We start from the raw sequence: 144179 nt of genomic DNA, 5'->3' as shown, positions 1-144179 counted from the left end.
GATACCAAAACCAGACAAAGATATCACAAACAAACACACACATACACACACACATACACACAAACTATAGGCCAGTATCACTGATGAACATAGATGCAAAAATCCTCAACAAAGTACTAGCAAACTGAATCCAGCAATACATTAAAAGGACCATACACCATGATCAAGTGGGATTTATCCCAGGGATGCAAGGATTTTTCAATATGGGCAAATCAATCAACGTGATAAACCACATTAGCAAATTGAAGAATAAAAAACCAGATGATCATCTCAAAAGATGCAGAAAAAGCTTTTGATAAAATTCAACTTCTGCTTATGATAAAAACTCTCCAGAAAGCAGACATAGAGGAAACATATCTCAACATAATAAAGGCCATATATGACAAACCCACAGCTAATATACTCAACAGTGAAAAGTTGAAAGCATTTCCTCTAAGATCAGGAACAAGACAAGGCTGTCCACTGTCACCACTTTTATTCAACATAGGTTTGGAAGTCCTAGTCACAGTAACCAGAGAAGAAAAAGAAATAAAAGAAATCCAAATTGGAAAGGAAGAAGTAAAACTGTCACTGTTTGCAGATGACATGATACTGTGCATAAAAAATCCTAAGGATGGCGCAAGAAAACTACTAGAGCTCATCAATGAATTCAGTAAAGTTGCAGGATACAAAATTAATATACTTAAATCTGTTGCATTTCTATACACCAACAACAAACTATCAGAAAGAGAAAGTAAAGAAACAATCCCATTTACCATTGCATCAGAACAAATAAAATGCCTAGGAATAAACCTACCTGAGGAGGCAATAGGTCTATACTCAGAAAACTATAAGATGCTGATGAAAGAAATTGAAGACAACACAAACAGATGGAAAGATATACTGTGTTCTTGGCTTGGAAGAATCAAAACTGTTGAAATGACCATACTACCCAAGGCAATGTACAGATTCAGTGCAATCCCTATCAAAATACCAATGTCATTTTTCACTGAACTAGAGCAAATAATTTTAAAATTTGTATGGAGACACAAAAGACCCCGAATAGCCAAAATAATCTTGTGAAAGAAGAACTGGCTTCAGACTATACTACAAAGCTACAGTAATCAAAACTGTATGGAACTGGCACAAAAACAGACACATAGATCAATGGAACAGCATAGACAGCCTAGAAATAAACCCACGCACTTATGGTCAATTAATCTATGACAAAGGAGGCAAGATATACAATAGAGAAAAGAGAGTCTCTTCAATAAGTGGTGCTGGAAAAACTGGACAGCTACATGTAAAACAATGAGATTAGAGCATTTCCTCACACCATATAAAAAAATAAACTCAAAATGGATTAAAAACCTAAATGTAAGACCGAATACTCTAAAACTCCTAGAGGAAAACATAGGCAGAACACTCTTTGACATAAGTCACAGCAAAATCTTCAGATCTGTCTCCTAAAGTAAAGGAAATAAAAGCAAAAATAAACAAACGGGACCTAATTATATTTCAAAGCTTTTACATAGCAAAGGAAATCATCAACAAAATGAAAAGGCAACCCATTGCCTGGAAGAAAATATTTGCAAATAATATGACCGATAAGGGATTAATATCCAAAATATATAAACAGCTTGTACAACTCAACATCAAAAAAACAAATAGCCCAGAATAGGCAAAAGAACTGAATAGACATTTTTCCAAAGAGGAAATGCAGATGGCCAATAGACACGTGAAAAGATACACAACATTGCTAATCATCAGGGAAATGCAAATCAAAACCACAATGAAATACCACCTCACACCTGTCAGAATGTCTATTATCAGAAAGAACACAAATAACAATTGTTGGTGAGGATGTGGAGAAAAGGGAACCCTCCTACACTGTTGATGGGAATGTAAATTGGTACAGCGACTGTGGAAAACAGTATGGAAGTTTCTCAAAAAACTAAAAATAGAACTACCATATGACCCAGCAGTTCCACTCCTGGGTATATATCCAAAAAAGACCCAAAAACACTAATTCAGAAAGATACATGCACCCCAATGTTCATAGCAGCATTATTTACAATTGCCAAGATATGGAAACAACCTAATCGTCCATCAGTGAATGAATGGATAAAGAAGATGTGGTATATATACAATGGAATACTACTCAGCCATAGAAAAGATTGAAATTTTGTCATTTGCAGCAACATGGGTGGACTTGGAGGGCATCATGCTAAGTGAAATAGGTCAGACAGAGAAAGACAAATACTGTATGATATCACTTATATGTGGAATCTAAATAATACAACAAACTAGTGGATAAAACAAAAAAGAAGCAGACTCACAGATACAGAGAATAAACTAGTGGTTACCTGTGTGGGGTTGTGCTGGGGGAGTAATATAGGGGAGGGGGAGTGGAAGATATGAATTATTGGGTATAGGATAGGTCAAGGATGTATTCTACAACATGGGGGAATATAGCCAATATTTTTCAATAACTGTAAATGGAAAGTTACCTTTAAAAATTGTTTAAAAAATTTTTTAATTAAATGATAATTTTAAAAAAGAAACACAAAAGAGGCTCACTGAGAGGTAAAGGCAGGCTTCAAATGCCGGGCTCCAAATCCTATCTGGTGCTTGTCACCACACTGATTTGACTCCCTGTGGTATTACTGCAAACTGGGTATCCTTAGCCTCTTTCTAGCACTTTTATGAGCTTTTTCTCACCTAAAAAGTTTAGAGATTGGAATAAATCACCTCAAAGTTACTTCCCAGCTCTGTCACTTATTAAAAGGAAGGGCCTTCCTGTAATGGCGAGGCCTGAGGATAACAGGATTCTTTCAACGTTTGGAAACACCCAGCCCCCTCACTCAGGGTGGGAGACAAAGCTGGGATCCGTGGGGAAGCTGGTCGTGGGCTGAGAAACCAGGCAAGTGTGAATTCTAATCCCGGTGCTGACATTGACTTCCTCCTAATCCTCGCAGTCACTTTGTTTCTGGGTTTCCATCTCTGCAACAAGGTTAATAGGACTCATCAATCGCCCAGGAGGTGTTCACGTCTGCCCTGCGCTTGCAAGGAGCTAAAACCTCATTTCTGAATGCTTGTGGCTGTCTTACATGGAGGAACCCTCAGAAACAAAAATCAGGAATGCTGGAGGGCAAGTTGTTGAAAACCGCATTTAAAAAAATAGCATGTGTGAACCTGCTCAATGATCTCAAATCTAAAACTCATTTTAAGAAGCAGGAGTTCCATTATTTGTTCAGCTATTAGGGAAAAAATTTTGCAGCTAGAGTCCAGCCTAGGAGAAGACACATAGGAAAAAAGTTCTAGAATAATACCAGACATTTTGGAGTTCACACTCACAAAAGCAATGTACTCTAATCTCTTTCTTTTCTTCCTTTTTTTTTTTTTTTTTATTTTTTTTTTACCAACAGAATGACAGACTGAGTTGGAACACAGGATAGTCGTTTACATCCTCATTTAAATAGTTGACTTTTTACCCTGAAGAAACATTCTGGAAGAAGTAGAATCATCCAGAACTTGCTCAAAGTTTCAAATGGGTAGAAATAGCTGAACACAGCAGGAAATCCCCAGATTGTACGCTTGTCTGTGAGGTGAAACAATTTGCCGGGTGAGCTTCATCTTGTCATGCCTTTTGTAGATGAATATACACCAAACACACACACACATTCAGAGCATACAGCTTTTATCAAAAAGTTTTTCCTACCCTGCTGTGATGGGGCGCCTGCCGTGGAGAGTCGGGGGAAGAGAGTGGGTCAGCCAGCTGTGCACCTGCATCTGTAATTCCTCCGACCTGCACATTCAAGGGAAGAGAAATTTCCTAATGTCTCTCTCCGTACCTTCTCATTATCCTCAAAGGCTGATCGTGTCTGCGCTCCCTCTTAAGAGCAGTGAGACTCACTTTTCTTTTATGCAGGTCTTCCTTATGATTCTTTTTCCATCCTGAACTGAATTTCTGACTGCTTTTCTCAGGCTGTGATAAATCAGGGACTTCTGTTTCCCACTCCGGACTCCATTCTGCAATCACAGTAGATATACAACCCACAGAGTTAGGCAAACAAAAGAATTTTTCATTTTCTCTTTCATTCAATAAGGCTCCAATTTCTGTCACCCTCCAACCTTTTGACCTGTGTCCTAATGGCACCGGTCACTCAAGGGCAGAAGTTCAGCCGTAGGTTAAGTCTGTGTGTGTTGATGTGGAGGAGAGGGTGTGTGCTCACTTCCTGTTGTCTACGCCTGCACAGTGAGATTGCTCTTGCAGGGCCCTGAAATCCCACCTGCTGAGTGAGCTCCTTCCCCTGAAAGGTTAAAAAAAAGAAAAGAAAAAGGTTGTTTTCCCTTTTCTTTCCCTCTGGTCACCAAACCCTTTTGTCTTTGCTGCAGCTGAGCTGACATTAGCCAGTCTTACCTTGAAAGGTTTGAGGGAATAAGTGCTGTAATACTGACTATTCCATTTGGTTGTAACAATTTCCCAGTTTGCATTTCCTAGCATCTATTCATCTATGAATCCTGAAAATTGCATTCAAATGTGCCTTGGGTTGCTGTTTTAAGATGTTTGAAACTAATGGGAAACTATGTATTCAATAACTGAAGCACCATGGAAACACAGACTATATGGGGAAAGTTCTAATTAAGTCACATAATTTCCCTCATAGGATCTTTCTCTCCTATATGCCTACTCTTGCCAGGTCACCTGCTACTGCCCTACTCTGCCATCCTACCACGCTGCTTCCAGGAGATAAACTCTCTACCTGCCACTAGCATTTGTGTTAAATAGCTGAACTGTTATGGAAAGTGTTGCTTTGAATCCGCCTGCCGATGCAGGGGACACGGGTTCGAGCCCTGGTCTGGGAAGATCCCACGTGCCACGGAGCAACTAAGCCCGTGCGCCGCAACTACTGAGCCTGTGCTCTAGAGCCTGCAAGTCACAACTGCTGAGCCCGCGTGCCACAACTACTGGGGACCGCCCGCCTAGAGCCCGTGCTCCGCAGCGAGGGAGGCCAGCACAGTGGGAAGCCCACGCACCTCGGCGAGGAGTGGCCCCCGCACGCCACAGCTGGAGAGAGCCCACGCACAGCAGTGAAGACTCAATGCAACCAAGGATAAATAAGTAAATTAATTAAAATGTATTTTAAAAAAAAAAGACAGGAGCTCTCATTTTTTGGTAAACAAACAAACAAAATTCATTCATTTATTCATTTGTGCATTTATCCAATCCGCTCAGTTATCCATTCAGCTGTTCATCTCTCCCTCTTCTAGGCAGACCCGGGCTCTAGACAGTGGACAGCTGTGAACTAGCCTGAGTAGTTCAGTATGGCTCCAGTATAGGGTGGGATGAAGGCCAGGTGAAACCGTCCTGGAAAAGGACGTAGTATTCATTAACCACTCATAATAATATACACCATGCCTTATATCTCCTGTCTTCCCAAGACCTTCTCTGCACAGCCCACACCACGTGAGCAGGCATTGTGTACATAGCATGGCGGTGCCCTCCGGGGACCCCGTTCTCTCACATTCAGCTGGCCCCTGAAAGATACCACAGAAAGGATATTTAATTTGGTACCTCTCCAGAAACACTGATTTACTCTCCCTGCTGGTTCTCTCTTTCCCCTCCAAGTCTGTATGACAGACTCTAAGACCTACAATGGGCATGTAATTAACTACTTGACCTCTGCTCAGCTATGTGGACAGATGATATGTAATGCTTCCTTCCTTCTTTTCCGTTTTTGCCAGGATTCCAAGTTATGTGTGTCTTTCAGTTGCTCAGTCTCTTGTTTCGCCTTCCCCCATATGGTGTGACAGATCACTACAACAGACCATTATGGATGGGCTCCCATGTGGGAAGACTGCCTTACTGAGGCAGATTAATGATCCCCCTGGAGGAGTGCCACAGTCTGCTTTCCAGGGACCAAATCCGGCTGCTACTGAGGAAGATATAAAAAATCTATAGGCACTTAATTGTGCAATGTTATACTTCTCAGTACCAGCTGGTGATCAAATTATGAGATGAAACAGGAGGATTTGTAATCCTTGAAATTTCAGCTGAGCCTGTGTTGTCACAGAGGCAGTCTGACCATATGGTCCATCCCTCTTGCAAAGTTCCAAGAAACCCCCCAGGGTACTGAGCCCCAAGGGTTAATTTCATCGTCTGTTTACTTCCTATTAGAGCAAGAGATAAGATGCAGTGGGGTACTCCTATTCCATTTATTATTTTTCTTTGAATCTATGTTCTCATCAAATATGAGTGGTTCTCTCCCTAAAATATGTGACTCTTTTCCCCAAAATGGTTTAGCATTTCTTACTGTAAATCCTTCATCATACAGCTGTTCCCTGTGCTTTATCTGAACTGTCATACTTTCCTTCCTAGGATTTCTATCATTGTCTTCATTCTGGTTTACTATAAGCATTTCCAGAATTTTCATGGTGACTGTTTTTCTCGTCTCTAACTCAAGGATCTGTGCCAATATATAAATATATGGGACATAGTTCTCTATATATGGTTTTGTTCCAATATCAGCAGGAAAATAAAGTCCTTATGTTTCTCTCCCCCAACGTTCTTCTATATCTGTGTATGGAACTTAGGAGACAAAAATGTCTCATTCAAGATATAAATGGCAAACCTAAGGTATTTAGGAGATGTATAAAAATCAACGAGCTGCATTTTAGACACAAAAAACCATCATGGATCTCTGAACGGAGATATTGAAAAGGAAGACAGTGGCCAGCCTGGGAAAGAGTAAGATACCTTCAACTGGATTTCATGAGTAAGTGTTGCCCAAAGATGGATCTATGTAGAGTTGCAGGTACTTATAGTAAAAAAAAAAAAGAAAGAAAGAAAAAGTTTTGAAGGAGCAGGAAAAAGATGGGAGACTCAAGGTCAAAGTCATGGACAGTAATCTAACCAATTCACAAAATTGAAAATGTAAGAGGAAAGTGGAAAAAACTATCATTAATGCAATTTAAATAAGTACTTGTTGATTTAATCTGTTATTTGAAAACTAAGTTTATCATAAAAGGGACTATATTCCGGCCAGAAAGGACATAAAGAGAGAAAAAAATGTTTGTATCTTCAGAAATCCAAAAAGGCAGTCCAGTTAGGATAGACAGGTAGAAATACAATTAGCTAGTTATACCCCCCATTGACTATACCTCAGTGGTCAGATTTTAGATGCAAGCTAAATGGATATACATCACCATTAAAAGCTCAGACTTAAGCCAGACTAATTGAAATAAAAGCCTGGCTCTGCCATTTACTAGCTGGGCAACTTGGACAAGTTGCTTGACCTCTCCGTGCCTCAGTTTCCTCCTCTGTAAAATGGTGATAAGAATAGTATTAACTCCGCAAATTGATCAATTGATTATGAGAACTAAAGAAATATGTTAAAAAATGATTTATATTTTATATGTATAATATATATATGTTATATATCTATAATCATGTATATATATATAATTTTTAACAGTTCCTGACACACAGTAAGCACCACATAAGGATTAGTTGTTGTTGTGTTACTATTGGACAGAACTAAGAAACAAGAAGGTACTATCACTATTTTGACCTTTGTCAAGCCAGCTGGCTTAGGACATAGCAATAAAACTCTGGACAGCTACATTTGCAGGATGGAAAAGGGGGAAAAAGAGCCAAAGGGAGAAGGAAAGAATAGGGATGCCTTAAAAATAATTTCTGCACAGTTCGCATTTTTTCCAGAGCTAGGTCCAACCAGACCCTGTATCCCCGCATTTTCAACACCTCAACTCCCCATAACGGGGACTAAAAATGTAACTCACTGCACATATCTTCTGCCATCCTTCTGGAAATCACCTAGGATATTTGCTGTTTGTAATCAATTCTCTTTTAACCAGATTAGGTCCCAGTCCTCTAGCCTCTACGTGGATTCACCCCTAATCTCACTAAGAGGCAGATGAGATTCTGTAAAGGAGAGGTTGGTAGAAAATGCTATCAGTGTGAAGGGAACAGCTAGAGTGAAGGCAGAAAAAAATAGGAATCATGAGGGTAAATTCAGAGACCGTTTGGACTAGAACACAAGTACCTGAAGTAATGTAAAGGAGAAAAGGGAGCTGAGACCGGGCAGACTTGATGAATGCCAAGGTGAGGACATCATGCTTAACCTGGAAGACAACACAGGGGGGCCCTGGGGGCCTGGGAGGAGAATACTTGTTAGTATTCATAGTGTACAAGCAAAACGTTTAGGAGTCCAACCTGTTCACTACCTAGATAACCTTGCTCACATTCCTTCTCTAACCCTCAGCGTCCTTATTGTTTCGATTTTTAAAATATGTCTGGAACTTCTACTTTGTGCCAAACACTATGTGAGGCCCTCTAAGTAATTAATACCAGCATTTGTACAATTAAAGTCAGACCAAGAGACCTGTTCTGCATGTTCCAACTCTAACATCTTATGATGCTATAATCAGGATTCAGCCAACCAGATTCCCAATCCCATTAACAAAGAACAGCCAAAATATTTACCAAATGTTGTTGCATATATTCTACAGACTATTAAACAATGAAAAATTTTGTTCAGATCTACTGCCACTGGCCTGGCAATCATTTTACTTTTTCCAGGTGAATAAACAGGTGAAGAAAACTCGATAAAGAGTGATTGATTCTCTATACTGCCTAAGAAATTAATTACATATGAGAATGAAAAAAAAAAGGAAGTGTAATATTGAATGATAATCAGGAAGTACATTATCTTGCCTAATTTTAATCAACTTTGGAATTATATAAATAGAGGTCTAACTAGTTGGTTAATTCTTTTTCAGTTTGTGTGTTTTCAAGTGATTTGTGATTTTTTTTTTTTAAATGTCTTTCTCCTTTCCTTTTAAGAATCCCTGGCAAGTTGACATACATATGGTGAACATATGGCCTTCTCCTAATTGATTTAATTCAGAAGAGGACCCAGGGGAAAGCTCTGAGCACTATCTGTTTGAGAGGTTTGGGGAATGTTTATTTCAGAGTGAAGGGTCTAAGTGTGATAGCATCAGAGCAGTGCAATTGAAACAGGCCAGGCAGTACCCACACATGGTCGGAAGTATCAGTGGTATAAATCATTAGGATAATTTTAACTCAAAGTCTCTGAATTGGCAGAACATTATAAAAAATACATTTTTAAATAAAAGAAGGAGTTACTGATTGTGATGTTTATTTCAAGAGGGTTTTTTTTTAATAGCTTGTACTAAATTTCCCCCACTTGTAAAACTGTCTCTCCCCAGGTGAAGCTGCATTGCCTAATTAACCAGTGGATCAATTTGCTTACATTCCAGAAGGAGACTATGTTTGCCTAATGCATCGTCCACCTGATAGAGATAATTCTGTAGCTAAACTACTGCGGAAGAGCTGGGGCAATCCAGTGCATTCCTTCCCTACAGACGGCTATAAATAAAGCCATGTGTCTATCGTCTGTTTGCTAAATGGCTCCTAGATGATAGTAATCCAGCTGCAACAAAACCGAAACCAAACTGAGTGTACTCTCTTTATTGTCCTTCCTGGTTTGGCTCTAACAATAAAGTCAAAATACATGTCACTAGCTGATGATGACCTTATTGACTTGGAGTTTAAATCTTTAATATTGTGTCACAGGACTGAATTTTGAAAATGTGACATCTGGCCATGGTTCTATCAATCTAATGCCCTATACCCAAAGCCTATTTTGCTTTGTGATGCAAATAAGGGACATACCAGATAAAATCAGCCCTTCTGAGTCAGGCATAGGAAATATATATTTAATATATATATTTATGTATTTTTATATATCTAATACATGTGTATATATGTAAATATTTAATGTATGTGTATATAAGTATATATGTGTATATATACATATACATATATAACATATAAATGTGTATGTATATGTATATTATATATGCGTGTGTCTTTTGTTTCTTGTCTCTTTAGCCCTCAGCCTGACACATACGTTTTTAATAAATGTTTGTTGAATGAATAAACGGTTGGGTTTTTTCCCATGGTTTACATAAATAACCATCTAGTGGATAATTTTATAGTGGCAGTAGCACTAGTACTAGTAATAATACTGCTACTACTAATACAGCTCCTATTAACTGAACTTTTACAAAGTCCAGGCGCTAATGAAAATGTGCTTAGAACTAAATACTCTGTCTCACTGAATCCTGATAATTGTCCTACAAGAGAGATCTTGTTATTCTCCAGATTATAGATCAGGGGGTTGGGGTGTGAGGAGTTTAAACAATGTGCCTAAGAACAAATAGGTGATAATATAGAATCCAAATAATCTAAATAGTCTGCTTGTAATCACAGCAAACCCAACTCAGGGGAGTACATTGTCATTTCAATGAGAATTCATTGGAAGTTTCAACACTATTTTTGTTTGAGCAGTATAATTTCACTTAAAGATTCCTCCTCTGCTAGGCGTTAATCATATTAAATTGTTCTGGCAAATTGTTAATGACCCTGTTTTCATAGACTATAAAGTAGAAGGGGTAGGAGTGGGGCCTTTGATTCTGGACACAGATTGTAGTTAAGAACAGAGTAAGACAGGAGCCAGAAAATATTATATTTCTGAAGTGCCCTTGTCCATTTCCACGGGCCTGAGCAATCCTCCGAAAAATTATTATTGTACCTAATTAGCAACCGTTGGATCATCTTCAAATCCTTTGCAAAGGAGTGGAATATCATTGCTTCAGCTCCATGGAACGTTTAGGAATTTTCTTTTAGGAATTCATCCTAAGGAAGAAGACTTTAAGATCTGCTCTGTGCAGCACATGCCAGAGTATGCTAGCACATTTTGATGTTTTGTAAAGTGATGCAACATAAGTGCCATAGAAAACAGCACCCCAGTCAATGACCCTAAATTAAAAATTCCCTTCCTGAATTCATATGACTGTAGTACCAAGAGAAAAAGGAGACCTGATATATTTCTCTGTGCATCGTGACAGTACACTTTGTCTACCCAGTGGAACCCAAAGAGGGAAAATCAAACCAAATATTATTTCAGAACTAACTGTTAGCTCATGTGATTTATTTCACACAATAGAGTTACTAACACCTCTGGTGTCATTTCTTAATCAACTGGAACTTGACCCTCCATAGTTATTATAATTAATTGCATAATTTGAGCATAAATTGTACACTTAACATTTCTGCATTATCACAGCTATTGACTTAATAAGAGGAATAATGTAGACTCATACTAGAGGTCTCTTCTGGATACCTTGAATGTCATCTCTATTTGTGAACAGAAGCAGAATTGGAGTCTATCCCTTTGAAAGTCTTTTCACTGAATTTCCTCCAAAGCCTTTCCAGTTTCATCTCATGAACCTCTCTTTAATTTATAGGCAAGGCGATTATCCAGTGCAGAGTTTTCCAGACAACATAGTTATAAATATTCTTTTTCATAGGCCACATCTGCACACTCAGGGTGGTCAGATTGTGTGTCCCGATTTGAGGTTTGGAAGCCTGGCCACAGGACGCACGTAACGACTAAGCAGCATAAGGTGAAGACAGTGCCGTGTCTATCCCAGAACTGGACAGTATTGTGAAGGGAGCGGGACAAGACTCATCAGACTACAAGGGAATTCACACCATGGGAGCTAGTGATCCTGCTAAAATAGTCCCCTTGCTAAAGAAGGATCATTGGAGTAAATATTTGTATGGTGAACAATCCACATTCTTCCTTTCCCGTAAATGTCTACCTATCATCAAAGATCCACTTGTCACCTGCACAAATTGCAGGTGTTGAAGCCAGGTCTGTGACCCTGAAGACCATCTTTGCCGTTTCTGAATGACCTATGCATCCAAAAATGTGCCCAACGTCTACAAGCAGTTGAGCTCCTGAAATGTTCTCGAAGGAATACAAAGCATATGCCATGCAGCTGGCTCACATATCACCCATGGTGTCAGACAACTGCTCTCTGAAGTGCTCTGGTTTTCTGATCAGGAGACACCTGTCATGCTGGTCATGCAGTGGGGAGAGCCTGGGGCTGGGATGCCAATGACTGGATTGTGGGCCTGACTTGGCCACCAGGAATGTTTGGGCACAGGAGAGTTCCCTTTTTCCTAAGCCTCCACTTCCTTGCTTGACAGGTGGCTCTATGAGCTTTAAGGTCCTTAACCCAGTTCAAAACACCTGTGCTCATATGATTCTATAATCAAACAGGATAGTGGGAACTTACTTCAATCTACTCTGAGAGCTTCTTTGGAATTCTACTGGTTATTAGATACTTTGGAGAATATTATTTTCAGAAAATTACTTTTTGGTAATTTTTCACTTGGAAAGAAAGTCCACACCCACCCTCCAACAAATCTACAATACATTATGAACATCATAAACTACCATGTATACCTTCTCACAAGCACAAGCCCTCACTGCATTATCACAGCTATTGACTTAATAAGAGGAATAATGTAGACTCATACATTATGAGTCTCTACTACATTATATAAGTACACAAGGCCTTATAATCAAGCATACTTATCCATTTTGCAAATCTGGTTCAGCAGATTCATAATAGATGGAAGCTAGCACAAAGACATCCGAACTTATTTTATGGTGACAAAGAACTGGAGGAAAATAGAAAATAACTATTTTGTCTGCTTGAAGCATTTTGTCTGAGTGACTGGGATTCATTACCCAACCAGGACAAGTGGCAAGAAGTAGGTGCCTCAAAGAACTCCTGTTTTCTGAATGGCTGTTTCCTCCAGCCATTCAGAAACATCCTGAGCCATGGTGATTTACCACATCAGCCATCTATGATCCCTCCAGTGTCAAGTTGACCCCTGTCTGAGAAGCAGCTCTTGTTTAAAAGCTCCCACCCAAACAGAAGAGTGCCTCCTCCTGAAGCACTGGGTACATAAACCATGACATCCCTAAATAATAGAAAAATAACAACATAAGAATTAATGTTTTCATGACAATTTACACTTAACAAAGCAATTTCACCTTCCCAATTCAAACTCCCCCCAATGATCTTTAGAAGACATTTCCCACAGAACAGGTGCTTTGTTTTGCTTTATTATTATAATTTTCTCTGCGTAGGAAATAGTATAGACACACAACAGACTGCAAAATCCAATTTTATCCAAAATCACAGACCTTGACATGCTGGAAGCTTTGAAAATGTTTTCCAATTTCAGTAACGATGAGAAGCTATGCAACCTGCACCTGTAAATGTAAAACATGAAATGGAAACAGGCAGCCATTCATCTGCTTTCCATTTGGAGCTGTAAAACTGTCCTGGGATGTGCTGAGGAGGCATCTAGGGGTGTTTCAGAGTAGAAAGTACTTGCTAATGGGAGACAAATTTAGGTGGCCAAGAGTTGAGGGAGAGCCAGATTTAACCCCTCAAAAGCAGATACTAGTTTGTCGGGAGAAGCTTTTAAATAAACCATAGCTCTAGTGATACTTGCTTTCATTAGGACTCATAGTCCCTCATGTAGGCTTTTTAACCCAGTTCAATAGACCCCTCCCGGTTTACCAGATGTCTCTACTCGGGATGGCCTCTGTAGACAAACCCTCTCTACTCTAGTATCTTTCCCCTTATCTCTTTCCGAGTTTCTTCCTTGTCAATCACCCACCCAGAGAGCCTCCACAGTCTGCCCTTCCCTCTCTCCCAGGTGGACACCTTCAGTTGACTTAAGGACATCTTGGTGTAGCCTGCTGTCTTGTCATCATTCTTAATACTGCTCCCTTTCTCTCTCAAAAGTACCTCTTTTTGGAAGATAAATTATATGGTTGCCTTCTCTTATCTTGCCTTCTTCCCTTGCTCCTTTTATAATATCTTTAATATCTATTTCTGTAGCATCAAAATACCGTGTCAATATGAATGTCTATCAGGTCACTCCTCCAGCCCTGCCTCTCCCTTTCAAGCTGCAGACAAACAGTTCCATTTCAGTGTTCTATGTCTATTTGAGTGTCCTTCTAGAACCATAGATCCAACAAATAATAAATCAAGTCATCTTCCCCTCTTTCTCAGACACATACAGTTACTCTCTGGCATTATTATTTCTGTTAAAGGAAGCCAGTAAAGCTCAATATTGGAAAGTCATCTTATCAAAGGAATCATATGTCATTTCCCATAACTCCTTCTGGGTCAAGATGCTCCAAACCCATGTTTTATGCTCCCTTCCACTGGAAGCACCTCCAGCCCTAATTTCCTCACTCCCAGACTATTACAAATGCTTGCTCACAGCTGTTCAAAAATTAGCCGTGATTCCACAGGACTGCTAAATGAACTTAAACCCCTTGGCCTGGCTTTCAAGGGCTTGCATATTATGCTTTCAAATCAACTTGTTGATCTATTTCAGCTCTAACTTACCAGAACTTTAGGATTCTAAATATCCTTCCTTATTTCTCAGTAGTAATCAACCTTGTATTCTATGCCTCAGGTGAATCTGTCTACCTACAAACAGGTTGTATTCATTTCTGAGAATAATCTGTAATTCCTTGCCTTTGTGGCCTCATCTGTGTCACTTTGTAAAAAAAATTTTTTAACAAACTTTATTTTTCATTATAGAAAAATTCCAAAGATAGTACAAAAAGTTTCAATACACTGTGCCATTTCTTCAGCCTGGAATGTTCTCATCTTTGTTTCTACCATTGAAGTCCACCCATTCTTCAAAGACCTATTCAAACACGGCGGCCTCAGAAAACCTTTCTTTCTCCACTCTCCTGCAAATAAGTAATGTTTTCTCGTCTTCATGTTCACCACTATTACCATCATTCTTTATTTTCAGAACTTTACATTATAGTGGCCTCTGAAGGTTTCACTTCCTTTCAATAATAGCCAGATCCAAATTCATTTTCCATATTGCTGTCAGGCTGATCTTTCTAAACATGAAACTCATCATAGCATTTCCTAGCTTAAAGGCTTTTAATGATTCTCTTTCCCACCGGACAAAATTCAAACTCCTCAACATAATATGCAACAATCTGGACACTATTTATCACTCCAAACTCAAGTCTGCATTTTCCCAATTTTCATCCTTTGGGCTTCAGCAACACTGAACCTCATAACTTTTCCCAAAGAGACGGGTGTTTTGCTATTGCCTCTCCCCAAAAGTCCTTTTCCTCCTTGTATACCTGGATAGCTCCCCTAAACTCAACTCTGATGATAATTGCCCTATGACACTGTCTTTGATCATCTACTATTTTTGCCTTCTCCACTCCAGACAAGAGTAATTATTTTCTTCTCTTGGTATTACCAGATAGTACTTGTATTATTTCAGTTATCACGATATATTTAATTTGATTAGATTTTTCTACTAGATTGCAAATGCTGTAGGAGGAGGACTTATGTCATGGATAAGAGTATGGACTCTGGAGAGAGAATGTGAGCTCAAATCTTATCTCTGCTACTCACTAGCTGAGTGTTCTTGTACATCAATTAGTTGTGACTACAAGAATGCAGCATAACAAGCAACGACAAATCCTCAGTGGCGTTAACAACTCTTTTTATGCTCATGAGTCTATGGGTTGACTGGTAGTTTGGCTAATTTAAGTCAAGCTTGGCTGATATTGGCTGGGCTTGTTTATGCATTTGTGGTCAGTGGTGGGTCAGCTGGGCCTGCACGGTCTGGGATGGCCTCAGCTGGGATAACTAATTTCTACCTTTCTCTCATCCTCCAGCAGACTTGCCTGGACTTGTCATCGTAGTGGAAGCAGAATTTCAAGAGAATTTCATGGATATACATGGCCTCTTGAGACCTAGACTGGGAACTACAGCAATGTCATATTTCTCCCAAATTACTGGCCAAACAACATACAGCCCAAATTCAAAGTGTTGGGAAGTAGACTCCAAATCTACCAGAAAAGATGCAGAGACACATTGCAAAGGGCATAGATATAGGGAGGCCATTACTGGAGCCACTTGTGCAATCAATCAACCACATATAAGGCAACTACAACATTAATAATTAACAAACTTTTTCAAAGCATTCACTACGTGCCATGTCCTATTCCAGATGACAAGGAAAAACAGTAATCAATAAAAACAAAAATCCAGTTCTCAAAATGCGTGAATTCTAGAGGGAAGACAGGGTATAAATTAAAAAGGAAAGTTAAGCATATGATTTGTTAGTAGTGATGAAGGTTAAAAGTGAGTGAGTATAAAGAAGAGAAGGTAGAAATGAAAGTTGTGTATAGGGTATGTTTTAGATTGAGCGGCGAGAGAAGAGGATTAAAAGGGGTGAGAGCATGAATTATGAGGATTTGAGACCAGGGGCTATGGGGATGTGAGAGCGTGAACTATTGGGATGTGAGAGCATGAAGTGTGGAGATGTGAGAGCATGAACTGTGTGGATGTGAGAGCATGAACTGTGAGGATGTCAGAGAATATAAACTGTGGGTTGTGAGAGCAGGAACTATGGGGATGTGAGAGCACGAAACATGGGGATGTGAGAACAACAACTATGGGGAAGTGAGAGGACCAACTACAGGGATGTGAGAGCATGAATTTCAAGGATGTGAGAGCATGAACAGTGGGACGTGAGAGCATGAAATATGAGGCTGTGACAGCACGAATTATGAGGCCATGAGAGCAGAAATTATGAGGACGTGAGAGCACGAATGACGGAGCTGTGCGAGCTCGAACTATGGGGAAATGAGAACATGAACTGAGAGCATGTGAGAGCATAAACTATGGGAGTGTGAGGGCATGAACTTGGGAATGTGAGACCATGAACTGTGGGGATGTGGGAGCATGAACTGTGGGGATGTGGGAGCATGAACTGTAGGGATGTGAGAGCATAAACTGTGGGGATGTGAAAGCATGAACTGTGGGGATGTGGGAGCATGAACTCTAGCGACGTGGGAGCAGGAACTGTGGGGATGTGAGAGCATGAACTGTGGGAATGTGGGAGCATGAACTGTAAGGATGTGGGAGCATGAAGTATGGGGATGTGAGAGCATGAACCGTGGGGATGTGAGAGCATGAACTATGGGGATGTGAGAGCATGAACTGTGGGGATGTGAGAGCATGCACTCTAGGGATGTTAGAGCATGAACTGTGGGGATGTGAGAGCATGAACTGTAGGGATGTGAAAGCAGGCATTGTAGGGATGCGAGCAGATCAACTGTGGGGATTTGAAAGCATGAACTGTAGGGAGGAGGGAGCATGAACTGTAGGGATGTGAGAGCATGCACTGTAGGGATGTGAGCGGATCAACTGTAGGGATGTGGGAGCATGAACTGTATGGAGGTGGGAGCATCAACTGTAGGGGTGTGAGAGCATGAACTGTAGGGATGTGGGAGCATCAACTGTAGGGGTGTGAGAGCATGAACTGTGGGGATGTGGGAGCATGAACTGTGGGGCTGTGAGAGAATGAACTGTGGGGATGTGGGAGCATGAACTATGGGGATGTGGGAGCATGAACTGTGGGGATGTGAGAGTATGAACTATGGGGATGTGGGAGCATGAACTGTGGGGATGTGGGAGCAGGAACTCTGAGGATGTGGGAGCATGAACTGTAGGGATGTGGGAGCATGAACTGTAGGGATGTGGGAGCATGAACTGTACAGATGTGAGAGCATGAACTGTGGGGATGGTAGAGCGTGAACTGAGGGGATGTGGGAGCATGAACTGAGGGGATGTGGGAGCATGAACTGTGGGGATGTGGGAGCATGAAAGGTGGGGATGTGGGTGCATGAACTGTAGGGATGTGAGAGCATGTACTGTGGGGATGTGAGAACATGAACTATGGTTATGAGAGAGCATGAACTGTGGGGATGTGGGAACATGAACTGTAGGGATGTGGGAGCATGAACTGTGGGGATGTGAGAGCATGAACTGTGGGGATGAGAGAGCATGAACTGTAGGGATGTGAGAGGATGAACTGTAGGGATGTGGGATCATGAACTATGGGGATGTTGGAGCATGAACTGAGGGGATGTGAGAGCATAAACTGTGGCGCAGTGAGAGCATGAACTGTAGGGATGTGGGAGCATGAACAATGGGGATGTGGGAGCATGAACAGTGGGGATGGGAGAGTATGAACTATGGGGATGTGGGAGCATGAACTGTTGGGATGTGGGAGCGTGAACTGTGGGAATGTGGGAGCATGAACTGTAGGGATGTGGGAGCATGAACTGTGAGGATGTGGGAGCAAGAACTCTGGGGATGTGGGAGCATGAACTGTAGGGATGTGGGAGCATGAACTGTGGGGATGTGGGAGCATGAACTGTGGGGATGTGAGAGCATGAACTGTAGGGATGTGAGAGCATGAATTGTGGGGATGTGGGAGCATGACCTGTGGGGATGTGGAAGCATGAACTGTAGGGAGGTGGAAGCATGAACTGTAGGGATGTGAGAGCATGACCTGTGGGGATGTGGGAGCATGACTTGTGGGGATGTGGGAGCATGAAAGGTGGGGGATATGGGTGCATGAACTGTAGGGATGTGGGAGCATGAACTGTGCGGATGTGAAAGCATGAACTATGGTTATGAGGGAGCATGAACTGTGGGGATGTGGGAACATGAACTGTAGGGATGTGGGAACATGAACTGTGGGGATGTGGGAGCATGAACTCTGGGGATGTGGGAGGAAGAACTGTGGGGATGTGGGAACATGAACTGTAGGGATGTGGGAGAATGAAATGTAGGGATGTGGGAACATGAACTGTAGGGATGTGGGAACATGAAGTGTAGGGATGTGCTAGCATGAACTATGGGGATGTGGGAGCATGTACTGTGGGCAGGTGAGAGCATGAACTGTGGGGATGTGAGAGCATGAACTGTGGGGATGTGAGAGCATGAATCTTGAGGATGTGGAAGCATGAAGTATAGGGATGTAAGAGCATGAACTGTGGGGATGTGAGAGCAAGAACTGTAGGGATGTAAGAGCATGAACTGAGGGGGTGTGAGAGCATGAACTCTAGAGATGTGAGAGCATGACTGTGGAGATGTGAGAGCATGAACTTTGGGGATGTGAGAGCATGAAGTGTATGGATGTGAGAGCATGAACTGTGGGGATGTGAGAGCATGAACTGTGGGGATGTGAGAGCGTGAACTGTAGGGATGTGAGAGCATGAACTGTGGGGATGTGAGAGCGTGAACTGTAGGGATGTGAGAGCATGAACTGTGGGGATGTGAGAGCGTGAACTGTAGGGATGTGAGAGCATGAACTGTGGGGATGTGAGAGCATGAACTGTTGGGATGTGAGAGCATGCACTGTGGGGATGTGAGAGCATGAACTGTGGGGATGTTAGAGCGTGAACTGAGGGGATGTGGGAGCATGAACTGTGGGGATGTGCAAGCATGAACTGTGGGGATGTGAGAGCGTGAACTGTAGGGATGTGGGAGTATGAACTGTAGGGATGTGGGAGCATGAACTGTGGGGATGTGAGAGCGTGAACTGTAGAGATGTGAGAGCGTGAACTGTGGGGATGTGGGAGCATGAACTGTGGGGATGTGAGAGCGTGAACTGTAGAGATGTGAGAGCATGAACTGTGGGAATGTCAGAGCGTGAACTGTGGGGATGTGAGAGCATGAACTGTAGGGATCTGGGAGCATGAACTGTGGGGATATGGGAGCATGAATTGTAGGGATGTGAGAGCATGCACTGTGGGGATGATGGAGCATGAACTCTGCAGATGTGGGAGCATGAATTTTGGGGTTGTGAGAGCATGACCTTTGGGGATGTGAGACCATGAACTGTGCAGATGTGAGAGCATGCACTGTACGGATGTGAGAGCATGAACTGTTGGGATGTAAGAGCATGAACTCTGGAGATGTGGGAGCATGAACTGTAGGGATGTGAGCGGATGAACTGTGGGGATGTGAGAACATGAACTTTGGGAATGTGAGAGGATGAACTGTGGGGATGTGAGAGCATGAACTCTATGGATATAAGAGGATGAACTGTAGGGATGTGGGATCATGAACTCTGTGGATGTTGGAGCATGAACTGAGGCGATGTGAGAGCATGAAGTGTGGCTCAGTGAGAGCATGAACTGTGGGGATGTGAGAGCATGAACGGTAGGGATGTGGGAGCATGAACTGTGGGTATGTGGGAGCATGAACTGTGGGGATGTGGGAGCATGAACTGTGGGGATGTGGGAGCATGAACTCTGGGGATTTGAGAGCAGGACCTGTAGGGCTGTAAGAGCATGAACTGTGAGGATGTGAGATCATGAACTCTGGGGATGTGGGAGCGTGAACTATGGGGATGTGGGAGCATGAACTGTGGGGACGTGGGAGCATGAACTGTGGGGATGTGGGAGCATGAACTGTGGCGCTGTGAGAGCATGAACTGTAGGAACGTGTGAGCATGAACTATTGGAATGTGTGAGCATGAACTGTGGGGACGTGGGAGCATGAACTATAGGGATGTGCGAGCATGAACTCTGGGGATGTGAGAGTATGATCTGTAGGGATGTTGGAGCATGAACTATGGGAATGTTAGAGCATGAACTGTGGGGTTGTGAGAGCATGAACTATGGGGATGTGGGAGCATGAACTGTGGGGATGTGGGAGCATGAACTGTAGGGATGTGGGAGCATGAACTTTAGGGATGTGGGAGCATGAACTGTGAGGATGTGAGAGCGTGAACTTTGGGGATGTGGGAGCATGAACTGTGGGGATGTGGGAACATGAACTGTAGGGAGGTGAGAGCATGAACTGTGGGGATGTGGGAGCATGAACTGTGAGGATGTGAGAGCATGAACTGTGGGGATGTGAGAGCATGAACTGTGAGGATGTTAGAGCGTGAACTGTAGGGATGTGAGAGCGTGAACTGTGGGGATGTTGGAGCATGAACTGTAGGGATGTTGGAGCATGAACTTTAGGGATGTGGGAGCATGAACTTTAGGGATGTGGGAGCATGAACTGTGAGGATGTGAGAGCATGAACTGTGGGGATGTGAGAGCATGAACTGTGGGGATGTGGGAGCATGAACTGTAAGGATGTAGGAGCATGAACTGTGGGGATGTGACAGCATGAACTGTGAGGATGTGAGAGCGTGAACTTTGGGGATGTGGGAGCATGAACTGTGTGGATGTGGGAGCATGAACTGTGGGGATGTGAGAGAATGAAGTGTAGGGATGTGGGAGCATGAACTCTAGGGATGTGAGAGCATGAACTGTGAGGATGTGGGAGCATGAATTGTGGGGATGTGAGAGCATCAACTGTGAGGAAGTGGTCCCTGGAGCGGGAAGTTTCCTAGGCAGAGGGAAGAGTTCGTGCACAAGCAGTGAGGTGGAAGTGTTCCTGGCACTTTCCGCAAATAGTGAGGCCACTCTAGCTAGAGAATCAGCGTGAGGAGTGGGAGGAAACATGCAGGGATAGGAGAATGGCATGGCCAGGAGGATTCTGTCTGTTACTCTAAGTTAGATGGGGAAGCCATTGCAGGGTTCTGCAGGAGAAATGACATAATGACTTAACAGAACAAGGAAGGCCGCTGCCAGAAATAGCCTGAAAGAGCACTGTGCAGAAGGAAGACTGGTTTGGAGCCTGTTACCACAATGCTTTGATATCCCACACAGACCTCACATTCTTCAGAGCCAAATGTGCCTTCAAATCCAGAGCAACTCAGTCTTTTTTGGTTTCTCTCACTGCCCACTCTTTCCTCCTCTCCTTCCTGTGCTTTTTATAGAAGTGACATGACACAATTTTTCGTCCTGTTTCTACCACCTGCCCTCAACTGCCACCCCAGGGTGAAGGTCTTAATTGTCACATCGTTTCTCACAGGAACCAGCATCTTTGGAACTTTTTGAAAATGTACTTCTGAAATATAAAATATCAGAATAAAGTCAAACTTCTTTGTATTATTTAAAGCAATTTGAAACATTTTACAGACGATGGGATGTAGTAGAAAATTTAAAGTTCAATGTGTCATCTGAGTTAAAGGACATACCTACTAATTGTGTCCCCTTAGGAAAACAGCCAAACTGGTCTCTGCATCCCATACCATCTCCTTGAAAATGGGGATAAAAATACTGGTTATGACTGACGATGGCAAGGAGTAAATGAGAGAGTGCAAGAAGTCCTAGAGTAGTGTCTAGTGTGCATGCTAATTCCCTCCTTTTCAAAATGGGTGATTTGGGGATGGGGGAGATCTTATGTGTGAGTAAAGTTATAAAAAGATAGAATTTAAGTCAATTAATGCTAAGGTGGGGTGAGTTCATTTTATATCCCTGAATCTGAGTGAAGCTGGACTGATGGTAAGCATCAGATTGGAGCTCACTACAGTACTTTTGGCTGGTTTGGAAATTTTTTAACTCTGAAAAAAATTGACTGCCCCCAAATAACCCACAATTTGCCTTTGCCTTGGGCTGACTGCAGCCCAGCATTTGCCAGAGTTGGGGCATCGCCTTTAGGTCTCAGTGTGTTAAGGCCTTTGAGATTTGCCCCTACTTTGCCCTTGGAGCCCCTACTTTGCCCTTGGAGCCCCTACTTTATCGCCAGGGTCCTTAACGTGTCAGGCACTTTTCCTCCGTTCCTCACAGCTACCTCCACTTACCTTGTAGAAAACAGTACTACAAGCTCCCACTTCCTCCAATTTAAAAGTCTAAACAACAAAGAATAGGCAAGAGTAACTAAACAAATATATAGAGATTGCTAAAGTTCCAGAAATCACATAATGTGCAGCTCAAAAAAAAAACTGTTATGAAAGTTCTTGGCTGATTTTAGAAATTGTCTTTAGAAATCTGGCCCCAAACTATCTTGATTGGACTCTACATGGTCTTATTTTGGTGCCATTGTTTCCTCTAACCCCAAATCCCCCAATTAACTGGTAGGGAAATGGTTGATATTAATAGTAATAGTTAACAGGTATTGAGTACATGAAGTGTATAAGTGTGGACACACCCATTTAATCTTTACAATGCCCTATGACTTAAGTACTATTAAACCTACCCCTATTTAACAGACTAGGAGTCTTAGTGAGACACAGAAAATTCAAGTCACTTAATCAAGGTCTGTCTTGCTGGTAGGTGGCAGGATAGGGAGTTGGTCCCAAGATGTCTGTTTCCAGAGCCTGGGCATATTCCTGCCTATCATACGTGAATGTGACCCAATATGACTGTGAGGGAAAAACCAAAATCAAATGGAAGTATCTGGATGGTGCTTGGGAAGATGTTTCTATCTCTACAACATTGTCAAGAATGTAAATTTCTAGCAGTGGTTGGTACATTCTTCTGTTCCTCTGGAGTATAAAAGGTGAAAGAAAAAAAGAAAACAGGGGAATGAAGGTAGAATTAGAAAATTCACTGTATTCAAAAATATTATCTGACAAAAAAAGAGATAATTGGCAATCATTTTTAAATAAATGTACATGCTTTTTATCTAATTAACCGTTTTAGAGTAACAATGTGAATAAATCAGAGTATTTTATGATGAGTGATAGACATATGGAAATAAATCTAAATTATTGAAAAGAACAAAAGTATTAGTACACGTAATATCATCATCATTAGTGTATTGTCTGATGATGACAGAAAAATAACTCAGTACTCTTTGAGTGGCAGTCAACCAACTTCATTTGCAACACTTTGCATTAGTGTCTTTCTTCATTTAGCTTTCTCTCTTTCTTCCCCTAATATGGAGTGAACTCTTTTTTCAGTTTTGAAAAGGGTCATTTTCCTGATGGATAAAAAATGTTGATTTTGAACTGTTGCTTACCTATCCTCTAAAAATGCTCTTATAAGCTTGAACACAGACACTCAAGATGTGGAGAAATATTTGCCCCAAACATTGCATGAGGCAGTCTAATTGGTATCTGTACTTTGAGCTCCTCTGATGAATATAGAAACAACACATTTAAAAGTAGATTCAGGGGTATGGTCCTGTGTAGCCTACAATTCAATGAACAGTAAATAAATTTTATTAAAATAGGCATTTAAAATTACTATAATCAACAATAACGTATGTGGAATATCCTACTTAATTTTATGAGCTATCTTTACACAATTGAAATGACTGTTTCATTCTTAAGTATTCTATACAAAACCATCACAGTTTGATTCCTAAACCAAAGACTCTCAGAGTAGTCTTACATATTTATATGACAGTTTTACAGGTTGACTTGTTTCTGAAAAATAATGTGGTAGCATGAAAAATGGATAAGGATTCATGCACACACAATTTTTATTGTCCATATGATTTCCACCAGAGTTAATGTGTATATCAAGTTTAAGGCCTCTGGTGAGCATTCTTATGTGCATAAACTAGAACATACGTTATTGAGGAGAATAAGATTTTTGAAACCTAAGGATTCAAGAACATTTAAGTCCAAAAAATCATTCTGGGTTGTCAGCAAGTTCAGAGTCTGATACATGTTGATAACAATCCTTATACCCCCTAAATAGAGTAAATAGATGTGTGAATTCAGACCCAGAGGCACGCACCGATACCCCAGACTGATGCGGATATAGGCGATCCTTTATGTCTGTTCTGACTTTGGCTTTTGCAGCTGCTGTTTTCTCAGTGTTGTCTCCGGGGCAGTTTCCTGTTGCCATAGCTGATGGCCTGCCCACGCCTGCCTGGGCCTTTCAAGTGTCAACACTCCCAGGCCGGCTGCAGTGGTCAAATGCTTGTTAATGAGATATAGCAGCTGGGTAGGGGTGAACCACTGAGACGGATAAAGGAATGCCTCTGGTGCAGGAAGCGATGCCTTTTGAATCTTTTCAGCAGGGTGAAAGCTTTCAAATCAAAGAGGGTATGTTGTATTCATTAATAAACCCAAGTTCCCATGCAGTCACATTAAAGCCAGCAGTTTAACTTTGCATCAGACAGGTGAATTTCCCCCCGATTTTACCCTGAAAGACAATGAGCAAGAAAACAAGGCTTTAGGTTGGAACAAAGCAGCACTTCCTCATCTGTGAGGCTGACCGGACTGCTAAACCAAGCAGGGGTTGCTGCATTCTTTTTCAATTTATCCTTTTGTCCGTGTATTTGTATATGTGCATGCACGCGCACGCGTGCGTGTTTCAAAGCTCATAGCAACCACTCCTGCTCCCTTCTCTTGAGTCGTTTAGCCAGAGCGTTTCTTTTTTTCCCTTTCTTTTAACACCTGACTTCAGAAACAGAATTAACAACTTAACAACTACGTGTGAGGAAAAAAATACACAGGCGTGGCTATGGGCCCATATCACCTCCGTCTCAGAAGGAATATACCTGTCCCCCCCCAATCTCCTACCCCCCTCCCAACCTGTCTCTGCGATGGTTTCTCCAGGGGCCTGTGGAAGTTGGCAGCATCATGAGACAGCTCCAACAGCTGGGAGAAGGCAGAAGGGGAAAAAAAAAAAATACTGAAAGCATCTAAATCATCTGACTGGGGGAGTTCTAAAGATAGTGTTGAGGAAAGTATTATTATTTCCTTAAGTACATTTGCTAGAAAGTTAGACTCACAGAGAATGCAAATAGCCACAATTAATAGATCAAAGATGGATTCTCTGTTTTAGGGTTGTGTAAGATAGTTCAGGATAAATGACACAATTTTAGAAGTGTGGATGCATAACTTGAACCAACAGAGATACAAAAATATTCTAGCACCACTGTCCCCATTTTTCCAACAATCTTATGAATTAGCTAATAATTCACCAGGGCTATCTAATCACTAGAAAGCAAAGGCACTATCTATGTATTATCCTGATGACATTAACTACAAAGAAGGCTAGCTATCCAAGGAAATAAATAAACAGAGGGGAAGAGATGCATTCTTCAAAGTACTTCAGTTTTTTGAATATTCACAAACTGATATATTTTAGGTCTCAATTCTTATAAGAAGGCCTTTAATAACCTACGTGAAAAAAGAAATGGAAATCCCATTTATTGAATGCTTATAATAATGTCAGGCACCAAGCTAAACACTTTGAAAAAATGTATATATAAAAATATAGATGTAGGGCTTCCCTGGTGGCGCAGTGGTTGAGAATCTGCCTGCCGATGCAGGGGACACGGGTTCGAGCCCTGGTCTGGGAAGATCCCACATGCCACGGAGCAACTGGGCCCGTGTGCCACAACTACTGAGCCTGTGTGTCTGGAGCCTGTGCTCCGCAACAAGAGAGGCCGCGATAGTGAGAGGCCCGCGCAGCGTGATGAAGAGTGGCCCCCACTCGCTGCAACTAGAGAAAGCCCTCGCACAGAAACGAAGACCCAACACAGCCAAAAATAAAATAAAATAAATAAAAAATAATTTAAAAAAATATATAGAGAGATGTAAATATATATAATCTCTTTAAATGTTAATAATACCATGAGTAATTTTATGAAGCCTTTTTTACTAATCAAGACCTTCAGTTGTGGAGAATTTATATCATCTCCCCAATGCCATAACTGATTGATAATTTTTAAAAGAACACTCTTTACTCTGCCTGCAATTTTTATTTTGCCAAATTGCCTCCCTGACTGGTCTGATTTTGGCCACATCACTCAGACCTATCAAGTACTGCTTGGTAAAAAACAACCAACCAATCCAGAATATTCAGTGCTGTATATAAGTGTGCATGTGAGCGTGTGTTGTGTCTTCGTGTGAGGCATGGTAGAGGGCTGCATTAATACTAAATAACCCAGAAATCTAAAGAAAGTGCCATAATGGGCTTCCATGGAGCCTGTATTTCCACTAGATTTAGCCTTGAGGTGACTATGGGGGATGTTATATTTATATTTCATATGTTAAAAGGCACCTCAGGACTATGTATCTTGATAGCACTCCAGAATGGGATTAGAATGAAAGAAGAATTGAGGAGGAGAAGTCAGGTCTGCAAAAGGTCCTTGATTAGGATCTACAGAGCATCTCCTTCTGGAACGCCCGCTGTGCCCAATCTCTCTTCTATGCCAGATCAGGAGAAGCCTTCCTTGTAGTAGGGATCTAAGGAGGTTCTGCACAGAGAAATTCTGCCAAAATTTGACAATTCATATTTATTTAAAAGACATCGTCCAATGGTTGGTTTTCTAAAATCTCATCTTCTGCCTTCACCCCAAGTTCTGAGAGCCTCCAAGGAGCTGTTGGGTCTTTTCCTTCCAGCTGCAATAATAGTCTGACTCATCTGGAGCCCCTGCCTCTGCCCTGGCTCCCAGGAATTGGCCTGTCTTCTTCATAGCATACAGTTCAACCCCATACAGTGGTAAACTGAGTAGCCACCAGTAGCCTAGAGTGTTTTCTCCCGCCCAGGGGTGGAACACAGAAGCACATATCTGAGCCCTGTAAGCAACTCAGACCTGAACTTTTTTGCCTGTATCCCTCTGTTTTTAAATTCACTGGATCTTATTAGTTCCTTGGAAAGCCAAAACCCTAAACAGCGCAAAATTATTACAGTTTCTATGTAAAACAAAGCAGAAATCCCATCCCCAGAACACACGTGCCTTTAATGTAAGTTTGGCATTTGATACACTACTGAATTTTGTTCTTTTCTTTTCTGCTTCCTTCCAAATCACCCCCACTTTACACCATATTCCCTCATATCTTTTGCTTTTTTTTTTTTTTTGGCTAAGAAGGTTTTGACTTAAAACTGAAAATATTCCAAGTGACAAGTAAGTAGCCCCTTCTCAAATAAAACCTGCAATAACGTGCCTGGGCTACATTAAGGAATGCTGGAGGGGATCCCAAAAACCAGTGTTTGAACAGTCAACCTAACAGAATCCTAGGACACCATTGAAAGGGCTCCAGTTACCTAACTGACTTAGAGCTAATCGGTGTAATCCGCATGACAATACATTGTCTGACTTCGGGAATCTGCTGCATTACCGGCAGGAGGGGGAGAGCCAGAGGGAGCCACTGGGAGTGTCCCAAGCCTCTGTCACAGCAATGTGACAGCAGCTGCCTTGCCCTCTGGCTCTGCTTTTGAACAATGTGGAGCAAGAAGTTTCATAGAGTGAGATAACTTAGATTTATTAGGGCGAGTAAGCTTAACACGGAGACAAAAACAGAGAGAAAACCACAGAACGCGATCAATAGCTAACATCCAAATCCCAGGAAACAGAATAGCAGTGAGCGTAAGTTTCTTGGCAGGAAAACCAGATGGGTCTAGAAAGAAGTTTTGGGAAAATGATTGAACCAGTGTCAACGGAATGAAAATGTTTTTAAATGAGCCCTTTGACTAATTTTTCTCTCGGACAACGTGCAGACCAACTGACTGACGGCAAGGTTAAGTCTTTTAAGGGTAACTTAGACTTTTTTAAGGGTAACTTAGACTTTCCTGTGGCTATTTAACTCATCTCTGAGAATTTGTTTCAAGACTCTTTAAAGCATAAGAATGAAAGAATAAACTCTCAGTGGCGGTGGATCTGTCACCTCCTGGATCTGGGTTGAATCGGTAGGTAGCACAAGTCATCGTAGTACCAACAACTGTGTCTTTTGTCAAATGTCCCTCCCACTCAAGAAAGTACACCCAATATCTGCTATTGACACTTTTCAAAAAGAACTCTTCTGTTGTGAGATTCTTGTTTGAAACTTTGATCAGAGAGGAAGGTATGTATATTTACACTCTGGTTTCGCTTCATTTCAGGCCGTGCAGCCCATGAGAAGAAGGCAGGCTGATAGAGAATGGCACTCTTGTTTCTACTTACATCCTGCAGACACAACTTATGAAAAATAAAGGATACTAGAGGGAGGGAGAGGAAGAGAAAGAAGTTGAGAATTAGAAGGTATATTCTATGGCTTCTATATAATTTTGAGTGAGATTACTAATCTTCAGTGGCTTGAATAGCAAGATGGTCCTGTTGACTATCAGCACAGGCTACGGTTAGATTACTATTTCTTATCTCTTGTTCAAAGCTCTACTTCAAAGGACTATTATCAACTGTTCAAGTAGACAGCAAAACCTCGCAATGCCTTAGAGTACTCCAGAGTGAGGAAAATGTGAAAGCATTCTTTCTTGAGATAGAGGTAGGTCTGGGGCATGTTGAAGAGAAGAGAAAATGGCTGCTAATCCAGTCAAAGTGTTAAAGTACTGATGAGTGAATAGACACCAAATAAGTCCATGGAAAATTACAGAACTTAACTAGAAGTCAGAGTAACAGGGAGTTTGGATGAAACTGAATTTAATTTTAACCTGGGAAAAGCTAGACACTGTATCGCAGCAGAACCATTCAATTGGTTCCAGTAATTTTCTTAATGATTCACTCATTCAACAAGTATTTATTGAGCTACTATTAGCTGCCCGGCTCTGTTGAGGGATTGGCAAAGCTGCAAAGAACAAACTAGGTGAGAATCCTGCCATCATGGAGCTTGTATCCTGGTGATTATTACCATTTTGCTATACAGTCAATGCAACCAAGCTGAGACTGCAAAGACTGGCCTTAGTCAATCATTCTGACCATTTTTCTCTAATAATTTATATTTAATATAGCATGTTGAAGTCTATGATTAATCTAATCTATGAAGAAAAGACACCTTTTATGTCAAAGTACTATTAATCAGAGCTTAATTTGACTGTGTGTGTGTGTGTATGTGTGTGTGTTTGAGTGGGGGTAGGAAGGCATTTTAAAATGTGAAATCCAGAAAATAATCACAGAGAAGAAAGTTATTTTGGGGAGAGAGAGTTGGTCTTCCTGGAGGCACTCTATATTTTTTCTCCAAAATCACAGTTTCCCAAGAGAAATAATTTACTTTCTAAAATCTCCTAGGACATTTCCTTCAGGGTCAAGTGGTTATAATTCACCCAACTCAAGGGAAAGGAGAATAGCTTCAAGAATATGCACCAGGGACTTCCCTGGTGGCACAGTGGTTAAGAATCCACCTGCCAATGCAGGGGACACGGGTTTGAGCCCTGGTCTGGGAAGATCCCACATGCCGCGGAGCAACTAAGCCCATGCGCCACAACTACTGAGCCTGCGCTCTAGAGCCCGCGAGCCACAACTACTGAAGCCGGTGCGCCTAGAGCCCGTGCTCTGCCACAAGAGAAGCCAGTGAAGTGAGAAACCCGTGCACCGCAATGAAGAGTAGCACGGGCTCGCTGCAAATACAGAAAGCCCACGCGCAGCAACGAAGACCCAAAGCAGCCAAAAATAAGTAAATAAATAAATAAAAATTAAAAAAAATAAAAACATGAATACGCACCAAACACAGGGAATTTGTAATGAGGACCAAGTCCAAGGATATAAGAGAAGCCTATGTGTTGCAAAGGGGAGAATGAATCTGGAAATTGACTCTTTATTAAATATGAATTCTGCTAACTATTGTTTTGTGCATAGAAATAGACCAAGTATTACCTAATTATAATAAAACTTGAATTCAGAAAGAAGAAAGGCAGTATCCTTTGAAAGATAAATATAAGTTGTGACTTGTTACATTTTATATAAGATTTGCAGCAATAATAAAATAATCATTGGGACAAATCCTTATCTTTAAAGATAAGGATTAAAGGATTCAATACAGTATACTATATTTTCAAGTGTAAGGACAACAAGGAAGTACTCTGTAGAAAATGCCCATCTATTTGAAGCACTTTCTTACATTTTTCCACCTCTGCCTTATATTGGGTTCTTCCCTCTGCAGTGCCTGAAAAGGTATGTGGTACTTTGCTTTCCAACACATTCTCTTGAGGTACCTAATAACTTTTGTCCAGGGTTATAGACAGATCATAGCTGATTCGACTATGCAATATATTTATTTTATAGGTCATTGTCATTGTTTTATAGGTCATTTGTTTTATAGGTCGTTGTATCCATTCTATATCCTCTTCCGTCCATAGAGCGCGTGCACGCACACGCGCACGCACACACACACACACACACACACACAAAGAAAAAAAAACCCTAACAGATCAATCGCAGACTGATCCCATAGGAGGAAGCCAACCCTTTGATTTTTATCTTAGGTAAGCTCCAGTACAAACAACGTTCAGCTGTTCACACTCAATTTCAATTTCAGCCATCTTATCTCAAACCCCAAATTTATGGATATTACCAGGTAACATAAAAAAACTATACCTCATTTTTCTAAAATTCTTTAACAGACATCTATAGTATAGATGCATCTATTCCAAACTATATTTTAACCATCTGTTTTCATTCAGTGAGTCTTGCTGTTGGCATGCATTGAAACCTCTGTTCCCAAAGTGATGCCACTTTTTTCTTTTCCTTCTTCAAACTGCATCAGTGTAGTAAAGGGAAATAGGACATTTTCTTCACACAATAGAAAGAGCCCAACTAAATAATGAACATCAAAAAATATTCCCTTTGGAAATTATTAAATCAAATAAAGTTGTTTTTGCTGAGTGGTCAAAGGTCTGTATTTGAAGCAGACAGTCTTTTACTCTATATGATATTTTAGGATGGTTATAGAGGTCTAGTGGGTAGAGTAGCATCATTATAAGTTGTCTTGAGAATGAGGAAACCCAAAGGCTGGGTCCAGTTGACTGAATGTGGCTGATGCAATCCACTGACTTCCCAGGGGATTGAGCCACAAGTTATATAAACCATGAAGATGATTGATGTGATCAGATTAGTCATGCCAAAGTATAGTTTAAGAATCACCAATAGACATCCAGCTAAAGTCCATGTTGCCTCAGCTCTCCCAGAACCTAACTGATTCTTGAAAGCATTGCTGAATTATAGGTGTCCCTCATCCAGGAAAACAGACTAACAAAATCCAAAACTCTCAAAAAAAGCTACTACAAAATAATCCAAACTGCAATAAGATTTTCCCTGTCAGTTAGCCTTAAAGTATAAGTGCTTTACACACGTAAGCATTGTGTGATTTGCAAAAACGTGAATTGTATTCAATGTTTCTGTGTCACATTCATTGTATAAAACAGATGGCACATGAATTAAAATCTCAACTTTTATGGAATATGAAGCACAGAGGAACTGATTGGAAAATAATCTAGGTTCAAAAACCCATTTTACACAAAGCAATGAAGAGCAAAGGATAACCAGTCTGACCAGAGCAGTCACAAACCCTAGAGATTGAATCCAACCATCAGCACGTCTTAGACTTCTAAAATATAGAATGTTTTAGCCACTACACTCTTTTTTAATCTACATACTGTTGACTATAGTGTATGAATCATTCAACAGTCACAATTCAAGTTTGACCTTTTACTTTCTTATCTAGAGACAATTTCATTTTCAAGTGTCCAAGAATATTTAAACTATTTAAAGTATTTCAAGAGAACTTTTGGCCCAAGTCACCCAAGCTCAATAGCTAACAGTTGCTGCCACCTATAGGCCCAATCTCAAGAGAAGGAACTGGGACAAGAACAGAGGCTTGTAAGTTTCAAAGGCACAGCTCAACAAAGCAAGTTTTTAGGTTTTTTGGTTTTTGGGTTTTCTTCATAGAAAAACACAGTTGGTACCAGAGACTGTTGATGCAGTTCCCCGAAAAATTGTATTAGATATGACAAATTTCATTGGTTTCATCAACCACAATCTCCTTAAACCACGTCATGAGGGGCAAGAACTTTAAAGCAGCAGCCTCTCCACTCACAAAACAAGCAAATGAAACAAAATGAATCAAGTTAGCGAGGTCTTCAGTCACATCTAACTGTGATTGCCATGGCTATACAATCGTGTGAGAATAAGTGACAAGGAGATATTTTCTTTTGTGTCCATTAGCATGTATCACATGTGAGAATTGAATTTTTGGGGATAGACCCTCTCCCTTTTGGAGATTTTGTGAAACTTTCCCTGTGATAAATATATAGATAATATAAGTCCATCCTAAGGCTGAAAGAAAAGAAAAAGTTGTATACATAAAACAACTCGAACTTAAATCTCAGCTTCAGGATTTTTTATCAGTGGAGATAATAATGACTACCTTCAAATGTCATTTAAAGATTAGAGACATTTTATTTTTATAGATTATATATACATATACATAAGCATATAAACATTTATATTTATTCATTGAATATATATACACACATATGGATATATACATGTGTATATATATATTCTCAATGAGTAGCACATGACAGTTTATAAAAGTGTTACCCCAGTCACACCCACTAATTTTATGATGTTCTGTAAGTCATTTCATAATTGGACTTTTGCTTCTTTATTTGTAAAGTGAGGAGCTTAGACTAATTCCTAGATTCCTCCTGGGCTGAGTATTCTGGCATAAGGCATTTGAGTTTGGCATCCTCTCTACCCATACCATTTGGACCTGTTTCTGTGTTTGGGCTGCCCTTATGTTGGATAAGTGGTTGAGAATCACTGCCCTCTAGTCATGTGTTTCCTCTGTATTCTGTACTCGGAGACCAGAAGAGGAGGAAAGTCTTCTTGGCTGATGTCCATTTCACTATTCCTAAATACAACTGGCCCCCCTGTTATGAGCTGAGTTGGGCCCAAAATTGATGGGTTGAAACCCTAACTTCCAGTGTCTCAAATGTGACTGTATTTGGAGACAGGGCTTTTAAAGAGATGATCAAGTTAAAATGAGGCCATCAGGGCGGGCCTTAATCCAATCTCACTGGTGTCCTTATAAGAAGAGGAAATTTGGACACACAAGATACACCACTTTGATACACCAGAGACACCAGGGTACATGCCCAAAAAAGAAAGATCGTGTGAGGACACAGAGAGAAGGCATCAGGAAAAGACAACATCTACAAGCCAAAAAGAGAGGCCTCAAAAGACCCAATCCTGCCAACACTTTGATCTTGGAATTCCAGCCTCCAGAATACGAAAAGATAAATTTCTGTTGTTTAAGCCTCCCAGCCTGCCGTATTTTGTTATGGCAGCCCTAGCAAACTAATACACTTCTTGCCTTAACTCTGTGACTTTGATGAAGTTATGTATGTTCTCAGATTTCTTATACTTCAAATAGAGATACTTTCTTTGAAAGTTGTAAAATTAAAAAAGCTGATGTATATAGATAACCTACTATGTGCCTAAAACAAAGCAGTTACTCAAACATTAATTCTTTCCCTTCCTGAATCCTGCCTCTGCTGCCAAGTGAACTTGAATTTATGGAATGTAATTTAACCTATTCTTCGTTCTTCCAGTAGTCACATAGTCTATGTGTATGGAATTCAATGAAATATTTTAAAACAAATATGGATATGTAACATCATTTGTGAAACTATAAACATTAAATATAATTAGTTATATTTAACAACATATTTTGTTGAAAAGAACAAATATATATGTGAAATAAAAACCTCCTACTCACTCCAGATAGTATAGGTACCATATCTGGGTGAGCTCTAGGCTTGCCTTACAAAGCTTCATGGATTTCACCATTTAGATAAACACTTCAAAGTCTAATTGTTCATTCAGATCTCACCTTAGGCATACATGTATGCTGAGCTTCCAAAACCTAGTATGATCAAGATCATCTTAATATGTCTTTTTTCTCTTCCCACCTTCTAGCAAAGGTTCAAACAAAAATGTTGGTGCTTGCTTCTCTTACAGCCAACATCATCTCTCTACCTTCAGTTATATCCCAGTTTCTGTCTTCTTATGTCAGTGTAGGGTTAACTCAGTATCTTCCTAATGTATTTTTTAAAATTTACTTCTGCAGATTTTATGAACTAGTAAAGCTTAGGGCTAATAAAAACAAATCAATTACTATACTTATAAAACTATACAAATTCAAGGAGGCAAAACTTTCAATAAGAATACTTACCCTTCTTATTCTTTTGGCCCAATTCCATAGTCTTTTTATTTCTCCCTCCTCCCTTTTCCTCCAAATCCAAAACCCAAAGCAGACTCTCCCCAGAAGCCCATGAGAAAAGAAAAATAATGCAAACAAATGTAAGTTAAACTTTCTGCAAACTTCAGAAAATGAACTGTTCTGGTTCATTTCAAATTTTTTGGCAAAGATCCAGGATCAAATAAGAACCACGATCAGATGTCCACCGTGAAAGGTGGAGAGTGCACACAGTATAAAAGAAAAAGAAGAGCTGGACAAGTATTAATCTAATTAAAGAGGGAGTCAGCTTTCATAATCAGGTAAAGTCAAGAATTTTCCTCATATATGACTGAGAGAATTATCTGCCATAACCCCACATTTAAGATTACAAAGTAATATAGAGAAGTTCTCAAACTGACAACTGCTTGAATAAATAGATGACAAAACTTGAATAATCTTTACTTTAGCATAAATGGTAAATACAGGAAAAGAGAAAAATCATTTGAAATTAAATGTGTCAATCTGGTTCTTTGGTTCCAAGTAGCCCCAAGTATGACTATTTATTTAAGAAATAGCAATAGAATAAAAGACACAATTCAAAAAATAGAAGAGAACATTTATTAAAATTCCAGTTAGTATCTTTGGTGGACAGGGTTAATTAGCCAACTCAATCCCAATCACAGCTCCTCCTCTTTAAACACCTTCCAATGACTGGTCCATGGTTGCCATGTGACCCAATTCTGGATAGTGATATTTAAACAGAAGTCACCAGGTAGGACTTTCAGGAAAGATTTTTTCAATATATAGCTATCTTTAGATATAGAAAAGATACAAATTCATTTCAGCCTTTTGTCTTTATCTTTTTTCTTTTGTCGAACCTGACAAGATGCAAAAAAGTGCAGTAGAGCTGTCTTACGACCATAAAGAGATAAGCACAAGGAAAGAGGTCCACATGCTAAAGATGGCCAGAGCCCCAAGATGGAGAAACCCTCTTTGCAGGATCAACCCCAGGCTGCCTATCCCCAGATTCCTGCTTCAAGAGACAAACCCTTTTGTTTATTAAGCTACCATAGTTGGATTTTCTACTACTCATGGCCAAACACACTTGTAACTGATAAAATATCTTTAAAGAGATTTATAAGGTAGTTCATCCATAAAAACAAGAACAGGTTCCTATGAAAAAGGAACAACCAGAGAACTTGAAAGAATTCTTGTGATTTCTACACAAGATTGTCAAATTTTAAAAAATAATAATAGAAGGGTTAAAGGATAGAGTAAAACTGGGAATTCCCTGGTGGTCCAGTAGTTAGGACTCAGCACTTTCACTATAGTGGCCCGGGTTCAATCCCTGGTCAGGGAACTAAGATCCTGCAAGACGTGCAGTGCGGCCAATAAAAAATAAAGGATAGAGTAAAATCGATTTCTATGATTGTAAAACAAAAAGCAAAGATATAAAATTTAAGAGAAAAGTTCAAGGAAATGGCAGATAAATCCAGTAGGCATAAAATCTGGTCCAATAAGATCTCCAGAGCAAAAGAAGAGGAAACAAATGGGAGAATATAATCAAAGAAATTGAAAGAAATTTATTTTTCCACTGAACTGAAGTTCAGTTCAAATTAAATGGAATCACCAAATGTCAAACAAAAGGAATGGAAAAAATATCTATACCTTGGCGCCTTATAGGGAGGCTTTAGGAGTCTAAGAATACTGATACATCTAATAAGCAACCAGGAAGAAAATATAAGGGTTTCATCTACAAAGAAATTGTCAACAGACTTTTCATCATCAACAGAAGAGGCTAGTAGAATATTTAGCAATGTATTTAAAGTTCTATAGGCAAATGATATTCAATGTAATGTTGTACATTCAGGTGAACTATTATTTTAGTATGAGGATATAATAAGAATCTGACTCCATTCTTGACATTGTACCACTGACAGTTTCCAATCTCCACCCCTCTTGGTTCCTTCGTGCCATACATCTAGGCAAACTTATAAGAAGGACCATGTACTTCCTCTCTTGGCACTGGCAGTGGTTCAAATGCTCACTCTAGCTTTATGGTACCTCTAATCACAATTAAAGCCAAAGCCACTTGTCCCTCCTTTCACTCAAGCCTCTTCTGACTGGCTTGGGTACCTGCCCTGCCATCTCCCAAGAAAGCCTCATTATGTAAGTGATCATTTTTCACACCACCCGGCTGAATGTATGATGGCACGTCTCAACATTTAGACCAATTTTGAGTGGGGGACTGATCCTGTCCACCTGGAGGCAACCACAATATACAAGGCCTGAAAAAGCTAACTTTCCATGTACTTTTCTGGAAAAAAAAATCTATTGAAGATTCTCCAGAAAAGTGTAAAATGTTCCCAAGATGATATCTATCTTAAAAAAGAAATATGTTTCAAGACATAGAAGACTTAATTCAGCAGTGTGATAAAAATAAATACTGGGATTTCTATGGCAACTCCAGAAACGAGTTAGACCAAATCAGAACAGGAAGTCAGAACTCCAAGTAGTCAGAATTTCTAGAATAACTTCAAGACAAATGACCGGGAAGTTTAAACTTCTTAGTGACATGAATTAAACATGTTTCTTATGTCAATAAGAATAAGACAACTGCATTCTGAGATGAGAGGAGTTCTAAAGAAAAGATTACTCTGGGCTTCCCTGGTGGGGCAGTGGTTAAGAATCCGCCTGCCAATGCAGGCGACACGGGTTCAAGCCCTGGTCCGGGAAGATCACACATGCTGCGGAGCAGCTAAGCCCGTGCACCACAACTACTGAGCCTGCGCTCTAGAGCGTGCGAGCCACAACTACTGAGCCCGCATGCCACAACTACTGAGCCCACGTGCCACAACTACTGAAGCCGGCGCGCCTAGAGCCCGTGCTGCGCAGCAAGAGAAGCCACCGCAATGAGAATCCCGCGCACCGCAAGGAAGAGTAGCCCCCGCTCGCCGCAACTAGAGAAAGCCTGTGCTCAGCAACGAAGACCCAATGCAGCCAAAAATAAATAAATTAAATAAATTTATTAAAAAAAAAAAAAAAAAAAGAATAAGACAACTGAAAACTTCAGGGGGAAAAGAGCTCAATAAAAAAGTTATAATTCAAACACGGAGCAAACTGAAATGAGAAATGATCTTGAGTAATTGACGGTAGGAAATACAAACAGCAACAATGCAAAGAATCTCTCTGGCACTGATACTCATTTAGCAATGTAGAGTTATTATTTCTTTCTCCGTGTGTCAGATCTTACTATTTGGTTCTTCAGGTAAAAATATATACATGCTATATTATGAATATTCTTCATTACTTTCCAACTTTAGGATCAACATATAGATAAAGCATAAAAGATATAGTTTCAGATTAGAATGTCATTGTTAAAAATCTTAACAATGAAAAATAATATCTTAGCTAACAGACACCTGAAATAAAGATGGAGAGGGTAAGAGGAGACAGAGTAGATAATGTGTGTGTGTGTGTGTGTGTGTGTGTGTGTGTGTATATAGACATAGATACACATATGTGTATATATATATATACACACATAAAAGATATATAAAAAATATGTATATATAAAAGATATTGTGTATATATACAAACAATATCTTCTTTATGGTTTTTTTTAATAAATAGAAGTTCTTAATTTTAATGATGTCCAATGTATCAATGTGTATTTCCCTGGTGATGACATTCTGGGCCTGTAGTTTTCTTCTGGGTAAGTTTTAAATTATGAATTTGATTACATTAATAGATATAAGACTATTCATATTTTTCTGTTTCTTGTTGTGTCAGTACTGGTAAACTTATTTTTTAGGAATTTGTCCTTGTCATATAAGTTGTCAAAATTATTGTAATAAAGTAGTCTATAATATCTTTTTCTTACCTTGTACTAGTGTATGATATATACTCTTTGTTTATAGAATATATATATTCTCTATCTTCTTGAATTTTTAAATGTATGTATATGCATATATATACATATATATAATAACAGGATATATAAAGCACACTTGTGAAGCAGTAAGAAAATATTGACAAACCAATATTAAAAATGGGCAAAAGACAAATATTCTCAGTTTCTTTATCTATAAAATGAAAATAATATCTACTCCACAGAGCTGAATTAGAAAATCTTTGTAGAATAAAACACATGAAATGAGGCAATTATAATTATTTTATTATTGTTATCTAATATTAAAAGAATCTAAGAAGTAAACAAAGTTGGATGATAGATACAAAGACATAAGGAAACATAGCCTATTTCAAATTTTCATCTTTCAACTAGACGTGTTGTCCCATAAGGAGAGTCAGAACGAGAAAAAGAAAAAGAGAAAAAAATTTATCAATGTGGCCGGAAGATTTGCTACCAAATAAATTTAAGCCAGTGCAGGCAACACAGTCTGAATTAATCAATTTTCATTAATATCAACTCTTTACTCCATCAAGACTGTGTCACCATTTTCTAAAAGAAGAATGTCTTCTGATCTCATAGGAAATATTTTATAGATCCAGAGCTAGAAAGATAGGACACAAAACTTCTGATTTTTCAACTTCAGAAAAATCTCTTCATTATCAGTATGCATTTATCAACTTTATCTGCTAAATGACATTGATAATAAACCTAAAAAAATACCTAATTTAAAACACATATGTGCAAAATACCAATAAAATAATACCAGAATATAAAAATAGTATTCACTAAACATTTAGCAGCACTAGCTAAACCACATGGATTTGTTTTATATTGTTGCCAAAAAAAAAATCATTCCAAGGTTTGTCATTAGTTTGGACTCTAAAGCTGACAACACTTTGTAAAGTAAATTTTGTATTTATGTAAAGTATTGGACATGATTATACATTACCTTAAAAATTCCTCAGAGTTCATGAGTTTTTTCAGCACCTATGCAGCTTAAATATATTATGGGATGTCATTAAAAGTGTGATGGATGGACATTTAAATGAGGTGCAGCCAGCAGCTGTGAGGCGGCCACTAACCTGAACTAGATCCCAGAGTGGCTCACTTTTTTTTTTTAATTAATTAATTTATTTACTTTTGGCTGCGTTGGGTCTTTGCTGCTGTGCATGGACTTTCTCTAGTTGCAGTGAGCCGGGGCTGCTCTTCGTTGCAGTATGCAGGCTTCTCATTGCGGTGGTTTCTCTTTGTTGCGGAGCACGGGCTCTAGGCGCGCGGGCTGCAGTAGTTATGGCACGCGGGCTCAGTAGTTGTGGCTCGCGGGCTCTAGAGCACAGGCTCAGTAGTTGTGGCGCACGGGCTTAGTTGCTCCGCGGCACGTGGGATCTCCCTGGACCAGGGCTCGAACCCGTGTCCCCTGCATTGGCAGGCGGGTTCTTAACCACTGCGCCACCAGGGAAGTCTCGGCTCACCTATCTTGATTTCAAGAATTCTACATGGAAAATAATCCAAAGTGAAACTGGTCTTTAATCTAAATGAATAATAAAGCTGCACCAAAAAAAAAAAAAAAAAAGCATCAGAGGAAGGCATTATTTATATTTTAACATCTAATTTTTATCCTAGAATTTATCTATGAACCTTACTGTTCCTTAATGGACTCACAAAATGTGCACAGAAATGTATTTTTAATGGGGAGTGTTAACTGAGACCATTCTGCCAAATTTTAATTTTCTTGTAAAACCTTATCCTCTGGAATTACTAAGTTTTGTTTGTTTGTTTTTGTTGTTGTTTTTGTTTTGGCCATGCCACACGGCTTGCAGGATCTCAGCTCCCTTACCAGGGATTTGAACCCGGGTGACAGCAGTGAAAGCCCAGAATCCTAACCATTAGGCCACCAAGAACTCCCAATAAGTTATCATTTTAAAGGGCAATCAGGCTGTTTCTCTAGAGGTAGAGCCTTAAATTCTGCTTTGAAGGAAAGAACTTTTTTTTTTTTCCTGTTCTTTTTTCTAAGCATGGACATTTGGCATATTCAACATGAAAACCAGGACCTCTTCTGGAATTCTCTATCTTGAAATATGGAAGAGGTAGGCCATGAGGGGATTGTTTTCTTGTTGGTGAAGAGTGGCCTTAGTGGACCATGATGCTTCCCAAAGTTCAGGTGAATGGATTCTGAGAGGGAAACTGGATGGGCAAGGACATTGACAGGGTAGATGTCCTGGTAGATGGGGGTAGAGAAGCCTGTTCAGGGGAAACATTGACAGATGGAGAGTGGGCTGGGGTAGATAAGACTAACTTCAATTCAACATGTTTCACTAAGGGTCACACTTGTAGCCATTGCCTGAGGCTGCATTCTGGATGTTTAGAGCTGAAGTTCAGAGTAGAAAAGGAAGGAAGGAGGCCAAAGGGGAGAAGATGACCATTATCTTCCAAAGTTCCATAAAGCTAGTTGCTGTGTAACTCTCAGTTTGAAGAAGAAATTAATGACTCAGATTAAAACTTGTTTTCCAGATAAATCTCTGTTATAACGTTCAGTTAACTAACGTGGATAGCTATTTACTCCCTAAGTAAGGTATTACAGTTCACAACTTAAATAAGATAATAATAAGTAACTTTTTAAGTGAATAAACTTAACGTTCTTTTATGGAGGCCAAAGTTTGCTAGGATGAACAAAACAAAACCCCTTAATAATTAAAGAAAAACTCAAATTAATGGATACAGTAAGAATCAATTTAGTTTACAAACAACTTTTTACTTCACCTTCATTTTCTGAGAAACAGATAATATTTTGAAGAGTAGGCCCTAGTCTTCTTTCAAGGTAAGGAAAAATCATAACAATTAACATTTATACAGGGACTTCCCTGGTGGTCCATGGTTAAGACTCCACGCTTCCCCTGCAGGGGCCACAGGTTTGACCTCTGGTCGGGAAACTGGGATCCTGCATGCCGTGCAGCATGGCCAAAAAATATATATATATTAGTCTATCAATAAAAATGTATGATTCCAATGTAATAAAAATGTACAAAATATTTTTTAAAAATTTATACAACCTTGGAATATGAAGTTTAACTTCCATTGAGAGTCCATGGATGGTATCTATGAACTTTGTGAAACTATGTGAAAATATTAGCCTTAATTGCATTTTAATGCATTTTTTCTGAGAGAATATTCACAAATTTTTATCAGATTCGTAGTCCAACGTCCCCCAAAATGAATAAAATCCAGAAGCAGTCCCCAGAGGAGGCCACAGCCACCACATTGGAATAGATGGCATTGGAAGTCCTGATCTTGTCTAGGAGAGAACCAGTATCCCCACTGGGGGTCTCACTCTCCCCAGCGTGAGGCACTACTTTGTCTTAAGCAGGAAGAGTCTCCACCCTGCCTTTCTCACGGCTGTCAGCCACAGGGAACAAACAGAGGATACGAGTGGCCTCTCCATTTCCTCCTCTCTTGCAAAGAACATTCGAGTCCGGGCCCTGGGTCTGCCTTTTCGAGGGTTGGAGAGATAGGAAAAGACCCCTCATGCCACTGGCCAGAGTCTGATTTGCAGAACCCAACTCTTGCCTGCAGATGGGTCTCAAGGTTGAGTTTTGAGAGCCCATATTAGGTTCCCGCAATTGGCCTCAGGTCCATGCCATATACTTTAATGCAACTTTAGCTGGGAACGACAACTTTGAGAATAATTGGACCCCCCATCAATACTGTTGATCTCCCTCTTGGTCCTAGCATTTCTTCTTTACTAGTTAGAACCCAGAAGAGTGGATGAGTAAGTACCTAGGAAGCCAGAACTCCAGTAGGAACCTCTAGAACAGACTTTGCAATTTACAAAATACGTTCACTTTCATTATCTCCTCTACTCTTTGTTACAACCCTAAAATTTAGATAAAGTATCATCATTCTATATATGAAAAATGTTCAGGTTCGGACAGCTGGTAAATTGTAAGGCTAGGGTTCAAATGCAGATCATTGACTCCAAGTGAATTGCTTTTTACATCTCCTCATCCCAACAGATACAGAGCCAAGGTCATTCCCCTGAGGATGGTGTGCGCCACTATGGTCCATTCAGATATCAGGATCTGAGGAGAACCTGACATCCACCCAGCGAAGTGTGTTAAGTGGCCACCCTTTCCCCCTGATATTTAGATAAACAGCATTGCCCTCCTTATATCATCCTCATCACTTCTGTTACCTTAACTGGTAGGCATTTAAGTGGAGACTTAAATCACCAAAATATATGGAAGCAGAGATTAGAGAGAAGGGGTGAATATAGTACTGATGCCTTAATTTCCACAGATAAGCACCAAAGAAACTAAATTAACTAATTCTTCTATAACCAAATACTACTGAATTATCATTAACGTTTCTTCCTTGGCTATGAGAAGAAGGACATATGTTTTAAGGGCCTCAGAGGGTAATGGGAGATTAGGCCCCATTATAAGGGAGCTACCCACCAATATTCTTTCTGTTACTCATACATTTGTCTAAATTCCCACTTAGTTCCTTTGATATTGAGCATCCTCATGGCTTTATCAGTCACCCCCACTCAGGCCACCTCATCCGTCTCTTCTCTCCTACCATGAATCAGCTCAATCCCCTCTCCTTACCTCTGTTCTCCCCTGAGCTCTGAGTGATCTGACCTTTCAGTTGGGTGCCTTTACAGGTTGCTTCTTGGAAGGATATTTCAGGGAGAGACAAGAGGAACCACACCACTATCCAGAGTAGAGGGATTAGTAAATCGGGATGTAAAACAGGGAGCTAAGTTTGTGATTAAGAATATAGGCTTTGGAGACAGATATACGGATGTCCAAATATTCAAATCCTACCCCTGCCACATATGCACTTTGAGTGTATCTCTTACTGATAAATTGGCCAAGCATCAGTTTCCTCATTTGTCAACATGAGGATAATAACACCTGCCTCATCTAGTTACTGTGAGATTAAATAAGATAATACGTGTAAAGTGATTCCACAATGTCTGCTACATAAAAGGTGTTTAATAAAGGAAAACATAACTTACTGTATTCTATGAAGATTTCCTTAGCCAGAACTGAACCTCCCTAAATCTTACAGCTTTTTTGCTCATGCTAAAAAATGCTATTTTATAGCCATTTATCTCAGTTATCGGTGTTCATGCACCATCTCATCTACTGTTCTTGAAGCTTTTTGAAGGAAAATCTTGTGTCTTATACACTTTTGCATTTTCCTTAATGCTCAGCAATACTCCGCATAAAGTAAATATTGAAAGTTAAAAGCAATTTGCATTTAATAGCATGTCCTCACTGTAAGACTGATCTCACTACTTAGCTATGACGCGTGCCTTTGGCATTCAAAGCTGATGCCTCAACCACACCCAAACTTTCCCCTATCCGTGTTTTGCTCAAAGGACCCAACTGAGAGGGGATGGGGGCTTCTAGAGGAGAAGGCCACCAGTCTGAAGAGGGAGACTTTATTCTACAACATTTCGCAACATTCTGAATTATTTTACTCAGTACTTAGTTAATTTTTTAAAGGAAGAGGAGGATTAGGAGAAAGAAAAGGAAAAAAAAAAAAACCCGCTACTCTTGGTCACAGACCTTCCAAGGACCAGAATTTGAGTTAGGGGGCCCTCCTTTGCAACAAAACACAGTTAAAACCTCCAGGGCTGAAGGTACAAAACCATGTGTTATGAATGACGGTCAGTGTGAATATGGCTTTTCCAAAGCGTATATTTGATTAGATTGTCCGTGGCCCAAAACGCACTAAATTTTAAAATACAGTTTTATTAGGATAGATATTTATAACCAAGAAAGTGCTTTTATGAGAAGATTAACTCAAGGGAGATACATTCAGTCCAAGCAGAGCAAAATATACACTTTTTTTTTTCAATTTAACTGCTAATGAATCTAAGTTTTGGGGGTTTTGTTTTTCTTTTTTAAAGTGCCAAATGACCTCTGCAAATAGTCTTGCTAGTGCTTCTGAATGAATTGGGTTGCTGGTAATTAACATCCATTTAACATCCCCCATTGAAGAAGAGTCTGTAAGACAGTCTGGCCTGATTAAAAGCCAGTGATGGTATGTGTCTTCATGTTGCAGGAAACCTCTTAGAATGTGCCTGGTGTGCTGAGAAAATCCTATGTTTTGTAAATAACCTCCCTCAAGTCTGATCTGAAAGTGCTCTCTTCCTGATTTCATCAATAAGGTTACTATGTGACTTTAAAAAATTCCACTGCTCTAGGAAAACTTCTGTTTCCTTTTATGCCCAGATTTAGCAGGTTTTTCAAAGCCCTTCTTATTAAGAAAAGTTGTGGCTGGAAAAATGGATAAGTAGTTACAACTATTCCAGGAAGCTATAAATATTCTGGTTTAAGGCATTTAAGAAATTATCCTCTCCTTTATTGTCTCCCAGGGCCCACCTACAACTGGGTGCTGCCCTCCCAAAGTGAAGTGGATGGTCCTAAATGATCATAGGTGGGTTTTAAAAAATAAACACAAAATTAGTTTCACACCTACTTAGACAGCTTAGAATTTTAATGTGTGAAGTATGCCAGGACTCTGCAGTGAAATAAAGCTTTGCATTCAAACTGATGTCAGCCAATCAGAAAACAGTACAGAGAGCTGCCCATTTCATAATTAGGGAGCATTACTCCAAGTTCTAGATTTTACTTATTAATGAATAAAGCATTTCTTGACCCAGTTTCGCCATTTATTCAGAAGGACCTTGTTTTCAAAAAGTGTTAAAATAGCATGAAGGCCCTGATTTATGCCCACCAAATCCAGGAAATTCAAAGTTAATCCTCAGAACTATTCGTGTCTAGTTTTGCAGCACACATTCTATATAATACTGTGCTCTGTTTGAGGATGATACAAAGTAAAGAGACCACGCAGGCCGTCCTGCAAGCTTGACTTTTACAGTTTCAAAACTTTAAGTTATACACTGACATATTTTCTATTGCATTTCTCTTTCTGCCATAGCTTATTTCAGTTTTGTTTGCCTCTCCTTGATTATACCTTTGACATCCATGGGACTTCATCCAATAGTCAGGAGCAATGGCAACTTTGACCAAGAGTCCCAGTGGGGTAAGAACGCTCAAAGGCCAGGAGGTGATAACAATTACAAAAGCTCTTCTTCTTCCTCCTTCCCCAAACTCCTCTCCCTGGAATCATTTTTAGACATACTAGATATTGAGGAAAGGTTCTTAGTGAGAGGAACACAATACCAAAGTGATTGGAATATGAGTCAGGAGACCATCATTCCCGTTCCTTCCCTGGAATGCCATCTGCTCTATACGTCTAGACAGTCCAAACCCTCACTCATCCTACACATGCCATTCACATGCCATCTCCTTCAGCAGGTTATCCCTGTCTTTCGGTTCCAGTTTCCCCAAGTGTGACATTAAAGGGGAGATTCAGATCTTGAAGGTCTGCTCCAATCCTGAGATGCTGTCTTTTTGTAACCTCCCAGGTACACAGTGATTTTCCAGGTCTGAACCTGGAAATTCAAGAACATTTTGTCCTATTCATGTGGTACTTAACATTTGCTGACTTATACTACTTCAAATCCCAGCTTTGCCACCGGCTACCTGTGAGACCTTGAGCAAGTTACTTAATCTCTAAGTCTCAGTTTCCTAATCTGTAAAATGCAGATCATAATGGTATGCAGCATACATTACAGAATTGTTTTAGTGACTACAGGACAGAACACATAAAAAGAGCTCACCACCACGACTGACAATTAGTAAGCGCTCCATGAATATCAGCTCAAGCTAATTCTGGCTGTTTTTTCATGTATAAGTTCCCTGTCAGCCCAAACATGATCGTAAGCTACTTGAAATTGAGAACGATATGTTTGTTTGTGTGCCCCCATCTTGCTTACTACAGTGTCCTAAATATAATAGGAATTGAACAGTGTTTTGTTGATTACTTGATTGTTACAGCTTTATGTCTGATTTTCAGTCATCAACTTCTCTGTACCTAGGTTTTCTATCTATGACGATGTAACTTCTGCCAGTTAGCTCTTAAAACTCTGTGGAGATAATGATCCATGACAATAGTTTAAATTGTTTCCGACTCCATTGCTATGTACATAATTTTAGAAGAGCAGTCTAAAAGCAAGAGCCTATTGGAATTAGGTTGGGCTCTGCCCTACTCAGAAGGCACTCAGCGAAAAAAGGCTGAACCAAAGTTAATGGAAGCCATTGTGTTTCTCCATTACACTGTACATTCCAGTGGTTTTGAGTATATTTGTGTGTTTGTCATTTGTTTTTGAGAGAAGGGAGGAGGAAAGGATGACGGGAGAATGGGAAGGGGAAAGGTGTATAGAGGAAGAAAGAAGGAAGGGGAGAGGAAGAAACCAAAAGGTAAGAACAGAGAAAAAGAAGATGGAATGAAAGGTGTTCTAGGAGAGACAGGGTGAAAGGCAAGGACTTGTGAGGAAGGAAGGGGAGATAAAGAGAAGAAAGGCTACTGTGTTTCCAAAGCTGTAGAGAAAACTCCATCTCCAAGTCCAAATGCGCAGCCTGCTTACCTGGCCTCAAAAATGTTAACAAGAGGCATGGGAATTACTTAAAGAGGGTTTCACTCTGAAACTGAAAGTTGGCCTACTCTATTAGTAGCTTACTGTTGTTATTTGATGGAGATTTCCATTGTGGAATAGAAAATGGTGGGTTTGCAGGCTGAGGGAACCACATCAAATCATTATTTCTAGTCTGACTTTTCTACAGAAACCTCTTCACGATCCTGAGGAAAGTGGGTGTGCAATAGACATAGGTTTTTAGAGATTTTTTTTTTCTACCAGGTGCTTTTTTCCCCATTCACACATCAGAGACTTCTAAATTCCAAGTTCTGTAAGGAAAAAGACAGCGCTGCAGTGACTTCCCAACTGGCCGAATGCGCCCCCAGAAGAACCAGCATCATTTCACAAAGCAGTTTCAACAGTCTACACTGACATCTTCTGGGTTGCTGAATAGTTTGCCTTTCAGTTGACTTAAGAATACAGTGCTCTTAACCAAACCATGGCCCCACTGGGGAAACCAATCAGACACCAGGCTTAAAACCCAAAAAGTAACATGAATGGCCTTCTGTGAATCCGAGATAAAGGGTGGTGTTGTTAGGAATTACCCAACCTTCCAAGCAGATCTGCGTATATAGAAATTGATTAACACACCCCAGTCCCAATCCACCTACCTTTCAGGAAAACAGGTTTCTCTGCATCCACATAGGCGGCTTATCTCTGTGGGCTACAGGGATCTTCAGTGAAGATTGAGTGTGTTTCGTAGGGGGGACATCAGCAAAGATCCCTGTAAGACATGACTTTCAAAGTCAGAACTATCAGGAGTGGGATTTGGAGGTTTTAACTGCAAATGTTACCAGCAAGCCTAGCGGCAGCTGCTTCTCTAACAAGCACACGGATTTACTGGATTGCCTTAGCTCCCACAAGGGAAGAAATCATTTCCTGAGAATTCTGAGTCCGCAGGCTACTATCTCTCCAAAGGCTACATTCCTCTGCTGTGTAGCAGTGGACACCCCTGGCCTGTTTCCATGGAAGCACATCGCAGGAGACTCTAGTGCCTGGGTACCGGACCAAGAGCTTTCCACTCTTAGAAAACACGTTGGCCTCTAGAATTTCAGTGCCATTTGAAAACAGATACTTCAGTTTTTAAGAGTTCTCTTGTGAAATGTGCAGCTATGTCAGGATTTAAGTCATGCCTTATCATGAGATGGAAAAACAAGTCTACAGGGGTTAGAAAAGGTGAATTTACATAAACCTCCCTATATGTGCTTTCCTTGCACTGCTCTGGAACACTCTGACACTCTGAAACCGGGACTATTTGAGACATTTTGGTATCAGGGAGTCAGATGGCTTAGGTTTCAATCACAACCCTACCACCTCTAGCTGTGTACCTTGGGTAAGTTTCTTGACTTCTCTGAGTCTCAGTTTCCTCATTTGTATAATACAGATTTTTTTAAAAACAACTGGACTTCTAGGGTTGTTATGAGAATAAAATGATATAATGTATTTGAGGCCCAGCATAAAAGAAGCCGTCAGTAAGTAATAGACTCCTCTGATGTGAGATCAAAGTGGGTAAGGAACTTGATATCAAAAGAGAGTCATTATGGAAACTAAAATTCATGTTTCCTAACTTGTTCAATGGCCTGTTAAACTACATCACCTCCCTGCCTAGTGGCTGTCTTTCTCCGAAGATTTTTCAAGTTAATTCTCACGTCATGTTACAGTCAGGTGGCTAAAGGATGTAATTCTGCTCCCCACTACAACAGGAGTATTCTGATGCATATATGTTAACCTGGGAAAGTTTGGGTTTATTTTTTAAAAAAAAGTTTTTATCTGCCACCATCCCCGCCCTTGCTTGCTCCTTGAGCCCTTCAATCCAGGCCCCTGGCTGTTTAGTTCCCCCACAGAATTCTCCCCTGACTCTTCTTCAAGCCTCACTCTTCCCTCCAAGTTCAGATTAAGATCTTTATAGTACACTCCTAATTAATACCACCCTCCTTGTTTTCTCTGAAATGCATAGAATTTATGGCCTATAAAAAACAATTTTAAGATGTGGTACATATGTACAATGGAATATTACTCAGCCATAAAAAAAGAACGAAATAATGCCATTTGCAGCAACATGGATGCAACTAGAGATTATCATACTAAGTGAAGTAAGTCAGAAAGAGAAAGACAAATACCATATGATATCACTTATATGTGGCATCTAAAATATGGCACAAATGAACCTATCTACAAAACAGAAACAGACTCAGACTCACAGACATAAAGATCAGACTTGTGGTTGCCAAGGGGGAGGGGAGGGAGAGGGATGGACTGGTAGATACAAACTATTACATTTAGAATGGGTCAACAACAAGGTCCTACTGTATAGCACAGGGAACTGTATCCAATGTCCTGGGATAAACCATAATGGAAAAGAAGATGAACAAAAAGAATGTCTCTATGTGTATCACTGAGTCACTTTGCTGTACAGCAGAGATTGGCACAGCATTGTAAATCAACTACCCTTCAATTAAAAAAAAAGAAGAAAAAGAAAAAATTTTACATTTAATTATATCTTATTCTTACTGGTTCATGTATTAATTGTATCTCTAGCTATATAAGTTCTTTGAGCACAAAGACCGTTTTCTGTATTCTTCCCCCATAATTGCCAACCTAGTTTTCAGCAGAGAAGGTGCTCAGTAAATACATTTTTTACTGAACTGAGAATTATCAATTGGTAGTTGATATAGTTTTATCAAAATTATCATCTGCTTTTACATTAACCACCTACACAGAGTGTTTGCAAATGGGGCTTCAGCCATGGCAATATCTCGTCCAGTGCTTCTCTCTCTCTCAGCTCTACCTGTGAACTATACTTAACATCTATTACTATCCCAGTCTCACCAACAGTGCGACCTAAGCATGTTTCCACTTCCCCAGCACTGAATTGATGCTTCCTTGAGTTCAGGGCTCACAGGAAGGATACATGGCTATCAGGCACTAAAACATGTGATTTCTACTGTAAGAAATATTATAGAAAAAGCCAAAGCAGAACATGTTATTCAGGCCCCACATAGATGTCTTGGACCTTCAAATAATATAATACCTCTGTAGAATTCACAGAAGCAAGAAGCATGGGTAGGTCAGCCCAGGAAACAAATTAAGTATGGAGGAAGAAGGTGGTGCCTTCACGTTGAAGGAACGTGAACCACCATGCAATCTACTGCAGGGAAGAACACGAGCAAACAAACAGTTGACATTCCATAAAAATTGCACAACTCAAACATAATGCAGTTAACATTTAGTAGAGATGCTTCCAATTTTGTTTCCAGGTAAATATATATATATATATATATATATATATATGTTTTTAAGTTGGGATCACCATGTACATAATGCATTTATGAAATAACATTTATTTCAATTAATAATTTATCATAATTATTTTTATGTCATTCTATATACTTCTGCAAGATTACTTTTAATTGCTCCAGAGTATTCCATTGCATTGGGTGGAGAAATTTCTACAAAATTTCCATTTAATGACATTATTAGCCATCCCGAGATGCAAATTTATAGCTAAAACTTTTGTGTACCCTTTATGTTATCCTTAGAAGTTCCTGGAAGTGGAATTTCTGGTACCATCAACTCTTGCTCTCTTAACTCTATATCTTCCCTCCAGTCACTAGTCCATTGCTGATGTTTGTGCTGCGAATCTTCCACTTAACTCTCCAAATCCACTCCCTGCCCCTCTTCTGTATCTCGGGAAATAGATCTGCATGAACTTCACTGACAAGCTCCCTGGCCTTCTTGCTTTTGTTTGGGTTCAGTCACTGAGGCATGAAACCAGAGATCGGAGGGATGGAGAGAGGAGAGTAAAATTGGGGTAGACATTCCCTTGACTCCTTTACCTGGAAGGTTGGCCATGGGCTAACTGCATCCCTCCACTGAGCACCACAAATTCCATCAGGGGGTCCTCTCCACGTAGCTCTTCTCCCTTTCCCTCTCCAGGTTCTAGTAATGACTCCCTTCTCTCGCCTCTTCAGGTTAGGGTAGTAACAGAGCCCACTGTTAGGTTAGGCCTGCAGTACTGTGTTATCCTTTATGGTTTCCCCACTCCCTGTCCAAACCTTTGCATACAGTCCATTTATTAAAATCCCAAATTATCTAAATTGAATTTGCCATCAGTTCACTGTCATGCCACTGTCTGAGCCATCCCCTCTACAGCAAAACTCCTTACAGAGTTGTTCTCATTTATTGTCAAGGCTTTCTCTCTTCTTTTTCTTTTTTTAAAATATTTATTTATTTATTTATTTATTTATTTGGCTGCGCTGGGTCTTCATTGCTGCATGTGGGATCTTTAGTTGAGGCATGCGGGATCTAGCTCCCTGACCAGGGATCGAACCCGGGCCCCCTGCTTTGGGAGTACAGAGTCTTAACCACTGGACCACCAGGGAAGTCCTTCTCTTCTTTTTCTATCTTAAGAAACTCCAATCGTGCTTGTGTCCCACCACTATCACAAAACAGCAATGCACCTCACATTGCCAAATCCAAAGCATAGATTTGAGCCCCACCTTTCTTGGCCTATCAGTAGCACTTGGTCCAGTGAATCCGTCATTCGTTCTTCAAACACTTTGGTCACTTCACATCAGGGACATCATTTATAGTTCACCCTTCTTTGCTGGTTCTTCCTTACCTCTCTTAACCTCTAACATTAAAATTGTAAGTGCCCCAGTCTTTGGACCTCGTCTCTTCTCTATGTTTACTTCTTCTTGGTGATTTCCTTTAGTCCCATGGCTTTAACTATCATCTCAATACCAACTACTTCCAGATTCATATCTGCAGTCTGTACCTCTCCCCTAAACTCCAGACTCACATATCCAACTGCTTATTCAACATCTCAATCAAAACTTATCTCTACTGTCTCATATATAAAACCTAACCCTTGATTTTTGTTTCTTTCCCCTGCAAATGTGTAGATGGCAACTCAGTTTGTCTAGTTTCTCAGACCCAAAACTTTGGAGTCATCTTTCTTTCTCCCACATTATGTGTCCACTCTCTCAGGAAATCCTGTGGACCCTGACATCAAAATGTACAGAAACCCACAACTCTCTCCTGTATGATTTCTCACCAAGGTGAGAGAAATGCCTCGGAACTGGTCTATTTTCCTTCTTGTTTTGTCCCTTCCTCAACAGACTCTTCTTCTTTGAGCAACCAGATTATGTTATCCATCTGCCCAAACCCCAGTGGCTGATGTCTTTATTTAATGTGCAAGGCCCTAAGTCATCTTGCCTCTGCACACGTCCCTCTATTCTTTTCTCTTACTCCTCTCCCCTTCACAGATTGTCCTTGCTAGTTCTTCAACACACCAAGCTTGCTCTTAACCCCAGGGCCTTTGCATTTACTTTCCTTCTTCCTGGAATGCTCCTGAAATGTTTGTCTGCTAGATATTCACAGAGATTGCTTCCTGAGTTTCTTTATGTATCTGCTTAAATATCATGCCATCAGAGAGATTTTCCATAAGGACCTTGTCTTGAAAAGCACACAACGAATCCCCTTGCAAAACTCACTTAACCTGCTCCTGTTTTTATAGCAGTGATCACCACTTGCTGTATTTTATGTTCACTTTTATGTCTTTGTAGCCTTTTCCTTGCCCCTAGGATTAAGCTCATTGAGAGCAGAGATACATTTGCTCCCTACTGTATCCCCAGCACTTAGAACTGTGCTTGGCACATAGAAATGCACTTAATGAATAAACAAATGAATGAAAAGATGTGTGCATTTCTTTTTAAATGTTTATTATGAAAGTTTAAAAACATACACAAATTAGAAGAAATCGTTTAATGCGTCTTCATTTATTCATTAGTGAACTTCAACGATTATGAATATAAAGTCGATTTAGTTTTATTCCTTCCATTCAACTTTCCTCCACTCACTTCCTACTAGATAGTTTTAAAGCAAACTCCACAAGTCATGTCATTTCATCTGTAAATTATACATGTATTTTTAATTGTCCTCTAAAAATATATGCAATTTATACTCACGGTGAGCAGTGTGGAAAAAGCCTATTTCCTCATCTCCTACTCATACTAGCAGATATGATCTTATAAAAATCATCTTTGCCAGTTTTATTGGTGAAAAATCTCAATTCTTTCATTTTTAAAATAAAGAGAACAATAAATAAAAACAATATTCCTGAGGTCTGTGATAATGTCCTCTCCCTTCTGTGACCTCTCACAATTCCAAAATACTAATAGACAAAAATGTATTAAATCGTCTTTCCTTCTCTTAAAGTCTGTCTCATATAATTATATACAATAACATATAATTATAAGATCAGAGCCCCATCTTAATCCTCTCAGCACATAATACTAAAAGGCATATTAGAAGCATCATAATTTTTTTTGGAAAAAAAACCCCAAAAACTCCTTCTTTGATTTTAACAGTTTAAGTAGAGGGTCTGGAGTAAATAGAGAAATTGCTGAGAAAAAGAAGGTGCATGACCCTAGCCAGTATCTTTTCCAATTGGTCACCTCCATGGTTAACCTTATAAAAAAAAATCTTTCTGGAACCTTGGCTTCATCTTTGAAGCCATCTTCCAACTGTGGATGGAGAAAATCTGTCCAAGGTGTCTCTCATCTGCTGGGACTGGAGACCCACTGCATCTTGGCAGTGCTGGGAGGGCTCAGGTTGGTGGCTCTGGAAGTCACACAGAGCAACTCTGCGACTCTCCCTGGAGAAAGCCTTCTGTTCTCGTAAGTGTTAGCATATTAAGCATCTACTGCATGGAACAGGATGGGGAGGGGTTCGGAGAAGAAAACGTGAAGACAAATGGGGATATTTAAAAGCAGAAAAGAAAATCTAGTGCTCAGAAACAGCATTCTTTAACTTAGACTAGCTATAAATTTTCTCTCTTGTTGATTTCCTGTCTTGGAAAGAACCCATTAATGGAAAAAAAAAAAAAAAAGTACCGGCTGGAAACTCAACTGTGATTTTTTTTAATGGTAAATCTGGTACCATTCATATCCAGGAAATGTGAAAGGCAGATTTGAAAATCTCATTTTGTCATTTTACCCAAAAGCTTGAACAACCTATTTAAAAGACAAAAAAACAAATTTACAATCCGGGCGGAGGTTGAGGAAGTGCCTTTCTTGCCTCTCCTCCTCCTCGCTTTACCAACGGAGCTTGACGCTTCTTAGTCTGTCGTCACATTTAACTCCACTCCTTCCCTGCCAAGAATCTGATGGCCGAGGTTCCGGTTAGACTGGGAGTAGAATAAATCTCTGTTGTAATTTGCTGGAGACCCTATCCAGCTAGATTTCTGGATGAGAAATTTACTGTGTCTCTTCACTGAGGGATATAACAACAGGTGAGCAATTTCCACACCCCATGTGAATGGACGTTCAGTAGACCATGGATGTGGTCAACTTACCCATCAGAGTGCAAATTTAATCGGAGGCAAAGGGTGGAAGTGGAGGGCTTCAGGGAATGAGACCTCCTCAGGCTGATCCTTTCTGCACTTCCTAAAAGGGCTCTGGGGTTTCCGAGCAGCTTCTCCAGGTACCTGTGGCTCCTGCCTTCCAAGTTCTGAGGGACAGACTGGTCCTTCCATGAGTTTCCAGAGGCCCTCAGAACCCCCTCACAGCAGCTGCCATCCAAAGTTCACAGACTGGCCTTCTGGGGTGCCTGCCCAGAGCCTTTTAGGAACATAAATCTGAATAATACCCAGAGTGACAGGCTGCTGGCCGTTCTCTCAGCACCCTAGACTAAGGCAGGATGGATATTACTCCACCGACTCTGCCTTGGTTGAGGGTGCGTCCTCGCAATCCCCAGAGGAATCCTTTCCCAGGCAGGAGGAAGCCACTTCACCCACAGCGCAGAGCATGGGCCCTGTCTGTGCAAGAAAGCAGCCTGGAAGGAAAAGAAAAAAGAAGAGGACAGGAGGAGAAGGGGAGGTGGGGAAGGGGAAGGGGAAAGAGGGAGGAGGAGAGGGAAAAAGCAGGGCGTTTACTGCTTTCATTACATCTGTTTCTTGGTGTCATTCCAGAGACCGAAGACGCCAGTCCGAGATAGGGGCTCTTCATTTAATTGCTTGATAGATGTAGAAAGGTTTCAGTAGTACCTCAACTTACATAGCAGGTATGCTCCTCAAACTCTTTTTTCCTTCTTTAATTTATATAAATTCATATACCGGAAAGATTCCCTACTTAAAGGATCCCTATTAGGAACCTATTTTAAAAGTGAAAACTCCTTTTGAAATGAGAACAATTGCTTCCTATATTTTGTTTTATTAATGTAAAATTCCCTTTCACAAGTTATATAAAAACCAGAATTAAAATGTTATATTTAGAACCTGACTTAGAAGTTAAAATAGATAGTTTTACTCATTCTTTAAAATAGCCTGATGAGGAAATAATGTACTGACTCTGCCTCTGGCCAACAACACAGTTTACAATGTGAGTAGAACTTGGGTCCCCTGGCACTAAGGGTATTACCTTTGAGAAAAAGGAAGAAGTTGTAGCAATGCCTCATTTAATAACTTATTTGGGAATAAATATTTTCAATAACAAAGTCTCTTTTAAAAAGAAATAAATACTTTTGAAAAGAACAAAGATTTGAAGATAAAGCATTGCGTGAGGACTGCCCTCTGTTCCTCAATCTCCTCTTTTATTTCCTTTTCCATCCTTAGATGTCAGTCCCTCCCCATCGCACTCCAATTCTCCCTAAAGCTCTCTCTCACTTCCTTCCCTATTAATCACTTACTATCAGCTAATCAAAGAAAACTTTAATGTAACAGAGTTTCAGAGTATCGACCTAAACAGCAATGGTATTAAAATAAAAGGTCTGTATTTCAGTGAATTCGTTTAAAGTTTTTGCCTCCTGTAAAAAATACTTCAGAAAAAATACACGCACCCTAATGTTCATAGCAGCACTATTTATAACAGTCAAGACATGGAAGCAATCTAAATGTCCATCAACAGATGAAAGGATAAAAGAAGATATATATATATATATATATATATATATATACATACACACACAATGGAATACTACTCAGCCATAAAAAAGAATGAAATAATGTCATTTGTAGCAACATGGGTGGACCTAGAGATTATCAAACTAAGTGAAGTAAGTCAGACAGAGAAAGACAAATGTCATATGATATCATTTATATGTGGAATCGAAAAAAATAATGTAAATGAACTTATTTACAAAACAGAAATAGACTCACAGACATAGAAAACAAATTTATGGTTACCAAAGGGGAAGGCGGGAAGGGCGATAAATTAGGAATTTGGAATTAACAGATACACACTACTAGATATAAAATAGATAAACAACAAGGATCTTACTATATAGCACAGGGGACTAGATTCAATATCTTGTAATAACAAATAATGGAAAACAATCTGAAAAAGAATATGTATATGTACATGTAACTGAATCACTTTGCTATACATCTGAAACATTGTAAATCAAATATACTTTAATATAAATAAATAAATAAGAAAACATCAGACATAAGCAAATAGATAGTGATACATAATTTTTTTAAAGTCATGAGGCCATTCCTCCATGGATCTTTGGTGGTAGGGTGAGGGGCAGAATTAGCCCAGGATAACTCTTTGGAGCTTCATATTCTGTCTAAATGTTTTCTTTCTGGCATGTTCTTCCCTCACTGATTTCCAATCTATACTCTCTCACTCCTTTCAACCTCACTACCGTCACTGCTTCCACCTACTTAAGACTCACATTAGATTTTGATTTTAAGACTATTTTAGAGTTACTAGCATTTTTATCTCAATTGCGGTGGCAAAACATAATTTTTGTAACTTAAGAACTGATTCACACAAATACACAATGAACATGTATAAAATTTATTCAACTCATTGATTACTGAGGACACCAGTAGATGGTAAAGTGGTTTCAAAAAACATTTTAAGGACCTGGCTATTTATAGGCAATTTGAAAAACAAGAAAGAATATTAAGATAAGATTGCTAGTTTGACACAAAACTGGTTAATGTCCTACAAGGCTATAAACCACTGTGTATCTTTTCCATCAGACAGAAATCATTTGCATCTCTATCAAACAAAAACTACAAGTAAATATGTAATTCCACAGTGCCTGGGACCAATCAATAATAAATTTCAAAGTCAAGCAGTAGTACATTGGCCTACAACAGTAAATAATTTGGAAATGGGCATAACATATGACTTTAAAAGATAATGCAGTTATTCTCTGGACCTTGTTTGTAGGTTTTGGATAATTTTTTTTTTTAAGTAGGAATGCAAGTCCTATTGCTCTATCATTATTCCAATCCAGTTTATAATGTTTCTGATAATATTTAAGAAGGGTCTTTAGAGCATATGTTTGTCATTAGTTGAGGTATCAGTACATCTATGTATCTTAAATAGGAAAGATATTCAACTAAAAATATTTGCTAAAGGACACATCTGTCATGCCAGACAGTGGCACTCATCAGACTGGAGCCTTCAAGGAAGGTCACTAAAATAGAAAATCTGAGTAATCAGAAACCATGTCTGAGATGGATCATGGCAAGCTAGAGACTGGGAAACTGATTTAAGAATTGGGATCAAGGAGTATGCAGGGCTGGGAAAGCCAGAAAGCAAAGCTTGAGGATAGACTAAGTCAGATGTCAAGATCTATAGCCAAGATCTTAATTAGCCAACAGGCCTCAGAGGTCAGAACCGATGAGGTAGACAGACAGGGCCAAAGTACTCAGAGAGACTAAATCAAGGGTACCACCTAAGAAATGTAAGAGCTTTGATCTCAGACTATACTTGACACCCCTCATCTACCCACACTAGAAAGGTTGCTTAATACAAGGGCAGAGGCTCCGTCCCAGGGTCAAGTGTTGCCCAGCTATGTGGACTCTTCTACATGCTCCAGTGTTTAGAAACTACAGATAAATTTTGACAACAGAAAAAAATAAGAGATAGAAGAATAATATTCCTGTATTCCCAAAGTCCTGGTTAAGTGGTCTATTCCCCTCTCAAACTAACTGCTTATAAAAGAGAAAACTGAAATGAAGCTAATGCCTCCAGAAATCGATTTTTGAATCATTCCCAAGTTTTTATTTGATCCCACTGACATACCTTTCTGATGTCAGTGAAAGTATAACTCCTATTTTTACATAAACAAGAATCTTCGTCTCTTTTGCATTGATGAGTGAAGGTAATTTGAATATTAAACAGTGAAACTAATCAGCATAGGAAGTTAACACGAAGAGCACTTATCCTTTGGAGTGACGACCCAGGACATGACTATTTCTCTTTAAGAATTACATCTCCCTCTCTACACATAAGGGTTGGCCCTGGCTGCCATGTTGATCCTGTCCCTTTGGCAAAACTGGTTGAACCAGGGGTGGTACTCACACAAGTTGGGCCAATCAACGTTTCTCTCTTGAGAAGCTGGAACTGGGATTCAAGGAAGCTAGTTAGTCTCTGCTAGTTGCTCAAACTGAGGGTGTGCAAAAGCAGGCACTCCTGGGGAGTCCTTTTATTATTTTGCCGTCTAATATGGCAGAGTCGAGCCTCATGTGGCCGTTTAAGTTTAAATTAAAATTAAAAATTCAGATATTTAATCACCCCAGCCGTATTTCAAGTGCTCAATAGCCACATGTAGCTAGCGACTACCATATTGAATGGTGCAGTTATAGAATATTTTCATCACTGCAGACATTTGTTGAACATCACTGATTTACCACATACTCAGAGAAGCAGAGGAAGCCTGTGTGCAGAGGCAGGGGAAGGAAGTAGATGTGTAGACAGAAGTAGAACCAAGAGACAAAGAAAAGGTAGGAGATTAGCTACCTCTATTTTTGAGGCCCTTGTTCTAGTCTCTAGTAAGACTCAACTCTTACCTGCCTTTAAACTCCATGATATATGTGTCTATATCCCTATAATAATTTTTCCTTTCTCACTGAAGCTAGTTCACTTAGAATGTTTTACTTGCAACTCAAAGATGCTAGATTAACACAATTTGAACCATTTTAGCCTTCCCCGTCTTCCTTCCCATCACATTGGTGCTGAATTTCTCGGATCGTTATTGCTGTTTTTCACTTCATTTTGTCTACAATATGTTTTTTACATTTATCTGCAGTGAAAATTTCAAAAATGTACTGAGCAGGGGGTATTAATTTTTAATTTTAGATCTTCAAATTAGATAGTCCAGGCTAATTCCTGTGGGTAAAACTTGGATGGGTTAAAGTGAGGTCTTAGGTACAGAATTAATTGGAAGGTGACTTGTTTACTTCCTCTATCCAGAAAAGTACTAAATAAAGTGCCTCCCGGAGAAAGAAAGGACTAGTCAAGATGTAGCATGAGTCTCAAGCTTGCCACATACATATTATCTCAGAGAACTGCAGAGAACTGCAGAATCTGTGTGACTTAGGAGCCCCCTTAGAAAGATTTTATTTCCACTTAGTATCTTTCTTTGCTACAACGTTTTGGGAGAGAAGGCAGTGGCCTTATATCTGCAGACATAACTTTAGAACACACAGGCTTGCAAAGCAAGAGCAGTCTTGACCTCCGGCGGGCAGAATACCTTTGATCTTCACCAGCCATGTAGCTGCCTGAGATTATCTCAAATGCTAAACAGAGAGAGAGAGAGAGCTAGCCTGAAGCTACACTAACTCCACTACCTGCCCTGTGCAATGATCCTTACAAGTGAAGGGACTGCTGTGAAAAGCGACTCAAGTCCATGGGTGGGAGGGTGAGGAATTTCTATCTGAGAAAGAAGCAGTTTGCCACCTGAAACTCTGCCTGTTGTCTAAGGGAGGTGAGTCACCTTCCTTATGTGTTGATGGGCTTGTGTCTGTAAGTTTAGGAGTAAGATCCAGAAGTACAAAGGGGAAGATAACTGGAATTGGGAAATCAGAGGAGAATCTGAGTAGAAAAAAAGAGGCGATATCAAGGCTAGATTCTATGAGAGGAAAAATCCAGAGAGAGAAAACTAACAAACCCAGAGAAGTGGCCCAGAAAACACTTTAAGGAAGAGAAATGTCTCATACTTTCAGGTTTAAAAGTTGTTTCTTGTGAGATGCTCAGTGCAAATGTTCACTCCAACTTCTCTCCTATAAAATTTTTGTAACACATCCTCCCAAATAGCAAAGGCCTCTCCTGTTCAGGGAGATGAGCTAACCTGACACAATTCATGAGAAGTGGGCCAAAGACAAATCCCTCAGTAGGAGGCTATTCTATGTAATTCTTCTTCATAATCAGTACTTAACTTTTATTAACAAATGATGGCCTTGAGTAAGCTTTGTGAAGCTGTTCAATCTCATAGGAAATTACATTTCAGCCATCTTAAGTTCAACCTTCATTTTTTGCCCAACAAAGGTTAGTTGGTGCTCAGATTTAACGTGAAGCAATGAAAAAGGAGCAGTAGTAATAAAACCAATAACAACCACTACAACAATAATGGCTTTCATTCACTGGCCATTTATTATATTCTTGGTACTATACCCATCTATCTCATCTAATTCTCACAACAAACGTAAGTGGTACTGCCCTGTTTTATAGATGGCATAATTGAAGCCCAGTGGATTAAGTAACTCACTCAAGGTTAATCTCTAAGTGATGAAAGCAGAATTTGTATCTAGGCATACAATTCATAGCTATAGTAAGAAATAAATGGCCCACAGGAAAATTGGAACTCAGGGAGTTTAATCAATGCATGTGGAAAGTATAGGGAAGTATTCCAGGGCTAGTTCCAGTGGGAGCCATCACTATCCTTGGCTCAAAGGGACAGGGGATGTGGTGCTTATCAGCAGACAGTGTCTTTCAGAAGCTATGACCTTTGGTCAGGGATATAGGTAGCCCATGGTGACCATGGAGAGGAAGCTGGTGAATTTAGTACCCTGACCACACACTCTTCCTTCTCTCTACTGGAGCCCCCCCATCGGTAAAACTGAATGCAAAGCAAATGCTCTTTGTGAGCAGATTCTTTGAGGCTTTTGTGTTTCACATCCGAGTCAATGGATAAACCACAGAAAGTGAGAACCCAGAACCACAGAAACTAAGAGGCCCACAAGATAACAAGGACATGGAAATCTTGGGGAGGCTTAGACTTCCCCAGGTTATGGAATTAGGGGTTTAAGACTATTATGTCTAGATGTCAAGAGTTGGAGACTCTCCTGAGTTCCATTTGATGTCTGGTTTGCATAGAGATAGAGTTCACTTAGGTTTGAAGTTATATCTACTGATTGCTGAACTTTTCATTGTTCTGAAATATATATGCAGTCAGTTCTGCTGTATTCTTTGTTTTGAAAAAAACTATTTTTTTACAACATGATTGATATATTAGGGAACAATTTGAGCATAATTGCTCGTGCACAGTTTTGTCCAGTAGAAACACTAGAGTAAATACAGAAAGTTACACTAGCTGAACAAAGCTGCATAGAAATACACAAAACACACACACACACACACACACACACACACACACATCTTAAACATCTACCAGCTATCTCAGTTCCTTGTATGTTTTGAGCCACACCCATTCACACCTGATATTACAACTTTCCATGCAAATGTATGATTTTGCATAGCACAGTGATTCTTAGGAAAGAATATGTCACACTGTAGCAGAACTGGGTGTATGTATCACTGATGGGCCAAAGACTTATGTCAACAACTGGTGCTCCACTGCCCAACTTTTCCAGGCAGTCTCTGAAATATGAGATGTTCAGCCTAAACCATGGGTACTCTTAGAGGCTCTCCTACTTTTCCTTGCTCGTGTTTGAGCCCTTCCTTTCCCCAGATCTCTACTGAGGTCTTTTCTCCTCACATGCTTAGTAGATCATGGGAGAGACTGTCAAAAGAAAATAGGGCCCACTCTCTCTCCCTGGTTGAGAGGTGATAAAACTTGGGTTTAAATCTCTTCTGCTTGGTCTAGGCCAGAGGTTCCTCCTAATGTCAAACCATCAACTAGTGGTGGTTGATCATGAAGTTCCTATAGTCCTTAGGAAAATAAGAAAAATAAAAATAATGTGATTATTTTTTCATAAAATGAGATATTATGAATTTTAAGGATTATCTTTTATTCTGATCTTTTTTATGTGAAATGGTCATTATTTGGGGTTCTATTTTTTCTTAACACCCTTACCTTCCAAAATGAAAACATTTTTAAAGTCTGTATCCCATTTTTTTTTTCCATTTACTGTACTGTAAAGTTCCAACACCTAGGCATCACTTCTCCAGATATGCAATTTTAGTTTGCCAGCCCTCAGGGGATATGCTGGGCTCTATTATCTTCTTGATCGTGGCATTTTGGCAAATGTACTGTCAAGAGAGCAGACCCCATAACTGCCCATGAAGAGACAATCTAGACCCCCTTAGTCCTCTGTTGAAATACTCACAATAAAAGTTTTAAGTCAAACAGTTAATTTTCCATATTGTATCATTTTCTGCATTCAAATAGTATGGGACAGCTGTTACTTGTAGACACAAAGAAAGGAAATCAGATGTGTATAATATATAAAAACTGTGTCCAGTCCCATGTCCTTCTACCCTGGCCCAGATGGTGAGGGAATACACCAAACCTGGGAGGAAAAACAGTCTCAGGACCAAAGTGGGACAGCCAGTGGAAATGAGATTTGGTAGGAAGGGGAGTGGTCTTGGAAGTGCTAATGTGTTTATTTCATTCTTATATGAAGAGGGCTATACCATCTAAAATTGAAAGACGAAGTTAACACCAACAGACTGAATAAAGGTAATAAAACACTTGTTCTACACCTGTATCAATCACCTGTTTCATCCTGTCTAGCTCTCTGACAGATATCACAAGGGATTCTCAAACAGACACACAGACACACACACACACAAATATATATAGAGAGATATAGATATTCCTTGTCCTCAAGGAATCAAAACATGTTTTTTTTTAAAACAAAACAAAACAAATATTGTTAGAAGAATAAACTAAATGATATAATAAGGACAAAAGTAAATCAAAGTCAGAAAAGAAAAAGAAAAAAAAAAAGAATGTGTCTTGGAATGATTAATTTCAGGAACTCCATGAAGTAGAAGATAGAACATGTGGGGAAGCAGCAAATAAACCAGCTTCTCTGGGTGGAAGAATCAGGATGGGGTGGGGTGAGGTGGGGAAGGCAGTAGGAAATGAAGTTAGATAAGAAGACCCAAACCAGTTTACAGACAGCCTTGGATGTAAGGCAAAAAAATTGCCGTCTCCACCTCCTCTTTTATTAGTTCCTTTTTAACATGTTCTCTTACTTCCAATGCCAATCTCTCTAATTCCACTGACTTTACTCCTTACTCAAAAGTAGGCAAAATGTACCAGACCCGAAGTTCTATGAACAGCTGATCAACGCTTCTGGATCGCATCTTGTCTTTGCAAAGGTGTCCCGGCTCAAGTTAAGGAGACCCTGTCTGGAGGAGCCACAGGGATGGCAGAAACACCGGACACCAGGGGTTCTCCAGCTAAAGGCACATTACAGAATTTACATTGGTCATAGTGATTCCCAGATTCCTATTATCTTTAATCTGCTGAACCATCACTGGGATCCAGGAAGGGAATTTAAGTCATGTGAAAAAAATTATCATTATGAAATTCATTTCACGAGATATTTTGGGAGATTATATTCCTTGCATTACATCATCTTTGGTAAATTACAAGGCTGCTAATACTTGACTAATACTTATTTTACTTTTACCTGTGAACTTTGATGAGATTTTCTGGGCATTTTAAAGCCTCTTTAGTCCAAAGTGGTAATGAATTATGAACATCTAGTCTTATTTCCTCCTCTGCTGTCACTTGCCTAATTATTTTTGGTGTCACGGTCTTCCATGTCTAGGATAATTGTTGGATAATTTCCCCCTTCGTTCTGGTACAGAGTTCAGTTGGAGTGCACACCAACCCTCTCCCCCTGGAAGGAATAACAAGAATGTTCATGTCTTGTTTTAACAAGTGGATGATCTGCCCCAGCTTCAGAGTCAGAACTTCACACTGTAAAAAGGAGACCAATATATTTAAATTTTTGCCCTGTGAGAAAAGCAGGATATGTCAGGCCTCCACTTAAGTTTTTCCTTTTATCCTTATGAGTTCCTCTCATGAGCTAATTTCTTTCACAGACTATATAAGCCCCTTAAAGAGCGGGACGGTTCCCTGACAAACACACTGGCACGCAGTTAATCATTAATTTTGCATGGTCCACATCTGCTGTCTGCTGGACTGTATATTGTTTGAGAGACTTCCTCCCATTAGTATAAATGCTACTGTGTGAGAGTCAGTGTGAGATGTTTATCTGAGCTATTATCAGCAGTCCAGACAGAGTCTCAGGCCTCCCCTTAACAAGTCCAACTTACAGTTCACAGGGCTTAAACCTACATGAACACAGTAGTATTTTTTATGGCAAAACAACAGCTGCAGGGGCAGACTCAGCAACACGCCAGGCTGAGTATGACAGACACTAAAGACAGGTGCACCTCATGACTCAAAGTGTTGTGCGCTGTAAAAAATTTAAAAAGAAAAAAAGCGTGACATTCATTTCTTCATCAGATCAAGGTCTAAATAAAGTATGTATTGGGGGCACATAAAGGAATTCAGAAACTTGATCAGCTGAAACACCAAGGCTTTAAAAAAAAAAAAAAAAAGCCATAAAGGTAGAACTTAAAATCGCCAGAGCAGGATTGCGTTTCTTTTACTGCTGGTGAGTACACTACCTTATAAAAGTCTAAGGAGGCAGCCAGCCGTGCACATAATAAAAGTTACTTTTTAATGGCAAGCAAATTAAATTATATCATCTTTCTTCTCTTTCTTGGTCTTGGTCTAGGGTTCCAGTTTTATACCACTTGGGGAAAAGTTGAAATTAGGCTTTGTGTGGGTGGAGGAGAGGCAGATTTGAATGTGATCCTGTCCAAATAATCTCTTGCAGCCTCGCTCTAGGGTGGGCCGTGAAGGCTGGAAAGAGTGAGCCTCCCAGCCCCCGGCGGAGGGGCCACACCTCCGTGGCCACGCTGCCAGGAAGGCTGCAAAGGCGTTGCCCAATAAATGTCAACGTTGTGTGGCTCTTTCAACTTGAAAGCGACTTGCACAAGTTTACTTGGAAATTAACACTGCAGTCATACAGAAGGGGGAAAGGAACGTGTGTTGTTTCCAGACATAATTGAGATTGAATTCTAACCAATTCCGAAACAAGCGATACTTTCCGCAGCCCCGGAGCAGCCAGCTGGCCTCGGGCAGAAGGGAAGTATTGCAACCGTCGGGGACACAAAGCGCTCTGTATGCAGCTCGCAGAGAGAGGCGGCCCTGCCACTCGGGCTGGCCATTCATCTTTGTGTGTCCTCGTGACAGAGGTAGTGTTGAGAAGGAGATGTACACGCCCCCCTCCAACGTGAGTGCTGCTTCTGTGGTCTAAGTGGTCCCCAACACCAGCTGCGATTGAAGCATTGCTGACCCAGGAAAGGACCCAAGATCACTTTCAACCTGCTGTGTAGACATCAATAATGCAGGCCTGTCCCCCAGAGCTCTGAGCACTTCCCTGCCTTGTATGGAGCCTGACTTGTCCCCGGCTCTTGGGGAGGTCAGCAGCAGACCACTGAGGAAACCAGAGACAACCTCAAGAGACGTGATACAGCCCCGGCAGAATACTGATATGTGCAGGCTCTCCTTGGAGGCCTGCCACTCTTAGATTTGGAGACTGAGAATTCTCAAGTTATGTAAAAGTTGAGTAAAAATAACAATGCTGCTGCTACCTTTTATTATAGAAGTTACACATTTAGTCTCTTGCAACTCAACCCCTGGGGGTGTGAGGATGACTGCATTACTGATTCACTGGCTTGGGACCCTCTGGGGTTTCTATCTTCAGTGGAGAGCCAGGCCTTTGATCTGGCGTAAAATAAGTTGCGATGAATGGAGTAGTTTATAGAAATAATTTTCTTAGGCATCATGGCAGTATTTTGAAGCTATAATATTCTTAATGGTATAGTTTTGGGTTTTTTTTTTTTTTTTTTTTGATTTTTTGCTCTAAGGAAGACTATAAAAGTTTCAAGCAAGGGATTGAAGGGTTTTAGTTATTTTAATATCATGAGGTTACCACCCCTGACCCCCTCCTCACAATTCCATTGTCAAGAGAAAGAACTGAATTTTACTATTGAATTAACTGTCAAAAAGATAACTGATACAAATTCAAGTGTTTCTGAATGTATTTAGCTAAAATGTTTACATACTGATAAAACATTTACAAATGCAGATAGAAGTGGGTAGCTGCTGAAGCATGTTTGTCTGCCAAAATAGGACTAGTGAGCAGTCTGGGTTGGGACTGACAAATGAGACATTAACTCTCCCTCCATTTAGTTGGGGGAGAGGAGTTGTCAGAAGCAACTCAGCATTCAGAAGGTGGAGCAATCAGAAGAGTCCACATGGCATCATAACAAAGAGCATGGACTTTTCCCGCAGACCGATTTACTTTCAAACCCAGTTCTACCAGTGGGAACCCTGAACACATTGTCTGAACTTAACCTTGTTTCCTGCATTTTAAACTACCTGAAGGCATGCTGTGCTGACTAAATGAAACAGCAGACTCCTGAAAGGTGTTATCTGATGTTGGGTATAAGCAAGGGTCTCAAAACCAGGCATGTGAAGCAAAGATGAGTATATCCAGGCTCCGAAACAGGTGAACAACTAACAATCAAGAGGTTGAGGAACTGTGGTGACAGAGAACAAAACTGAAGTTGCCAGAAGCCGTAAAAGTACCCAGACAGCTAGGGATCAAATGGTGGACCTGGTGATCAAGACTCAGAATTTCAAAACCCTGGAGATCAAGCAAAGAGAAACCTTCAGGCCTGAAGCCAAAATGTCACAGTGAGCAAACCTAGCATTGTCTCCATCCCAACAGGGCAGAGAGTGATTTGCAGTGAGGACTGAATTGAACCCACATGGCTCCTATAGCCAGCAAGGCAAAAAGGAACAAAGCAGCATTCAGCGGTCCCCAACTTTTTTGGCCCAGGGACCGGTTTCGTAGAAGACAATTTTTCCACAGACGGTGGGGGGCAGGGGGTGTTTTCAGAATGATTCAAGCGCATTACATTTATTGTGCACTTTGTTTCTATTATTATTACATTGTAATATATAATGAAATAATTATACAACTCACCATAATGCAGAATCAGTGGGAGCCCTGAGCTTGTTTTCCTGCAACTAGGTGGTCCCATCTGGGGGTGATGGGACTGCCTCAGCTCCACCTCAAATCATCAGGCATTAGATTCTCATAAGGAGCACACAGCCTAGATCCCTCGCATGTGCAGTTCACAGTAGGGTTCACGCTCCTATGAGAAACTAATGCCGCCGCTGATCTGACAGGAGGTGGAGCTCAGGTGGTAATGCGAGTGATGGGGAGCGGCTGTAAATACAGATGAAGCTTCACTCGTTCCCTAGCCCGCCGCTCACCTCCTGCTGTGCGGCCCAGTTCCTAACAGGCCATGGACGACTACTGGTCCGCGGCCCAGGGGTTGGGGACCCCTGGTCTAGACAGAGGACAGGAATATTCTAAAGATATTTATCAGCTGTCACTTGCTCTCTAGATGATGTCATCCAGTCTTAAGGCTTTGTATTCGTTTCCTGTGGCTTCTGTAACAAATTACCACAAACTTATTAGCTTAAATCAACACAAATGTATTATCTTAAAGTTGTGGAGGTCACTGGGCTAAAAGCAAGGTGTCAGCTGGGCTATGTTCCTTCTGGAGGCTCTATGGGAAAATCTACTCCTTTGCCCTTCCTATCTTCTAGATGCTGCCTGCATTCCTTGGCTCATGGTCTCTTCCTTCATCTTCAAAGCCAGCAGCTTAGCCATCTTCAAGTGCCTCTCTCTCCCTCTCCCTTCCCCTCTTTCTGACTCTGGCCCTCCTGCCTCCCTTTTATAAAGTCTCAAACTCAATATGTCAAAAACCAAACTACTGAATTCCACTCAACACCCTGCCCACAACAAAACCCGTCCTTCCTACTCCTTTCTGCTTCTCAACCCATGGCTAGTACATTATTTCTATGCTCAGACCAAAAACCTTGAAGCCATTCTTGATTTCTCTCTTTCTTTTATATTCTACAACCAATGGGTATGTTTGCTCTCTCTGTATGTTCTTACAAATACTTATACACAAATGTTCATAGCAGCTTTATTTGTAAGAGCCCCAAACTGGAAACACCTCAAATGTTCATCAACAGGTGAATGTACAAACAAAGTATGGTATATCAGTATATCAGCATCGCATAATGGAATACTACTCATCCCGATAAAAAGAATAAACACATAACCACATGGATGAATCTCAAAATAATTATGCTGAGGAAAGAAAACAGACAAAAGAGTATACACTACATCCATTTAAATAAAATTTTAGAAAATTCAAATTAATCTAATAATTAATTTATAGTGACAATAAGCAGATCAGTGGTTTCCTGGATGCAGAGTTGGGGTCATGGGTAGGGGCAGGAGGGAGGAATTACAAAGGAGCACAAGGAAACTTTGGGGGGTAATGAGTATGTTCACTGTTTCAATTATGATGATGCTTTCGCAGGTACATGTATGTGTCAAAACTTATCAAATTATATAGATTTTGGATATGTGCAGCTTATTGTGTGTCATAGTTCAATAAAACTGTTAAAAATATTGTAATTATGAAAAAATATGCCTTGTTTTTTAAAAATGAGGTTGTCTTCTTCCACGTGGGAAGGTATTATTTAAAATGATTCACAGTTGAAATAACTACTGACATTTTGCCAAGAATTCAACACTGTTAAAACTGTTGAAATTGCCATGATTTCAAATTTGATATTATAGTTTAATTCTTCTTCAGAAAATATAGTTTTAATTCAAAGAAAAGAGGATATACTAAAATGACAAGGTTAAAATTTTTTGAGTGGGAAAACTATTCTTTTACAATTATGTTTTTATGTAATTTTTTAAAAGTAAATTATGCACTTCCTTTTCCTGAAAAAATGACAGAAAAGACAATCTGCAAAAAGGTAGAAATGACAAAATCTCCCATTGCAAAACATCTAGAAATTCTGGCTAAAAATCACCTTCATCCTTCAAAACACAAGGTGAGTTTCTAAGGAAATATAAGGTGGTGGTATTTTACATATCAGAAATGACTAGAGAAAGAACTGAAAACCAAAGTGGTAACTTTTTAAACTGAAATTTCAACTGCTCCTATGGGGTTGCATGTGTTCATCTCAGTTTTCAAGAGTCTGAATTCTAATACCTACCTCATGGTCAGAAAATATGGCCTGAGCCCACTAGGAGCTAGAAATTGTAAGAACCTCATATAATGTCAGAACACTCAAAGGACTGTAATTTTCAGTAGTAAATAGAAAATAATAATCCACCCAACAACACAAGAAAACAACAGCAACAACAAAATGTCTATCTCAGTCTAGACTCTGGGTAGGAAAAAATAACCTCCTCTGAGAATTCCTCATCATGGGGCAAAAACTTTCATGGGTCTGGGATTTGAAACTATAATATTCATGTGGTCTTTGAAGCCTAGAATGAGAAAGTAACATTAAAGATTACACAAAGTCAGTAATATGCTTGGGATACCTGGAAGAAGCAAACTCAAAATTCCTTCAGAAGAACAAATCTTCAGACAAGGATTCTCACAGATAAAGCCCCGCTTATGATGAATTCACAATCCAGAATTACTGAATGCATGAAAAAAAAAGAATCCATGTGAACAAGAGACAGAAAACCCAGCAGTGTTATTAGGACCTCCACTCTCATGAAATTCAAATGCTAGAACTCTCTGATATAAACTATGAAATAAGTATGTTAAAGTTGATTAAAGACGTAATAGAGAGACTTAAAAATCATTAAAAATAACAGATTAAGAAAAGAAGAAGACAAGGCGAATTTGAAAAATTACCAGATGGAACTTCCAGAATTTTTTTTTTAAACCTATTTTAATGTAAAACCAAATGAATGGGCTAAGTGTTGATATGACACAGCTGAAGAGAAAATTATTGCAATGATAGATACAGCTGAAGAAATTATACTCTTATTCAGCACAGAAAGTAAAGTAGATGGAAAAAATAAGAGAAAAAAGAGACAGAGACACAATGAGAAAATCTAACATATGTCCAATGATATTTTCAAAACAAGAGAATAGAGATTATGTCAGAGAGGCAATACTACCTAAAGAGATAGAAATAGAATTCTCCAGGATTTATGAAAGATATGAATTCTCCAGGATTTATGAAAGATATGCAGCAAATTCTAAAATCGTGTTTAATTCTAAGTAAGATACATATAAATAAACCCACCCCAGGCATATTGCATTGAAATTGCTAAAGGCCAGAGGCAAAGCGACTTAAGAGTAACCAGAGAGAGAAAGACAGATATTATACAGATATAACAATTAAAATCCAGAAGACAAGAACAGAAGAATAATACCCTCCAAATTCTAAGGTGCAATAGCCATAATAAAATAGTAAAATTCAATGATGCTACATATAATTGGAATCTTTGAAGAATGAGATAACTAGTTGAGCGAACATTTCAGGTAACTGAAATTATCTCTTTAAATACTGTAGTGGTTTACATTTTGGCTAAATGAAACCCTTTTTTAAATTACACCCATTCCTGAATCTATATTCAAAGCACAGTAGCTATAATGTAACTTTTATTGAAATCTCAAGCAGTATGACATAATTGCAATTAAAAAACAAAGCATGAATAGGGAGGTTTTGGTTCAAGATAACAAACCAAGTACAAAAGTTTACTATCTTCTCCAAATCAGTGAAATGTCAGTAAAGATGTATAAAAGGGAATAATTCATAACAGTGCTGAGAGAGGGAGGGAAGCCCATCAGCATGCCAGAGACATGACAGAGCACCAGAAGAGAGAACACATATGGGAATCTTATTTCCAGGTAGCCAGAGTGGAAGAAGCTCAAGTCCAGAGCCCTCAGTCCAGGAAAAGACCCAGCAAATGTGTGAATCTTTCCTCTTGACCATAAGTGCAGCTGTGGCAGGGATGGGTGGCAATACAGTAATCAACATATTGATAAGAAGGCAGTATATTAACCTCTGGGCCAGATCTCCTACCACCTCTCCTCTACACATACAGGAACCTGGAAGCAGGAACGTTTGCACTGTGACAAAAGCAGAGATGGATTTACTAAAGAAAATATATCATCTTCCAGGGAAGTGCTAGTATGAAGGTCATCCCCCAGGAGTAAAGTCCCTTTCATTTCGACGTTTGGGGTGGGGAAAGCTCTCTACTGTTGCTTTCACCCCAACAGCAAGTCAGTTAAATCCAAGAAGGAAAGTCAATTCATTTAAATAATTAATATGAAGAAGAGGGTGAGTTATCTTAGTAATAAGGTGAAAGTATACATTTCTTTTCAATAAGGAAAAAACAACTAGAAGCTGCAGAGTAGGAAAAATAAAACAGCTAAAACAAGAAAATCATGGTCTATATCTAAGGCGTACTTAATTGCAAAACGATGCTGAGCATCTAATAAAGCAGGAGAGAATCCTTTTGACATTGACTCTAACCCTCCCTTGAGCGGCCCAAGTTTTGTGAGAAATAATTTAATTTCTTTCTTATAGTCTGGCTGTGAATAACAATCGCCAATATTTACCGTTTTTCAATTTTAAAAACACGCCTATAGTCAAAGCACAGAAGACTAAATAATACAAAGCAAACTGCAACATTTATAAACTTCAGCAATTTAAAAAAATACAGCTGGGAGATATATAGATCTGGAAAAGGCAGGATAAGGTAAAGAAAGAGAACAAGAAAATTGTCTGAAGTTGACAGATTGAGAAGTAGAGGCCTAAGAGATTATTATGTTAAATTATAAAGGAAATTTAATAGAATAAATTAAATTAATAGTATATCAAATATAATAAAATTTGGTAAAGAGGAAAAGGTAAGAGAAACTATAATTAGCTAAATTCTTTCTATTTCATAAAGGGAATTAATTAAATTCTGTCTAAAGTTGACAAATCAAGAAATGGGGCCTATATAAACACATTATTAATGATATCAAATAATCCCTGAAGTGCTGAAACCAGAAATGATTTTAAGTGGTTATTTCTAGAGAGAGCAGGAATTTTCACTATTTTACATAGCTCTGTTTTGTTTTATCTTTTTATTCCATGCATTTATTGTTTTCACAATTAAATAAAAATAATAATAAACTTACACTTCTAGGAAAGATTAGAGATTACCCTTATTCTGAAATATTTTTCAAATTTCATATATAACTAAATATCAAAATGCTTAAGTCTGAAATACATGAGAGAAAAATTTGAGAAGAAATTATGGCACAGATTCCTTTTAAGATGAAATAACACTTCAGCATATAATTATAATTTATCAGGGGAAAAATTTTAAGGTATTACTTTAAGTTTAAAAACCACATAAGCATAAAATTATATTCTGCATCTTTTACTTACTGTGTGCCCATAGGCGATTTATTTATCACTGAATCTCACTTTTCCCAAAATCTCATAAATAAGCCTAATGATATCTGTGAAGGTGGTTGGCAGAATTAAATGAGACGATTTTAATGAAATTACCAGCTCATTTCAGATGTTCAAAACTGCTAGATTATTAGCACCAATATCTACATAATAAATACCTGCCTGTATATGAAAAAACAGCAACAACAACAACAACAAAACAAAAAACCTTCAGGATGGTATAATGGAGAGATCACAGATTCTTTAAAGAGAGACTTGAGTTCACATCCCAGATCTGATATCTTGTAAGCATGTGACTTCGGACAGGTAACTTAAACTTTCCAAATCTCCCATTCTACATCTAAACATTGGGGGTGGTAATCCATCTCAATGATATCTTCAAAGGATATTAAGGTTTATGAGCTGGCTGCTTTCACTTATGTAGATGACCCCAGAGTGGTGAAATGTTGTAGCTGGAATTTCTTTTTTCTTCTCTATCACTGTCTGTAGTGGACATCAGTCATGTAAAACAGATGGATCTGAAGTCCTTTATATGTTTGGAGAATGACCCACTTCGTAAGTCTTGGCTGAGGTCCAAGACTACAGCGAGCTGAATATATTGAATACTTATTTCCCCGGCCTCCTTCTCCCTTGTACCCAGGGTGAGGCACGTAACCTTGACTCTGCCAATCAGAGCACCAGACTTAGATTCCAGACCTGGGACACAAGAGAACAAAGGTCTGGGGAGTTCACATTCTCCCTTCCTGGCGGTGCCTACAGTAGCATTGTCTAATTGCTTAAATTCCTGATGCAGAAGTAGCTGCGGTACAAACTGTCACTTCTGGCAATCAGAGCGGGTTAGAGCAGCCATCTTCCCATGAGCGATTCTGTAGCCTTTCCGGTGAATCTTTGAGCTACCCAGTATCTTTAATAAACATTTCATTGTTTGCAACTAAGAACCTGACTGGTATGCTGTGTAGCGTCATTTCCTAATATTGTTGGTACCTCTCCTAGCAATCCTTAAACCTGCCCAATCCCAAATCTATGTCCAGAAAGATGTTCAAAGAAACATAGTTCTATATGATAAGAATTTGCCTTTGTGCTCACAGAATTTCCGCTAAGATCAACATGGGGGCTTGGGAGAGGTACAGAAAGACCAGAGTGAGGCAAATGATGTAAAAGTTAGAAAATGAGGGTTTCAGAAATTGCAGGAAAATGGACCCTGCCAAAGTTCAAGAAAGGAGTGAACATCACTCAAGGGCTTTACTTCCTCTTTGGGGGAAGGAATTAGTGTGTTTTTGGTTAAACACAGCATAGTTGTATCATGTTAGGTAGAATTATGACCTCCTGATTTTCTTTATTTGGAGAATAAGGAGGTGGTATGGGTGCCAGGTTGACAAGGGATGGACTTGTCATGGTTAATTTTATATGTCAACTTGATGGGGCTAAGGGCTGCCCAAATAGCTGGCAAAACATTTCTGGGTGTGTCTGTGAGGATGTTTCTGGAAAAAATTAACATTTGAATCAGTAGACAGAGTAAAGAAGATCACCCTCACTGATGCAGGTGTGCATGATCCAATCCATGGAGAGCCTGAATAAAACAAAAAGGCAGAGGATGGGAGAATCTGCTCTCTGCCTGGGCTGGGATATCCGTCTTCTCGTGCCCTCCGACAGGCACCTAGTTCTCGGGCCTCCGGACTTGGACTGAATTACACCATGGGCTTTCCTGGTTCTCCAGCTTGCAGACAGCAGACTGGGGGACTTCCCAGCCCCCATAACTGCATGAGCCAATTCCTATAATGTCTCCTAAGATTAGATATAGATATAGATAAAGATAGAGATATAGATATATAGATATAGATGTCTCTGGAGAACACAGACTAATACAGCACACTTAGAAAATCTTCAATGGCCGAAAGATTAATTCCACAAAGGATTAATTGATGGATTTGGAGCAACTGAAGAGAAGTCTCTGGAGATTTACCACTAGGCTTATTTCTATTGCTTGTCCTATTCAAGAGTTATATCTGCTGCAGGTGAAGGCATTGAAGATATGCTGATGAAATTTCTGAATGACCCACAGCAGAGAGCTAAGGTCACTGTAGCAATATTGATTATAAACCATTCGGTCTCCATGGCATACAGCTATAGACTGGATGAAGCAAGTAGCTTGCGCCAGTTGGCTACATTTACTGTGTCGTGAGCATTCAATGGGTTAATATACGTACAGAGCTTAGAATAGGACTTAGCACATAAACAGTGTTCAATAAAGGTGAACTACTAAGTTACTGTTATTGTTATTGTTATTAGACCTAGCTAACAAAGACCTAGCTTTTCATTCATAAGTCTAGGTGGCTGCAAAAGATCATAATAAATGTAGTAGCTGCAACAGATGCAGTTTTCTGACCACAGAATCATTCACTCCCCTTGAAGGGGAGGTGGTATTACTGAGGGAATCACTATGGGGCAGAGGAGATGATAAGAGAGATTCCAGCAACAAAACCTGCAAAGAGATGCACAAGGTAATATAGACGCTCTTATAGTTCTCTGCACCTGGTGAGTGTTTAAAAATATCTGTAGTACGGAACTTCCCTGGTGGTGCAGTGGTTAAGAACCTGCCTGCCAATGCAGGGGGCATGGGTTTGATCCCTGGTCCATGAAGATCCCACATGCCGCGGAGCAACTAAGCCCCTGTGCCACAACTACTAAGCCTGCGCTCTAGAGCCCGCGAGCCACAACTACTGAAGCCCACGTGCCTAAAGCTCGTGCTCTGCAACAAGAGAAGCCACCACAATGAGAAGCCTGATCACCGCAACTAGAGAAATCCTGTGCACAGCAACAAAGACCCAATGCAGCCAAAAATAAATAAATAAATTAATTAATTAAAAAAAAATCTGTAGTACATGTTAGTTGAGTAGTTTAGAGTGCATAGACAATGCAAAAGAACATTGAGAAAGGAAAGAGAGCCATGATGTGTGTGTATATGAGGCAGACTATATTGAGATTGTCTTGCCTAAAGTCAACGGTAAGTAGTGGAAAGTAGAGAAAATAGGCAGGAGAGAGAAAATAGATGAATCAAACTAATGTATGATCCTGAATACCAAGCTAACGAATTTGGACTGGAATCTTGGTTCTGAAAGGAGGGGGATGGCACATAAGGAATAATGTTTTAGGGAGATTTTAGCAGACCTTAGGGCAACTTGGTAGAAGAGTCACGATAGGTAAAAAGAAAGGTCATGAATACGCTGTCAAAATAATCCTACAGGGTGATGAGGGCATTAACACGTTGAGATAAAGTCCGCACGTAAAAGTCCTCATATCTCCAAAAGTTAAATGAACGCTTACTCAATTTCCATTATTTAACTTAATTCACTTTGAAACCAAAGGGTCAAGTTGGTATATATTATCAGTTCCAAGTGCTTATAATTTGATGAAACTCTCTAAATTGCTTGTCTAGTCTTTTGACTTGGTCAAAAGAATAAACTTTTTATATCGGAACCCCTGAAAAACTCCATATATTTGAGAAATTAAACCATTGAATAAGGAGTCGGTCTTGGCCAAGAAAAACATATGTTTGTGTGTTAGAGGATCTAGAGGAAAAATTTGTCAAAAAGCACCAAAAGGTTTTTACTTTTTATGCATATGTTTGTTGAGCTTGCAACCTAAGTTACCTAAATGGAAAGAGGAAAATTCCCTTTTTTAATGTGTTCGTCTAAAAATTAACACCCAGAAAAGTGATGTTAAATGATGTGTTTATTTATTATAGATTAATAATATATGTGTCAGTTTTGAGGATTTTTTCAAATTTTAAATATTTTAAAACCGTGCCAATAAAATATAATTTCAAATTTTCCATTCCATTTAGGTACCTCTAAAGCATATGAAGTGTGCATGTTTTTCCTAGAATTCAAACTCACACAATCTGTTAAATTCAAGGCACGGACCAAAAACCTTGGATTTAGCACTAATTTCTCGACTTATCTCACAACCCACTTCCAATCCCTCAGCAGATGATGAGGATTCTACTTTCATAATACATCCAAAATCCTGACACTTCTCACCACTTCTTCTGGCAACACCTGATCTGAGCCACCATCATCTCTCACCTAGGTTGTTGCAAAAGCCTTCCAACTGGTCTTCCTGCTTCCATGCTGCCCCTTTTAATCAATTTTCAAAAGAAGAGCTAGAGTGATTGTGATAAAACCCCTAGTTTCCCCCTTAATACTCTGCATTCTGGGGCATGGGTCTTGCTCTTTGGGCAAGTCAGACACACATGTGACTCAGGGCCTTTGCACTTGCCGTTTCCTCCATCCTCCCCTAGATGTACAATGGGTTGTCTCTCCCCTCCTCCTTCAAGTATTTACTCAAATGTCAGTGACCAACATTATACAAATGGACACATCCCCCCAATACTCCTTAGCCCCCTTCTCTGCTTTCCTTTCTCCATAGCGGTACATATACCACAGTTATACCTTATATTGTACTCATTTGTTTTGTTTATTGTCTAGAATAAAGTTCCAGGTGGGTAGAGATTTTTGTCTCTTTTATTCACTGCTCTATACTCAGTGGCTGGTGTATTCTAAGCATCCAATAAATATGTTGAATCAATGAATTAATCTAATGAGTATTAATTCCAATATAATTCAGTGTTTTATCAATTGTTCATGAGGATTGGATCAGGAACAGCAAGGAAATATCAGGTCCTTTAAATATCATTGACACTATCGAAAGCCAGATTGAAAACATCCTGGCTTACAACACACACTTAAAAATCAGACATGGGTACAAACCCCACCTCTACCACCTTCTGGCTATATTATGGAGGGAATGTTATTTAATCTCCCTGTATCTGAGATTTTTCATCTTTAAAATGTGTGTGGGGACTTCCCTGGTGGCGTAGTGGTTAAGAATCCGCCTGCCAATGCAGGGGACACGGGTTCAATCCCTGGTCCAGAAAGATCCCACATGCTGCGGAGCAACTGAGCCTGTGTGCCACAACCGCTGAAGCCCAAGCACCGCAACAAGGGAGGCCAGTGCGATGAGAAGCCCGCGCACCGCAACGAAGACCCAACGCAGCCAAATGACCCTGCAGAACTACAAAGAATCATGAGAGATTACTACAAGCAACTATATGCCAATAAAATGGAAAACCTGGAAGAAATGGAAAAATTCCTAGAAAAGCACAGCCTTCCAAGACTGAACCAGGAAGAAATAGAAAACATAAACAGACCAATCACAAGCACTGAAATTGAAACTGTGATTAAAAATCTTCCAACATGGGACTTCCCTGGTGGTGCAGTGGATAAGACTCTGCGCTCCCAATGCAGGGGGCCCAGGTTCGATCCCTGGTCAGGAAACTAGATCCCACGTGCATGCCGCAACTAAGAGTTCGCATGCCGCAACTAAGACCTGGCACAACCAAAAAAAAAAAAAAAAAAATCTTCCAACAAACAAAAACCCAGGACCAGATGGCTTCACAGGTGAATTCTATCAAATATTTAGAGAAGAGTTAACACCTATCCTCTCAAACTATTCTAAACTATAGCAGAGGGAGGAACACTCCCAAACTCATTCTACGAGGCCACCATCACCCTGATACCAAAACCAGACAAAGGTGTCACAAAGAAAGAAAACTACTGGCCAATATCACTGATGAACATAGATGCAAAACTCCTCACCAAAATACTAACAAACACAATCCAGCAACACATTAAAAGGATCATACACCATCATCAAGTGGAATTTATCCCAGGGATGCAAGGATTCTTCAATATATGCAAATCAATCAATGTGATAAACCATATTAACAAACTGAAGAATAAAAACCATATGGTCATCTCAATAGATGCAGAAAAAGCTTTTGACAAAATTCAACACCCATTTATGATAAAAAACTCTCCAGAAAGTGGGCATAGAGGGAACCTACCTCAACATAATAAAGGCCATATACGACAAACCCACAGCAAACACCATTCTCAATGGTGAAAAACTGAAAGCATTTCCTCTAATATCAGGAACAAGACGAGGATGTCCACTCTCACCACTGTTATTCAACATAGTTTTGGAAGTCCTAGCCATGGCAATCAGAGAAGAAAAAGAAATAAAATGAATACAAATTGGAAAAGAAGAAGTAAAACTGTCACTGTTTGCAGATAACATGATACTATACATAGAGAATCCTAAAGATGCCACCAGAAAACTACTAGAGCTAATCAATGAATTTGGTAAAGTTCCAGGATACAAAATGAATGCACAGAAATCTCTTGCATTCCTATACACTAATGATGAAAAATCTGAAAGAGAAATTAAGGAAACACTCCCATTTACCACTGCAACAAAAAGAATAAAATACCTAGGAATAAACCTACCTAGGGAGACAAAAGACCTGTATGCAGAAAACTATAGGACACAGATGAAAGAAATTAAAGCTGATACCAACAGATGGAGAGATATACCATGTTCTTGGATTGGAAGAATCAATATTGTGAAAATGACTATACTACGCAAAGCAATCTACAGATTCAGTGCAATCCCTATCAAATTACCAATGGCATTTTTTACAGAACTAGAACCAAAAATCTTAAAATTTGTATGGAGACACAAAAGACCCCAAATAGCCAAAGCAATCTTGAGAAACAAAAAAAGAGCTGGAAGAATCAGACTCCCTGACTTCAGACCATACTACAAAGCTACAGTAATCAAGACAATATGGTACTGGCACGAAAACAGAAATATAGATCAATGGAACAGGAAAGAAAGCCCAGAGATAAACCCACACACCTATGGTCAACTAATCTATGACAAAGGAGGCAAGGATATACAATGGAGAAAAAATAGTCTCTTCAATAAGTGGTGCTGGGAAAACTGGATAGCTACATGTAAAAGAATGAAATTAGAACACTCCCGAACACCATACACAAAAATAGACTCAAAATGGATTAGAGACCTAAATGTAAGACCAGACACTATAAAACTCTTAGAGGAAAACATAGGAAGAACACTCTTTGACATAAATCACAGCAAGATCTTTTTTGATCCACTTCCTAGAGTAATGGAAATAAAAACAAAAATAAACAAATGGGACCTAATGAAACTTCAAAGCTTTTGCACAGCAAAGGAAACTACAAACAAGACGAAAAGACAACCCTCAGAATGGGAGAAAATATTTGCAAACGGATCAACGGACAAAGGATTAATCTCCAAAATATATAAACAGCTCATGCAGCTCAATATTAAAGAAACAAACAACCCAATCCAAAAATGGGCAGAAGACCTAAATAGACATTTCTCCAAAGAAGACATACAGATGGCCAAGAAGCACATGAAAAGCTGCTCAACATCACTAATTATTAGAGAAATGCATATCGAAACTACAATGAGGGATCACCTCACACCAGCTAGAATGGGCATCATCAGAAAATCTACAAACAACAAATGCTGGAGAGGGTGTGGAGAAAAGGGAACCCTCTTGCACTGTTGGTGGGAATGTAAATTGATACAGCCACTATGGAGAACAGTATGGAGGTTCCTTAAAAAACTAAAAATAGAACTACCATGTGACCCAGCAATCCCACTACTGGGCATATACCCAGAGAAAACCATAATTCAAAAAGACCCATGCACCCCAATGTTCATTGCAGCACTATTTACAATAGCCAGGTCATGGAAGCAACCTAAATGCCCATCGACAGACAAATGGATAAAGAAGATGTGGTATATATATATACAATGGAATATTGCTCAGCCATAAAAAGGAATGAAATTGGGTCATTTGTAGAGACATTGATGGATCTAGAGACTGTCATACAGAGTGAAGTAAGTCAGAAGGAGAAAAACAAATATCGTATATTAACGCATATATGTGGAACCTAGAAAAATGGTACAGATGAACTGGTTTGCAGGGCAGAAGTTGAGACACAGATGTAGAGAACAAACGTATGGACACCAAGGGGGAAAAGGGTCGGGGCAGGGGGAACGTGGTGGTGTGATGAACTGGGACATTGGGATTGACATTTATACACTAATATGTATAAAATGGATAACTAATAAGAACCTGCTATATAAAAAAATAAATAAAATAAAATTCAAAAATTCAAAAAAAAAAAGAAAAAATGTATGTGAAGGCTCAGATTATTGATAAGGTTGAAGGCAATATACATATAAAGTGCTTAACACAGGGTGAGGCACATAATTAGTGATTTATAACCATCATCATCATCATTATAGCCCCTTGATTAGTATAACCAGAAAATGGGTACATTAATCCATTGGAATTCTTTATCCTTGTTTGTGTACCTGACCCAGTCAGCCCAAATATATCTGAACTGCATACCTGAAACACTGAACTTTTTTCTATTTACACTTCAAAAATAATTAGGATGATAATGGAATTGTTCTATATCTTGATTGTGGTGTTGGTTACATGACTGTATGTATTTGTCAAAACTCACAGGACTCTACAATGAAAAGGGTGAATTTTACTCAGTGTAAGTTATGACATTTCAAAACAATAAATGGGAGCATTAGTGCAAATGTGTGGAACCAATCATAGTAGTCAGAATTAATTACTTGCTTTTCTCCAATGAGGAGCAAAAACCACTAGGGAAAATCTAAGGACATCAGAGGTAAGGAATTTGTCCTTCAATGCACAGGAGACATGAAATGGCTATGCTTGTCTAATTTTGAGTAAAAACAATTCTTTCAAAACAAAAACAAAACATGTGCTAGCATTGCAAAGCAATGAACTGACTCTCTTCTCTCTCATACTGACGGAAAGGTGGCAGTTATAAGCCTCTATCCAAATACATGAAACAGCCTTATTATAATACATGTATAATTTTATAGTTCCCAATGCTTTAGAAGCAAGTATAAATTAAGCTAAAAACTGTTCTTAAACGTAACACCACTCAGAAACTTTCATGGTTATATGATAAAGCAACATATCCAAATTTTTACTATTCTTTTGATGAATTACCTAGTGACCCATAATAAAGAGAAAACTTCTGGAATTTAATGATATTACCAGGCCAAATGAAATTTACACAAATATGTATCAATGAGTAGAATAGAAAACACATGTTTTTTTAAATATATGTTTGTAATTCAAATGTTCCAGTTTTCTCAAACATGAAAGCAGCTATAATTTCCAATGTGGCTACATACAATGTTGTCAACAGGGAGGAGAGGAATCTAAGCCTTTATTTTTCAAAGAGATTACATGTCAAGGTAAACTTCCATTTAATTCATTTATTGTTAATTTTCCCTAAATTTTTGGCCACACTGACTGGCTGCCATATAAAGAAAAACAAATTTTTTTAAAAATTGAGAATTATTTGCTTAAAGCTAATAACCAAACTTTTATAGAAAATTTCTCAATAGTATGTACCTTAAAAGAAAAGAAAAATCAACAATTGGTATTTTCTAATCCCTGTTTAAGGACTCAGGCAAGATTACTCAGATTTAGCTAGACATGCTAAATAAATACGGCAGAAACGAGGCCCATTTGAATTGAATTTGAACAGCTGTCTGTGGTGTCTAGACCATAAATGATACTGTATTTCAAAAACAAAATGCTAAATGGTTAAGTATTTCCAGGGCCTAAGATTGAAACACAAAGTGAACTCATTTCTTTGTAAGCCATTGGAGTTCCCCAGATATTTCTAAACACCTGTTTCAGGGAAATATTGTCTGTGTTTAAATGGTAAAAAGATTCAAATCAAGGAATAAGGTCACTATGACATGGGTCTGAATTCCTAAACTAATATGTATAGGAGGGTAATTGGCAAGGGTAGAATTTTTTTTTTTTTCTAGAGAAAGTAGTCCAAATGCAATTTAATAAAAGGCAGATGGCAAATTAGAGACAGTTGATGGTTAGAATTATGGAAGATACGCATTTCATTTTTTGTTGTGAAAACTATTTGTAAACACCAGATCAAGTATAATTTTTATATTTCAAACCACTGAGATTAATACAAAGCAGAGTAGTTTAGGGACAATCCTGATCCTTGTGGTGAAGAATTCCATCTTAGGTACTGATTAGCTCCACTGCCAGTGGCATAAGAGCTTCGGGCCAAGCCAGAATCTGCTGCGATATGGAGATGACTTAAAATAGTTTTAAAGCAGACAGGACAGTTGAATATAAAAGTAGAAGTAGGGTCCTCAGAGCCCCTATGGGATCTTACTCTGTGCAGCATGGAACAGTCACCTAAAAGTTGAGTACTTCGTACATTTCTGGTCTCCACCAATTACAAAAGGCATGGTGAATTTGCAGGATGTTCAAAGCAAATCAATACAGATAATTAAAGAGTTGGAAAACAAGGCTGATGGGCAAAGGCAAAAAGAACCACCTTTTTTAGTTCCCTCAGGGCAGTGATTTTGCATCCCATTTAGTTTGCAGCCCTCAGAGCAGTGAGTATTGATACAGTACACCAGGTAAAGTGAGTCCTTGGTAAAAACCTGTTGGTTAACCTAGGAGAAAAATTGAGAAGCGTGGTCTTCAGTTATGTGAAGGATTGTTATTTCCTAAAAATGGTAACCTCTGTCTCTGCCTCTACCCAGGAGATAGAGCAAAGACAGAAGGCAAAAGCTAGTCGGGATAGGTTAGGGTCTATCAATACGGTGAGCAACTTGTTCCAGTTTGCCCAGGACTTTCCCAGTTTTAACAAGAAAAGTCCCATCCGGGGGAGAAATAAAATATTGCCTGTCATATCAGTAAACAAAGGACGTTGCAGCCATCAGCCATCACATTAAAGCCACCCCAATGGTGAGCCCTGACGGAACTCAGGATGGAAACAAAGAATGCCCGCCGCCTAGCAGTCATCAGACTGCAGTCACCCCCGACGGTACAGCCTGAGGGACCTCAGGATGAGAAAACACAGGGTGCTATCAACCCTAAACCCCCAGCCATCGTATAGAATGGATAAACAACAAAGTCCTACTGTATAGCACAGGGAACTATATTCAATATCCTGGGATAAAGCATAAAGGAAAAGAATATTAAAAAAGAATGTATATATGTGTATGACTGAGTCACTTTGCTGTACAGCAGAAATTAACACAACATTGTAAATCAACTATACTTCAATAAAAAAATAAATTAAAGAAAAAGAAAGACAGAAAACACAGGATACCCGCCCCAGATAGCTGAGGTGCATAACAAAGGAATGATTTCAGTGAGCCCAGATTCTTGCATCTTCCCATATATATAGAAAAATGTTAAATTCCTTCACTTGAGATATCTAGTTTTCTTTAATTAACAATAATCTTTTGACGTTCCAACTACCTGCCCTTTGTTGGAAAAATTCCTATATATCCTGGCTTCCCCCTCAACTCCTAGGACCAGTTTTCTCAGAGTTATTTGAGATGCTGTCTCCCGGGCTTGAAGTCCAAAGAATGCCCACCTAATAAAACATAACTCTCAACTTTAGGTTGTTCATTTTTTTTTTAGTGAACACGGGGAAACCCCTTAACCCCTGGGCAAACCAGGCAGTGGGTCATCCGACATTGCAGATGTTTAAAACAGGAGAGATTCTTATCTGAGAATGGAGAAAAAACTAGTGCCTTTTCATGGGGTTTCCCATGCATATGATTCTACCAGCACCATTACTATCACAATTATTAATTATCGGGGCAATCGTGACAGTGATAACAGCAGTTATCATTTTATTTCTACCTGTCCAAGTAAGTTTGTGCTGACATTAGCTCATCGAAACCCCATGAAATTTGTGTTGTAACCTTGAGCAGAAGAGCTAAGCACACCTCCCAGTCATAAGGAAATAAATACGAACCACAAAAAGGAGTATAATGATTACTTGTAGTTGCATTACAAGCCAGTCTATGCTTGGTCATGCTTGAGGTTGATCAGGCCAAATAAAACATGGCCGAGTGGTTAACAGCAGGCCTTGGAATCATGCAGGTCTGGATATGAGTGCTTATTAGATGAAATGGCCTTGGACAAACTACAGAACTCTCTAAGCATCTGTTTCCTCATCTATAAAATGGAGATAATGTCATTACCTGGTCATAATAAGAATTTTATAAGACTTTCTTTTAGTGAACCTTCCTTCAAAGTGATGGTGTAATGGAAAACAGGTCTATGAAATAAGAACATAATTGGACTCAGGAATCGAGGTCTCTGGTTACAATAGCTGACATTTTAAACATTTTCTATGTGTCAGAAACTTTCTCAGCACTTATCAGGCATTACACAATGAATATAACAACCCTATGAGAAGTATTATTCTCATCCTCATTTTATAGATTAGGGAACTGAAATACAAAAAATTTAAGTATTTTGCCTAAGATCACATAGGTAAGAAAGCAGCAGAGTTCATATTCAAACCTCAGCAATGTAACCCCAGAACATGAACTTGTAAACACAACGCTATACTGTCCCTGGTCTATTTTCAAACAACCTGTGAAGTATGCATGAACTGCATACTCTTTAAAAAACAATAGGGCTTCCCTGGTGGCGCAGTGGTTGAGAATCTGCCTGCCAATGCAGGGGACACGGGTTCAAGCCCTGGTTTGGGAAGATCCTACATGCCGCGGAGCAACTAGGCCCATGAGCCACAACTACTGAGCCTGCGCGTCTGGAGCCTGTGCTCCACAACAAGAGAGGCTGCGATAGTGAGAGGCCAGCGCACCGCGATGAAGAGTGGCCCCCACTTGCCGCAACTAGAGAAAGCCCTCGCAGAGAAACGAAGACCCAACACAACCAAAAAATAAATAAATAAATAAGCCTACACCTTTAAAAAAAAAAAACAATAAATAAATACAATTTCTCTCAGTAAAACTTTTAATAAGTTTTAGTGGCATAGGGTCAAGGTTAAATCCTCTGACAAGTACCAAAAATATATTTTGTTGATTACAAGAATGAAATAGTCACACCTTCAGAGACAATTTGAAGTGATAAATACGTAGTACATCCAATCTAGTTTTCATCTAACTAAAATAGTGCTTTGTATTAGCACTATGTGTTACATACTCCATGTGTTAAATAACTATTTTTTGATCAATTTTTCATATAACCCCTGTTTGAATATTCCAGATTCAGTTAGCTCTCTATTTCATGAAGCAAACTACTCCTAATGATAGGTTAGCTTTAGGAATTAAAAAGATTTTTATGATACAAGTTGATTTGGCTTTCAATAGGGGAGTAGTTTATCCTTCAGAAACATAGATACAAATATCCTTAAGAAAATATTAGCAATGAAATCCCTGAATATGTAAAATGGATAATACATCATGACCAAGTGGGGTTCATCATAGTAATGCAAAGTTGGTTCAACATTCAATATGCAATCACTGTATTTTATTATGTCAACAGACTAGACAAGAAAAACCATACATATAATCTGAAATATATGCAGAGAAAGCATTTGACAAAATTCAAAATCCATTCTTGACAAAAACTCTCAATAACCTAAGAATAGATGGAAACTTTCTCAGTGTGATAAAGGACCTTTTCAGAAAGCCTACAGTTAACATCACAATTAGTGAGGAAATATTGAATGCTTCCCCACCTAAAATTCTGGGGCAAAGGAAAGGAAGAATGTCTGTTCTCACCACTTCTTTTCACCATTGTATTGGAATTCCTATTCAATGTAATAAGGTAAAAAAAAAAAAAAAATTAAAAAGAAAACTGCTCCATTCATTGACAATAATTATCTATGTAGAAAATCCTAAGAAATCTACAAAGCATACACTATAACTCATAAGTTTAGCAAGGTCTCAGGAGACAAGAACAATTTAAAAAAAAGCAATTGCATTTCTCTGTTCTAAAAGCAAATGATTAGAAAATATAAATTTTAAAAGCTATTCTGTTTACAGGCCATTTTTTAAAACATCAAATACTGTACTTAGGAATAAATTTAATAAAACTGTGCAAGACTTAAACACTGAAAACCTAAAAAACATTGTTAAGAGAAATTAGAGAAGACATAAATAAATGAAGAGATAAACCATGTTCACGAATTGGAAAACTCTATTGCTCAGAGGTCAATTTCCCCAAATTGATCTGTACACTTAGGCTCATTCAAATAAAAATTCTGGCAGCCTTTTTAAAGAGCAATTTATAAGCTGATTCAAACTTTGAATGGAAATGCAAAGGCTCTAAAATAGCAAAAATAATTTTCAAACAGAAGAACAAAACTGAAGGATTTACACTACCTAACTTCAAGAACAACTATAAAGCTACAATAATAAAGACTGTAGTTTTGACGTAGGATAAATAAAACAGATCACTGAAACAGAATAGAGGGTTTATAAATAAACCCAGTTATATGGTCAGTTGATTTTCAACAAGATGTCAAGGTAATTCAATGGGGAAAGGATAATCTTCTCAACTGGCTATCCATATGGGAAAAATGAATCTTGACCATCACCTCTTGTATTCTAGTTTCCATTGCTTCCATTAAGAAGTCTTAAGAACACAGAAAGTCTTATTTTTTCTCCTTTGCTCACTGTAAGAGTTGGTAAAATTATCTAGTCAGCCATTACCATGAGTGGAAATTTGTCATAATTTCAACAATCGCATTTTATTTCTGTATTTTGGTCTTTTTAACATTTTAATGTATTCTTATTTCTTATTTTTCCAATTTCACCTTTTATTTATGTAATATGTTAAACATGGTTATATTTCTGAAAATTCCTATATCTGAAGTCCTTGAGGGCATAAATTTATTATTTTTCCTAACTCTTGTCACTTGTTTCCTCTTTTTTGTGGTAGTAATTGATTTGATTTTTAAATTTTAATCTGTGGAACTCTGGGTCTAGGATTCTTTTCTAGAAAGAGACTTGTGTTTGCTTCTACTGGATGTCAGATTACCTTACGTATCTGGAATGTCATTTATTTAGTGTATTAGCTTGGGGTTTGTGAATTACCCTGCTAATATAAACTTGGACTCCAGGCCCACTTGAGAGTAGATAACAAGTTCTAATTTTCCTGAGAGCCTAGATAGAGACAAGCAAGTTTAATTTTTGCTAGAGCAAGCAGATTTTTTTTATGGCCACATTTTCACAGGAGGCATAGTTCCTTCAAGGGGCCCAGGATTATATGAAGGTCTTAAGTTCAGCTGCTCTCCTTACAGGTCCATTTGGTTTCTCTCATTATCTTGCATTGCCATCAATATCCTTGACTTTGACATTTGCTGCCAAGTTAGTCTGAGCTTCTTTTACCCACCACTCTTGTTTCCGATAGTTAATTTATGTTTACTATATTTTACTATACTTTCTTTTCTCTTCTCTTTTTTATGTTCCTTAGAAGGTTCTCTTCCTTTTATGTGATGTAAGCAATACATTCAAAGTGGTTTTGCTCTTGTTGTTGCTTATCCAGCACCTACATATTTTTCAGTGTGAGGATTTTTTAGAATATGTAAGACATCCCTACTGCTGAAAGTAGGAAGCACACACAACATTTCAAGTAACTTTAACACTCCTTTAAATAACACAAATTTTAACTTGGTTCATCTCTTTACACTGATGCTTCAGAAAAGCAATGGAGTGAAGAAAGTCCTGTCTTTAGATTAGATTTCTTCCAAGTGATACCACAAAGGCCTTAACATGCAGTGAGGGAGAGAAAAAGTACCCCCAAAAGATTTTTATGTGAAGATACTCATAGTCCTCCTACAACACCTCAAAACTAGACTATTTTTAGGCTTCCATCTCAGGTTCTTCAGAGATGGTGAGGCAATATACACAGCTGACTCATTTCAACTTCATGTGTGATATTCTGACGGAGAGAATTTTTCTTTCCACTTGTGAGCCAAATTATACTTTCCTCACTACTAGTATGGACTCCACATGATGTTGATTAGATGTCCATACCATAGTTTCTTTAAATATAAATCCTTGGCATTATTAGTGACCCCTTTAAACACCATTGTCTTTTTTCTATTCCAATTGCCCTTTGTGTTCCTTTCACAGAATTAGTAGCTCACTCAGCTACATATAACTTACTAAAAGGTATTTCTTTAAGTCACTTCTAAAGACCATAATAATAAGTCTGGTCATGATAACTTCTGTAACTGTTTATTAAGTAGACAAAACCAAATATAAAGTTTATCTTTCTTGTATGTCTATTGCAATGAGACATAAGGAGAATATGCAGACATCTGCTACAGTTAGAGCAAACTGGAAAAACTCTGGAGATTAACTGTATTGGACACCAACTTGGAAATATATCAGTATTATACATTTAGAAAAATGAAATCCAGAGTTGCTACCCAGGTTTTTTGAGAAAATGTTTTGCCAATTCAAATATAAATACATGTGGTAGTAATCAATGTCTATGGATTTTCTAGGCTACTATTAAAATGAATGCATCTATTTGTAATGGTATACTTAATTTAAAACTTCTATTGTTTAAAATTCTAATTGTTAAAATACAAAGTTTTAGACACTTCAAATAAAGAGTACTAGCAGAATGAAGAGAATAAAGGAGAAGGTGAGGAAAAAGGAAGAGTAAAAATGTGAGAGAAGAAGAAAGAAAAAGAGAAAGCATAAAGTGGAAAAAAAGAATTGGGGGTGGGCAGAGAAGTAGCCTGAGAGTGAGAGAAAGTTGGAGGTTGAGAGGCAATAGACATAGTAAAATTATGCTGAGTGTGTAGTTAGTAACCTGTATGTAAAGCACTACCAAACTTATTTCTAAAACTTATTCCTTTGATCTGAGCTCCAGATTAATGTTTATAATCACTTCCTGCATTCTCCCATTGGATGAATGAGACATCTCAAAAATCAACAGGTTTACATCAAACCACCATCTGTCCCTAACTCACTCTCTTCCCCCAAACATATATATCTAAAACCTGCTGCACCCAATACTTCTCATCAAAGTAACTAGTATCCTCTACTCATCTACCAGGTGAGCTGTGGCAAATCCTTTCTTTTTCTCCTTGCACATAGATAGAAAGTATTTCCCAGCATCTTTTGCACTTAGGTATGGCCATGTGACTGACTCTACCAACAGAATGTGGATTAAAATGATATATGCTACTTCCAGATCTTAATCCTTCACACTGTCTCTCCAGTGGAAGACTCAGAAGCTCTAGGATGAAGAGGCACTAAAAGGAAACAGCATAGGTCCCTGAATGACTTAGAATAAAGTCTTCCCCTGTGGCAGGCTCTTAGCAGACTGATACATGAGCAAGAAATACATCTTCATTGTATTGAGGCATTGAGGTTTGGGAGAATTATAAAGGCTTACCTTCCCAATTAAATTGGTATCTTGAAGTAAGGAACTCAGATAACGAACACCAAAAAAATACATGGCATTGACCTATTGGTTGGAAACCAAGTAGTAAAGAAGCAGCTGTCATAGGTTCTGAAAAGACGGTACTATATGTTATACAACGGCAAAATATTTAATAAAACTGTTGTCTGTTCTCCACATGACAACAAAATCTCAGCATCTAGGAGACGGAGGTGGCAACAATCAGAATGTTGTGTGTTACCTGTTACTGACTTCCTCAGGCAAGGTATTACAAGAAGGAGATGAGCTTTAAAAAGGATTGCCTTGTTTTAAGCAGAAATTAAAAAACAAGAATGTACAGAAGTTTATAAAAGCCCAATGCTACTAGATCACTAGTAATGAAAGCTTGATAAAAGCTTCCAGCAAAAACTGTTCAGTAAAACTTCTCAGTGAAACAAAATAACTCAGCCTTGTGGCAAAGACTGAATAAGGGTCCTAACCTCGTCCCCATGTTTATTGTTGCGGAGAGCCTCAGGTTGCCTCTATTATGTTGAGACAGAAATATGAAAAGAACTAGGAAAGAGTGTGGTTATTGGTACATGGAACTGACTGGAAACAGTCAGATCAGGAGCCTACCTAAGGCATACCTCGTTTTTTGCACTTTGTAGGTATTGCATTTTTTACAACTTGAAGGTTTGTGGCAACCCTGCTTCCAGCTAGTCTATTGGTGTCATTTGTTTAAACAGTATTTGCTCACTTTGTGTCTCTGTGTCACATTTTGGTAATTCCCACAGTATTTCAAACTTTTCATTATTATTATGCTTATTATGATGATCTGTGACCTTTGATCTTAATATTGTAATTGTTTTGGGCCTCCACAAACCACACTCCTTTAAGACATCACACTGAATTGATAAATGTTCATGTGCTCTGGCTGCTCTGCTCTCTGGCCCTCCCTCTTTTTGGACCTGCCTATTCCCTGGGACACAACAATATTGAAATTAGGCCAGTTAATAACCCTACAATGTTCTCTAAGTGTTCAGGTGAAACTTGAGCACTGCCTCTCACTTTAAATCAAAAGCTAGAAATGACTCAGCTTCGGAAGGAAGGCATGTCCAAAGCCAAAACAGGCTGAAAGCTAGGCCCCTTTCTCCAAACAGTTAGCCAAGTCAGGAATACAAAGGAAAAGTTCTCGAAGGGAATCAAAAGTGCTACTCAAGTGAGCACATGAATGATAAGAAAGCAAAACAGCCTTATTGCTGATACAGAGAAAGTTTTAGTGGTCTGGATAGAAGATCAAACCAGCCACAACATTCCCTTAAGCCAAAGCCTAATCCAGCGCAAGCCCTAACCGTCTTCAATTCTATGAAGGTTGGAGAAGAAAAGTTTGAACCTAGCTGAGGTTGGCTCATGAGATTTAAAGGAAAGAAGCTGTCTCTATAATATAAAAATGCAAGGTGAAGCAGCAAGTGTTGATGTAGAAGCTGCAGTGACTTATCCAGAAGATCTAGCTAAGATCATTAATGAAGGTGGCTACACTAAACAACAGATTTTCAGTGTCAATGAAACAACCTTATATCAGAAGAAGATGCCATGTAGGACTTTCATAGCTAGAGGGGAGAAGTCAATGCCTGGCTTCAAAGCTTCCAAGGACAGGCTGACTCTCTTGTTAGGGACGAATGCAGCTGATGACTTGAAGTTGAAGCCAGTGCTCACTTACCTTTCTGAAAATCCTAGGGCCCTTAAGAAATATGCTAAATATACTCTGCCTGTGTTCTGTAAATGGAAAAACAAAGCCTGCATGACAGCACACCTGTTTACAACACGGTTTACTGAATATTTGAAGCCCGCTGTTGAGACCTACTTCTCAGAAAAAAATTCTCTCAAATATTAGTGTTCATTGACAATGCACCCGGTCACCCAAGAGCTCTGATGGACGTGTACAAGGAGATTCACGTTTTCATGTCTGCTAACACAACATCCATTATGCAGCCCATGGATCAAGCAATGCTTTCAATGTTTAAGTCTTATTATTTCAGAGATACATTTTGTAAGGCTATAGGTGCCATAGATAGTGATTCCTCTGATGGATCTGGGAAAAGTTAAGTGAAAAACCTCTGGAATGGATTTTCCATTCTAGACGTAATTAAGAACATTTGTGATTCATGGGAAGAGGTCAAAATATCAACATCCACAGGAATTTGGAAGAAGTCGATTCCAACCCTCATGGATAACTTTGAGGGATTCAAGACTTCAGTGGAGGAAGTAACTGCAGATATGGTACAAGTAGCAGGAGAACTAGAATTAGAAGTGGAGCCTGAAGATGTGCTGAATTGCTGCCATCTCATGATAAAACTTAAATGAACGAAGAGTTGCTTCTTATGGATGAGCAAAGTTTGAGATGGAATCTACTCTTGGAAAAGATGCTGTGAAGATTGTTGAAATGGCAACAAAGGATTTCGAATATGACATAAACTTAGTTGATAAAGCAGTGGCAGGGTTTGAGAGGATTAACTTCAATTTTGAAAGAAGTTCTACTGTAGGTCAAATACTATCAAGCAGCATTGCGTGTGACAGAGAAATCATTTGTGAAAGGAAGAGTCAATCAATGTGACAAACTTCACTGTTGTCTTATTTTAAGAAATTGCCACAGGCCCCCAACCTTCAGCAGCCACCATAAGTCAGCAGCCATCAATGTCAAGGCAAGACCCTCTACCAGCAAAAAATATTAGGACTTGCTGAAGACTCAGATGATGGTTAGCATTTTTTCACAATAAAGTATTTGTTAATGAAGGTAGGTACATTTTTTTAGCCATAATATTATTGCACAATAGACTGTAGTATACTGTAAACGTAACTTTTATATTCACTGGAAAACCAAAAAATTTGTGTGACTCGCTTTATAGTGAGATATCCACTTTCTTGCAGTGGTCTGGAACCAAACCCACAATATCTCTGAGATATACCTTATTTTTTGAGACAGTTGTACTGACAAAGAAATTATGAACCTGGTCTAAATACACATGTAAGTGTTCAGGGAGCCTTCAAACATCTCTCAAGCAAGAATGCGCTATGAAAGCTGCGCATCCTTTAAGAAAGGCAAACTCTCCACCATCTACTTAAGATGCGGTCAAGGACGATACGGACAGGCAACAATCTCCCAGAGGACAGAACCAGGGGTCACGAACCAGGGAGCTTCTCTAAGACCACAGAATTGGGACTAACCAAGAAAATTCCCCTACCTCCAAGATAAGGGACCTTTCATAATGTCTACCCAGTGAATTTCAGAATTGCTACACACCAGTGACTGAGTGCTACCCATTCTGCCTCTTTCTGAATGGAAGTGTTTGTTTGTGCTTACTTAGGCTCTGCAACACCATTGTATGTGGGTGGAAGGCAGGCAGAAAATCTGTTATTTTACTCTGTAACTCACTGAACTTCGAGGAGCAACGTCTCTCACTATAAATCATCTAGAGATTCTGCAATCTGAGCAGGATGAATGACTAGATGGGACTTTAGGTTGTTTCCCTTGCCAAAAGGATATCTTCTATATGAGAGGGGAATAGTGAAAAATACTCTTGGTGGTTGGAAGGGCAGACGGTGTTTGTGTCTTCAGCAAAGTTTATTTTCTCCTCCTTTTGGACATCCAAAGAGACTACATTTCCCAGGCTCCTTTGCAAGTAGGTGTGGTCATAAGAATAAGTTCAGACCAATGAATGTGGCAGAAGTGATATATACAATCGCCATGAACGGACTCAAAGTCTCCCCACAATCCTCCGCGTTCTTTTTCTTTCTGTGTCAACAGCTGGATGGAGGATCAGAGGAGGACTCTGAGGCCCTATAGGATAGCAGAGCCAAGAAATGGAAGGAGTTTGGTTCCCTGAAGGAATGATTTGAAACGGTGACACCCCCACCCACCACTATCAATGTGCACTGGACGGTGCCATGAGAAAAAAAAAGAAATCTTTACTGGGTTAAGTGCACTGAGACTTGGAAGTTGTTACAGCAGTTAGTGTACCTTGACCAATCACTCTCTCAAGCTGAATACTGAAAATTAACCTCAATTTCCCACTCTCTCTCACCTCTTACGTATCATTTTTATAATATGTCTATTTTGGTGCCTAAGTATATTTCAAATCCTTCTCTTTCTCACTGTCTCTATTGCCACTGTCTTAATTCAGGTCCTCATAATCTTGCATCAGAATTATTGATACAGTCTTCTAATGAATAGCCCTGTATTCCAGTTCACTGTGTATACTCCTAATTGTCTTGGACACCACTTCCAGCAAATTTTCTAAAATGCAAATCTCCCTACTCAAGATCCCTCAGTGGCTTCTAAATGCCTTCAGAGAAATTCTAAATGCCTTAGCATGGACTGTAAGAGCTTTCACGATTTTCTCACTGTCTACCTCTTTGGCCTCGTTTTCCCCCCACTCCAGCACGTTGTCTCAGAACATCTTCCATACACGAGTATTCTCTAGGGTTTCCAATTAGGCAGCTCCCTTAAGTAACGACCTATAGCCTGGGTGCCTGCTTCGGGTGTGAATAAAAACCAGATTCCTGTTCTCACTAAATTACTCTGGAACCCTCATGTTTTATCCACTGGTACCCTCATCCCTCACTCTTCATCCATGACCCCAACTTCTTTTCCTTATTACTAAATCGTTGGTCCATTTTCTGTCAGTGTCTTAATTTCACACATACTTAGAATAGTGGCAAATCCTATTTCTCCTCACGCTAGTCTGACCCCACTTGACTTCATCCCTCAATGCTGTATTCCTAATAATGGGTTTCAGGTTAACACCCTCCATTGTGCCAGCAGCTACCCTTTCTGCTCTTTCCCAAGACAATCAAGCCTTGACATTTCTCCTAGTTTTCCCACAATGGAAACTTTGTCTGTGCTCGCCTCCTACTGGGAGTTGAGAACAAGACTGGAACCTGGGCTTCTTCAAACTTCCATTCCAGTGTCCATCCTCTTTATTTAGAATATGTCCTCCTACTATTTTGCCTGGAAATTCCCAGTCACCTTTAAATCCCTATTCAAACGTTACCTCTTTTGTGAAACTGTCCTTGATCTTCAAAGCAGTTTTACCTTCTTTTCTTCATACTCCCATAGCACTTTTTAATACTCCTATTTGATCACCAATTGATTGTATTTCAACATTTTGTTTCTTGGTCATCTCTCTATAGGGTATACATTGAGGACAGAACATTGTCTTCTTCATTCTTGCTTGCATGGTTCCTAGCAAAAGCAGGTGTGTTTCTTGAATAACTAGACTCATAAAATCACTGATCCCAAAAATGTAGTTGAGGAAGAACAAAAACAGTGGGATTCAGCTTGTCAGCATGGAGTATTAAAAACACTGAGCTGGGCCAAAAGACCTGACTCAGTCACTATCTCCAGAAGCAATGAGTAAAGCATCTTAAACTCCCTAGATCAACTTGAAGGATTTTCCAACTCCAAATTCTAGATACCACCCAGACATATTCCTCCCATACCAAAAGTAGCGGGGGACAGGGACACATACAACAATTTACCATGGACAATACCATACTCTGTGCAGAATTTTTTTTGGAGTTTTGTGTGGTCTAACTCTGACCAACTCACTCTTCACACATTAACACTAGTAATACTTTGTTAACCAGAATTTTATTTACTACATCTTCTCCCTCTAGTAAAATTAAAACTTCTTGGTTGCCTTCTCTAAACTCTGTATTTTCATGAACATGCCTTTTTTTATTTTGTCTGTCCAGCTTCCAAATTAGCAAGAGCTTCTTCAAAGGTTTTGCCATTTCACTGTTACTTCTGAATATGTAAACAGAAATACATTGCTTTTAAAAATAATTATTTCTAAGTCAGAAGTTAGCTGCTTCATGAGAAGTATCTTACTTGTAGGAGAAAATTGCCAAAGATATTTGGCTTGGTTTAGCCCAACTTGGATAAGGGGTCCAAATCTGTCATAACTGATACTTGCCCAGGCTCATACTCAAAGAGTGAGGAACATATGTATGTTATCAAGCCATTATCTCATTACCGCCATCAGTTCTGCGTGTGTGCTGGGCAGAGACGCATCTGTCTGTTCTAAGCCTGAGAATGAAAGCTTAATGCCAACAGTTATCAGGCTGCTGGGAAAATGGTAAAAGCTAGACTGTGGTAAGATTAAGATTCAACTGTCTACACAAGGAAGTTTAGAAGGCTTGGGGGAAAAATTGGCCTAGTGAGAAAGTTGATTTTATGATCCTTCAACAAATTTAAAAGTCTTAATACACACACATAAATAAAGGTATCAAATTTTCAAAAAGGCCTGACATCTCACACACCTAATAGAAAGAAATTTTTATAGTTCTAACTACTGGTTATAGTTAAAAAGGTATCTCGAAGTTCCCACTATAGTTAGAAATGTGTCTTGAAGTCCTCTTTAAATTAATATATAATTTTAAATGTGTCTTCAAGTTCTGGGAGAGAAACTTCATCTTGTTCCCTTTTTATTTTAGGAAGATTTTAAAAATCAAAACAATGTCAGACATACGTAGAATGGGGATTTTGAATAGTTTTCCTTCTTTCCCACCGGGTCTTAATTATTGGGCAACCTAGATCCTATTCTCCGATATCAGCATGGAGTTGCAGAAATGACACTAGCCAGGCTGTGGGACTGTGGGAACATAGACCAAAGTATGACTTTTCCATGCACTTTTCTCCATTAAGCCAGAGCCATATAAGACTGTGGAAATTTCTGCTCTTTTTGGCTCCATTTTCCCAAATATACACTATCTGTGGTTTAAGATACAAGTCCTATATTTCTCTGAAATTCAAGAAAAGCCAAACTCCTCATAAAATTCATTAGTCAGTTAAGCAAATATCTAGTGTGTCAGTGCCTAGGAATATTCAGCAACAAATGTGATAATTGCTTCAGATATTTTTAGTGACCCTATTTCCATTCCTTTAAATTTAGTATCAGAGCAAAACCAATGGATACACATGTAAATTTTGATATCTTTAAAAACTCTACAGCAGATAGAGTTTCTGTTGCCTGATTGACTCCTCAAATTCCTAAAACTAAAATTTTTTTCAACACAGCATTGTGACATATTCAAGGAGAGAGGATAAAAGGTAAATCATGCCCGAATACCTTTAGCATGAATAAAATTATAAAACTGAGTCCACAGCCACAACCTCTCAACCCCCAAATTCCTCCTATTGAGCGTCACAGTCTAATTCCCCCTCCTTGAACCAGGACTGGCCTTGCTGCACTGATTGATGAGTAGAATAAGGCAGATGGGTTGGGTTTTTTCTGTTTTTTTGTTTTTAATTTTATTGCATTTTTATTTATTTATTTATTTATTTATATTTTTTTAAATTTTTTTTTATATTTATTTTTGGCTGTGTTGGGTCTTCGTTTCTGTGCGAGGGCTTTCTCTAGTTGCGGCAAGTGGGGGTCACTCTTCATTGCAGTGCGCGGGCCTCTCACTATCAGGGCCTCTCTTGTTGTGGAGCACAGGCTCCAGACGCGCAGGCTCAGTAGTTGTGGCGCACGGGCCTAGTTGCTCCGCGGCATGAGGGATCTTCCCAGACCAGGGCTCGAACCCGTGTCCCCTGCATTGGCAGGCAGATTCTCAACCACTGCGCCACCAGGGAAGCTCAGGCAGATGGGTTTTTCTGGCACTTCTGAGACTAGGAGATAAGAAGCCTGGCAACTTCTTCCCAGACCTTTGGAACACTCTATGTGGGAGCCCTGAGCCACCACGTAAGAAGTCTGACCACCTTGAGGCCACCATGTTGTGGAAGCTCAGGTCACGTGAAGAGATGCTGGAGGGTGAGACCCTGCACGGGGAGAGAAAGGCCAAGGAACAATCAAATATGTGGCTGAGGAAGCCGCCTTGTAAGTGGATTCTCTAGCTCTAAATGCCTCAGCTGATGCCACAAATGGATTAGAGACAAACCAGCCACTGAGCCTAGATCAGAAAATCGTGAGCAAAATAAAAGGGCTGTTTGAAGCCATTAGCCTTCGGGATGCTTTTTTATACAGCAATAGATAAAATAGAACAGAGTTTGGTACCTGAATTGGGATGTCATTATAACAAAAACTTCAAACGTGTGACATTGGCCTTTGGACCCCACAGTGAGCAAAAGTTGGAAGGACGTCTTCTCTGGGCTTGAGAGACTGTGAGGAAACGGTGACTGCAGGCTGGAGGGAAAGGCCACCTCTATTTCGTAATGGTAGGAAATTTGGCAACACTATGCCCTTGCGGAATTTACAAAAAAGAAAGTATACCTCATGAACTGATGGATTTGTCTAAAGAAATTTCCAGTTAGAATGCTGAAAGTGACAAGCAGCCTCTTACACCTATGTATGAGAATGTACAAAAAGAAAGAAATGAATTTTTAAAAAAAGAATTGTTCAGCTTTCAAGCAGAACTGAGAGGAGATATAAAGGAACCAGAACTTGCTGGATTAAAATAAACCAAAACTTTTTAAATCCTAGTTTTTCCAATCAGCAAAGGACTCTCAAAATAAGAAATGGCTTCCAGGTAAGTACCATTTTGGGCACTACCAGCAAAGCATTGCCATAAGGTAACTAAATCAAGGATATGGGTAAGAAAGATTAAAGGGTGTGTATACTAGGGCTTCTCAAGATCTTAATATCCTGCCTCTCAGATCCTTTCTCCCAAACAAAAAATCTTAAGGATATTGTTCCCAAGCATCCTGACTCTCCATCCTGAGTTTAAAAAAAAAAAAAAGGCTGATTTTGGAAAGAAGCATGGTCTGGCTTTGGACTAATGGAGTGGATTATAATTTGATACACACAGATCCACAAAATTTTTAGAGAAATTATGTCAGTTTGAACTACAATTACAAATGAAAAGAAGCCTTTGAAGCCTTGAATTGGGGGGTGAGGGAGGAAGGAAAAAGCAGAATAAGAAAACTAGTCAGCTGGAAATGAGGACCACTCCATGTGGAAAAGGAAGGATTGCTCAGTGGGCAGGTCCCGAAGGTAGAGCAAATATCCAGGGAGAATCATTCTCAGGGAGCAGGACGGGGTCCTAATCAAGGAAGTGGCAACACATGCCCAGCTGTATTTCATCATTGCTATGACCCAGTGACTGTCTGTATGGCTTCTATTCCCCCCCACCCCCTTTGAACTAAAATGTCTATTGTGGTTCTCCTATGGCAGGGCTACCATTTTATGTTGGGTGTTGCAGAGAGACAGAAAACTCACCTCTCTAGCTCACAGGTCTTCAGACTTGTACTCAAGAAACTTCACCTGAGAAACGTATCCATATCTGGACCTGAATTAGCTGATCAGATCCCAGACTTCCAGCTAATGCTGAAAAAGGATGAGATTGAGAGGCTTGGAGATATGTGAATATATTGTGTGTTTGGGAGGAAGTGTAAATAATTTGTGGCCAAAAGGCAGACTGTGATAGATTAATGTTGACTACAAATTCCTTGCTACTTCTCCTATTGAATCCTGACTGGCCTTAGTGTCTTGCTTAACCTACAGAATATAGTATAGGTGACATAGTGGGACTTCTGAGGCTAGATTATAAAGAAGGGCTTGCAGCTTCTGCCAGGGTCTATTGTAACACATTCTCTGAGAGCCCTGAGCCATCATGTAAAATATCTGACCATCTTAAAACCACCAAGCTGTGAGAAGCATAAGTCATCCGCAGAGACCCTGTTGGATAAGACACCATATGGAGTGAAAGGCTGAGGAGCACTGAGGTGCCAAATACGTGCATGAAGAGGCCATCTTGGAAGCGGATGCTGCCTTCCCGAGCTGCCCTCGATGACATCATATGCAGCCATTCCCAAACTCCTCATCTACATTATTGAGAGGAAAGAAAGAAAAAGAAATGGTTCCTTTAAGCCACTAACTTTTGGGGGTTTTATTTATTTATTTATTTATTTATTTATTTATTTATTTATTTTTGGCTGTGTTGGGTCTTCGTTGCTGTGCGCAGACTTTCTCTAGTTGCGGCGAGCGGGGGCTACTCTTCATTACGGTGCGCGGGCTTCTCATTGTGGTGGCTTCTCTTGTTGCAGAGCAAGGGCTCTAGTAGAACGGGCTTCAGTAGTTGTGGCAAGTGGGGTCATTAGTTGTGGCACGTGGCCTCTAGAGCGCGGGCTCAGTAGTTGTGGTGCACGGGCTTAGTTGCTCCGCGGAACGTGGGATCTTCCCGGACCAGGGCTCGAACCCATGTCCCCTGCATTAGCAAGAGGATTCTTAATCACTGTGCCACCAGGGTGGTCCCAAGCCACTAAGTTTTGATAGTTTGTTACACACCAATAGAGAACCAGAACATTTTTCTTGCTTATTTCCCTACCATGTTCCTTCCTAATTTAAAATCTATTTTAGAATCTTTCCCATTAGTTTAAGCTTTTGCTATAAGACACGTACTTCTAGAACCGCCCTAGTAGTAGAACTCATGGTGTTTTTCCTTTCACCTTAGATAAGTGTTTAACTACAAACATGAGTACTCCTTACTATTTTATGCTTTGAAAACATGCAGCCAAAACTGAACTCATAATTCCACAGAGTGCTCTGCTTTTTAACCACAGCATATGTTGACGTTACCCATTAGCTGGTAAATGCCACTTTGTTCCTATCCTTTTTTTGCTAAAAGCAGATAAAATTTCTGTACTATCTTACTGTACTGGTCCAGATTATTTTTGTCATTTGGCTTAAAGACTACAAGTTTTCTCTTCCATTTGACTATTGCAACTGAAATGCAGCATCTGTGTCGTGAGGAAGCCCAGGTCACATGGAGAAGCCTTGTGCAGATTTTCTAGAGTACTGTCAGGCAGTAGGAGTTGGCAAGACACATCCAGCTACATGTCAAGATTTCAGTGGACCCCTGCCTACTGTGTGTCTCCCATTTCCACCACCGTTACCACCATTTTTGAATAAGGATGTCTACAGCAGTTATCCTATGCTTGCCCTTTCATGGCACATTAATTATTGGAGACGGGTAATTGTCTTTTTAGTTCACAGATCTTCTGACCAAGAAGAATGAGACTCAAGGAGCTGTACTTGATAATCCATACCCACAGAACTCATCAGAACTGGACCCCATTTTGATAGTGAGATTCTGGACCTCAAGCCTGACTGAGTCTGATGCTGAAATGAAGTGAGATTTTAGAAATCTTAGAAGAAAGGTGAGTATATTTTGATGAAGAGATTGCTATTGTAATAGCCAGAATACTGACTGTAGACATTTTCCAAAAATGGCTATAGCAATATTTTTAGCCATACACGCTCTTCTGGAAACCGCTACTCCTCCATCAAGAATTAAGGTCTCTTTCTTTTCCCTTTGAAATTGGACTAGCTTTTACAACTACCTGAACGAATAGAAAGTGCCACAAGTGATGCTGTGTGACCTCCGAAGTTAAGTCATAAAAGGCAATATGGCACACACACACCCCTCCCTCCTTCTCCCCCGTCTCATCTCTCTTGCAAAATGCTCTCCCTCGGAACCCAGTCAATATGTTGTAAGGAAGCTTAGGCCACATAAAGAGGCCCACGTGTCTATGCCATTTGGCCATAGTTCTGGTCATGGTCTCAGTTAGTCAACAGCCAGCACTAACCATCAGAATGGGGATGATTCTAGGCTCCAGACTTCAAGCTGCCCCAGCTGATGTCACATGGGAAAGAGACTATCACCATCGAGTTCTGCCCAAACTCGATTTATGAACAAAATAAATGTTGTAATTGTTTTAAGTCATTAAGTTTTGGGAAATAGACTTTAGAGCCTATCAAGAAGACAATTTTTCTTCCTCCAATACCAGAAACACAAATATGCCTGCCACAACCTGTGTTTATCGAAACTATTACATACTTGGATGAAGAAAAATTAAAATTTTCTGTGAGGATCACCTACTGCAGACAATCTCCCAATCCTTGCCAGAACTGAAAGGAGTATTGCTGTGCTCGAAAACACAGATGCTCCCTGTTTATTATTAAAGGCAACAGGGTTCCTGGTTGGGTTGGAACTGAGACTCAGAATGTCACAGTGTGAGATCAGTCTCACCCTACTCCCCACACGGGCTACAACTCCTCGAATCCTCTCCACAATGGCAAACGTAGGTACTCAGTTCCTCCACGGAATTTTTACTGAGTGCCTGGAGTATGCTAAGGACGGTTCCATAAGCTGAGCATACATCAATAACAAATAAAATAACATCAAAAAAAAAACAACCCTGCTCCCCTGGACCTCAAACTTATCTTCAAGAGAAACAAAATAAACAGGTAAATGAAAAAGTGTGTTAGAGATTATCACGCTGTGGATAAAATGAAGCCAGTAAAAAGGATAGGGCTACCAAGGAGGGAAAAATTTTAAAAACGAAAAGATGGCATGGAAGCAAAGCCATGAGAGAGGTAAGGGAGTGAGCCCTGTGGCTGTCGGGTCCGGGGGTGGCCTTCCAGAGCAAGGGCCAGGAGGAAGAGGTGTGTGTCTGGTGTCCTCCAGCATCTATGGTAGATGGAGAACCTTAGTGGAAGGCAGAGAGTACCCACGAACCTAAAATAATCATCAGTGAGGGTTTTTCATAGTAGAGTAAATCCCCTACACATGAACGAGTTCTGTTCCGAGAGCGCGTTCGTAAGTCCAATTTGTTCTAAGTCCAACAAAGTTAGCCTAGGTACCCAACTAACACAGTCGGCTATATAGTATTGTACTGTAATAGGTTTATAATACTTTTCACACAAATAATACATAAAAAACAAACACAAAAAATAAAGAAAACATTTTTAGTCTCACAGCACAGTACCTTGAAAAGTACAGTAGTACAGTACAACAGCTGGCATACAGGGGCTGGCATCGAGGGAACAGGCAAGAATAGTTACTGACTGGAGGAGGGAGAGGAGGTGGGAGATGGTAGAGCTGAAGGATCGTCAGCAATAGGAGACGGCGGGCAAGCTGCAATTTCACTCGCACCTGTCATTTATGGCACAGGTTCTGGTTCCTTGCTGGATTCAATTCTATCGACCCTCTTGAAAAAACGATCCAGTGATGTCTGGGTAGTAGCTACTTTTTTTCTCGTCATAGATGACATCCTGGGCTTGAAATAAAGACACTGTACTACTGTACTCTATACAACACTGTACAGTAAAGTACACAGAAGCACCACCACTTGTACAGGATGCATGCACATGACAATGTACACCAGACACGTGAACTAACTTACGTGATTAGACATGCAAACACATGTTCGCATCTTTGAAAGTTCACAACTTGAAGATTCGTATGTAGGGGACTTACTGTAGCTCAGGCTCAACATCATGGCGGTGAAAAGAACAAAAACAATGATTCCAGGCCGAAGTGAAGTTGAACTTGAACCTACACTGGCCCAGCCTCCTGGAGTACTGTGCACTATGGGAAAGTGAAAGTTGTGTAGGAAAACTGAAAGCCATGAATCTAAGCGACCGTCTTAGGGTCTAAGCGACCCTAAGTCTATGAGACCATCCCCAGGCCAGGAACTGGGTGGTAAAACACAAATATTTAGGAAACAAAATATTGTTAGGAACATAAGTCATTCTTCCATATGACATCTCCTTTCCTTTCCTACATAGGACTTGTGCTCTCTACTCCAACCTCATCCTCAGAAAAATACATGATTTTAAGCACTATTTATTTTGAATTAATCAAGCTTACTGAAATGTTGCAAAAATAGCTCAAATCACTTTTTTCCTAAACAACTTGAAAATAATGTGTTAATGGATGCCTCATGACCCTGGCATATATTTGTGTTTATCTCATACAAACAAGGACATTCTCCTACATAACTTCAATAATCACCATCAAAAGTATGAAAAAAACACTGATACTTATCTACATCTAATTCTTAGAACTGGTTCAAATTTCACCAATTAATAAAAACAATTTCTGAAAGAGCTGTGTGTTCTTCATTTATTGAGTACCTACTCTTCTTTCCCAGGCAGTGCTCTGACCACTATTCTAGGCAGATGTAATGCATCAGTCAGTGAACAAAACAGATGAAGATCCCTGCCCTTGTGGAGCTTATATACCAGTGGGTGGAAAGAGGAACAGATTAAAAAATGATAATAAGTAAATTACAGAATACATTGGATTTATACAAACAACTGCTATGGGGGAAGAAGTAGAAGAGGGTAAAGGGATCAGGGTGGTAGGGAGAGAAGTTCGCAATTTAAAACAGGGCAGCCAAGGTTGGCCTCACTGAGAGGCCGACAGACACTTTTCTCCTAAATCTCCAGAAGTTGTGAAGGAAACCAGGCATTTCACCATGGATGGAGTGTTACAGTACATGCAAGTAAAGTACAATGAGTGAAGGGTGACTTGCAGGAGATGAGTTCAGAATAGCAAAGACCTTCAGGTTTTTATAAAGACTTTGCCTTTGATTAAGAGTGAAATCAGGTGAATGGATAAATAAGATGTAATATATATATATATATATATATATATATATATATATATATATACACACACACACACACACACACACACACACACACACACACACGATGGAATACTACTCAGCCATAAGAAAGAATGAAATATTGCCATTTGCAGCAACATGGATGGACCTAGAGTTCATCATACTAAGTGAAGTAAGTCAGACAGAGAAAGGCAAATATCATATCATTTATAGGTGGAATGTAAAATATGATAAAAATGAACTTACTTACAAAAGAGAAACAGACTCATAGAGTAGACACAGAAAACAAACTTATGGTTACCAAAGGGGAAAGCTGGGGTGGGGGAGGGATAAATTAGGATTTGGGGATTAGCAGACACAAATTACTATACATAAAATAGATAAGTAACAAAGTCCCTGTCCTGTAGCATAAGAAGCTATATTCAATACCTTATAATAAACTGTAATGGAGCCTCCCAGGCTTTCTCCCTGCACATCCTGGGAGCGATAGCCCTTCCCTCGCACCTGACTGGGCCTCTGGGGCGAGGAGGTGCTGCATGAAGGGAAATCTGAGGCACAGAGAAGTTAACTGCCTGGTCCAAGATCACAGAACTAAGCTGTGAGACTTGAGTTGCTGTCCTTCATGCATCACATCTTCCCCATCACTTAAGAAGCCATTGAGATACTTGCATATTTATCTGTCTCCTACCTGCCGTGTGGCTGGCAGGGTCTTGGTGCTCCGGCCGGGTGTCAGGCCTGAGCCTCTGAGGTGGGAGAGCCAAGTTCAGGACATTGGACCACCAGAGACCTCCTGGCCCCACGTAATATCAATTGTCAAGAGCCCTCCCAGAGATCTCCATCTCAACACTAAAACTCAGCTCTGCCCAATGGCCAGCAAGCTCCAGTGTGGGACGCCCCATGCCAATCAACTAGCAAGACAGGAACACAACCCCACCCATTAGCATAGAGGCTGCCTAAAAACATAATAACTTCACAGACACCCCAAAACACACCACCAGACATGACCCTCCCCACCAGAAAGAAAAGATCCATCCCCATCCACCAGAACACAGGCACCAGAGCCTTCCACCAGGAAGCCTACACAAGCCACTGAACCAACCTCACCCACTGAGGGCAGACACCAAAAACAACAGGAACTACGAACTTGCAGCCTGCAAAAAGGAGACCCCAAACACAGTAAGTTAAACAAAATGAGAAGACAGAGGAATATGCAGCAGATGAAGGAGCAAGGTAAAAATTCACCAGAGCAAACAAATGAAGAGGAAATAAGCAGTCTACCTGAAAAAGAATTCAGAGTAATCACAATAAAGATGATCCAAAATCTTGGAAATAGAATGGAGAAAATACAAGAAACGTTTAACAAGGACCTAGAAGAACCAAAGAGCAAACAAACAATGATGAACAACACAATAAATGAAATTAAAAATTCTCTAGAAGGAATCAATAGCAGAATAACTGAGGCAGAAGAATGGATAAGTGACCTCGAAGATAATATAGTGGAAATAACTACCACAGAGCAGAATAAAGAAAAAAGAGTAAAAAGAACTGAGGACGGTCTCAGAAACCTTGGGGACAATATTAAACACACCAACATTCGAATAATAGGGGTCCCAGGAGAAGAGAAAAACAAAGTGCCTGAGAAAATATTTGAAGAGATTATAGTTGAAAACTTCCCTAACATGGGAAAGGAAATAGTCAATCAAGTCCAGGAAATGCAGACAGTCCCATATAGGATAAATCCAAGGAGAAACACACCAAGACACATATTAATCAAACTATCAAAAATTAAATAAAAAGAAAAAATATTAAAAGGGAAAAGCAACAAATAACATACAAGGGAATCCCCATAAGGTTAACAGCTGATCTTTCAGCAGAAACTTTGCAGGCCAGAAAGGAGTGGCAGGACATAGTTAAAGTGATGAAAGGGAAAAACCTACAACCAAGATTACTCTAACCAGCAAGGATCTCATTCAGATTTGACAGAGAAATTAAAACATTTACAGGCAAGCAAAAGCTAAGAGAATTCAGCAACAACAAAACAGCTTTACAGCAAATGCTAAAGCAACTTCTCTAGGCAAGAAATACAAGAGAAGGAAAAGACCTACAAGAACAAACCCAAAACAATTAAGAAAATGGTAATAGGAACATATATATTGATAACTACCTTAAATGTAAATGGATTAAATGTTCCAACCAAAAAACATAGACTGGTTGAATGGATACAAAAACAAGACCCATATATATGCTGTCTACAAGAGACCCATTTCAGACCTAGGGACACATACAGACTGAAAGTGAGGGGATGGAAAAACATATTCCATGCAAATGGAAATCAAAAGAAAGCTGGAGTAGCAATTCTCATATCAGACAAAATAGACTTTAAAATAAAGACTATTACAAGAGACAAAGAAGGACACTACATAATGATCAAGGGATCAATCCAAGAAGAAGATATAACAATTGTAAATATTTATGCACCCAACATAGGAGCACCTCAACACATAAGGCAAATGCTAACAGCCATAAAAGGGGAAATCGACAGTAACACAATCATAATAGGGGACTTTAACACCCCACTTTCACCAATGGACAGATCATCCAAAATGAAAATAAATAAGGAAACACAAGCTTTAAATGATACATTAAACAAGATGGACTTAATTGATATTTACAGGATATTCCATCCAAGAACAACAGAATACACTTTCCTCTCAAGTGCTCATGGAACATTCTCCAGGATAGATCATACCTTGGGTCACAAATCAAGCCTTGGTAAATTTAAGAAAATTGAAATCATATCAAGTACCTTTTCTGACCATAACACTATGAGACTAGATATCAATTACAGGAAAAAAAAACTGTAAAAAATACAAATACATGGAGGCTAAACAATATGCTACTAAATAACCAAGAGATCACTGAAGAAATCAAAGAGGAAATCAAAAAATACCTAGAAAAAAATGACAGTGGAACCACAACGACCCAAACCTATGGGATGCAGCAAAAACAGTTCTAAGAGGGAAGTTTATAGCAATACAATCCTACCTCAAGAAACAAGAAACTTCTCAAATAAACAACCTAAACTTACACCTAAAGCAGTTAGAGAAAGGAGAACAAAACAACCCCAAAGTTAGCCAAAGGAAAGAAATCATAAAGATCAGATCAGAAATAAATGAAAAAGAAATGAAGGAAACAATAACAAAGATCAATAAAACTAAAAGCTGGTTCTTTGAGAAGATAAACAAAATTGATAAACCATTAGCCAGACTCATCAAGAAAAAAAGAGAGAAGACTCAAATCAACAGAATTAGAAATGAAAAAGGAGAAGTAACAACTGACCCTGCAGAAACACAAAGAATCATGAGAGATTACTAAAAGCAACTCTATGACAATAAAATGGACAACCTGGAAGAAATGGACAAATTCTTAGAAAAGCACAGCCTTCCAAGACTGAACCAGGAAGAAATAGAAAATATAAACAGACCAATCACAAGCACTGAAATTGAAACTGTGATTAAAAGTCTTCCAACAAACAGAAACCCAGGACCAGATGAGTTCACAGGTGAATTCTATCAAACATTTAGAGAAGCGTTAACACTTATCCTTCTCAAACTCTTCCAAAATATAGCAGAGGGAGGAACACTCCCAAACTCATTCTCCAAGGCCACCATAACCCTGATACTAAAACCAGACAAAGATGTCCCAAAAAAGAAAACTACAGGCCAATATCACTGATGAACATAGATGCAAAAATCCTCAACAAAATACTAGCAAACAGAATCCAACAGCACATTAAAAGGATCATACACCATGATCAAGTGGGGTTTATCCCAGGAATGCAAGGATTCTTCAGTATATGCAAATCAATCAATGTGATACACCATAATAACAAATTGAAGGATAAAAGCCAAATGATAACCTCAATAGATGCAGAAAAATCTTTAAACAAAATTCAATACCCATTTATGATAAAAACTCTCTAGAAAGTAGGCATAGAGGGAACCTACCTCAACGTAATAAAGGCCATATATGACAAACCCACAGCCAACATTGTTCTCAGCAGTGAAAAACTGAAAGCATTTCCACTAAGATCAGGAACAAGACAAGGTTGCCCACTCTCACCACTATTATTCAACATTGTTTTGGAAGTTTTAGCCATGGCAATCAGAGAAGAAAAAGAAATAAAAGGAATCCAAATCGGAAAAGAAGAAGTAAAACTGTCACTGTTTGCAGATGACATGATACTATACATAGAGAATCCTAAAGATGCTACCAGAAAACTACTAGAGCTAATCATTGAATTTGGTAAAATAGCAGGATACAAAATTAATGCACAGAAGTCTCTTGCATTCCTATACACTAATGATGAAAAATCTGAAAGAGAAATTAAGGAAACACTCCCATTTACCATTGCAACAAAAAGAATAAAATACCTAGGAATAAACCTACCTAAGGAGACAAAAGACCTGTATGCAGAAAACTATAAGACATAAGACACTGATGAAAGAAATTAAAGCTGATACCAACAGATGGAGAGATATACCATGTTCTTGGATTGGAAGAATCAGTATTGTGAAAATGACTATACTACCCAAAGCAATCTACAGATTCAGTGCAATCCCTATCAAATTACCAGTGGCTTTTTTTACAGAACTAGAACAAAAAAATCTTAAAATTCGTATGGGGACACAAAAGACCCCGAATAGCCAAAGCAGTCTTGAGGGAAAAAAGCAAAGCTGGAGGAATCAGACTCCCTGACTTCAGACTATACTACAAAGCTACAGTAATCAAGACAGTATGGTACTGGCACAAAAATAGAAATATAGATCAGTGGAATAGGATAGAAAGCCCAGAGGTAAACCCACACACATATAGTCACCTTATCTTTCATCTAGGAGGCAATAATATACAATGGAGAAAAGACAGCCTCTTCAATAAGTGGTGCTGGGAAAACTGGACAGCTACATGTAAAAGAATGAAGTTAGAACACTTCCTAACACCATACACAGAAATAAACTCAAAATGGTTTAAAGACCTAAATGTAAGGCCAGACACTATCAAACCCTTAGAGGAAAACATAGGCAGAACACTCTATGACATAAATCACAGCAAGATCCTTTTTGACCCACCTCCTAGAGTAATGGAAATAAAAACAAAAATAAACAAATGGGACCTAATGAAACTTAAAAGCTTTTGCACAACAAAGGAAACCATAAACAAGATGAAAAGACAACCCTCAGAATGGGAGAAAATATTTGTAAATGAAGCAACTGACAAAGGATTAATCTCTGAAATATACAAGCAGCTCATGCAGCTCAATTTCAAAAAAAAAAAACCCAATCCAAAAATGGGCAGAAGATCTAAATAGACATTTCTCCAAAGAAGATATACAGATTGCCAACAAACACATGAAACAGACATCACTAATCATTAGAGAAATGCAAATCAAAACTACAATGAGGTATCACCTCATATCGGTCAGAATGGCCAACATCAAAAAATCTACAAACAATAAATGCCAGAGAGGGTGTGGAGAAAAGGGAACCATTTTGCACTGTTGGTGGGAATGTAAATTGATACAGCCACTATGGAGAACAGTATGGAGGTTCCTTAAAAAACTGAAATAGAACTACCATAAGACCCAGCAATCCCACTACTGGGCATATACCCTGAGAAAACCATAATTCAAAAAGAGACATGTACCACAATGTTCATTGCAGCACTATTTGCAATAGCCAGGACATGGAAGCAACCTAAGTGTCCATCGACAGATGAATTGATAAAGAAGATGTGGCACATTCCATTCCAATATACAATGGAATATTACTCAGCCATAAAAAGAAATGAAATTGAGTTATTTGTAGTGAGGTGGATGGACCTAGAGTCTGTCATGCAGAGTGAAATAAGTCAGAAAGAGAAAAACAAATACTGTATGTTAACACATATAAATGGAATCTAAAAAAAAGGAAAAAAATGGTTCTGACAAACCTAGGGACAGGACAGGAATAAAGATGCAGATGTAGAGAATGGACTTGAGGACACAGGGAGGGAGAAGGGTAAGCTGGGACAAAGTGAGAGAGTGGCATGGACATATATACACTACCAAATGTAAAACAGATAGCTAGTGGGAAGCAGCCGCATATAGCACAGGGAGATCAGCTCGGTGCTTTGTGACCACCTAGAGGGGTGGGATAGGGAGGTTGGGAGGGAGACGCAAGAGGGAGGAGATATGGAGATATATGTATACGTATAGCTGATTCACTTTGTTATATAGCAGAAAGTAACACAACATTGTAAAGCAATTATACTCCAATAAAGATGTTAATAAAAAATAAACCATAATGCAAAGGAATATATTCTTTTTCATAAAGAATATATAAATATGTATAACTGAATCACTCTAAGGTATACCTGAAACTAATACAACACTGTAAATCAACTATACTTCAATAAAAAATAAATAAAAGAGTGAAATCAGGAGCCATTGCAGAATTTTCAGCTGAGGAATGACAGGAGTGGACAGTCAGAATTACTAGATGCAATGCTGAGAAACAAGCTGTAGGGGGAGATATGGTAGATGCAGGGGGATCTGTTAAGGATAACTACAGTAATCCAGGTAAGAGATTATGGTGACATGTCAATGGTAGTACTAGTGGGTAGGTGAAAAATAATCAGACTGAATATTTCCAAGATGTAAGAAGGAAATGGCACCTGCCTATGGGTCCAATAGCGGGATGAGTCATGAGTGATGGAGAGAGACCTTTAAGGTGGTAGCAGGCAGAAGGCAATGCAGAAAACCGAGGAGGGTCAGTGCCACCACGTGAGTGACCTCAGTGGACACAATGTGTACAGCACCCCCGTGCAGCAGAGACCTGGAGCACGTGCTTCAGAATTCTGGGGAGCAGTAACAGAGCAACCAGACCCACGCAGATTCTGAGAAGCTTTATCCTAAGTGTCTGTTTACTGAAATTAATCACGTAATTTGGAAGGTCTGGCATGATGTTTTTGTCCTAAATTCTATATCAAAACTACTGATTTAGCTTTCCCGGTGGCAAAGCCTCAGAACTTCATTGTGTTTATTGTGGTATTTCGCCTTTTCCACTTTCACTCCAAAACTGTGTAAGTATAAAGAAAAAGAAAAATTAAAGGCCAGAACAAATTACGAGACAGAAATGGAAAACTTCATAATACACATCAGCCCCATAAAGAGTGCTCTTTGTTGCAGTTCAGCTTCTAGCCTCCATTTAGGGGCTCCTTTCTTTACCTTTTAAAAGATTCAGAGGCATTATTGGCTTAAGGTCGTAATACACGGGGATCTCCCCTCAGATGCATTTGGCAGGTATTTATGTTTGGGGAAATCTTTAGACTTAATACCCGTCTTATTAATACGGTGAGGTTGTAAGCTCCTTGAAGTAATGTGGACATGGGTATTAACACAAAGATCTCCTGAGGCAACGCCCTCCCTACGACACAATTTTCCACTGACTTGCCCTCCACCCAACCAGAGAGGTAGAGTCAGGGTCTTGTGTCTCCAAACACCTACCATTTCATGAAGGAGGAAAAAATGAGGAGCTAGAGAAGAAGGGTAGATACCAAGTTTGCCTTACTCTGATTTTTTTTTCTCTTCCCCAAGAAAAGAAGCCAGTTGACACTATTCTCCAAAACCTCCAGAAACTGTCAGAGACTGAAATTTCAAATATTCCAAAAAGCCTCTTTTGGTATATGAACATTTTAAGAGTATCCTCAAATTTTTGGTAAGTTTTATTAGAATGAGATAGATGACACGTAAAAGGGGAAAAGTGATGGCTAAGTGGATTTATTTCCATTATCAGCATTAACATTCTCCAAGCAGGAAACTTGTTCTCCATTTTTTCCTCCCTCCAAATCCACTCAGTCAAGCAGCCCTGTGTCAACATTTCTATTAACAGTGTCTCTGGAATTCCTTTTCCATGCCTAGTCTCTGGTTTGATGCCACTGCACCCCTTCTTTACTCTAGGATCACAGCAGTGGTCCCAGATCTGACTTTCTACGTCTGTTCTTTCTCCTTCACCCTAGCTTCCAAATTAATCTTCCTCACACACTTTCATTAGGTAACTCCCCTGCTCTGAAACCTTCCATAATTCCCCAGTGCCTACAGAATGAAGTCCAAAAGCTGTACATAGCTGCCCCCTGGTGGCCACCTGCTGATTCACTGCGCTGGATTCTAGACTCAACCTAGGCTGCAGAGAATAATAGTTTCTCGTGGAAGATGGAACACCTTCTTACGTTCTAAAGAAGGCCAAAAGTGGGAAATTAAGAAGGTAGAAAGAAGGCTTCTCTTTCACCTCTGTAGAAGAAAGCACGCATGACGAATAACCTTATGCTCCCAAGGAGACACTAGTCTTCCCATATGGCTCTTTTAGAAGGAGCTTACATGTTGAGGTGGATCTTCTCCATTGTTTCCACCTTTGAGTACTACACCAACTGTGGAATTTTCTGGACAAAGCATAAATAAGAACTCCCTGTCTTACAATTTAATTGGCCCCTTGACCTTCTTTCCTAAAAGCAGAATGCTGTAAATTTAGATTCCATTCTTGGAATGGAACATAAATCCCGAAATTAATCAGAAAATAACTTTTAAAAACACAAAATTTGCTGTTCCACACATTAAGAATGTAAGACCAAACATTTAATGTCATTTCTTAAGCGTTTCTCTGGGGGATATTTTTCTTTTTGTGGTCTGGACAAGCTAACACGTCTTAAAATATAAGTGTAAAGGAGTTTTAACATGGAACAATTTTGGCCTCGGTTTCAGCTGAGGTCTTAATACAAGTAAGTGCCAACTACTCCAACATTCAAAAATATAATCTTTACACAGAATTAGCAAAGTAATGGCTGAAAAAAAAAAAAACTAACAGTGTGACATTGACCCCTCAGAAAAACCTATACCTTTATATAAAGTATACAAAGGGTATAATTGGAGGGCCAAGAGGAATTGGAAATTGGAGACAGGGTTTCTTTAGAGACAGTGGGAGCTGTGCCGCATCTCCATCCTCTCCCGTTTTGAGAGTGAAATGGGAGTGTGATATTGTCTTCTAACCTCAAGCCTAATATAAGGACCTTCAGAAGACCATTCAGAGAGCTCGAAATGTGTCCCCTGAGGTTTGAAGGACAGAGTGAACCGACGTGTCCGATTCACCTATGTAATCCAAGGACAAGAGGCTGGCTGGGCAGCAGAGTACAAGCCGTAGCTTGAGAAAGAGTATCATCTCTCTGGATAGAGAGTCTCACATGTGCATTTCTCATAACACCAAATGTGGGTCATGAGCAAGCAAGTGGCAGAGAAGTCATCTTAGATCCTGTGCAAGAGGGTCTCTTGGAAGGACAAAGAAACAGCAGAAAGCTGCTGGAGGAACTGCTGGAATTCTCAGGAAATGACAACTGAATCCTGAATGATCGTGACAGAAGATGCACTCATCTACATCAAGGAAACTCATGGATAAGACCCATGAGATGGGGGAGGATGGTGGAATGTCTTCAAAGAACCCAAGCACCCTTGAGATGCTGTCGTGGTCAGTGTAAATCCTCATCATGTCAGAGACATTGGAGAAAGATCCCTTCTGTATGGAGCTTTCTCGAAAAACTAAAAATAGACCTACCATATGACCCAGCAATTCCAGTCCTGTGTATATATTGGAAGGAAACAAAAACACTAATTTGAAAAGATACGTGCACCCCAATGTTCACAGCAGAATTATTTACAATTGCCAAGGTATGGAAGCAACCCAAGTGTCCATCAACAGATGCATGGATAAAGAAAACGTAGTATATACATACAATGGAATACTACTCACTTATAAAAAGAATGAAACTTTGCCATTCGTAGCAACATGCATAGACTTGGAGGGCATTATGCTAAGTGAAATAAGTCAGGTAGAGAAAGACAAACACTGTATGATATCACTTATATGTGGAATCTAAAAAATACAACAAACTAATGAATAAAACAAAAAAGAAGCAGATTCATAGAGAACAAACTAGTGGTTACCAGTGAAGAGAGGGAAGGGGGAGAGGCAACATAGGGGTAGGGGGGGGAAAAAGGATTATTATGGGATTTTATGAAATCATGTGTGTGAAATTTTTCAAAATTGTAAAACATTATAGAATTTAAAGACTCTTTCACTCAATAAAAAAAAACAAAAACAGAAAGATCCCTTCTGCCTCTTCCGTCGCTTCTACCCTTACTAAATTAACTCTAGAGAAGTTAACTTAGTAAGGGTAGCCCAGTGGCCGGGAAAGAGGAGTAGAGGCAGTAGGCGTGGAAATAGAGAATGAGGTAACCATGCCCCTAGTCCCTGCATTTAACTAGACGTATTTCTCAACTTAGACTCTTAATGACTAAAAGTGACTAGAGGGGTTTGTGTTACTGCAAGTGACAAAAAAAAATCATGAGCCTACTCTACATTTCATTTGGAAGCAGAAATATAACATTCCAACTGCACTAAAAATTAGAGCAGAATGTCTCGAAATTTGATTGTCAGTGTTTATGAATAGTAGACGCTGGTGGTGGATGGGACAGTTTTCATGTAACTCAATCAAATTTTTCTACTTCAAGAATCCCTTGTTCTTCTGCTGGAGTGAGACCTACCTATTTCAAGAACAAACGTTCTATGGTTGTTTGTTAAGTTATCATTCCAGGTATTTTGTAACACACAGATTTGTGTGTCATAAAGACAAAATATCCTGGTCAACTAAAAGAAAATTATCTTAATATATGTCAATTATGACTCAAGCAGTGAATTTAAGATTTGGCACTTTATAAAAAGTTGTTTTCTCATTGTTTTTGAATAGCAGGGTTTTTTTCCTGCATGTGTCTGGTCATGCACGCACGAACTCTGCTTGATTTATCTGTATTCTAAGAACATTCGCCTTGAGTCTAGAAGTGTAAACCCCAGATATTGGATCATTGCCACCTTAAGCTCACAGTTAACTGTAGAACTGAGAATGAATCTTGTCTTAATACTGTTATAATACGACTTAATATGAGTTATGGTCAATTCAACATCCCAACTGTAAGAAACCTCAGTCGCCATTAGGGCTAGAAGTTACTCTTGTATTAATGATACTCAGAGAGCCACAAGGGGGTCTGTGACTACTCCCTTTGCCCCTGCAGTTGGTTTAACATTTAGCAAACACCTGCTGAATGAGGGGATACATGGAATACGGTGCGACGGAGGTGCTGGATATTAAAGAGAACTGTGTGAGGACGTTTAGTTTTCGCCCAACATCTGTCATTCATCATACCAAGTGACAAGATAAAATTGATTTCATTCTACATGTATTTTAAAGGATAAATAGGCACTTTCAAATATGAATACTACCCTGCCTGGAATTTGTGTAGCACTTGTTCATCTACTAGATTATAATATCTGCAAGAGAAAGGGACTGACACTTTTTTTAACCATCCAAAGATATGTGGAATGTTGAGCCTGCTAGGCTGAGTATAAGAGTACATTAAAAATCCAACTAAAATATAATTCAAACCAAAAAATACTAGGAGATAAAGACAGGTAGGTAAAATGTAGCCTAATTATAAAAGTATTGACTTACACTTCTGGTCATCTAACCATGATCGAGTAACAAGGATGCATTTACCCACCTGCCTTAATTTTAAAAAGAAAAAAGCAGGCAAAACATGTGAAACAACACTTTTTCAGACTGTGGACAGCAGGTAGTGTAGGACAGTGGTCTCTGAAAGAAGATAAACAGGGGGAGCTCACAGTGGCCCAGCTCACTCTTGCCTCAAGCCTAGAAAGGGTTTTCCAGCACAGCTGAGGGAGAGGAAAACCACACAGGGCTTGATAGACCCCTTGAGTAGAGGACACACCTGAAAATCAGGAGACCAGGGCAGCTAGAATGAGCAGGGCAGAGTACTGTAGAGGAGAAAGGTCAGAAATCCACAGAGGCTCCCGTGCTTGAGTCCTGAATAGTGAGTGAGGAAACTACTGAAGCCAGAGAAAGAACCAACAGAAAGGAGCAGGAGGAAAAAATCCCTGGAGTTCACACAGGGCTAGGAAGAGCTCCTCTTCCCACCAACCAGAGTGAAAAGACTTCATCCTACAGGGAGCAAGGAAGAGAGCCCTCAGAATGGTACTGCCTCAGCAGTGCTGCCACGTGAGACACAGACTACAGGCTACTCTGCACCTGCCTAAGAAGACCTAAAAGCAAACCTCAGGAGCATCAAACTGATGCCAAGCAACCTAACTGCACCCCAGAGCAAAGCCCAGAAATATTTATAGTACCAGAAAAAAAAAAAAAATTCAGCACTCAACCTTGTACAATTCACAATATTTGGCATTTAATCAAAAGTTATCAGGCATGCAAAGAAGCAAGAAAATATGACCTGTGACCAAGGGAAAAAGAATGAATATAAAGAATCTTAATCATTTGGGATAGTTTGTTTCCTGAAGGGGAGAGTGTAGGGGTCCAGGGGTGAGGAATAAAAGATTTTAATGAAAGATGTAAAAAAAAGAAGCTCAGTTGAAAGTCTTAGGTAGAAAATCTGGAAATGAGGTAATAATGTCCTTCTCAAGAGCTACGGCTCTTGAATAAGGGAGATACGATATCTGTTTTAAATGTATGAACCATGGGGCTTGTGTATGGCAAATCATGAAGAAAAAGATGTGCAAAAGCTCCATTGTTTTTTTAATTAATGTAACTTGGAAAAGAATGTGATCATAAGCCAACAAAGGAAAGCTAGAAGGTGATAAGATCAGCCTTGGAGAAGTTGAGTGTGAGGTCACTGTGGGTCACATCCAATTGAAGACCAGCCATAGGAGACAAAATAAAGACGGAAAGAGCAGAGTAGATGGTGCCAGCAACTCTGCCACCCGCTCCTCCTGCTTTCTGAGAGTCGGAAGCCCCAGGGAGCGTGGCTTTGTGGCTATCCTATACATTGCTGAGTCATCCAAGTTAAATCCAAAGAGGAAACGCCATTGAACAGCACAACTCTATGGAAAAACTAGACTTGTTTCTGGATAACCTGTAATTTTGTGGGGAATTCCCCCTAAAATCGGGCTTCTGGGAAAGCCTGGAAGCTCACGATTTGCATCCTTTGCCTCACCTTGTAGACCCTTGCACTGAAGCTCACTCTTTCTCTCTGGGCCCTGGTCTGCATCTCCTGCTCATCTGTGCCCTCTAGGCCCCTCTGTGAGGGCTCTCTATAGACTAGCTCCGGGCAAGTTCCATCCTGTTGGGCCTCATGGCTCCCTTCCTTCTCAGCCTGTGCATAGTGAAATTATTTCCAGTGAGGTGATTACCCTCCCAGGGTATATACCCCGTGCTCTAACCTAGGGACCCGCAGCCTGGCTAGGAGTACCAAACCAGTAAGTTGGCATTTACTCTGGACTTCTGTTTCATTAACTGAGCTTCACCTGGTTGCTCAGTCAGAAGACTTACAGGCATGCTCTTCCCCTAAATGTCAGACGTAGTTTGCTTTAGTCACTGTTCAGTCCATATTGTGGAAATAAAAAGTGCTGCGATCTCCAAAACTTAGTTTCTCCTTCACAATACTTCTGTGCAAAGTCCTTATACTGTCTCTCAGTGATTATCAGCCTGGAATCAGAGGACTGTAGACTGTACCTATTAGTTTCCACAGTAATCCTGTGTATTTTGTTTTGTGCCTATTTAAATATATTATTCTGAGAAGGGAGCTATAGGTTTCATCAAACTTCCAAAAGCTTCCATGGCACAAGAAAGGTGAAGAAACCCAATGAAAGTAGCTGTCTCATACAGAGCTCTATTCTTGGATTCATTAATATATTTGAAATATGCACTACCTAGTAAGGCATAAGGTAGTTTTGGGGAAGAATGGAAAGTAACAAGATGTGTAAGGCAGAGTCCTGGGCAGGTCACATCTACTTTGGGTGAATAAGCCATATGCATGACATCTATGTAAAAGCGGGACAAAATCACTTTCTACCATATTCCCTCGTTCTATTTTCTCCATAGGTCTAATAATAGTTGACATTATCTCATCTGTTTCCACTCTCCTTGCCTGTTATTTATTGTCTATCTCTCCCACTAGAATATGCCTTATTCACTAAATCTCCAGACCTAGAATAGTGCCTGGCGCATAAAGGGAACTCAATAAAGATGTGATGGCTGTATACATGAATAAGTAAATAAATGAACAGAAAGACCAGAGCAATTCTAAGACTAAACTACATCCAGCCAGTACCATGCTAAAACAAAACAAAACAAAACCCTTATGACTCTTCATTTCTAGGTATCCATTTCTTTCTCTCCCCAAAAGCCCACACTGAGAGAAGCCACTTATATTCTCTACTACTCTCTCTCATCCAGGGAGTTCCCTTCACCCCCTGCCGTGTGCCCTGTTTTCTTCCTTTGTCCTCCTGGACCCACCCTGCTCTCTACGAGTGACCGTCCTCACCAGGCGGCCGCTGGAAATGTCACTCTTCTCCCAAGCAGCTGAAGCCTCCAGAATTTCTGGGGGATGAAATTCTCCTTGCCACACATCCTTGAAAGGCTAAATTCATAACGTGTAACACCAACAAGCGCCTATGACTTCAAAGGAGGGAAGGATCAGTAGGTCCTGGTGTTGTCAAGAAAAACTTCATGGCAGGAGTGCGACCTGAGCTGGTGCTGGAAGGATTAGGTTTCGAGTTCAGACCAGTGGCCTGGCCCAGGGCAGGGCCCCATGCAGTACAGATCAGCATCTGTAGCCCTCACTGGCTGACAAGCCAGACTTCGGAGAAGGGAATTGGAGCTACTATTTAAACAGGCCCAGAAGGATCCTCAGCCCTGTAGGTCCATTCACAGCTTTAGTTCAAATAAAACTGAGCTCGAAATTCTCTGAGTAAACTTCATCACCTCTCAGGCACTTATCCCTGCAGCAAACCGTGGCATATTCCCTGATTTATGAAATCTTTAGAAGGTGCTAAAGAGCCTGGAGGAGGATATTCAATTGCAAATTCCTCAGTGCCTCTCTCTCTGGGACTCTATCATGGCAGGAATGCTAATATTGGGCATTTGACTAGGATTTTCCATGCAAGGTACCCAGAAACTCTTCACACATATTATCTTATTAGAATTCTTAATTAGAATTTTGCATTTTAAAAATGCTTCAGGAAGGCTTCCTGTCCCTCTAACATTTCCCCAGGTTCTAATCCCAAAAGTACCCATCTACACGACCTCATGATACCTGAGCCTACGACCAACAGAGTCACTCTTTTATTTCCAGCAGGCCATATTTTAAATACCAGGGCATTGTCTGGGATGGGTAACATCACAAACAGATAGGCCCAGCTTGGTCTCTTAAAAAGTAGAGAAGTTCCTAAAGAAAGTGAATAAATTAAGATTGTGGGCGGAGAGTAGGAAAAGAGAGGATAAAAGTTTCAGACCATGAAAAGGGGAGAGTGTGAGATGGTTGGGCAGTGAGGTAGCTAAATGAAGTCAGGGAAAGCGATGGGATAAATGGCCAAAGAGGAAGAGATGGTCCCCAAGCCCAAGCTGAGCTTATTGGTGTAGGTGGAACCAGCCTAAGTGCTCAGAGCAGCTGTCCAAGAAGTGATGAAACCAGAAGATGCCCTAGAACTCATGTTCTTAGTGATAATTTTAGAAAATATAGAAAAAGAATTTAGCTATAAACAAGACAGAGAGAAAAATTAACCCTGATTCTTCTACCATCTCAACAAAGCTCTGCTATATATACAGTAGAGAGTACAGCAGATTTCCATTCTTCCATAATCTTAGAAATCATTTCCAAGGAGAATTCCCATAAGCATGCTCTCTCCGGTTTCCAAACCCCTCTTCCTTCCTTCTGGAAGCCGGTCGGCATCTCACCTTTTAGCTCTTAGCAGCTCAGACCTGCTTCTACCTTCTCCTGTGGTCTCAGCTTGGTCCCCCTGCCCCCCGCCTTCAGCCCCAGCACAGAGCCCCATGGCTCTCCTCCTCTCCTGTCCTCCTAAAGAACAGCAGCTGGTTCCCGATATGAAGTTACCATTCCCCTGCGCCCTTCTATCAGCAACTGAGTTGATGGCACTGAAATTCATCATTCTTCCAAATGTGTGTGCTTTAAAATTAATTTTTTAAGCTCTTTTTTAAAATTAACTTTTAATTCCTAAAATCTACCTCTCAGATATAATCTGCACCTCTCTCATATACTCTGTGTCTTTCTCAGTTTAGTAAGTTAAGCTAGACACATTCTGTTCAAAGAACTGTATGAGAGTGATTATTTCCCTATCAAATTATTCTCATTTGTAGCTGTTTTCACTATGAATAAAAGAAATACCCTAAATTCTATCTTTTCCTTTCTACAATATGTACCCCAATTCTAAGCATCTTCTTTTGAAAATAAAATATTAATCTTGGTTCTTCTCTCCAGACTTCTTTTATAGCCGTATGGTTTTAAATTTTCATGAAAATGTAAATAAAAACTACTGCTTCTTTCTAGAACTGAATATTTTCAATAAAGTCACTTGCCTCAAACTGGGAACCCAGAATAATGAAACATGTGTTTGGCCCCCTGTCAAAAGAAATACTGCCTTCCTGTTCCTCTCACTGCAATTCCCTCAGCCAAGCACTCATCCCTGGGGATCTGTGAAGTTTCCACATCTCACTTACTTCAAGAGCTTAAGAGAAGGAATCTTTCTAAATTACCCAGTACTAAGTGATCAATTTAGGTAAAGTGCTGTCATTTCTTCATTAAAATCATTCTCCGGGATGGAATTATTACTCTCTTCCAATCACCTTCATACTTTTTCAACTTGGATGCAAAGATTAATAGAATTATATGATAAACTGTGAAATAAAACAAACTGCTTTCTTTCTTCTTTCACCAATAAATCTCCTTGTCTTCCTGAGTTACATTTTGTCACTAAAACTAAAGATTCTTTCCTTAGAAATCCATCAAATTAACTATGCCATGCTGTGTAGTGGAAGGCGCATTCAACTAAGTCAAAACACCTTGGTTCTATTCCAGAATCTGCTTCTAATTATGCAGTTCTAATTCCACTGGGTCTCAATTTCCGCATTAGTAAAATGAGCGAGGCAAGCTATATGATTACCACACTCTTTGGAAGCTTCATTATTCATTCATTCAGTATTTATTGAAAACCTACTGTATGCCAGGCACTGTGTTAGGCACTGGGTATATAAGATGCCTCTAGGATCCCACATAGTGAATGAGATTGAAATATAAACAGTATCCACGGAGGAAAGGGAACTTGGAAGATACATACAGAGGAAATCTAAATATTCCTGGAGATGGGAGTGAGGGTAGTGCAAAAGAGATGACTGTTGGACAGGGACTTGTGGGGTAAGAGGTAGTCCAGCAAACAAAAAGGACAGGATGAGGGGCTGAGGATGGGGAGAATGCCAAACATAGAACAGAGAACGGACAACAAGATAATATATTGCTAGCTCTTTAGGCTTTCTGCAAACGCAGACATATGAGAAGGAATGGCATTTTAGGGATGGTAGAGATGCCTGGGTTAGCTGGAACCCGGTGCACGGTGAGGAATGGCAGTAGAGGAGCCACAGAGAAAAGCTGGGACCACACTGTGTAGGAGCCCTGCGTGCAGCAGGGTTTAGGCTTCACCTGGGCAGCAAAGGCGTTGAAGCTGCAGAGCACGTTGGCAGCAGTGTGGGAATGCACTGGTGATAGCAGGTCTGACAAGATCAGCTGGAACACTCCTGCAAGAATCTAAGGAAGAGAGAAGGGGGACCCAAGATAAGGAGGTGGCAGTGAGGATGCAGAGGAGGGACCATATACGACAGAGATCTCTGAGGTATAACTGACTGGCCTTGCTGACAATTAAATGTGGGTGGAGAGTGAGGGGAAGGAACTGAGACGATTTGGATGTTGGTCCCGCTCATTAAGGTGGCGTATGAAGGTGGAGGCGCAGTTATGAAAGGCAAGATAAGATGTTCAGCTGGGGCCGTGTAGTGCATGAAGTTGTCTTGAGGACGTGCAGACGGTGCTATCCATCAGGTAGTTGCACAGTCAGGTCTGGAGTTCAGGAAATGGCTCAAGACTTGAAGGTTAAAGGCCTGTGGTTGCCAAGGGGGAGGGGGTGAAGGAGGGATGGAGTGTGAGTTTGGGGTTAGCAGATGCAAACTAGTATATATAGGATGGGTAAACAACAAGGTCCTACTGTATAGAGCAAGGAACTATATTCAGTATCCTGTGATAAACCATAATGGAAAAGAATATGAAAAAGAATGAAATGAATGAATGAGAATGAAATGAAAAAGAATGAAATGAATGAATGAGAATGAAATGAAAAAGAATGTATATATGTAATATAACTGAATCACTTTGCTGTACAACAGAAATTAACACAACATTGTAAATCAACTATACATCAATTAAAAAAAAAAAACTGCCAAAAAACAAAAAGGACTTGGAGGTTAATATGAACATCAATAATAGTATCTAGATGGTAGAGGTGTTTTGACTTTGCTTCTTCTCCTCATAATGTTTTTCTTACATCCCCTGCACAGTGCTGTTAGGATTCGAGGCTTTTTTGGTTGACTGATTGCTTGAGTGGTTGTGGTATTCCAGCTTCTCAGAAAATTCACAGAACAGAAGGCTGCTTTCTCTTGCAATCTGAGGAAGGGACCTGGCCTTACAAATGGAAGAAATTCTTTTGGAAGGGAAGTAATTCCATCTTTAGAATGGAAGTAAATTCTAAACAAAGCATCCTTGTCTAATGACACATCACAAGACCATTTCCTAGGATCCTTAGAGAAAACTATCCATAGTTAAGTGTTCAGTGGATAGAGAAAAATGATAGAGCTGTAGGTAGATCCAAAAGAGTATACCAATGAATGTGTAATCTGAAAGTGGGGATTTCACTCCTCACTCAAACACCAAACTGTGCATTTAAGATTGGTGTCGTTTACTGTATGTGTATGTGGGCAAGTGCTGAGGAAGGTGCAGTGGTTTTCAGCCTCAGTGGGACAGACGTAACTAGTGAAAGGTGATAGATGGAGAGAAAATGGCAAGACAAGGTTCCAGGCTGTCTGTGCCTTCAAGGTGGGAAAGTTTAAGTTTTAAGGTTTAAGGTAGAGGGATAAAGGTAAAAAGGGAAACAAACTTCCATGTCCCCTGTTCATGCTTAGAAAAGGATGGCTTCCTTATCATTCCAAATACATTTAAAACTTTCATATGGCCCATAATTTAGATAATAAAATTTCTATCTGGGATCTTCCAAGTAATCTGTCTGCTGGTAGTTAAAGTCATGAAGCCATGAAAGTAAGTGTTCTCCAAAGAAAATAGAGTGAGAAGGAAAAAGGGTCAAGGATGGAAACAAATAGAACACTAAGACTGGCTCTTAAATTGTTTCAGGTAACAGACCATTAGACAATCTGTTTATAGCTATGGACCATCTCCCCAGGGGGAAAAAAAAATGTTAACAAATTTTAGCATGGAATTTAATGGGATTCACTTACTCCAGGATTCAAGGATCCCAAGTCAAGGAGAGGGAGGAGGGCTTCCCTGGTGGCAGAGTGGTTAAGAATCCACCTGCCAATGCAGGTGACACGGGTTCGAGCCCTGGTCTGGGAAGATCCCACATGCCACAAAGCAACTAAGCCCGTGAGCCACAACTACTGAGCCAGTGCTCTAGAGCCTGCGAGCCACAACTACTGAAGCCCGCGCACCTAGAGCCCGTACTCTGCAACAAAAGAAGCCACCGCAATGAGAAGCCCACTCACCACAACGAAGACCCAACACAGGCAAAAATAAATTAATTAATTAATTTTTAAAAAAAGAAGCTACTATAGTGTTTCTGTGCATGAAGAGAGAGACACTGAGAATTGGAAAGTGTATGTACAAAATGTTACCTGTCAATTATACCTCAATAAAACAATGTATATATTGTACATTCCTTACATGAGATTCCATGCATACACAATTCCATAACATGGAAAACTATAAAGCAATAAAAATAAGCTACGGATTTATGCTATACCATGGATGAATCTTAAACATACTATGTCAAAGAAGGTACACACAAAACAAGACAATGCATTGTAAGATTCCATTTATATAATGTCCAGAAAAGGCAAATTTAGAGAAACAGAAAGCAGATCAGCAATTGCCTAGGACTGGGAATAGGAGTGGGTCCTCCCTACAAACAGACATGAGGGAATTCAAGTCATTGAGTTGAACATTTATGGGTGAAAATTGTTTGTACAATACACCTTGATAAAGCTCTTTTTAAAAAGATGTCTCTAGAAGCAAATGAGCACCTCAGGATTTTTAAATGGAGCTTGGATATTTGGTAGGCATTGTTTCATGATATTTGGAATTTACATTATAAAATCCTTCTGTATCAAGTTTTGGACAATCAGTTTGGTTCTTTTTAAGGAATCCTATTACATCAAGCCGCTGGACTGAAGTTGTAATTGTAAAGGAGATTAGTCTAACAACGATCTTCCATTAAGTACTCTAGAAATCTTTGCAGTAACTTCCTGTGGTCAGGAGGGAATGTGTGACTGTGTGTGGTTGATATTCCATGGGAATGACTCCATTGTGCTACTATTCCTTGGATAGTTGAAGTGGTTTGGCTTAACACAAATAATTTTTTGTCCTTGGTAAGAATTTGCTTAAGTAGAACCATCATCATTACACCATTAGGTTGAATTTTAGGACTTAAGCTTGTTTTGCTGGCTTTTGGTCCATTTATATTTGGCTTTCTTAGGAATTAACCACAAACCATTAGTGAAAACAATACAGAGGCCTGGAGGAAGTCTGGGCAAAAACAGTTGAGGAAGTCCTTAGCAAAGTTTCTCAGACTTTTTCCTTGAGTTCTCCAAATACATTGACAAATTAATGATCTCTATTAAAAAAATCATTAAAAAGAGAAAACGTCTGGAACTATTTCCAGAGGATCCTCTGAACTCTCCTTACATTCTCCCCTCCTCCATTCCCTGTTCCAGGACACAACACCCCACTAGATACACATGGCAAGATGCCAAGACTGTATTAATTTTTAAAAGAAAAACAAAATTAAGTCCTAGCATCTATACAGAAAGAGGAAAGATCTGGAAGCCTCTTTTAAGTATGCCTGAAATCTACTCTACCGCTACCTCCAAGATTCTGATTAGTGCAGTGAGGAGGGATGTAGGAATATTTTGCCAATGGGGTAAGGCTGTCTTTGGAAGAGTCTGACATAACCCTCGGGTGGGAGAGGGAGGACGTGTGGATTCCAGGTGAGGGTGAAGGGTAGCACATGTTCTTTGAAAAATCTACCTAGGGCTTCCCTGGTGGCGCAGTGGTTGAGAATCTGCCTGCTAATGCAGGGGACACGGGTTCGAGCCCTGGTCTGGGAAGATCCCACATGCCACGGAGTGGCTGGGCCCGTGAGCCACAACTACTGAGCCTGCGCGTCTGGAGCCTGTGCCCCGCAACGGGAGGGGCCGCGATAGTGAAAGGCCCGCGCACCGCGATGAAGAGCGGTCCCCGCACCGCGATGAAGAGTGGCCCCCGCTTGCCGCAACTGGAGAAAGCCCTCGCACGAACCGAAGACCCAACACAGCCAAAAATAAATAAATAAATAAATAAAGTAGCTATAAAACGCAGCTTTCTTTAAAAAAAAAAAAAAAAAAAATCTACCTAGATTAGTTTGCTCATAGGAGTTAGATATTTCCTCAATACTCCCACCATATCACTCTGAATATAGCTCCAAAATATAAATATTTTTGTGTTTATCATATTGTATTGTTGTCTTTCTCCCTCTAGAGATACAACTGTAATCTAACACAGGGCTCTCTCCGCAGTTCCTGGCACACTGCCTTTCAAAGGGTGTGTTCTAATGTATCTAATAAAACTGTAGAAAGGTTGTTATAGAAGGTTTTGTAAATAAAAGTAATTATGAAGTGAAATGAATTTATTGGAACAATGACATTGATTAACAACACATTTTACCTGGAGAAAGAATGTTATCATTAAGATTTTTCCATCAGATTTTGTACTCAGTAGCCACATATTTGTTTTTGTAAGCCAGATGCTTTTGTTAATGTGCAGCGTACTATATGCATTTAGCATCAAAAAGAGTTATGTTATCACTAGGAGTTTCTCTAATTAACGTCATGCCAAAGAAACGTTCAAGCATGCCTTCATAATGCTTGTGTAAAATTTCTTCCTGGTCATTATATTATGTCAAGTCTAAATATAGGATTTACTGTATGTAGTGTTCTTAATTCTTTGCATTGTGCCTTGTATCTATAGCTGTTGCCACTTGTTTTGCAAACCGGTCAATCTGTTATGGTGGTGTCAATATTTGGAGTTACATAATAGTTTCTCCTTAAAGGTGAAAGGCACCATACCAATATCATAAAATATTTAGATCTGATAGAACACTTTATAATTAGATGCAATGTGCATTTGGAAAAGCCTAATAAAATGTACCCAATAAGAAATATAATAAACCAAGCCTGTAAGACCATCTCTTACTCTGTGTAACGCTTAACTCAACATCATGATTTTCACAGGAAAGTTGAACTCTAATGACTGAAGGGTCACTAGTAAGAGAAGGAAGGGGAATAGATGCAATCACTTCCCAACACTTTAATGAAGCTGATTTCCATTATGCTCAAAGCATATTAAGAGAATGTATTGATTAAATAAGTTACCACTAGTTATTTCATCACACAGTTAAACAACAGGAAAACTAGACCAACTGATACAGATCTGCCCATGAACACATAGCAGAGGAAATGGCCACATTCCACTCACTGCCATTTGGTGACACCTCATTGAAACACAGATAAGGAACAAGAGAAATGGTTGTGAACTTTCTTTATCCCGGATAGTTAAGAGGATGTTTACTTCCACTCACCTTAATGACTACATATCAGAAGTTCCTCTATATCTGACCTAAAGTAAATAGATCTTTTTATGATTTATTTCACTACAATTTCAGCTTTTATGAAGACTCTGTTGAATCTGAAGCCTAGCGAGATGTGAATGGTCCTTAAGCAACAAGGGAGCTCAAATGCCCAAGTAGGTAGATAGCATGGCTCCTTGTTCAAACACATTTTTCCTAAGTGATCCACAGTGATGGCAGGAGAGAAAATGATGTCTCTTCGAAAGTCATGACTTGGCTAAAGTTAAACTAGCCTTAATAAAGAGCCTAAGAGAGAGGAACTCAAAAGAATGTTTGAAAAGCTGTCTTAGAGAAACTCAACGAATTCTACTCATTTGTTAGGTGTCTCAGAAGGAAAAAGTGGGGCAATCTACATTTGGGAGTCTCTTTAAACCTTCTAAAATAAAATGGTGATCACAGGTTGACTACAACTGAAGTGTTTAATTAAAGGACTTCATTTTTAAATCCATATTTCAAGGTATAAGTAATTTATATGCTTCTTTTCCTAATGTACTTTTGGAGAACTATATGATGTGAAAGAGATATGAGACATTTTTTACCAAATCTTTTTCCCTAAGAATTAGTAAGTACTAGGTGTTTTGACTGGTAAAGATGAACCTAAATTTATTCTAAACTCAGAATAAATTCGACTAATGAAAATTGGATTTTGCTCATGGCCAAATGATTAGTTCATTCCTTGAGTTGATATTTTAATTCTCTAAAAATGTTATGTTGTTGTAAATTGCTAGACTTCCATTTGTTCAATGTGCTCTACTTTAGAATAACCCTCTCTCCACCTACCCTAAAACCGAGCGTTGCTGTATGAGGAACGAGCTTGGGGTCTATTAAGCAGACCCGGAGTGGAACCCAGATTTTTGTCACCTACTCATGGCATGACCTGAGAACAGTGCTTAACTTTTCGTAGGCTCAGTTACCTCATCTGTAAGAAGAGGACAATAATAACTGCCCCCAGAAAGTCACTATAAAAATTAAATGAGATAACATATTTAGAGTGTTAGGCACATATTAGATCCTTAATAAATATCATTTTGCATTCTTCTTCTTCTTGTAACATTGAAAATAGTACATTTTAATATATCTAATGGGTTTTTATGTCCAGAATTGTATTGATACTATAGGACACAGTAGACTAAGAGAAAGTACCTATTTGCAAGGAGCTTACACTTCTGTGTAGGTAAGAAGTTGTAAGAAATAAGGCAGGGTTTTCCTCTCTCACCACTCCACTTTGTTTCATCCCCTCCACACCTTTGGTAGGAAAAGGAACTTTCATAATAATAATTCATAGAAACTATACTTTGAGAGAATGTTAATATTAGCAAGAGAGAGAAACTTTGGATTTATAATCATCTGCTGTACAGAATAAGAAACAAAACAAAAGCCGGCCCTTTAGGAATACCGTTAGCATCTACAACACAAAATTAGAAGGGATTACAGACTTGTTGCGGGGGGAGGGAGGGATGGATTGGGAGTTTGGGATTAGCAGATGCAAACTATTATATATAGAATGGGTAAACAACAAGGTCCTACTGGATAGCACAGGGAACTATATTCAATATCCTGTGAGAAACCGTAATGGAAAAGAATATGAAAAAGAATGTATATGTATGTAGAATTGAATCACTTTGCTGTACAACAGAAATTAACAAAACATTGTAAATCAACTATACTTCAATAAAATTAATTTTTAAAAAAAATTAGAAGGGGACTTTCTATTTTTACATGAAAACCAGCCATAGTCTAGCACCCTCCAAGAGTACTGGCTTTGAAAGAATTGGAATGTAACACCTTTGCCATGGACACAGATTCTCATGATGGATCGCACTCACTGCTAAAAAAAAAGAGATACCTAGAGCCATTTCAACTGCAGAGGACATCCACAAAAGGAAGGCAGAGGGAGAGAGAAAGAATATGGTAGATGCTACTTGTAGACTGCAGCAAACAGATTGGTTGGTTCCCCTTTGGAGACTTCAGGAATACTTGAGTGCAGAGGGGTTTTCAGGAAGGTCTTCAGTTCTGCAAGTTGCAGCTGAAACAGGTCAAATTTGTAATGATAATACCAAATGCTATCTGCCAGACATCATTCAATATGATTTACTCACATTAACTCGTGTGAACCCCCCAACTACCCTGAGAGGTAGGCACTATTATCATCCGCATCATACAAATCAAGGAACTGAAACTCAGAGTGGTTAAGTGGTTTGACCAAGGGCAGGTAGCTAGCGAGCTGTAGAGCTGGCCCTTGTAGGCAGGCCACAAGGACTCCAGGGTCCACATTCTTAACCACTGTGCTACACAGCGAAGTTGGTTAAGCTTGAGACTGAAAGTTAGGGATATAGACAATACACCTCCAATTTTGTGAAACTGAATATACAGTATATAAAGCAAAGATGAAAAAATACAAGCAAATGTTTACAACATTTACCTCTGATGGTGGCTTTACCTAAAGGTGGCTTTTAGATTTTTTCTTTATGTACTTTTTTTGGATATTATTCAACATTCCTGTCAATAAGAATAATTGACATTAGAAGTCATTTTAAAAGGAAACTTTATAATAACTACACTAACTTTTCCTTACACAGTTCTTTTGTTTGTGGTACCTTATTAAGCTAATCCCCAAATCTTAATTTTATAAACGTCATAATGGAGGAAAGTACACATTCCATTTCATAGACAAAGAAAACAAAGACAGAAATTATTTACTCAACAGTAACTAATGTCCTGATGGACAAATATTTGGAATATGGCCACTAGTGTTTGCCAAATATTTATCAGATTTTTAAACTAAGTACCTAAAAAGAAGAGGCAGAAAAAGTGAAATAAATATCTGAAACACCATGAAGAAACTTAATGCAGAATTCAAAATAAAACGTAAGTTTCATGGGTGTAAAACTAATAATTCTGAGGAATTCTGAACTTACTATGGATTGAAGCCCTAGTGATGCAATGAGGACTCACACTTTCACTGGGATGGTCCTGGATTTCAGTGGACTATGTCGCAGACCCTTAAAGAGACATTGTTCTATATTCTCCTATGGAGGCAAACTCTGGGGTGTTGTAAGGTATAGCATCACACCACTTGACACCTAGAGCAGAGGTGTCCAATGGAACATTCTATATCTGCCCCATCCAATACAATAGCCACTAGTCACACGTGGCTATGGAGCACTTGAAATGCGGCTAGTGTGACTGAGAAACTGAACTTTTAAGTGTATTCAATAGTAACTAACTTAAATAGCCATGTGTGACTGGAGGCTACCATCTTGGACAGCACAGATCTATAGCTTTCCCACATACTATAAGTTTCTGGCCAGTTTCTCCTATTCATTTTTTATTGAAGTATAGTTGACTCACAATATTGCATTCATTTCAGGTGTACAGCAGAGTGATTCAATTATATATATTCTTTTTCAGATTCTTTTCCATTTTCGATTATTATAAGATATTGAATATAGTTTCCTGTGCTATACAGTAAATCCTTGTTGTTTATTTTATGTATAGAAGTGTGTATCTGTTATCACCTACTCCTAATTTATCTCTCTCTCCCCTTTCCCTGTTGGTAGCGATAAATTTGTTTTCTGTGTCTGTGAGTCCGTTTCTCTTTTGTAAATAAGTTCATTTGTATCATTTTTTTTAGATTCCACATATAATTGATATCACATGATATTTATCTTTCTCTGACTTACTTCACTTAGTATAATACTCTCTAGGGCTATCCATGTTGCTGCAGATGGCAATATTTTGTTCTTTTTCATGGCTGAGTAATATTCCATTGTATCTATGTACCACATCTTCTTTACCCATTCATCTGTTGATGAACATTTAGGTTGCTTCAATGTCTTGTCTATTGTAAATAGTGCTGCTATGAACATTGGGGTGCATGTATCTTTTCAAATTAAAGTTTTCGTCTCTTCCGGATATATGCCCAGGAGTGGGACTGCTGGATCACATAGTAATTCTATTTTTAGTTTTCTGAGGAACCTCCATACTGTTTTCCGTAGTGGCTGCACCAATTTACATTTCCACCAACAATGGAAATCCTATTCCTTTTTCATACATAAATATATATATAATATCAATTCTACCATATTAATAGCTTCAAATAATTGATGTTCTTTCTCTCTCCCATTTCCTAAGCTACCAAAGTCTAGCCCTTAAAATATATACTTGGGCAAAATTCTCCAAAATCATCCCCTATAGAATGAAGTTTATTAGAGATTCTGAAGTAAGACTGTCAAGTTGATGGAACATGTGCTTACGTTCCTACCTCACAGGAAGATGGTGCTTCATCTTAGTCAAGCTCGAACAAGTGTCTCTTTTTTAATAACAGCTTTTTTGAGATAGAATTCACATACCATAAACTTCACCCCTTCAGAGAATATAGTTCAATGGTTTTTAGTACATTCAGCGTTGTTCAACCATCACCACTAATTTTAGAACATTTTCATCACCCCAAAAAGAATCCCTAAACCCCTTAACAAGGACCCCTCACTCCCCACTACCTCGAGCCCCTGGCAGCCACCGATCTACTTTTGGTCTTGGTACTCTTGTCAAAGCATCACATTCTTTGAGCAACAAATCTGTACCAAGTAATCTTCGTTTTTCTTCTCTCTTCTTCTTTTCCGTGTATTTTTAATTTTCTTAACCATTTTAAATTGCTACATTGCCCTGAATTTCTCCTTGCCTATCCAGCTCAGTGACACTCATGTGCCAGGGCTCTTTAATCCACCTACATTCAATGCCTTTTTTTTTTTTTAAATTCTTTTAAGTCTATGGCTCAGAGGCAACGGTTCTTTTATCATCAAAATAGGCCAAGTGAGGAAACGAGTTCATGCGTTAGAGTCTGGGATTTTAAGAGTCTGGGACTGGTGGGGAAAGGACAGATAGAATGAAAGTGTGTCTCGACTTCACTTTCATAAGCCGTCTGAATGGTGTTATTCCGCTCCCATCCCCAGCTCCATCTGGTACCGTTCCAGTTCTCAGCATCTGCAACAAGACCTGGCATATTGCACCTCTGCCATAAATCATTGCTGAGTGAAGGAAGGAATACACGTACTTCTTTATGACATGTTTAGAGGCTTATTCCTCCCATACAGCTACCCAGCTAGACTATCATTAATTTCCCTTCAAAAATTACCTATTAAATGGCATCCTGATGTCATAGGTAATGTACAGAGATATGTCAACTGGAGTGTGTTTCCTAGATTGCTGAATTCAGTGAATTCTCAGAATTCTTCTCTTTGGTGAGCACCAAAGTATAAGGAAGGAAGTCCCCGAAAATAATGGCTTATATGCTTTTCCCCACAGAACATGAAACTATAAATACCTTCATACATAACTCACGTTGGTTCTCTCATGAATGTTTGTTGGCACCTTTGTCCTAGTTTACCCCCAGACCAGACTTCTTCAGCATGCCTGGCATATAGGATTCCATATAGCAGAGGATTCCAGCCTCTGTGATGTTCTCACCGTGCAGACAGGTGAGGGGAAGGAAGAGAGGTGTTGGGAGGGAGATACAAGTCTCCACACACATCTTCCTTTCAGTTCAAGTATGAAAATGGAGATAAAAAGCCAAACCTGCAGACACACTGAACTCGGCCGGAGCCAAGAGTTACCTATGAGATCGGCAGTTCCAAAAGGCATCAACAGGCATCCTCCTGGTAATTGCCAGTTGGGAAATGTCATCCCGTTGCTTGTGACAGACACGGAGCAGCTGTGCTTTGCAGAGGGTGAACAGAGGCTGGCCCTGAGCGGTAACGACGGCGGGCCAGCTGCGGCCTGGGCTCCCTTTCCTCCCCACAAGCCTCTCCCGCTCAGTGCTTGCCAAACACCCCGGCGATTAATCACCCTGGAGAAGTGGGTCTAAAACGGCTGAAATTGCCTGTTGAAGATTAACTGAATCTATCAGATTTCCAGCCAGAATTAGGGGGTAGGGGTGCAGCGGGGCTGAAGGGTGTCTTTTCATTGGGGAAAGATTCTCAGCCAGATTCCTTGCAAAGCTCTCAGGCTGGTCATTCCAATCCTGACTGAAATTTAGAGCCTCTTCCAGCCAGAAATCCTTATTCTTGAGGGAGAGACGGAGAAAGGACATACTGTATTTATTTGCCTGTACGAATTCCTGGTGTGGAATCGAAGGTGTACAGCTCGAGCTAATACAGGTGGCCCTGTGGCCTCAACTGCTATCTGAAGGATAATTTGTACGTAGTCTGCCTACTGTTTGTATAAAACAGCTATTCTGCACCAACACTCACCCTTCCCTGGGTGGAGAATTTCAGCCTCTGTCAGGGGTCCTGGGCCGGAAGCCTCACCCTCGGGGGAAGGTGGGCCTCCCAGCTGGGCTTGAAGGGCTAGTCTCGGCCCTCTGAGAAAGACACAGCCTCTAGAGTCACACTGCCTTGGGCAGAGGAACTGCTTAGGCCACACACTGCAAAACCATCGGCTGCCAGGGAGCTGTGTGGCGCTCACTCACCCTACGCCTGAGGCCAAAGGCTTGTGGTGACCCCAGCCCCGGCATGGGGGTGATGGGCAGTAGGCATCTCCTAGGGTACCTCTGATCTCAGGACCCTGAGTGGTGGGTCTTGGGTAACCCCTAGGGTATCTTTATATCTGTATATAGCCATTGTCCTTAAATATCCCAGCTTCAGGCCACCAGGGAAGTCTCCAGAGACTGTCACTTCACAGAGGGAAATGATCGTGTCTTCTTCCTATCCTCAGAATGTCTCATTCGACTCTCTGCTCATTCCTTTACAAGTGTCATCACGGGGCTTCCCTGGTGGCGCAGTGGTTGGGAGTCTGCCTGCCGATGCAGGGGACACGGGTTCGAGCCCTGGTCTGGGAGGATCCCACATGCCGCGGAGCAACTAGGCCCGTGAGCCACAACTACTGAGCCTGCGCGTCTGGAGCCTGTGCTCCGCAACAAGAGAGGCCGCGATAGTGAGAGGCCCGCGCACCGCGATGAAGAGTGACCCCCGCTTGCCGCAACTAGAGAAAGCCCTCGCACAGAAACGAAGACCCAACACAGCCATAAATAAATAAATAAATAAATAAATAAAAATTAAAAAAAAAAAAGTGTCATCACGGCATGATCTACAGGCAAGCTAACTTCTTTCTATTTTAATCTGTTCATTTATGTAACATTGACTTCTGCCAAACATGCTGTTGTTTTTATTTCAAAAGCTATGTTCGCATAAATATCTTCTTAATAACATACATATTTCTAAATAACACCTAAGGCATGTATGGACCACCCTTAAAATAGAATAACCGTTTAGGTTTTGACATGGGGAAGGAAACCCCAAATATATTGGAAGGCGAAAAAGCGAAAACAGAATGTTTTGAATGAGCTCATTTCCTGAAAGATAGTCATACATAGAGAGAAAATAATTGGGAAGAATATGCATTAAGTTGTTGACAGCAGCTGTTTCTATGAGGAAAGATTATTGAGAACTTTTACTTCCTACATTTTTAATGCCTGTAATATCTGAAGTGTTTTTAACAGATCTTGGTAGTTGGAAAAACAATTAAGATAAAAGTAACTGCCAGGCAAAGCCGATCATTAGCTGTGATTTAAGAACAGAGAAAGCTTAAGGCCCTAGGGCCTCACCACTCAGAATGTGGCCCCCAGGATACAAACAGCAGGTCACCTTGGTGCTTCTTAGAAATCCCGAATCTTAGGCCCCTTTTTACGTTTAATATTCATATCTACATTTAAGTGGAAGAAAGCATGGTCTGCCCATATTAACTATTACCTCCTTCACCTGATACATGTGATTCCTTTTTATAATAATAAAAATAATTTTCAGAACTTAGAAAAATATCTACAGCTATTTTATTTTATAACTTGTACTAAGAGATAAACATATTTTTGTTAGAACAGATCTTCAACCATTCAATGATGATGGGCTAGGCTCCCACTGAGAGGGAGGCACTGCTCTCTTCACTGAGAAGGGCAAGACTGAATCCATGTCCTCCAAGTAAAAGAGACAGGAATAAGCAGTCGGATGGAAAATGTGTAAAAATGGTATAAATAGGACTGCCCTGGTGGCGCAGTGGTTAAGAATCCGCCTGCCAATGCAGGGGACACGGGTTCCAGCCCTGGTCCGGGAAGATCCCACATGCTGCGGAGCAACTAAGACCGTGCGCCACAACTACTGAGCCCATGTGCCACAACCACTGAAGCCCGCGTGCCTAGAGCCCGTGCTCTGCAACAAGACAAGTCACTGCAGTGAGAAACCCATGCACCGCAATGAAGAGTAGCCCCCACTCGTCGCAACTAGAGAAAGCCCACGCAGAGCAACGAAGACCCAATGCAGCCAAAAATAAATAAATAAAACTAAATTTTTTTTAAAATGGTATAAATACAAGGTAAAAAGTGAGAAAGAGCCACAACTAATCAAAAGGCTGTTGTGCTATTTGGCTGAATAAAGAATATCCAATACTATCTTTGCTAATCTTGCTGACTTTTCACCACTCAGAAGTAGAGGAAGGATATTGATTGGAGTAACAAGTTCTGGAGTTAATTGTGACCATCAAGGAAGGATAAGTTGGTGATATAAAACTAAAAAGGAATTGGGGGTGGGAAAGTAACAATGTCATCTTGAGCTTACCATATTCACAACAAAAGAACAATGGGTACAGCTAGATTTTAGACAAGCCACATTGATCTGAGCATCTAAGATGAACACAGTTCAATTAGAGGCGAATGTCCTGAAAATGAATCATTCGGTCTATACATCTGCCCATTGTCGAGATTGGAGGAGAAACACTTGTAAAAAAAATGTAAATGGCTCTAACAAGAACTCTCTGGCGATTTAAAATTTTAGAAGGTCACTTACACACAATAAATGGGTGTGTAGATGATCTAGGGTTTATGACATGCCCCTTCAACATAATTGTATTTGATTTTGGGCCCATGTGAATATGGAAATGATATTTACGATTTTACTCCTAAGTCCAGTTCATAGGAGCTTAGACTGGTGAGTTGAAGATGTAAAGTCTTTGGGAGAGGTTGATCTGTGTGCTCCCTTGGGAACTGGAGACTTGTAGACTGCCAATAAGAGAAAATGACAGACTATGCTGGTCATTTTCTGAAGGAAGAAAATAAAAGGCTGGATAAAAAAGGTGCTTTGAAGTACCATTACACGCATGACTTTGGTGGACAGCCCTGGAGGCTGGGGCAAGAGAGGATGCACTGACCATTTAAGAATCAGGGGCTATTCGCGCCTACAAGCCTAGAGTCTGCCACACATCTGGAACATTTCAATAGAGGCCTCGCAGATAAGATTGACAGCTTCATGTCAGACACAATTAGAGGAACCAGGGTTTCAATCCCTGATATGTAAGATGAAAGTAAAGTAGGACAAAAGCAGAAATAATAGCAACTCTTTAGATAAAAGTGAATAGGTCAGAGATGTTTGTGAAATAAATAAGAGAGATCCACCCAAGTCACCCTCCTTTGAACCCAGCAATGTCTTGACAACCCTCACTGACATGCCAACACTTGAGCCTAAAGAAATATTTCAGCAGAATCATCCATCCAGGATTCTAGTTCTCATTATTACTTGTCATTTCTAAAGAGTAATATCAGAGCTTGTTAGTTGATCTCTATAATACTTAAATGGAAATATACAGAGATCGTGTTTAACACATGTTCCTCACACATAGCCTTTCTCCCCAACCCTCCACAGAAAGATAGAAAAAGCCTCTGATTTAATGGATAAAAGATGCTGCATCAGTCGAATTATTTAACATGTGGTCTATTTCACTTGGATTTAACTCTCAGTTAAAAAACCTTCAAATTTTTGAAACCAGTGCTGTCAGACTAAAACAATGGAATTAAAGGCATTGGTTTATACTGTTACCTCGTTCAAGTAAAGATTTGAGGTGACTTACAGCCAAAAGCATGTGTAATAAAATTAATAGTATAGAAATTTAAAGAAAAATTAGAACCCAAGAGAAGGAAAACAAAAAAATATGACTACTCTGTGCTTTATGGTTTGCAAGATTGCTGTGCATGAGTTGTAAAACCCTGCCCTGGTCTTTCTGGTAGAGAATAATTGTTCTCATTGTCATGAAAAACTATGAAATCTCTACCTATGAAATGATGTAGAAAAAGCACGTGTTGGGACTTTGCTGGTGGCACAGTGGTTAAGAATCCACCTGCCAATGCAGGGGGCATGGGTTGGAGCCCTGATCCAGGAAGATCCCACATGCCTCAGAGCAACTAAGCCCGTGCACCACAACTACTGATCCTGCTCTCTAGGGCCCGCGAGTCACAACTACTGAGCCCATGCGCCGCAATTACTGAAGCCCACACGCCTAGAGCCCATGCTCTGCAACAAGAGAAGCCACCGCAATGAGAAGCCCACGCACCACAGCGAAGAGTAGCCCCCGCTCGCCGCAACTAGAGAAAGCCCTCGCGCAGCAACGAAGACCCAACGCAGCCATAAATAAATAAATAAATGTAAGAAAAAGCACACGATTGCTTTCTTTCTTTTGTTAATATATGGACAAGGTGGGGTCAACACTGATCTCTGGCTTTTTGGAAATCCTGCAGCATCGACTATGCTACTCAAAGTGTATTCTCAGGACCAGCGGTGACAGCATCACCTGGGGGCTCGTTAGACGTGCAGACTCTCAGCTCCAACCCAGACCGGCCAAATCAGGAGCCGCATTTTCTTTTTAACATTTATAAAATTCATTTTATTTTGTTTTTAATTTTTATCAAAATATAGTTGATTTACAATGTTTGTTAGTTTCAGGTATACAGCAAAGTGATTCAGATATGTATATATAATATCTATATGTCTATATATTATATAATATATATGAATAGTCACCCCTAGGGATGCTTCTAAGTATAATATATATATATATTCTTTTTTGGATTATTTTCTCTTATAGGTTATTATAAGATATTGTAATATATAGTCAGGAGCTGCTTTTTAACAAGATCCCCAAGTGATCCACATGCACATTAAAGCTTCAGAAGCGCAGATCAGTGACATTAATGATCACATACTGTCTTGTTTTTACATAAATGTTTAGTATGTGTCTACCTAATCTTGTAGCAAACTATCAATTGCTCAGGGTAGAAACTAGCTTATTCCTTTTTTTCTTCCATGACACCAAGCACACCGAGAACACTGTAGCAGAAATAAAATAATTTTTCAATGAATAAATAATCATAAAGGGAAAAAAATTAGACCAAGAGGATCAAAATCAATTTATACAAGATAAAACTATAGTATGTATTATACACCTTAATAACTTGATATTATTTTAAATAACATTAATAATGACTAATATTTATTACTTATTTGTGGCAGGTACTAATAAGCACATTTTATTATCTTCTTCACAGCACTATAAAGTAGTACTATTACCCTCATTTTATAAATGGGAAAATTGAGATTTGAGATTAAACAAAGTGTCCAAATCAACTGCTCAAATGTAGTAGAACTATAGTTTAAACATAGGGTGTCTGATTACACAAACCATATTTTTAGCCACAATTGTCTAATGAGAGCGTCTTATACCTGGGTTTCTGAGTGATATAAAACCCCAGGACCAAGTAATGAGATTAGAAGGTAGGAAAGCTCATAATGGATCAAGTGATTGGACCTGATCCAAGTTGATAAGTGAGTAGCTCACATTTTTAAACAACGATAGCATGCTTATATTTTTGTGACTGTGTAAAATCACAGGCCTGCTTTTACGAATTTGAAAAGTATATTCTAATATCAATGGAGATGAGATATAGGGAAATGAACTAGGTAATAAGTCACAGTAAGAAATCTTATACATTACAATGTTCCAAACTACAAAATATTTAATGAATATTCATCCCTAGGGATGCTTCTAAGTATAAACTATCTATGTTTCCCTAGACAATAGTTGCCAAAGATAATTTATCCTTTCTACAGCTAGGGAAACTGAGGCTCCAACAGGTCAGCATGAATCAGAGGTCCCTTTGGGTGACATGTGCGTTAAGTTATCCATGTTTGTCATGATCCACTACATTTTCTCTCTCTTATTGATGGAAACCATAAAGAAAGAAGATAGCAGGTGTGTGTATCTATTTACATGGGTGTGAAATATGTATATAAGGAATGTCGGACTTCCCTGATGGCGCAGCGGTTAAGAATCTGCCTGCCAATGCAGGGGACACGGGTTCCATCCCTGGTCCGGGAAGATCCCACATGCCGCGGTGCACCTAAGCCTGTGCACCACAACTACTGAGCCTGTGCCCTAGAGCCCGTGAGCCATAACTAATGAGCCCGCATGCCACAACTAATGAGCCCGCGTGCCACAACTACTGAAGCCTGAGCGCCTAGAACCCGTGCTCCACGGCAAGAGAAGCCACCGCAATGAGAAACCCGAGCACTGCAACGAAGAGTGGCCCCCGCTCACAGCAACCAGAGGAAACCCGTGCGCAGCAACGAAGACCCAACACAGCCAAAATTAAAAATAAATAAATAAAATTTTTTTAAAAAAGTAATGTCATCACAGGTGAAGGTGAATGTGTAGGTGGAAAGATACATGAAAGGTGAGGGTTGTGACCTGCAAGGAAGATGATACATTCCTCCTAAGGGCTGGAGTTTTCTTTTATTCCTCTTAACATCCCCAGTACCTAGCACTATATTTAGTACTTAGAAGGTAAGTTTTATTGTATGAGTACCTACTGTGTGCTTAGCTAGTAGGTACTCAAGAATTACCTGTTGAAACTTAACAATCACATATCTAGTTTTGAGTACCAGCCTGACTAGTACAATGATTTTAAGTTGTTTCACCCATCTATGCCTCAATTTCCTCATCCGTACAATGGGCACATGAGGTTAACTTCATTAAGTTATGAGGATCAAGTAAGATAACGTAGGTAATTTGCTTAGCATGGCCCATGTCACACTAAGTGTCCAATAAATGTAGCTAGAAATATGAAACTTCCAGTGAGGTTACATTCAACCTCAGTTTTTACCCATGACATCTTAGCCCAGCTTATGATTTTTTCAGATGTGTAGACCAGAAAGAAACATGAACTGACTGCCTTTGAGTGGCAGAGCCAGGACCATGACAGGCCTTTGACCAGGTCTACTCCTCCTTAGTCACCATTCACAGAAAAAGGTTTTTCCTTAAGATATTGTCTGGGTATCTTTCCATTAGAAAGTCTCTCTTCCAGGCTCTTACACAGCCCCAGTGAACAAATGGGTTTCCCACTTAAACAACAAGGAAGATCCTACAGTGGAGTTGCAGCCACAAAGGTCAAATTTGTCATCTTCATTTACGAAGAGGAACTGTATACACCACTTCCACTGCAGAAGTAGGTTGCTCATGGTTTTGTACTGCAGGAGATCACTCATTCAACTACCCCCAAATCCAGATTTCCTTGAAACTTGGTGCCTTTGGGTTCTTTATATTCCTTTATCTGGGCCCTAAAAGGACATATCTGGTAGACAAATTACCTGGAAACTCAGGCCTTATCCTGCATACTTTCATGAATGATGAAAACAGGAGGAAATGAATCCAATGTGTCATAAAGGAAGAATTAAGCCCTGGAGGATGGCCGAGTTTCTGAGGTCATTCAGACTGTGACCATTATGATCATGTTGACCAGAGGCAGTGTAGTGAAGTGGTTAGAACAGTTTTAACTACAATATGGTATCCTGGAGGGAATCCTGGTACCGAAAAAGGACATTAGGCAAAAACTAAGAAAAACTAAGTAAATTATGGACTTCGGCTGATATTAACATATTGGTTCATTTTTTAAATTTATTTATTTATTTTTGGCCGCACTGGGTCTCCATTGCAGCACGTGGGCTTCTCATTGCAGTGGCTTCTCTTGTGGCGGGGCACCAGCTCTAGGCACGCAGCCTCAGTAGTTGTGGTGCACAGGCTCAGTAGCTGTGGCTCGCAGGCTCTAGAGTACAGGCTCAGTAGTTGTGGCGCATGGGCTTAGTTGCTCCGCAGCATGTGGGATCTTCCCGGACCAGGGCTCGAACCCGTGTCCCTGCATTGGCAGGCGGACTCCCAACCACTGCACCACCAGGGAAGCCCCCAGGTAACACTTTAACAAGCTGCATGATTTCTGTGTGCCACCAAGAAGACTCACTCTTTCACCCTGCCGTTATTAGTGTAGCTTCCAAGGGAAAAAGCCAGTTTCTTGCCAGGGGCCTCAGTAACATGCAGAATTCTCAGAAACACTGAATTCTAATGCCGATGTTAATCCTCGGCGATTTTTTTGAAACTCTGCATGGTTTAGCTTCACCTACAAAAGACCTAACAGAGATTTTCTACAGAACAAACATCAGCAGAGACAATAATTGTAAGGCCTTTTACAAAAACAACTGTTAGGACTATTTAGAGACAGCCAGCAACGTACAAACCTGTCCCCACTTGCTGAGAAACCCAGAAGCTGTTCTGTTGAACCAGCCTAACTCACCCAGTAGACAAGCCTCCCAGCCTAGCTCATGACGGGTCTTGTCATAATTCAGCTGGAGCCACTGGTAAATATCCACCTGTCTATTACTCATTAATAGAGACAGGATGTCAGCTGTTTCCGTGACTTGGAGAAACATAGGCTTTTACCACCTTCTGGCTTACTCTCAAAGTAATATTAGAAACAATAAGGCAGACAAAGAAAAAAAGGACAGGAAGATGCAATGTCAAAAATAAAAATAAATCATCATTGTCTGATGGATATAAAGATTACAGCCTTTAACTTGCTTTACAGGTTTTTGTAATTCAACTTCAGCAGTTTGGTCACCTTCTTAGGAGATGGAGAAAAATAAAAGTCTCCAAACTGACTTATATATTAGCACATTTTATTCTGCTAAGGCTGATAGGTATTTTGATCTTGGGAAGTTATTAACCCCCATCGGTGATCTTTCGATTACATAACTGGTGCTGACATCCGTTTGGGCAGTAAATAATTTGTCATAAAATGTTTAGTTATGATATGATTAGAGACCTTCTAATTTGAATATTAAACAGAATTGCTTCCTGTCTTCAATTTTAATCTCAGGATGTACTTTCTGTGTCAGTTACCACACTGGTGGTTGTAACAAATAAGTGTGCAAATTCAGTGGTTCAACCCAACACAAGTTTATTTCTCACTCATCTAGCAGTCCAGGGTGTGTGTTCTGGGACAGCAGTGAGCTTTCCATCACACGAGGAGTCAAGGACCCAGGCTCTGCCCGGGCCATGGCTCTCCCCTTCTCCCATTCCTTAGAACCATTTCATCATCTGCATTCAGCAGTGGGAAGGGATAGGAAGCATGAAGAAGGTACAGCCCTGATCAGATCCCTTGGCGTTGAAGGGACACACATCACACATGGGCAAGGGAACTAGAGTCAAGGGGACTTTCACGTGCAGTCCTTACTGGGAAGCCACTTCCGTGGTGTCTACACCTTGGAAGGAGGAACACAAATTCTAAGAGACAGTGAGCGCCCCCCTCTGCCGCAAGCACAAACCTAAAGGGATGAGACACACAAAGCGAATTATTCCCAAATGCCTCTCCAATTCATTGGGCAATGCCTGAAATTTTACAAAGTCTTTTATTTAGGTTCAGACTGTGACCACCTGTTACAAGGTAAACGTGCTTCCAGCTGTTCAGTTATTTACATCGTGAACGACTCTCTACTCCTTTCTTTAGAGAAGATATTGGTAGCGTGAAAGAGGCATGAGAAGAGGAGAGCCTGAGTATATGGAGGGGAAAAAAGGGACCAGGAGGATGGCTGTAGAATTCCTTCCTCTGAGTTCTTCTCAAACCTATAGCCAGAGCCCTGGGACCCGCAGAGATACTTTCATCCTCAGCGAAACTGCAGACAAATTCTGACCCTGACACTGAAAACTGAGGATCCTGAATTCAGTAGCTCTGGAAACTCAAGGTCAGTCACACCTGCAGCCAGTCAGGCTCTGGTCCTATAACCAGGACTAGTGTTCGGCCTTCGGTCAGCCGCCGTGACAAAGTCCCTGCCTTAAACAATTCCTATAACTGGCTCTTTGCCTCCATATCTGAGTAATGACTTAACTTTGCGTGGCAATTTCATGAGCGTCAGTCTTATATAATCTTTGCAATAATTAATGCGTAGAGGAGGCATTACTATTCCCTTCATAAAAACAAAGTAGAAGAATCATAGGCAGGTTAAGTACTCATTCAGTTAATGCAGCTATTACATGGCAGAGCCAAGACCTGAAATCAGACCTCTCATTCCCCATCCAATATTCCTTCCACTAGGAAATACTGTCTTACTGAATATGCTTCTTCCTCTAGGCCTCAGGTTTTGGGCCCATCTGCTGGCACAGTCCCCTGGCCCTCTCTGTGTCTAGAGCTCTGTTCCTTTGATGCCTTTATCCCATAGATAATTAATTATGGATCATTACTATCTGCCAAGCACTTCCAAACCAAACAGGCTGCTTCTCCTTATAGAGGTTAGTCTATTCACCAACAAGTAAGTGCATACTTTCACATAATAAGTGCTACAAAGGAAACAAATGGTAAAATATAAGAAATGCAAGTGGCAGATGTAGAGACATGGGAAGAGGAAACCTACTTGGACGGGGCTGTCAGGAAAGCCTCTCTAAGGTGTTATTTAAGCCAAGACCTGAGAAATGCTGGGTCAGCAGTGAGAAAAAAGTGGCGGTATCTGTGGGTGGGAGTCTCTGGGCCAAGAAAGAGACAGACAGGAACAAGGAAGGGGAAGGGAACCCATGGAACTGAAGCAGGGTGGGGGAGAGGAGCAAAGTTGTGTTTGGAGAAGTAACAAGGTCCAATCATAGAGGAGTTTGGATTCTACTTGATTTGCAGTTGGGATCCACTGAAAGGTTTTTTAAACAGGAAAGTGATGTGATCACATGTATTAAAAGATTAGTCTCCCTGTGCTAAGGAGAACAGAGGGAACAGATGAAGGCACAGAGGCATTCAGTGGCCCAAGGATGAGAGGATGGTGTCTTGGAATATGATCGTGGCAGACAGATGGAGCTCAGAGCAGAGCTGAGACGTACTTTGGAGGTAGATTGACAGGACTTGCTGATGGAATGGCTTTGAGCACCAAGAGAAAGGGAAGAATTAAGTTTCTCTTTTCCAGCCTTTGGCTTTTGCAACAAGTTTCTAAAGGTAGTATCTTTCTTGTTTTGATATAACTTTATTTTTAAAGTTTTTATTGGAGTATAGTTGATTTACAACATTGTGTTAGTTTCAGGTGTACAGCAAAGTGAATCAATTATACATATACATATATCCACACTTATTTTTTAGATTCTTTTCCCATATAGGCCATTACAGAGTATTGAGTAGACTTCCCTGTGCTATACAGCAGGTTCTTATTAGCTATCTATTTTA

The sequence above is a fragment of the Balaenoptera musculus genome, chromosome 18, assembly GCF_009873245.2.
Source record: "Balaenoptera musculus isolate JJ_BM4_2016_0621 chromosome 18, mBalMus1.pri.v3, whole genome shotgun sequence".
Classification (NCBI taxonomy): Eukaryota; Metazoa; Chordata; class Mammalia; order Artiodactyla; family Balaenopteridae; genus Balaenoptera; species Balaenoptera musculus.
Note: the sequence above shows the minus strand (reverse complement) of the source record.